General features: G+C 52.1%; 1 long non-coding RNA gene across 1 annotated transcript; it reads right to left on the bottom strand.

The window, feature by feature from the left end:
• Positions 1-28932: 28932 nt before the first annotated feature.
• Positions 28933-29928, bottom strand: LOC311201678. Its single transcript, XR_014617878.1, has 3 exons — positions 29860-29928; positions 29722-29763; positions 28933-28972 (listed from the first exon to the last, which is right to left on the bottom strand). It is a non-coding gene; the product is annotated as an uncharacterized lncRNA (long non-coding RNA).
• Between the last annotated feature and the right edge of the window lie 110538 nt (positions 29929-140466).

Raw genomic sequence — 140466 nt, 5'->3', positions numbered from 1 at the left:
GTAAAATCTAGTGGTGTTTCTACGGGTTGGCCCTTATGTGTATCAGTTCTGAATCAAGTCCCATAAGGGAGCTGGGAAATGAAGTTTGGCATGAAAATTGTCCGTAGACCAGTTAATTTCATAATGGAATTAAGTGTTTTATGAAAAAATAATTGGATGCTTTCTTTCCTTTGTTTAAAAATATATTGAAAATAAAATATACTGTATGTGGTGAAGTCTCTGTGTGTCATACAGTTTAGTTTTAGGTAGTCCTGTGAGGAGAAGGGAGTTGGACTCAATCATCCTTATGGGTCCTTTCTAACTTGAGATACTGTGGGAACACCAGATAAATTGACCATTCTCCCTTCACAGTAAAGAAGAGATCTCTGCCATAGGGAAGATAGGTCATGTCACTGTGCATTTCTATATTACATTGATTTTTTCCTATTTATGGAAAATACCTGTAAATTTGTGCTTGGATTTCCATTGTTCAGGTTTTAGCTGAGTATTCTCTCTACTGTGTTTCTAAATGAGACTTCAATCTCCGGCACGTTATCAGTGGTTGTAGATATGATTTTGTGATAGAAACAGGGGGAAACAGACAGACACGCGAAGGCTTTTTAAAAAATTATAACTTATAGAAAGGGAAGTCACACTGAGAGGTAGTGAAATTTAGATCCATATATTAATTGAGAAGAAAAAACGCCAGATATTCACTGTATTAAAATGATTTAATTTTATATGCAATACAGCTCATCCTCCCTTCTCATCAAAGTAAGACCCAGACTAAGGTTCAGTTCCACAGGATCTGTAACCTATTTGCTGGAAGTGTGTTTAATGCTCAAATTCACAGGGTTTTCGGACATAAGAATGGTCAGGTTGAGTCAGATTCAAGGTTCCCTCAGCCTCATCTTTGGTTTTAATATTTTTCTGCGATTCCCCTTTTATTTTGGATGACTATGTTATCCTGAGGAGACTCAACTATTGATGACTATGTTACCCTGAGAAAACTCCAAATTTTAGTGTTATATGTACGAAGGTGTGCTTCCTTTTGTTCCTTTAAAATCCACTGCCTGGTAGCTCCAGCTTGTGTCCTTTATTCTTGAGAAATAACGAGTTAGCGTTTCTATTTGCAGAAACACCTCTGAATCTACAGCTGTTCTGGTTGCTTTTTGCAGGATCTAATCTAATTTTACTAGATGCTTGGGAAAAAGGCTTGATTTATGATCATAGAAAAGTGAGACTCGCAGATGTTTTATGAGGCAGTGTGTTTTGATTAAAGAAAAGCCTGTATCATCTGCAGCGAATCAATTCCTGTTAGCTACAAGTTTTTACTGGAGGGCTTTGTACAATCCACTGGAAAGTACAGTTCTTCAGGGTCTGAAGCTGCTCAGGGTGGAGATAGGAGAAAGAAGGGGAGATAGGGCTGAACTAAATCTCCAGAGCTTGAGCCCTAACATGGTTTTCTGTTAGTGGAAGGAAAGAAGTGCTACCAGAAATGAGGATCTTTTGACCAGGTAGAGCATGTACACAATGCAACATGTCCATTTTCACAGATGTGTAAATGATTTTGTGCTGGCATTAAACTAGGACATTAAGCATTTAGCCTTTCATGGTTGATCAGATGCATGGTAGAAGTGGTAAGGATAGCTTTTATCACACATCTTCATGTATTGAAACAGCCTTTACATGAAAACAGGGCTCACTTTCTGCCTGCTCAGAAAGGTAAGAACCTGGAAAAGTTTAAAGGCTGCTCCCTCTAGAGAAGTTGGGCTTTGGAAAGATGTTCTGTGTGATCAGAGCTAGAAGATCTAGTGCAAATTGGAGATGACAAATGAAAGAATGCCATCGTTTCACAAGGGTTTTGGTGCTTTGTCTCCCGTTCAGGACGCAGATAGGACAGAACGTGGGGATGTTCTGGCAAGACATTACAATTGTCCTCTGCATGTATAGCCATAGAAACAACAGATAGCAATGCACCTTAGGAAATAGTGGTTGCATAATGCTCTTGACCAAATGTTTCTACCCTCTTTACTAATATTAATGTTTGTACTCGTCCTTGCGGATACAAGCTGTGTGTCACCCTGCGCGCTCGATCGCTACAGCCTGCGCTCACGAAGAGTCCCAAGGCTAATGTCATGTGGGTATATGTGCGACTTTGTGGGCTGCAGATATAAATAACAGGTAGAGTTTAGACTCTGTGGCCTAAAACTTGATGCTTTCACATATTGACCCAGCTAAATCTTCATTCCTTGCCCTTAAAAGGCCAGATCATGTCTCCGATAAGAACTTCCCCTGCCTCCCACTTCACACCCAACCTCCTTCCAAACCTTCCCCACCTCCAAGTAAGCCTACCCATGCCCTCCCTCTTGTTTGACCCCTGCCTCTTCTGGACTCAGCCCTCACTTCTCACTATTTCACTTCCATCTGCTTCAGTTCATGCAGCATTCAGTTGGGCTCTGAAGGAGTTTCCCACCTTGGCCCAGTGGATTAGAGTCTGAGGGATGAAAGAAATGTGGGAAGCACTAAACAAATGTGCTGAAATGAGTTTGCAGGAAGGAAGGGTTCAGGTTCAGCCTGACTTTTTTTGTTCTGTCTCACAAATGCCTATTTTGGCTCACTTGTTTCCCATGCTTCCCAGCTATTTTGGACAGTGAGTGCTGGTTACAGTAATCTTGAAACTTCTTATAGGATCTCCTTATGACAGGCGCCAGGAGCCAAGAGAAGGACAGGGAGAACACAAACTGCTTTGCCCAATGTGGGTGATGAGTTTACACAGTGAAAAAGCCACCTGTTGATCTTTGACTCATTCAACAAAGAAGTCACGTCAAATACTAACCTGAAAAATTCCTGGTAAGTGATTAAGCCCTGAAACAATAGTGTATTTCTGCCTCTTGACGCTGTCAGAAACCACAGGTACACTCACTGAAATTCTCTCTTTGATGCTTTGAGATCAGAAGTAATTTTGATCAAAAGCCGGAGGAATTACCCCAAACATTCATGCTAAAGGGCATTCTTTGTTTTGGTCTTTGGTTACTCTCAGAACTTTTGCATGCTGTTTGAGAGCTCAAAGGCTGGCTCAATTAAATAACTGCACTGCAAATGTGTTTAATTACAAAATAGCCCTGATTTGGATGGGGAGGACTTTCAGGGAACAGAACTCTGGTCATGCTGAGCGATTAGATGAGGATTGGAGGATCTGCCAGGTCTGCACTGTGCAGGGGTCACAGCTGATGACACCCTGCCCCTACTGAAAGTCTATACTTCTGTAAAAATACATTTCTGATATTCCAGCTGCAAGCAGCAGAATGTTTATTCAAATAGCCTCTATAGACCAGTGTTTTGAGGCTGCATTCACATTTCTCCTCAATAACATGTATGTAATTTTGTGTGTAGGGTGGAGCTTCTTTACATGCATTCTCACACTGTTTGGTTTTCAAAATAGTCTAGTGACATTTTATGTCTAAATGTTGGGTCCTAGCTTGAGATACCAAAAATCAGGGATCTGATTTTCAGAAACAGCTATACAAGAAAGCCAAGAGACTACTTTGTTTCCAAAATTTTTGTCCTCTTTATGATTTATGAGCTGGATTCTTAAGAAATCACGAGTCACTCTTGGAAAACTAGACCTTTCACATGTGGCCTTTCACGTGAAGCTTGGAAAATAAAGCCTCTATACAGATATTACAAGCAGGCAATGTTTAAGGATTGGTTTTTAACCCACAGATGTGCGAGCTCTTTGTTACTGTTGATGCAAATGCAGCACCCAGACATGGTTCTATATCACTTCTATTTCTATGTACCCTTCATTGAACTAGTGCCCTTCTGGGTTTAAAGGGACATACAGTTCCTGCTCAGAGTGATGTCCTAAATGATTTTGACTTCTGTCTTTCCCTTTTGCTTGTAGAAGGTTATCGGGCACCAAGAATAGAGTAATTCATGTCACTCATGCAATAAGTTGATTTAGCAAGAATGTTGGCTATTAGTCATGCTGATTATTAGCTGTGTTAATTTTCAGAGAGGTCACGTGCCAAATTTTCACAAGCTCACAGCATCTGACTGCACCAAAGAGTTTTGACTTCTCACTTCATCTGTAGCTCTGAATATCTCCATTCAATTTGACTCCTAAATAGCTGTTTGGAAGCCAAAAGAAAAAAAAAATAATGCTCAAACTGAATGTTTCTAGCTAAAAAATGAATAATGCCTGGCTTTCAGATATTATGTTGGTTTTACTGCCTCTGAGTTTGGGCAATTTTCAGCCTGCCACACTGTTTTCTTGGGGGAGGAGGAAAGATTTTCAGCTGAAAATGTCAACCAGCCCTTCTCCTCCCAATACACTGAGTAGCCCTGCCAGGAACCTTGGTGATTGTCACCAGTGACTCAGAAAAGCACTTTGCAATTATATGACCAGGTACTATTATTATTATAGCTACGTGGTGAGCCTGGGATGCAATGCAGTGCTAGTTAAGCGTGCTGCAACCCTCCAGACAGTGTGGAGGGCATCTTGACCAGTACTTGTGCCTTGGTCTTTGTGGGTCCCAACGGTCACGTTAATTATAATCCACCTTGTAGAGCTGTCAGTACAAGCTGTTTCCTCTGGACTCAACACTTCACTTAGACTCACAAGATGTGATTCCTCTCACTAGACCTCACAAGGTCTAAATTAGAATTAGTCACCCTGGGCTTTCTTACATGTAACAGACAATAGTCCAGGGAGCTCAGGTGATCACATGTAAATAAGTACTTCAGAGTAAGATATATGTCATACTAAGCTCCCTCAGTAGGTGTCTGTGAAGCACAGAGGGTGCCTGATGTGAACACATGCAGGTGCCTACTTCTAGGCACGTGCTGGATCAGCACAGTCCCTCCCCACCTGCCCAGAGGGAAGAGGGGTGAGGTGGTTTTCCTGGAAGATGTTACAGGAAGTTTTTACAGCGTAGATGGGGATGTCGGGAGTGTGACCTCTCACTAATTTAATTCACAACATAGGCTGTATCTTCTCCGCTAGATTCTTCCCACAGTTGGGAATAGTCATTGTCTTTAGATGATGGCACTTCAGTGCCAGGACTTGGTGCTGTTCTGCTGCTCACCACCTGCTGTGCAAGGACTTGCAAGCTCCTAGACAGATCATAAAGTTCACCCACATTTTCTTACAAGCCTTTCAAAATCATAAACATCAAAGGGCAGGGCCAGGGCTTTTAGGGAAAATGGGGATTGAGTAGATGCAGTGGATTTGTAATCCTGATTCAGCTGCTTACTAAGGTGACTGAAATAAATCAGTTCTTCCCCCATGTCTGTCTTATCTGTAGAACGGGAGCAATGAGACGTATTTCCTTGGTAAGGTAATCTGAGATCAATGAGAGATAAGTAACATGAGTAATTTTTATTATCCTGACTGAAGTTAGTTAGGGACAGTGTGATTGTTCACTGCGTGGCCACAACTTGTCCTTTTTAACTCTGCTCATTCATACACATGTTTTGTTGTACCCATGGCTGGACTTTGCAGGCACTGGTGAGATGTGGTATTCTGGAAACGTGGCCCAAAGTTACAGAAACAGCTGGGGGAAGCTGTACTCAGGTTATGTGTGTGTACAGCACTCTAGAACCACAGACTGGTCTGGGTTGGGAGGGACCCCAAGGGTCCCAGAGCTCCAACCCCCTGCCACAGGCAGGGACACCAACCTCCAGGCCTGGAGCTACACAAGGTTGCCCAGGGCCCCATCCAACCTGGCCTTGGACACCCCCAGGGACGGGGCACCCACCCCCTCTCTGGGCAGCCTGTTCCAGCCCCTCACCACTCTCTCTGCAAAGAACTTCCCCCTAATATCTAATTCAAACCTTCCCTCCTTCAGCTTCACTCCATCCCCCTTGCACTCAGCGCTCCTGCTGTGACCGCAAGAGCGATGAGCCAGTCACTCGGCTATATTTATTTACTGGCATTAATTAATAGCAGCTGTCCGTGGTAATGGTTTTGTGTTCTAACCCTGGCAGAACCCCGGCTGTACCCGCTACCATGGACAACTTCATGGCGCCCCTGAGCAGCGTCAGCGAGCTGGCGCTGCAGCAGAGCAAGGCCAAGCTCCTGCACGGCAAGGTGAGCGGGCCCTCCCGGCGCAAGCGGGAGTTCATGCCGGATGAGAAGAAGGACAACATGTACTGGGAGAAGAGGCGCAAGAACAACGAGGCGGCCAAGCGCTCGCGGGAGAAGAGGCGCCTCAACGACTTCGCCATGGAGAGCCAGCTGGCCGCTCTCAGTGAGGAGAATGCCATCCTCAGGACAGAGCTGCTGTCCCTCAAGCTGCGCTTTGGGCTCATCAGCCCAGACAGCTGCACCTACCAGGGCCACTCCATCCAGGACTTGCTGGGAGTTTACTTCAGAGGGCACAGAGCAGCTTCACCGCTCCTTGAGGCCGAGCCCTTCGCTGGGGAGTCCTGCTTCTTCACTACGAAGAACTTTGTGCCCAAGGTGCTGGAGCCAGTGGACTTTTCCTGCAAGAGCTTCGGTCCATCCAGAAACATCCTCAGCTGTGACTCAAAGCCTGTTCCCATGGACACACCTGGCCTTCAGCAGCCAAAGAGGTTTGACGCAGCCTTCAGATCCACAGTGTGCTCTCCATTCCTCAATTACCATTGCCTGGACAAATATGCTTTCCATTTGCCTTTGTCAGGCAGTGCCTGCTTTCTGTGCCCTTCCCCCTGCCCAGCTGAGGTGAGCAAAGAAAGAGCCACAACTGTCTCGGATGAAGACGATGAGCAACAAGTGCCCAAAACTTCTCCTCTACCCCCGGGCAGCCTGCCCTGCCCTTCAGAAGATCACCCAAAGGGTCGAAGCTATGCTGCCCTACCTCACAAGCTCCGGATTAAGACCAAAGCCCTTGGCAGCTTGGAAGAGAGTGGCCTGGACTCCCACTGAGGAGGGGATGGGGTGGGGTTTGGGGGGGGAGAGGGGGGGGGAGGAATGTCTTATGCTTCAAAGAGGGAAGTATTTTTCTCTGCTTTGTATAAATGATAAAGGAATTTATAGGGCTGAGCTGCATCACTACAGCACAACTGCAGCTGGCCATGATGTTGATGGGCTGAGTGAGACCTGCCACACCCCATGGCCACAGTGTCAGTGTGTTTGGGTTTCATCTGGCTGTTTACAAACCAAGCTAAACTTTTGAGATGTGAAGGGACCAGAGGCAGGAAGAGGCTAAGACAGTGGAGGTGGTGCCCACACCATGTAACACAACTACAGCTGGTTGGGGTGGCAACCGTTTTAATTACCTTTATTTTATCTTCACCTTCATCCTCATGAGTGTGCCTGAAGTCTTAATTGCTTGACATGGGAAACTGTTGATGGAAAGAGTTTCAGCCCCCCCCCTCCCCCCAGCTGTCTAGAGCAATAAAAAGGAATAATGATAAAAAGACAGTGGATTTACACTGCATGAGATCAGGGTAGGACCTAGTCCAATTTATTCATGATATTTCATAATTTATCTTCAGAGAGAATGAAGATGTGACCAGACACAGTGTGGTCCAGAAGATAATTTCATTTATCTTTGCAACTATTATTTTGGAGAAATAAATATTTGGGTTTTTTTATGTAAGATGCAAACCCTATTTTAGTTTTACTTCCTCCCTTTCAAATAAGGCATTTTCAGAAATGGTTTTTCCTCTATTTGGAAGTTGCCTTTATAAAACATTCTCTCACCATTATCTGAGTTGGGTGAACCATTTGGTTTTCCTTTTTTGGAACAAATTGCTTATCAAATAGAAGATTTTTTTTTCCTGTTGAAAGACAATATATATGAAAAAAATTATTTAAGTGGGTAAAAAGCATTTAAACAGTTTGTATTTTTTTACATGACTTTATTTTATGAGCTTTAAATGCAAGTGAGAAACCTCAGTTAACATCTGGCTGCTTATATTAACCCAGGTGAATCTTGACTGGCCCAAAGCTGGACTCACATTAGATGTACTCACTGGTTATTTCTGGGTTCCAAACTGTGTGAGCTGGAGAGGCTGAGCTGCAGACCCAGCACTGAAGGTTTCCCTTGAGTTTCAGTGCCTGGTAGATTTTCAGCACTCAGAAATAACAGAGGAATATAATACTCATAACTGGAAACTTTTGGGTCCCTGCGGTCACAGGGTGCAGCAGCACTGGATGAACTGCAGGGATGGAAGAGAATGGGCTGGACTTTGCAAACCAGTAAAGGCCACATCTCTCCTTCAGAGATCTCCTGGGCATGGAGGCACTGATTTCGACCCCTCTGCCAAAGAGGAAGGAGGCTTAGATGTCTGTGGTGCTCACGGCAGAGAGAGATGTCCCAGCATGTCCTGCAGGTCCCCTTTGGGGATGCAGTGCCACCAGCTCGCTCCCATCCCAGTGCTTCACCGGTGTGGGAAATGCTCCCTCCCAACTGATTTGTGCAGTGGGCTGTGTAGCTTCATCAAAGCATCTTTGTTGGAAACCTGCTCTCAGACAGGGCAAGTGGTTACCTGGTTCTCATGTGATGCTTCTCCTCCGTGGCCTGTCTGTGCTAAGACATTTCAAGCATCATCTTCACACTGGCTTTAGCTGTTCCTGGTGGCCAGGGTTTCATCCTGTGACACAAGAGACTGTTCTGTTCCCCATCTCCAGACCTTGCTTGATTTTACCTGATGCATTTGGGTTCTGCAGCTCTCTCCTTTTAAAGCATTTTGCTGCTTTTTACCTGTGCAGGTGTTGTATATAGTGTATGTATTCTTGGGTGCTTTCCTTGTCCATCCTGCTTTCTGACTGCTTAGCCTTTGGGACAGCCTGTGCTGTGGCCACAGCAGTGAGTGTGGAGTCGCTGTGAAGCAGCTGGAGAACTTTAACCCAGCCCACTATGTAGCTCAGGGCTCAGTGTAAGGCAGGAGGCACCTTGAGCTACAGCTATGTTGAGCTGAAAGCCAGTTGAGCCTCAGTGAACAGTAGCCTGGTGAAGGTGTCTAAAGACTACTTTATGCTATTCCTCAGTCACTTCAGTTTACAAGCCAAAGATAGTTCTCAGAGATGTATTCCAGGTATACCTGTAACTCCTTGTCCTTAGTTCTCCTTTCATTTTCTGTACAAAAAGGTGCAGTTCTGTACAAAAAGGATGCTGATGCAGCTCTGACACGTCTGTGTCTGTCAGCCCTAAACATTTTATGACATTTTGGACACATGCAGCCCAATCTGATGGAAGAAGACAGACCTCAAGGAGAATAAACAACTTCAAATTGTTCTCCTCTGCCCCAACCACTCGTATTCATCTACCATGTTCTTACTGATAGGAAAAGTAAGCTCAGCATTGCCAGCTCAGCCCTGCTGGAACCCAGAGACAACAGTTGGAGCTCCAACTCCTGGCTCAGATCCCTGGGAGTCTCCACTTTGCTGGTTCTGCTATTCACAGGACTGCCCCTTCCTTCTCATGTTACACTGTTCTCACTAAAACTTCAGACTTTGGGGAATAAGGACAATTGTTGAGAGTAATTTTCCTAGAAATTATTTTATAACTAATAAAGAAATACATTGATAATAGATGTAATAATGTAAATGGACAAACCACGCTACCTGAACATGGGATGTTGGGAAAAGAGGGCCCTTCATGTGGGCTGTACACAGGGTCATCTGAACTGTGGAGGGATATCAACATACTGTGCCTAATAAAACTCTGTTTCCAGATGCTGTGAATATATTGGCCTGTTTGTTGGGACTGTATCTGCACCCAGAGCCAGGTGAGAAATATATTGCATGAACACAAGTGCTGCTCAGCAGAGGCACAGGTGGTGAAGGGCACAGGTTAAACAGGCTGTGGGGCACGTACCTTCCTGATTTCTCTGCCCATAAATGTGCTTTCTCCCTGCCTGTGCCTACGTGCTCAGTTCTTCACTGCAGAGTCTTCCTGGCACGCTGGCAGAGGGGCTGGTGTGGTGGGGCTCTATAGTGACTATAGAATCATAGACTGGTCCTGGTTGGGAGGGACCCCAAGGGTCCCAGAGCTCCAACCCCCTGCCACAGGCAGGGACACCAACCTCCAGGCCTGGAGCTACACAAGGTTGCCCAGGACCCCAGCCAACCTGGCCTTGAACACCCCCAGGGACGTGGCACCCACCCCCTCTCTGGGCAGCCTGTTCCAGGCCCTCACCACTCTCTCTGCAAAGAACTTCCCCCTAATATCTAATTTAAACCTTCCTTCCTTTAGCTTTAATCCTCTGTGCTGAGATCAGGGCAGGGAAATGGGCAGAACTCGGTGCTCGCAGCTGCCGAGCCGGGAGCCCCTGGGCTGCAGTACGAGGGGGGCAGCTGTACTGTACTCGCTGGCATGAGGGGAAACCAGAGCGCTGCAACCGCTCTTCAGGTGTGAAACTTGACGTAGTGATGCTTTCACATTAAAAAAACCACAAGCGGTTCAATTTCCTGTCCTATTCCCCCTGTCCTCTCTTCCTCTCAGTACAGGTAGGGACAGCCCAGAGCAAAAAGGTGGCTTAGAAATTATTTTGCTAGAAGAATTCTCCTCTCCTCTGCTCCTGACCTTCCCTGTCTTTGCTGGACCAGCTTTCCCCACCACCTTCCCTGGCTCCGTGTGCCTGGCGCCTTGTCAGGATGCAGCAAGCGGCTGTGAGCAAGCGACATGGGGTGTGGGGAGCAGCCTGGCTGTGGCAGCAGAGCTGGGCTAGGTCAGCTCACCATGCCCTGTCAGATGGGTGTAGTGGTGATGGTGAGGGAGGTGTCCCCCAGGATCTCTCCCGGCCTTGCGGCCTGGGGTGCAGGCCGAGGTGACCCTGAGAGCTTTAAACCTGCAAGTGCCCAGAAGTGCCTTTTCGTGGGGAGCAGGCCGGGTTCATCTGAAGACAGATGAAGAAATGAGTAACGTTTCCTGTTTGTTATGTCCCTGCTGTTGCACAAACTGGGGGCCAAAGCTGGAGCAGGGGTTCACAGCGGCGTACGCTGCTGGGCCCCCGCGGAGGGAGCGGAAGGGTGCACCAGCAGCAGGAAAAGCAGCAGGAGAAGGTGAAAGGGTGTGAAGTGATGGCTCACTTCACCCTGGCCCCTCTCTGGCTCATCTCACACCTTCTTACAGCCCCTTTGCCACTTTGCTCCAGGCTTTGCTTTTCCTCTCCTCCGGGGCTGCTCACCCGAAGGGGATGGAGGCAGAGAGGGTGGTTTCCCAACCTCCACACTTGCATTTCTCCTTTGATGCTTTGTCCTCAAGATTTTCATGCAGAACGTGGGGGAGATCCAGCCATCTGTCGATTATCCCATCCCCAAGTTGCAAACATTTAATAATATCTCCAAATAAGAGCCATTATTGTACTAATTGTTTCAGATGATGGGAGCTGCAGGGCTTACCTGTGAGGGACACTTCTGCTCAGCCTTACAAGTTAATTCATTAAACAGCCTTTGTTCCAAAGTCATCTCAGGTAGCTTTCAAGCTGGTTAATTATCAATTTGAGTGTTATATAATAATGTGTCTAAAGAAGAGAAGGTGAGAGAGATGATTCTTGCCTGTATCTCTTTGGGAACCTGTTCTGGTACTTTTTATCTGTCTACCAGAACAGAAAGGTCAAAAGCAACAGCCTAACTCAGTACCAACTGGCATTTAAGATTGTACTGTTGATTCAACCCACAGTTAAACACGTAAACCAATGCCACAGGTCTGATACCATCGTTATTTACACTGGTGAATACAGGGCTGTGTTTATCAGCACCACTTGGTGATGTTTATTCTTAGGGCAGAGATAAAACTTAGAAATTTGAAGGCAGAAGCCATTAAATCTGGCTCTGTACTGCACAGCTCCACTGTATTCCAGCTCCTCCAGGCAGAGATGCTTTGTTTATAAATTCCAAAGCATGTTTCTTGTCACAGTGACTGCTGGCAGGAGAAGGTCCCCCTCCATGAGGCCACCCACTCCCCACCTCTGTGCATGAGGGGTTTTGGTGAGTCCCAGGTGAGGACTGGCAGCTTTCAGGGCAGGAGCAGGACTGAGATGTGGGGATTCTCCTTTGGCACCTGCATCTGCCACTGAGCCCGTGAGCATCGTCCTTGCACACAGAGAGCCCGATACCCCCGGGAGCTGAGCCCAGCCTCTACCCCAGCACCCCTTCGCTGGGGTCAGTAGCGTGACCGTGGTCCCAACACTGACCTTCTCTGGTGAACAAGCCCTGGTGCACGTGGCCAGCCTGAATTCCCCTGTAGCACAGCCACCACCGCCACCACTGTCATTCGAAATCACAACCGGTGGAGGAAGAAATGGTGTGTAAGTATCAGCCTTTAGTTTTGCATAGGAGCTGGTGGCTTAAGCACATCCCCAAGTAAGGAGAGACTTTGATTCCCTTCTCTGGCTGCAGGGATGCAAAACGGCTTCCTGGGGGAAAGGAAATCACCTGGGTCAGCAGATCGAGCATTGTGGGGCACCCTCCTCCCTCCATTGGGACCAGCACAGCTGGGAATTTAAGCTGCTGTGAGCTGGAAAGGGAAAGGAGAGGGAGCTGGTGACGTTCCCCTCCTCCCAGCAGAGAAGCTGCAGCATTTAAACATCTCACCCCAGTTCATTTGCCATTCAGAGCTTAATTCTTTTCTCAGTCAGAGCTGAGCCTGGCTTTCTCTGCTGCTTCAGTGTGTATTTTTAAAGCAGGGTTTCCACCTCTTCACACCTCCAGCTGTCACAATCAACGTATTTTTCTCAAATTACAAATAATATATAGCCATTTGGCTGTAAAAGTTTCTGGTGAGGATTGTCCTGCTCAGTGTGGACAACGCTCAACAGCTCGGTGTGAATTTGAGAGGCAGGGTGGTGGTGGCATCTGCCTTCTAGACAATTCACTGAGCAAGTGGTTGAGGAAAAGCAGGGAGAGAGGAAATTAAAGAGGTGCTGGCATTATGCAATTATTCAGGCTGGCAAAAGGGGAACAGGACTGTGGCACTCAAAGATAATGCAGGAGCATTCCAGTGATGGTAAACACAGCTTAATGCACCAAGGAGAAACCATGAAGTTATCAGATTGTGTTGGAACTGGTAATAACTTGCACTCCCAAGGCAGCTCTGCTGTCCCACTGAGCTCTCATCGATGCAATTTACCACTCCTGCTCCCAAGAAGAGGCAGCAAAGGGGCCAGTGACAGTGAGCAGAGATGCAGGGTGGTTCTGGGATGGAGACCCCTCTGGGGTTTTGCATTGGGAAGACAGGGACACGCTGCTGGTATCTAAACACACATCCTGGGACACCTGCAGAGTTTGGTGAGGGGAAGGTGGTTCCCTGGTTTCCATCCCACAGAACGAGCTGGAGCTGAGGGAAAGCAGGCAGAGGCTTTAAAAAGAAAGCCAAAGGATTTTTTCCCTGCAGCACATGGTTAAGCCATGGGAGGCTGTGGATATAAATGAGATCAGAAAGCCACCAGACAATTTCAGGGAGATTCAGTCTGTCAAAAGCAAGTTGATGCAGAGTGTTGGTGAGACTGGCTCAGGACATCCCCGAAGCACGGCCAGGGCAGCCAGGAGAGTGAGTGATGCTGCCGCTGCTCTCGTGGGTTTTTCCTAAGCGTCCACTGGCTTTGGAGACAAGCTGCAAGGCTGGATGGAGATGCAGTCTGATCCAAATGCTTCTCCATCCCTGTGCCTGTCGATAGATTTCCCCTCTGCCAGGCACTGCTCATTCCAGAAAACCCCGAGAGATCTCACACCTTTCGAGCACTATTTTTCACTTCTTTGTAGTGTTAGGCAGAGAGAGATGACTACTTCCCTGAAGAGCATGAGTTAATGATGACCTTTAGCTTAGGCTAAGGACCAAACATGAATCATTGCCAATGCAGGAAAAGTTAGCAGTGACTTACAGCAATAGATGCTGCTTCTGGAATAGCCTGCAGCCTGACAGGCAGCTGAGCCCCTGGGTGGACCTGTAAGGGTGATGCCATCTCAAAAAGGCTGCTTTAAATTTAATCTTGGCTATGCTTCCATCCTTATAAAATAATTAGAAGGGAAAATTCCAAGCCATACCCAACTAGCAGCATTAGTCATCTGCAAAATGAGCTGCTCTCTGCATTGCATCTCCACTCACACGTAGGAGACCATACACTGCTGTGAGCAGAAGTGCTCAAACTGAATTCCCCTGGAACCATCCTATAGGATTCTTCTGATTTAACCTTGTGCCAATCCTAGAAGGCTATTTCTAGATCAGTGAATTGAGATTTTGGGGGTTTTTTTGGTACAAAATAATTGTTATATTCCTGGTTGGCATTTCCAGCACCTGAAATCCCAGGTGATCTGCTTGCATGGGTGTAGCTGGTTTGCAATCCCCCTGAGGGTGGGGCACAAATACCAGTCGGGGGCTGATAGCCAGAGCTTGGGGGAATGTTTGTAGTGGGGATGTGCTGGTATCTGGGTTAGCAGTGGTCATCTGGGCAAGCATGGAGGAAGGCTGCAGCTCTGCTTCTCTGCATTCCCAGTGATGCTCTGGCCCTTGTGGTGAGTTGCAGGGTTTGGACATTGGAGTTGGGGATGGGCTTTATTGTTTCCTATGTGGAGAGATTGTGAGGGGTTAGACTGAGCAACCACAGGTAGCAAGGGTATGCCTGCCCCTTATCTTGTGCTGGCCTTATCAGCAGTGTGAGAGCTGCTCCTCATGTGATCTGCCTGTTGTGCTCTGAGCTGTGGGGACTGCACCCTGATTTCTTTCCTGCCAGACCTTGCACCCACCTTTGCATCCATGTGCCTTCCTTGTGTGCCCTCTTGCAGTGTGCTATCCCTGTGCTCCTGACAGGCAGCCCTGTGACAGCCCCTGGGTTGTGCTTTGCATGTCTCACCAGTTGTACAAACTGGTCCCAGTTCTCATCCTAGCTTGGCTATGGCACCCCCTGTTTAGGGACCCTCTGTGCAAACATGGAAATTACTTTGAAAATCTGGGTTCAACAGAAAAGGTACTAGTGATTGCTGATGAAATGCCACCAGGAAAACATGCTGATGTCTTCATGCCCACCTGCATGGAGTAGAGACAGGCAGGAGCTGATGACCTGAGCCTCAGGAGCTGATGAGTGCCCAGTGTGCTGGACAACACAGCCCTGGGTGCCCGTGGGCTTTGGCTTCTAGAGGACTAAGTCCTATGGTGGAGAAGTGCATGGCCATGAGCTTCTAGACCTGAATTATCCAAAGGTATAATAGACTGCAAAATGCCTGTCCACCCTTCTGCAGCAAGGTCAGGCTGAGCTGCAGCTGGAGAAATGGGTTTGGGATGCCCACTGGCCATCACCTGGGACAATCTCCAGCCTCTTGTGTCTCCTTAACTGGAGCTTCATCCCATGGCTTGCAAAAGCTTGAAGCAGTTCGTGCAGTCTGGCTCCCTTGAAAGCAAAATTAGGAATTTTAGCTACTTAGGAATATTAGCTGCTGCCTAAATTGCTAATGCTGACCAGTATCCTTAATTATGTGCAATAATCCTCAGTGGTGTGTTAAATGAAGTGATTATTAGAGGAGTGCTGGGTGCAAGGGTGTCAGTGTTGATGGAGCTGCCTTCCAGCTCAGATCTCTTATCACACTTCTAAAAATCATTCTCAACTACAGAGGAGAAAAAAAAAAAGAGAGAGAGAAAAAGAAAGTATACACCCTTACATTAGCCTGTAAATATGATGTAGTAAATGCAACTGAAGAAGTGTGAATACACTAAGCTATTCATCTTTAAGCTGGCTTTCTGATATCAGTTCTTCTGAAGACCACAATCTTTCACTTCTCGCACGTAGCATTACTCATACTTGATAAGTGTGCTAAAACATCAGAGGGACCTGGGGAGGTTTGACAACTCCTTGACCTCAAACAACTACTCAGACAGCAACACTCTAGGATGAATAAAGCTTGCTTGATTCTTGTTTTTTTTTTTCTTTCCCTCTATAATTTATTTTTGTCAGGCATTAGAAGTCTCTGCAGCCTTCGTGATGTGTGAGGGCTGAGTGTGGGTGAAGCAGCAGCTAACCAAACCCTGCTCCCAAACCCAACCTCAGTCCACAACTTCTCGAGCAAGAAGTGCACCAGGTGCCTCCACCCCACCTTCTCCGCACCATTGGTGCAGACGTGGCTTGCTGGGGCAGGGACGGTCCCAGAACCCTCCTCACCAGGGCGCTGGGATTATCCTTCCTGATTCCCCACCCTGTGCAGGGCAGAGCAGAGAGCTGAGCTCCACTTCCCAGCCACCAGGCATGCTTGTGTTGTCTCTCTTTTCGCTCCTTTCTGCTCCAAACCGCTTCACTTAGCGATGGCTGCATCAATCAGCCTGGGCTGAAGCGTGACTCAAACCTTCACAGAACCTCCTGAAATGCCATTTTTCTGGGTAAAATCCCCCAATCTCCCCAGAACTTAACTCTTACTGTGTTGAGTTAAACCTGGAAATGGTGTGCTATTCTTGTGCTGCTGCTCCATCCCCTCTCTTTGCACAGATCCAAAGCCCTGGGGCTGGCTCAGCACTGTGGTGAGCAGAGACCAACACCTGCCCTCACCTCTGGTGCGCCACTGAGATGGTTGTGAAGGTGTGGGGGACAATACAGCCTGTGCAAAGGCTGCTTGGGGCCAGCAAAACGTGGTGTTTGTCATTTGATTCCCAGCTGTGGTTCTGTCTTCTGCGCACCACGTGGGAGGGAAGTGTTGCCCAGGCAGAGGAGAGGCCTGACAGAGGATTTCGTGCTTGCAGATGAGTGATTTGCCTTGTGGCAAGAGGTGTGAGGAGCGCTGTCACTGTGCATGTGTGTCCATATCCCCCTGAACGGGAGGAAACACCCATGTTAACCACATCGCTGCACGAGACCACTGGCGGTGGGATCACAAGCACACAAGAGGAGGTTAGAAATTGATAAGCCTGTCACACCTCCAGGGTTGCATCTTCCTGGGCTTGCCTTCCACACGGGTCCCTTGGGATGGAGCTGCCCTGGGGGTGGGCTGGGGAGCAGCTCCTCTTGCTGCCCTGAGCCTCCCTTGAGTCCGAGACCCACGTTTGGTTTCCACATCTGTGGTCCTGAGTGTTTACTGGTGACAAGTGAAGTGCAGAAGTGGATGTGTGAACTGCCCAAGGTTACTCCTAGGGGAGGCATCAGAAGAAGAGAAATAATTTTAAAAATCAGGGTTTTATTGATCTGACTTGATTTCCAAAGGCAGGCAGCCACCTGGGGCCAATGCAGCAATCCAGATGTGGCCCCTTGGTCACCCCCAGCTCCAGATGTGTCCAGGACAAAGCACAATGTCTGAGTCTGACCATTCTCAGCAGCATCAAATTCTCCTTCCCATTTGCCACTTTGGTCAGTGCTGGTGGCAGCCACACAGGGACCTCTCATGCAGGGATGGGATGGATGGGGACAAGATGGGCTGTTTGGACCACGATCAGCTGGGCACGTGGAGGAACAGGATGCTCAATGGTGCTGCCATCATCAGTCCTCTGCTGTGCTGCCTCTGCATCCCTCAACTCTCCAGCTAAAGGACAGGGAACTCCCTCCTGGGCAGTTTTCCCACGCATCAGCAATTAGAACTGAGCAGAGAATTACTCTTTCCTTCCCTGCATGGGAAAGGTGTGTGAGCTGGTAATTCTTTTCATTCTGTCAGCATTTCCCTCCCCACTCCCTGCCAAATGTCAAATGGTTAATTTTCAAGTTTCACCTATTTATTTCTTTAACCAAGATGAATCTCTCTACTGCAGTTTGTTAGACAAAAAAGTTGGGGTTTTGGTGAGGAAAAAGCTGACCTTTCCTAGGGAAGGTTTTGCCAGGCTGCCATGAGGTGGCTGGGAATATTTTACTTATTAGAATCATAGAATCCCAGCCTGGTCTGGGTTGGGAGGGACCCCAAGGGTCCCAGAGCTCCAACCCCCTGCCACAGGCAGGGACACCAACCTCCAGGCCTGGAGCTACACAAGGTTGCCCAGGGCCCCAGCCAACCTGGCCTTGGACACCCCCAGGGATGGGGCACCCACCCCCTCTCTGGGCAGCCTGTTCCAGCCCCTCCCCACTCTCTCTGCAAAGAACTTCCCCCTAACATCTCCTCTCACCCTTCCCTCCTCCAGCTTCACTCCAGCCCCCTTGTCCTGCCATTATCTCCCCTCTCAACAAGCTGATTCCCCTCCTGTTCCTCTGCTCCCTCCAGGGACTGGGAGGCTGCAGTGAGGTCCCCCCACAGCCTTCTCTTCTCCAGGCTGACCCAGCCCAGCTCCCTCAGCCTCTCTTTGTAGGGGAGCTGCTTCAGCCCTCTGAGCATCCTCATGGCTCCTCTGACCCCTCTCCAACAGTATTCCCTAATTCCCACTGAACCTCTGGACCAAACAGGGGTGCACCTGTGGGAGACAATGCTGAGGGGTACTGAGGACTTAATCCCTGGCTGAGCTGCTTGTGTTAATTCTCTCATTAGACAAAATTAGCAAGTTTTGCTATAACCCAGCCAGTTTTCCTCATTGTTTCAGCATTTTTAATAGATGGTGTAAGTATAGATAATCTTCCTAAATTGCTCAGAGGTTGCATGTAGTGGGAATAAGAAAGCTTGAAAAATAAGGAGAAAAAGGACCAGCAAAACACAAAATCCAAGAGAATGGAAGGTGCTGTTGCATTATTTATTTCATGCCTTGAAGAAAGAGGGTGTGGGGGGGAATTTTGGTGAACAATCACTGTGAAATTGAAGTGATCTGTTCTCAAAAGACTCTGCCCGTGGCTTGTGCCCCAGGCTGCTGTGAAAGCCAAGTGGGGGGACCTGTGTTTTAGCCCCACCATGGCTCTGAAGTTCTGAATAACCCCCCAGTGACAGGAGTGCAGCTGCAGAGTCCCGGGTGGCCTTGTAGTTATTACAAGATGATTAATTGTGTGTGTGGCACAACCACAAGAAAAATCCACCCAGTTCAAAGCTCCTGAGCCCCAAACTATGTTAATGAGGACTCTCCCTACCAAACTGGGTAGAATTTATGAGATTTTCACTGAGGATTTGTCATTTGCCTCAGTGGTGGGAGGGTGCTGTGGGGATGCAGGGGATGCAGAGTGCATCTGCATTGCTGGGGATGCAGAGACAGGGAGGCAGCTGGTGCCTGTGGCATCTCACTCTGACCACACACACCCACAGCTTGGACTTTGCCTGGGAAATTGGGGAATTCACCTCCAGTAAACACACAGTGGGTTGGGGTTTATCTATTAGCCCAACTCAAAGCCAATATCCCACCCACAGGGCCCCTGCTGCTCAGCCTTAGCTGTGAGCTGAGCTGTGTTTGGGGTGCAAATATTAATGCTCTGCCCTCCTTGGGGCTGTGAAACGTGGATACTGTAAGTTGCAAGGCTTATGTTGTTTAGGTTTGTCCTAATCTCTTTGAGCCAGATCCTAAAACTCTGGGCTTCCTTGCTCTGGTGGGCAGGATGCAGGTGTCTTTGGGGACTTTTGATGCTGAGAGCTGAGTTGTCCCAGTTGCCTTGTAGTCAGCAGCAGGGGTGGCTTCCTTGCCTTACTTCCTGGCAGTGCTTGGCACTGGAGCAGCAGCCAAAGGCTGCAGCTTCCCAAGTTAAAAGGTGATTTGATAAGGAAAAGCTGCCTCTTGTTACTGCTTTTTAAAGAGAGTAACCAGGGAGCCAGGCACCCAGAGTGGGGGAGCTGGCAGGCAGGGGAGCCTCAGTGATGCCTCCCCACCCAGGGACTCGCACAGCCCCCTCCCCACCCTCCAGCCCTCCCTCAGGAAGTGCCGGTGGGTTGTGAACAAGATGCTTTAAAACTCCCTTCTGCCATCACCCTCTCTTTCTGCACCTGCCCTTCCTCCCGTGGGGCTCAGCCCCCACATTGTAGCCCCTTGCCAGGCTTGAAGGGGCTTTCTGGGTGCAGGTCGTGGCATGGCCAGAGGAGCTGCACCCCCAGCTCAGCTTCATTCTGCTTTAAATCGCTGCAGACTGAGCAGAGGGTGTGCAGAGACACGTGGGTTTCCTCTCCTGCAGCAGCCTTGGGGTATGCAGGGATGGGACGGGGCTGCGGTGCTGCCAGCGCCCATCAGCCGGTGCTGCAGCCCTGTCACAGCCCCTGGGCTGTGGCCACCTGCACACCACACAGCCCTTGCCCTCCTCACAGGGACCTTCCTCTGCCCCGTGCCTCGTCCCCCGAGCGCCCCGGAGCGCAGGTTAAGGGCACAGGCGCGATGCGCAGAGAAGCTGCAGCCCTGGGCGCTCCTCCTTCCTGCCGGGCTGTTTCCACTCACCCTCCTCAGGCGTGAGGTGCTCTCTGGAAAGTAGCAAGAGCTGCACTTCCCCCTCGTTTCTTGCGCAAGGCTCCCACGTCACCACAAGCCCTTGTTCTTGCCCTCGCAGCCCCGGGGAGGAAGCGGCGGCATGGGCAGGAGTCACCCTCCCTTGAAGGGAGCTCCCACCGGGCTGGGTGCTGGAGGGGCTCTCCTGAACCTGGGGGGGAAAAACCCCTTCTCAAGCAGGGCTGGAGCTCTGTGTGTAAGAGCTCCTCACATCGGGGCAGCTGCCTGCAGCGCAGCCTGGGGATGCTACTCACAGCCAGCTCCACACTTGCACAAGCGCTGGGGGGTGGTGGTGGTGTCAGCTCTACCCACCCCCCCAGGAGACCCCTGGCCCAGGAATGAAAGGAAACGAGGAGGATGTTCTGTTTCCCCATGTGGGTACATCTCAGGGGTGTATCCCACTGGATCACATCAGCTGTTCCCTGGAAGCCCCTGGCTGGCTGGGGCGGTGGGGATGGAGATGCTCCTGGTGCAGCACATCACAGCACGCAGCAGCCGCGGCCTCTCCACGGGGAAACACGAGGGATTTCTGCAAGTAGGAGGAGAAGATGTGTAAGTGAAAGGGGAGCAGCAAGGCTGTGTTTAAAGGTTAACACTTGCCCTAGGAGAGAGAGGAGGCAAATGTCTTTGCTCTTAAATAGCATCTGCTGACAAGGTTGTCTCTCAGTTGTTTGGCTGGGGGGTTTTTTCTTTAAAAGACCAGTTCTGTCCCTTTTTTTTATTTTCCACTGTACTTGCTCACACCCCTGGTGAGTAGGGAGTCTTGAAGAACATCATTGTGAGATCTCAGGTCGTCACCACCTTCCCAAGTGCGGTAGCATTAGTTCACACCTCCCACACTCATTGCTGTTCCTTTAACACAGCAAGAAACAAACCTGGCACGACGTGAGAATGAGATTGCGGCAGAGAGAGACTTTCCGCTCAACTACCGCAGGGTTTTGACTAACCTCAAAAATCATACCATCCCTTTCCTCCTGCTTCCCTGAGATGTGCTGATGAGGGGGTTTTTGCATCCCACTTTGAAGCCTGTGGAGTGCTGGTGTGGAGCTGTTCCAGCATGGGCACGCAGGGTTGCTCCGTCCCCTTCAAGCCCTGAGTGTGAGGAGGAGAAGCGTGAGGAGAACTTGGTGGTGGTGTCTTTGCTTTATATCACCCAAAAGGACTTTGGGTGGCAGCCTGGGAGTTACTGCCAGCTCAGAGCTACACTGACCCCTTCGACACAGAGAAGTGCTGTCCCTTGCTGCCCACGTGAGGCAGCCCCCAATTCCATCCGGCCAGTGTGTTGGAGATGAGCACTGGTCCTTGGCATCCTGCTGGGCTGTGCCAATCTCCCAGGCACCCTCCAAACCACCAGTAGCTCTGCATATCTCTAAAGCATGGTGGGACCACTGATAGGCACAGGTTGAGTCACTCTGGGCCTCGCAGAGCATCACCAGGCAGATGTTTCTGTGGCACTGTGAAAGGCAGATTGTAACTTGGGCGCTTTCCCAGCGCTGGTATCGAGCAGGCAGGGTGGGTCTGGCAGTGATTTAATTCACACCCTCACCAAAAGCCCCTGTGCAACTGCTGCAGAGCCCCTTTGAGAACCACGGAGCCAGCGGAAGGAGCCCTCCTCCTCCACGGGTAAAAGCTGATGGGTGGAAGAAAGTCCCTCTGGGAGAATAAAAGGGGGATGGAGGTTTCTGATTAACCACTGAGCAATTTTTTCCCTGGGTGGGGGCTGAGCTTTGGGCCATGCCAGGAGGAGCAGGGGGCATCATGGAGAGGAGTGTGCTGGCAGGATCTCACCAGCCTGAATGCTGCCTGTTTGCTCTGCATCACCCAGAGGGGTGCTGGGAGTGAGTCCTAGAATCCCAGACTGGTCTGGGTTGGAAGGGGGGACAGCAAGGATCACAGAGCTCCAACCCCCTGCCACAGGCAGGGACACCAACCTCCAGGCCTGGAGCTACACAAGGTTGCCCAGGGCCCCATCCAACCTGGCCTTGAACACCCCCAGGGACGGGGCACCCACCCCCTCTCTGGGCAGCCCGTTCCAGGCCCTCACCACTCTCTCTGCAAAGAACTTCCCCCCAATATCTCCTCTAACCCTTCCCTCCTCCAGCTTCACTCCATCCCCCTTGTCCTGCCATTATCTCCCCTCTGAACAAGCTGATTCCCCTCCTGTTCCTCTGCTCCCTCCAGGGACTGGGAGGCTGCAGTGAGGTCCCCCCACAGCCTTCTCTTCTCCAGGCTGACCCAGCCCAGCTCCCTCAGCCTCTCTCTGTAGGGGAGCTGCTCCAGCCCTCTGATAGTTGGGAGATGCTGCTGCTCTGGCTCCTTGCTGAGCAAAACCAGGAGAGGTGATTTACTGGGCTGCAGATGTGCCAGCTGTTCTGTGGGCTGCAGCAGTACCTGCTCAGAGAGCTGCTCTCACCACAGTTAACTGAAGCTAGAACTAGAGTTCTGTCCCTATGTTGAGCCTTTAACAGAAAAAGGTACAGGTTGAAAGCCAAGTGTTTGATTCTTCAGCTGATACCAGGGATGCACAGTGACACCCCTGGGTCATGCCCGGTGCCCCCCCCCCCAATGTTTCACCTCTCAGCTCACAGGAAGCAGAATGTGCAGCTCTCTGCTCTGCAGGACATGGGACCCGGGTTTGCAGCTGCACTGGGCACGTGGTGCCAGCAGCTCAGCCCTGCCCTTGGGAGCATCCCTGGGGAGGCAGCAGCCAGCAGTTGTCCAAGGCTGCGTGTGCCACTGTTGGGTTACCAGAGCTGCTGGTTCTCCCAGGCAGCCCAGCGGCTGTGGCCAGGGTTTCTAGTGAGATAAGAACTTGTTTTCTCCGGAAAGTTTCAGGGGAAATGAAGTGGCTAGTTTTGAGTCAGTTTGAGAACCAAATACTCTTTGCTTGTCAGAGAGACGTGGGAAAGTGTCCTACAAGATGTCTCCTGCATCCCTGCAGCATCCTTGTGGCACCCCACCTGCACCACCATCTCTGCAGTGTCCCTGTAACATCCTTACTCCAGCCCTGCAGCATCCTGCATCCCTCCCACCAACCCCTACGTCAGCTTTAAAAGATCAGGGGGGATTTTTTTTCCTCATAGATTTGCTAAATTGGGCACGATTGATTTGGGGAATTGTCTGAGGAAGGGTTTAGTGCAGATCTTGACACTGTTTTGGAGCTTTTCTGTGGCTCCTGCTCCTCCCCAGTCAGCAACTCTGTGCAGGTGTCGGTGTTCACAGGCAGCAGCCGCCGGGGGGGGACCAAGACTGTTCCATCCCACACGTGCTCTCAGTGCTGGAGAGGGGAGCAGACACCTCTGCTGTGTTAAAAGACATCAAATCTGCCACGTGGCTGTTCAGGTTCAGTGACTAAACTGGCCACGGTACCCTCGACTCTGCCAGCTGGGGGTGCATGAAATGAGGGGTCTTCATGGGACCAAAATCTTGGGGGTGGGCAGAGAAGAAGGAGGGCTGAGAGAGGGTGAAAAATGAGGGCACAGAAAGGGGGAAGTCTCCTTGACTCAAGTGCAGCTGTGGGGAATTCAGTTTCTGCCAGCCTCTCCTTGTCCAGGCCTCAGTGCTGGGGAATGCTCCCAGTTCCCAGCTGGGGAGCCCAGCTGAGGACAATCGAGTCCTGAGGATCAGTGCAAAGTGGTGGAGAGGCTGCAGCTGCACACACCCTCACCCCTCTAAACCCTAGAGGGGTGGAGACAGATATTGCTAGAAGAGAACACCAGGGACAGAAAAGCAGCACCTTTCCTCCCCTCTGGGCAGTACCTGGCTCCTGGCACTCCCTTCCCTGGCCCAGGTATGAAAATCCTTCACATGGGTTGGGAGGGATGTGGGTTTCTGCCTTCACTTTCTCCCTTGGGCCTTGGCAGGGTGCTCAGGGTGCTCTGACCACCTGAGTTTTGCCAAATACAGATAGTTTTGCCTCTGCCCTGAGTGAGATTGGTGATGCTGCAGCACTTGATGATACAACCTGCTCTTTTGCCATGAGTGTGGTGAAATGAAGGTGCTGCCCAGCTCTGGCTTCTGCTGGCTCGCCTGTCCGGGGGGTTTGTGGTCAGCTTTTGGTCTTACTTTGTTGGTGGTGTTTCTTGTAATGGTGTTTGGCCAGAAGCCAGCACCCCAGGGGTTCCCTCTCTGGGTACAGTGCCCGGAGCTCTGTGGCTGTGGTTACAGCATCTCCTCGTTTCCTCCTTCATCACTTCTTGCTCAAATCCTGTTCAATGCTCTTCAGAGGGGACAGCCTGTGATGGGCCAGCTGGCATCGTGTGGCTGTTGATCTTGGCTGGAGATGGGTGTTGCTGAGCTGCTGTGATTGAAGGTGGGTAGGTTTCTGTCAGGGCTGTTTGAACAGTGTGCAGGTGGTGCCAGGTAGCAGGACTGGGTGGGTGCATGGTGCAGCTGCAGTCTGGAAACTGAACCATGAAAATAGGATTTCCTAACTTCTTCTTCTGCCTTTTGCTGAGGTGGAGCTGATGTACTTGTGCAGAGGAAAGAGGGGACACTGGGCCCAGCAGGTGGCTCAGAGGGGAATCTGTATTTGCTTCTTGCAGGCTGGGGGGACAAATGATGACAAAATTCAGCTATTTTGGTGCTGGCATTCACCCCAGGTGAATGTCCCCAGTGGAGTGGAGCAGGGCAGGAGAAAGGCTGATGAGATGGAATTAGTGATGAATCAGTGAGGGGGGATGAACAGAAAGGATGTGGCCTCACCTGTGGAGCTATAAACCCTGGCAGCGAAGCCAGGGCCAGGTGCTGTCTGTGCATGGGATGGGTGGTCTGGATCCTGTTCTGGACAAGGCAGTGCTGGTTGTACAGGTTCCCTTCCCATTGGGAAATGGTGCTGGGATGGTGCTGAGCACAGGAGGTTAAAGAGGTGGCTGGATGGTGCTCTTGCTGCACAAAGGGCTTTCCAAAGCAGATGGAGCTCTTTTTTTCTCTATCTATAAGAGCCAAATTGAATAGAATTGCTGGGGGAAGTGATCAGAAGCAGCTGGATCTTTTATTGCTGCAATTCAGGCTCGTTTCCAGTGTTCAGCAAAAAATGTTTCAAAGCTGAAAAGGAGCTGATGGATAAGTAAGGATCTTACTAAGCAGCAATTACCAAGGCAGTTCCAGGCAAGCCCACCCAGCCCCATGCTGGGAGAAGAGGTGCCCAGGTGCTGCCAGTTTGCAAACTGGTATCAGTGGGGACTGGGTGCTGATCTGTGTGTAGAAGGTCAAGGAACAGCCCAGGTACATCTGTGGTGCAAAGGGAGAGTAGAGGCAGTGGGAGGCTGGGGGTGTTGTTGGAGGAAAGCAATTAAGGATGGTACTGGGTGAACACTGATGGAACCAGGTCCAGGGCAGGTCCCTGAGGTCAGGTGAAGCCTCTTTGCCTGCTGGCTCTGCCCTTGCCCAGCCCCAGTCCCTGCCTGGGGTCAGGTCACCGTGCTGGAGGCTGAGCCACCTGCATCCCTGCTGTGCTGGGCTGGCCCCTGTTTGGGAACAGCTGCTCCACAGCAAAGGTGGGCTGGTGTCCAAGCATAACATGAAGTGCATTGCAACATGGCATGAGGGATGCTGAGAAGCACTGGGGTGTGCAAAGACTCTTTTTCTCTTGGAAAGCAGCCCCCCAGGGAGGTTTATGGGCACCAGCCACCTGCATGGTGTGCTCCAGCTTGTCCTTTCTCCCTGTAAGCTACTGCTGCTCTCCTCAGTCCTGTTTATCCTCTCAGTTGTCTTGGTGCCCCTTCCTCAGTGGGTTTCAGCTTTAGTTTGGGGTCTTCAGTTCTGGGGGGTCAGGAGACCATCTGGCAGCACTTTGACTCCCTACCTGTGGTGGCAAAGATGTGTGGGGCTGGATGTACATGGCACATCCTGGTCTACCCGTGAGCACTGGTGGCTGAGCCAGGGAGATGCTGTTTCTGCAGGAAGCCATATGTGCAATAGCCCCTTAGGCAGGGGGGGTGCCAGGGTGGTTGTCTTGGCTCTTTGGAGCCCCTGTAAGCAGGTTGGGCAGAGCTGGGTGCTGCTCTGCTGCATCTAAGCTAAAGCTTTTCTAAACTAGATGAGCTCTGTGTGCCTTTCTGTCGAGCAGATGCAGGTTTGTCCTGGAGCTTCAGGTGCTGCTTGGAGCTCCCCTGGGAATTCCCTGTGTGTTCTGCTTTCCCCTTTTTTCCACAGCAGTGCCAGCACAGACACTGCTGGTCTGCAGTGTGTGCTGGGCTTCTGTTGCCAGCAAACCTGTGAGGAGAAGAGGGGGGAGGAGGAGGAGGTGGTGGTCGTGGTGCTGCGAGCCAGCCCATCTCCCATGGCCATTGTATGAAAGACACAATTTAACCCTCCCAAGAAAGCAGCTCCACTAAACAGCACCTTCCTGTTCTGGCTGTCACATCTCTGCACCCTGTGCTGCTGTTGGTGTAATCGGTGGGGGGTTTTTGAGAGTAAGAGATGGGGCTCCATGGTGAGAGGGGACCAGGGTACTGGGATGAAGGAAGCAGAGGCACAGCAGGGACAGCTGGCTGAAGGTCTGGGAGTTTGCCCAGGACCCTGCCAGCCCTGCTCTGTCATGCAGCTTTTCCCTGAGCTGTGAAGTCCTTTCTGCTCACAGCGTTTCTGTCCTCCATCGGTGGTTGCAGCCAGGCCCTGCTGGGTGGCACAGGGACCTGCAAAGGTTGTTTGTGAGCAGCTGGGAAAGCTTTTAATCTGCTGGTGCTGACATAATGCTGGGTGCTTGAAAACTTCTGTTTGCTCAAGCAGACAGGGCTGTGATCCTCTGCACACAGAACCTCACCCTGCACTGAGGAACCTGACCTGGGGGGGGAATTGGTCCAACTTGCCATGGTGGAGCTTTACTTTGGTTGTGTGGAAACATCTCGTGCAGTGGAAGAATTAATGACTAATGGTGGTTTAATTAATTCTAGTGCTTTCACTCTCAGCAGCTTATTTAATGATGGTATCAAATAATTACTTAGAGGTCATCATCTTCTGGGCTGTGCAGAGAGTTGAGGCACAAGATCTTGGGCAAGTCTGGTTTGGGTGGTCTGGAGGGGGAGTAAAAGGTCCTGATCCCTGTACCATCAGACCCTGCACTATGGGATGCTGGAGGTAACAGGAGCAAAAGCTCTGGGATTTCAGTAGGGCAAAGGTATTATCCCACTTGGGATGACAAGTGTCCCTGTGGAGGCAACACAAGGATGTTGCCATGTTAATCTCCATGGAACTCTGATTTACCTGAAACTGGCATCAATCTCAAAAGACACCAGAGTGACTATCCCACTCAGGCTTAATATATCCTTGCATAAACCCCTGATGTAATTTTAAATACATTAAATATTTTGATCAGTTAAAGATATTTAAAAGATAAACTGGGGAAAAAAGCTAAAATCTAGGTGAGGCTTCGAATTTTATAATAGTTACTCCTCCAAAATCTATAAATTATACTAATTTTAAGCCCTTTTCAACACTGAAGAGTCCTGCAAAATGCAATTGCTGGTGGTTTTTGTTTTCTCTTCAGTGTGTATTTGTATGAATGTGCTTTGGGAGTTGGGTTTTTTTACCCTCAACATCTGCATGGTGGGCAGGTTCCCGTAGAAAGTAGCTGTGGTAACAGTGCAAAGATTTGCTTGAAGACAAGAGAAAATGCTAAATATAATTTATTAAAGAAACATTCTTCCAGTAGCATAAACACTTTTTGTTCTCCTTCATCTGTGGATGATGGGGTGTGTGAGGTCAGAACCCATCTGATACATCAATGCACCTTCCTGGTGTTCAGGTGTGGGAAGTACACCCCGTACATGCCCTGTTGAACCTGGTAGAGATCTGACTTTCTTCTCAGGCAGAAGATGATCTGGTGGGAAAAGAACAATATTAATGAGGGAAAATAAATAATAAATCCAAGCCTGTGCCTTGCCCTTCACTGGATGCCCCCAGGGCATGTTGCTCCTCTGAAGATGCTCACCTGAGGGCAGACACTAGCTCAGCTCCCAGTTTGGAATATGAGGGTTTTTTCCTCTTTTAAATCTTCCTGACTGCATTTTAATTTTTACTCTTGAGCCTCCCAGGAGAATAATCCATGTTTTCTGTGGATTTAGCCATTCCAGCTGGTGCAAAGCAGATGTAGCTGCTTTTGAAGCAGTGCTATTAAGATGCTATTCCCCCATCAAATCAGCACCAGAGACCAGAGGAGGATTTTCTCTGCTCTTTCCAAGAACACACAGCTGGAGTTCAGCCCTGCAAGGATGCTACAGTCTGTATGTTAAGAGCACTGAATAAAAAACTCTGGATGTGATTGCCAGCAGGTTATTAGAAACATCTTCTGCAGTTCCTTATCTGTAACCTCATAGTTTTGCTGATATTTGGACAGAGAAGAGGTTTAAGAAATACCATGGGAGATCCCCTAATTCAGCCTGCTTGCCATCCTGGTGTTTGGGTTGGTTTTAGACTTTTCTCTCTGCAAAGGACCATCTCATTCATGATGATGAGATTCACAGCTTCCTCTCCTAGAAATCCCCTTACCTGACTACAAATACCCTTTCCCATCCTCCTGTGCACAAGTCCTTGGAGGAGTTGGCAGTAACTGAAGGGGGATTTGGCATGCCAGTTGCTGGTACTGCTTCTGTTGGACATCCCAACATCTCCCCAGGCAGCCCCTCCTGCAGCTCCACAGATGGGTGGGCACTGCCACAGTCGTGGCAGAGGTAGGACAGCAAAGGGGCCACTTACCAGGAAGCATAACAAGATGAGGAGAAGGAAGCCAAGCAGGGCAAAGATGCAAATGAGGATAATGGCCCAGAACTGAAGCTCTGCAAAGGCAAAATAAGGGCACATCAGGTTTTTTTGGATTCCTGTACATGGGGGAGGGAGGATGACATCTTGCCCTGGCAAAGTTCAAAAGTACTGTCCAGCACAGTCCTTCTGGAAGGTTAAATTGCCTGAAGGTGGCATCTGGCCTTACCAGGCTGCAGAGGAACTGTGCCCCAGCAATGTGAAGCTGGGCAGGATGTACAGGAGCTTTGGTAAAATGGAATGAGGCTCTGAGGCTCTCCAACTTTAAATGCCACTTCATTGTTGGAGCCCTTGCATGATTTCAGGGATGTTTAGAGAAGCCAAGTTCTCTATTAGCTGCTGGACTCTTTTGGGGAAGGGGACAGGATTAGGGGTGTCAGCAAAAGCTGTAGTTAGTTTTGCCAACACACTTGTGCATGGGAAAAACAACAGTTCAGAGTTGTTGTCCTCTTGTTTGCTGTTAGTTCTGGGGTTGTGGCTCTGCTCACAACACTATCTGGATTTTTTATAAATAAGGCAGTTATCAACATTCTTGGTGCCAGAGCTCCAGACCAGCTTCCCAAATTCCATTGCTTTGCCTGTCCTTCACTTCCATGTTCCTCAGATGGGCTGGCTTTGGCCTTTGCTGTTTGCCACCAGCCTCCTGAGAGCCCTAAAGTGAGAGTTCTTGCACAGGTCTAGTTCTGTTTCAAGGTATGTGATGGTGATCTGCTGTATCTCAAGTATTTGGTGGCTGTAGCTTGAACTTCTCCTGAAAAGCACTTACCAGATCTTTCTGCCTCCTCATGTGTTTGGGGTGGATAATAACCTGGAAGCAAAGGGTGGGACAGGTGACTAAGTGCTCTAGAAGTGATTAAAACAGAACTAATGAACATGCCCTCAAAGTCATCTCAGGAGTGCTCACCTTCAACAACCAGGCTCTGATCTTCTAGCTCGTAGCTGGGGCTCAGCTTGGTGAAGCCATGGGTCAGGTGTCTCAGCTCCTCATACACCTCTTGCTTGTGTAAAGTCCCTGAGGAGGGGTCTGATGTGAATTTGCAGGTGGAGGAAACACTGGTGTATGCTTTCCCTTGGACAGGCCTGGAGGGTGAAGACAGAGTTTTTAAAGGAAAAGGAGGAAAAAGAAGTAGAGCTGAGCAGTCAGGGAGAGGGATTCAGCATCAAGCTCAAGTCTGCAGACATCTAAGCAGTTTTTATTACCTGGGATAGGTTTTTCCAGTTTATACTCAATATGACAACGAACTCATGCCTGTGAAAGCCACCCACTGATTTAATCCCAGACAAGGCATTTCTAAGGGGTCAATCTGCCCAGCTTGCTTTATTCCTCCACAGAAATGTTGGAGAAGACCCACAGAACTAGACTTTACTCTCAGGCTGGTCAGTTCTGAACTGTTTTGATCCTGTATTTCAGTGGAGCTTTAACTCCTTTGAATAAGCTAAATGACAGAATAAAGGTGTGGGGGAGGTGTCCCCTTTTGGAATTTGTTTATGCATGAAAACAGCCTCACAGGCATGGAAACAAAACCACCTCTCATCTGGACAAAACCCTTTTGTGGTAAAAGCCAAACTGACTTTTCCCTTCAGCTGAGCTGAACTGAAGGTGCCACCTCTGTGTCACCCAGAGCACAGGGCTTGGCAGTGAGGCACAAAGGCTGTGCTGGGGCTCTGAACACCTCTTCTGCTGGCTGCTCCTCTGGGACTCAAGAAACAACACTTCTGAAGCAGGACCTACCCAAAGCTCTCGACTGTACAACCAGCAAAGTTGTCCTTCAGGCTGCTGGTCCTCAACACATCAAGCTGATGGAAAGAAACAAAACATGAGGAAAACTGAATACACTGAAAACATCCTTAGTTTGGACAGGGAAACCCAGCTAATTGCTGGTTTTTACCTCCTTTTCAATGTTCTCTTTGTGCACTTGGTACATCTGGGACCCAGAATCCTGCAGTTCTGGGGAGTAGGGGAGGTTGGAGATTCTGAAGCTTACGTGGAAGTTTTCTTTCCCAGACTTGAGGGGTGTTTTGTGAGTTGCTGCCTCAATTGCTAGTTCCAGGTCTGGAAATTAAAAGGAAAAGTCAAGAAAAATTCTAGCGGCGGGGGGGGGGGGGGAAAGGGAGGGTTGATTGCAACAAGCATTGATCTGCAGAGATTTAGCTAGGAAAGCTTGAAGACTTGATAGATAAACCAAACTTGAGTTGCATTTGGGTCTGGTAACAAATTCCCAGTCTACCCTTTGAAGCAGCCCTTCAGCAGTGCATCACACCAGTCGTTTCTTTGTGAAGTTAAAAGCCTGTTTATCTCTAAATGCTTCAAGTTACACTAAGTAGATACCACTTCACTTCTTTATTATTTAACACTGAGTAACACCTTAAGCCATTAAGGTCAAAAGGGCTACACTGAGCTGGTCTGGATGTGGCCAAGGACTGGCCTAACTCTGACCTGTGATCAGTGATTCAATATGATAATGTGGGTTTATTTCTGAGCACCCCCTGCACATCCCCTCTGGTAGACCAGAAGTTGAGGAGTTATGAGCCCACTACGGCAAAGTGGGTTGATCTGAATGGGGAGCTGTGATTTTGTTGCCCCAAATCTGGGGGTTTGTCTGCCTGGTGTGTAATATACCCACATCCACACAGAGCAGAGGTGTCACAGTGCATGATTGTCCCAGGACAGCACACCAAGGCTCTAAATCCGTGGTTATTCATACACTTAATATCAGTTAATATAGTTTATTCATGTTTCTACTAAATATGTGTTATTTATCATTAAATGGTTGGTTAAAAACCTTTGCCTCCTATGTAAACTGGTGCACATGCCTCATTGTTCTTTTGAGTAGGTCATGTAACTAGGGTGGGTGGTCCATGGGTTGGTGGTCATGATCTATCCCCTCTTGGAATGACCTTTTTCCTTAGTTTCCTCTTTATTTGGCAAACTTCAGCCAAAGGTTCTTCAGGCTCATGGTATTTCAGTTACACTTCTACCTCTCTGGCAATCACATACGTTGTTTAGATAAGCACTTATTAACACAAGGGTAGGGCTATAGGATAGCTCTCTTTAGCAGCAATATTCTTGGTTTAAATTACACACTGCATCTGATTTTGTTGTAAGAATTTGAGCTCTACATACTGTTTACTGAGAATCCTTGCAGCTGGAAAGTGTTCCCCAGCCATAGTCCAGTTGTATTTAAGGTCCCATCCTGAAAAGCCCCTTCAACCACAGCCCTGTTGATGTTGGGTTGTGGCTGGAAGAAGCACTTGCAGTCAACCACTATAGATCCAGCCCTGTGGACAGAGAAACAGATTCTGAGATAAACAGGCTGATCGTGAAACTTCAGGTGGGAAAGGGTTTCCTAGCAGTGACCAGCAATGACCAGCAGTTTTTTTAAAGCCTTTACCCCGTGTGAGGGTCCCCTGTCCAAGCCCCTTCCCATCTAGAGTAGGACACTACAACTGTGTCTGAAATCCCCTTTAAAAACCTAGTGGTGCTCAAACTGGCAGGAGGAGGCCAGAGGTTGCAGGGCCACTATTCAATCCTTATTAATAAGATATGATTGCTGATGGGAATTAGTGGGATGTTCAGAGAGCTAAGAGTGCCTCCCAGAAATCCTGACTGAGACTTGGGAAGAGTCAGTCTATAAAGTCAGGAAATATTCAGGCTGATGAATGCTGGGAAGCCTGGAAATTACTTCATGGGATGTGAAACAAATAACTTGCAACATGAGAATGAAGGAGGGGAATTCTGCAGAGGACAATGGCACTTGGCTGCTGGGGAATGGTGCCAGGGTGTGTCAGCCTTTCAAGCAGAATCAGTCTCTTACAGACCTCAGCCTTGTGATACTGCAGTTCAGGAACTGGTCTCTCAGGTTGCTCTGATGGTACAGTTGATTCATCTGAAATAAAAAAATGACATATTAAATATTAACGAGTTTTGGGCCTCATGGTAGATGCTGTAGGGCAGCAGAAGGGTCTCCAGCTTTGGGGAAACAGCATTTTCCGGGTTGTCTCTGGCTAGTTGGATTTCACAGGAGCTGTTTGTGGGTTTGGCTTGTTGGGTTTTTACTTCAGACTATAAATTCTGGTGATGGAGTCTGACTTCCAGCTTGGCAAGCCTCTCTGTGTTATCTGAGCAAACTGCCAGTGTTAAACAGCACAACCTGCTGACTGACAGCTGTCAGTATGACCCCCACCTCACAGTGCAGGATCAGAACTCAGAGCATAGAATGCCATATACTCATCTGGAAGGCAAAACCTACCTGCTTAGGGCTTTACTGTGTTGATATGCTCATGGATGTATGGTGAAGAGAACGTGAGGGGTTCTCAGCAATGAGTTATGTATGTGCAGACCTTTGAGCTGGCAGAGATTTGTATACCCCTCTGAAATGCTGAGTGTGCATTTAACAGATGACATCAATCCCCTGCATTTTGGAGTGTTGTCTCCAGACCACATGTAATATAACAAACGCCAATCTCATCTTTTAGATTCCAGTTCTTGTTCCCAAATGCTGATTTTTTTAAAAAATAAGAATTAAAACCAAGTCTACAGCAGTTGCAGTGGAAGTTGACCCACATAGACACGATGGTATTTCAGCTGCAGCTCCTTACCTTGCTACTGATCCTTTCCACTGCTGCTTTGTATTCTGGAGACTGAGAGTCTGGGTTGGTTAGATTTTCATTGACTATTCTAAAGTTCAATCTGTAGCCCAATGTGGCTGGAGCTTCAGTTGGGACAGGCTTTCTGGTGATAGTAGGGTCTGTGATGGAGAAACCTGAATAAAGAGGTAGAGAGTATTTGTTTTTACATCAAATCTTTCCATACCCCCCAAAAAAAGGGTGTGTCCCTGTTCAGATATATATAATATATATATAGTATATAATGTAGCAATTAAATTCTCCAGGATTTTGATTTAAGGGTTGGAAATGGTTCTAGAATGGGAATATCTTCCTGGATTGATTTTTTGCCATGGTGTCAAAACCTACATAATACCAACAAACCAAATAGGAAAGTTCATTAGTGCTCAAGACCCAGTGGAGTGGAAGAGTGAGGAATGATCCCAAAATCATGGATGCTTGGATGCTTACCATTGACATATAGGCTGTTCTTCTCCAGGCTGTAGTGTCCTAGTGTGGTGACACCATTTGTCATGGTGCTCAGCTCATGATAAACCTTCTCTCTGTCAAACCTGGCAAGGCTGATATTGTTCTTGTAGCTGCAGACAGCATCTACACCAGTGTCATCCCTGTTTTTTCCAGGCCTGAATAAAAATATCAGACATGATTTTTTTAGGACACTGTGATGCTTACAGAACACTCTGTATGACTAGGAACACAGGCACTGAAACCTATCAGTGCAGTTGGACTCCTACATCTTTCAGCAGATTCTCATGAGTTGTGGCAAAGACACATAAGATACTAATTTTACCATAAAGAAAATCAGGAATGGACAGGGAGGTGTCATTAGCTTAGTTTTCTGACATCAGAACAACTATGATAATTTATGCAACCACCTACAACTACCTGAAGGGAGGGTGCAGAGAGGTGGGCGATGGTCTCTTCAGCCAGGGGACAGGGGATGGGACAAGGGGCAATGGGCTTAAGCTGCCCCAGGGCAGGGTCAGCTCAGATGGGAGGGCAAAGTTCTTCCCTGGCAGAGTTGTGGGGCTGTGGCACAGGCTGCCCAGGGAGGGGCTGAGTCCCCTTCCCTGGATGTGTTTAAAAAAGGGTAGATGAGGTACTTCAGGGATCTGGTTTAGCATAGGACAGGAACAGTTGGACTTGATGATTTAAAGGTATTTTCCAACCTTGTGACTCTGTGTAAGATGTGTGAGAACAGATAAAGAAATGGTTAATTGCACTTTCAAGAATCTTACCTAAATCTCATCACTTTACATCCTGTGTAAACAGAGCTTATGTTGCTTCTCTTAAAGAGAGAGTCCATCTGTCAAAAAAAAAACCAACCAAAAGTGTACAACTGAACTTGAAAGCAGGTCCTGAGGTTGATGCAGGCAGGTGAAGATCACTGGCAGAACCAGAGCCAGACTTACATAATGCCTGAGAACTTTCACTGTGGAAAGGAATCTGCGGGAACTTGGTGCCTCCAGGTCTGGGGAGTAGGGGAGGCTGGTCAAGGTGAAATTAAGTGTGAAGTGCCTGGATGTTGGGCTTGGTGCAGTAGTTATGCTCAGAGCTGTAATCAAAGGGGAGAACAATTATGCTCTTGCTATTAAAAAAGGCTATCTTTGCTTTCAAAGGCATTCCCAATCCTAGCACACTTCAAGGCTACTCTGAAGAATCTCTTCCCCTCTTAGCTTGAGTGCACCACTCCTTTGATATCTTTCACTGGAATGAATTTGGCAAAACACTTACATGATCTCTCAAGAGGTTCGTTGTAACCTGGAAAGAAAATGCAAGGGAAACATTATGTGAGAGAATGAAAGAGGAGAGGGGATGATTAACTGGATGACTTGGGAATGAGTCATCAGGACCAGTCCCCAAGGGTGTGAATCCATCAAACAATCTACTTAAACTGAAAAGGTGCTGTCATAATCTCAAAGACTACAAATAGAAAATATACATGCTACTGTTTAAATACTGCAAGGATAGAAACCATGTGAAACGTTCATTCATTCATGCAGGTGAATGAGGTTGATTTAAATTAACTGGGAATGGAATAAAGAAATGAAAATCTTAGAAATGCTGATGTGGAAGTGTTATTGGAGGCATACACTTTATGCACATGAGTTATGCAGTAAATGCCAGTGGGGCCACTGTGCAGCAGGGGAAGGGTGTGTGGAATGTGTGTCACTGGGGGTGCAGTGCCATAAATTAGAGACCTTTCTGTCCTTTATTCCATGTTGAATGTGTTCTGCCTGTGACACTGACTGTGGAATCATCTCTCCCTGTCCTTATCTCCACTTATGAGCCTCTCAATGTCTATTTTCTCCCCTGCCCAGCTGAAAAGGCAGGTGATAGAGTGACTGGGTGGGTGTCTGGCCTCCAGCCAGGGTCAAACATCACAATTCTCACTTTAATGGCAGGAATAATGCCTTGAGGTGGCCTCATTACCATTAACATAGAGACTCTGGCTGTTAAGGCTGTAGTGTCCCAGCTTGGTGACGCCATCTGTCATGTTGCTCAGCTCATGGTAGACTCTCACTCTGCTGAACTTGGGATCTGAAGGCTCATCTCTGTAGCTACAGATGGCATCTACTCCTGTGTAATCCCTGTTCTCCATTGACCTAGGAAAAGAGGCAATATTTTAGTCATTATTGAGAAATCCATTTTAACTTGATCAAAGAACTGGAAAACCCCTTGGAGACACTGCCACCATATAAGGGAAGCAACTTTTTAAGGAGTGGGTAGTGCAGGCTTTTCCCAGACATGGCTCTTACCTGAATGCTGTTACTTTGCACCCAATATAGGCAGGGCCAATGCTGCTTTTCTGTAGCAAAGAGTCAACCTAGAAATGTAATAATATCATTTAAGTTAATGCCATGGTGAAGGTAAGAGCTTGGAGACATTAAAAGAACCTGTGCCCAAGCAGGGCATTGCTTTTCCAGACTTACATAATGGTACATGACCCTTTCTGTTGAGTTGAATCTCTTAGAATTTGGCTTTGCCAGATCTGCAGTGAACCGGAGGTCGGTTATGGTGAAATTCAGGGTGAAGTTCCTCACTGCTGGGGGCAGAGGTTGTGTACTTTGATCAACAGCTGTAACAAGGAAGGCAAATTATTGCTTGAAAACTTATGATTATTATTCCTAGAAGAAAAATTCTCTCAGATATTCTAGTTGGCTTCAAGGTCATAGTAGCTGTGGCTCCCTATCAGGCTTCCAAATTCTCTTAACACTGATTTTATAAGTCTAGTAGTGGTTTTGGTTGATTAGTGCAACCTTCTTCTTTTGGCTGTTGCCAACTAGCAAAATCTTCTTGTGCTTAATGCTATTTAAAGGTACTTACATAGTCCAGGCTGCAGTTCATTATAACCTGTTGGGGGGGAGAAAAAGGACAGAACTTGAGAAAATGGCTTACAATTAGCAAGGTCTGGTATTGATTGAAGTATAGAACTTGAATTGGTTTTGTCAGAGATTCTGTGTAAATATTTACTAGGAAAGACTGATTTGAGGACAGTCTAATGTACATTATGTACATAAATGTCTAATGTACATACATTCATACTGCTGGATATTGTTGGGAAGCTGCTGCTCTTAGAGCAGTGCACAGGATTCTCCCTTCTTTAGGGATTCTGAGGGAATTTACCCATTCCCTGAATTCAATTCAAATTCTACATTGACAATTTAAATACGACTTCTGTCAAGAGCTGCCCAGTTCCAATGCTGTTGCTCTGCAGGGGAGCACATTCCACAGTGCACCTTGAGAGGACAATCCTGGTATTTTTCTGGAGAACGATGGTTTATGATACAACATGTTGTATTTGACTATGTTAATTAGTTCAAAGGAATAAAAAGGTGCAAAGGCTGTGAGTGACACTGGCTCCTTTGCCTTGCTTAGCATTTGCTCTTGCTCTCCTAGGTTTTATGTCTCTTGTAGTAACTCAATTCCTCCTAATAACAAATCAGCAGTCAGGAGGAGATTCCCTGACACCAGCTCTGCTACTTACCACTGACATAAAAACTGGCTGCATCCAGCTGGTAGGGTCCCAGCTCGGTGCAGTTGGCTGTCATCCTGCTGAGCTCACGATAGACCTTGATTCGGTCAAATTCAGCAGCAGTAACATTGGGCCTGTATGAGCAGACTGCATCCACAGCAACACCCTCCCCATTCTTTGCAGACCTGTAAAACCACACAGACCTGTGTTTACAGACCTGAACAGTACTTCTGTGCAGTTGTCTGAGTTGGCTTGCACACTACCAAAGCATTGGACTTCTCCTTAGAAATACTGTAAAGCAATGTTACTAAATGAAATGCTGGGAATTTAGTATTGTGCTGCTTATACAATTGGAACAGCACTCATTATCTACCTGAAAAGCATTTAAATTCATAGATTACCCTCTTCATCTAGTGCAAAATTGGTGTGAGATGAATGCAAGTGGAATCAGAAGAAATTATACAATAAGTTCCCCATCACAAGGAATCAAAAGTGAGGTGCTATTCCACACAGCACTCTATGGAACTTAATAGGCTTTACCATGCTAGGAGGAAACAACAACTACATGCAAAGATTTCTGCACAGTCCTACTATCAGCCACAATTTTAATTGTTCTTGTGTTCTATAGCACTTCCAAGATGTGCCTACCTTAGTACTACCACTGTACACCCAGTGTAAGCAGGAATACTGCTGCTGTCCTTCAGCGTGCGATCGAGCTGCCAAGAAAAAAGGCCATTGTAAATCCCAGTGAACAAATAAAACAACAGCATAGTCACAAAAGGAACCTGACTGACACTCACCAAGTATGTCAGAGTTTTATTTGTAGCAATGAACTTTTTGGAATTTGAATTTCCTAATGCTGATGTGTAGGGGAGATTGGTCGCAGTGAAGTTCACTGTGAAATGTTCCTCTCTTGCAGGAGGAGGAGGTGGAGATGTTGCTGTAAGAAAAGGACACAATTTGAGGCAACAAGAAAAATACTAATGAACCTGCTAAAGCCTAGTATCCTAGCTCCTCTCAGCTGGGATGGATAGGCACTGCACTGAGCAGCTGACTAGGGAATGATGATGCCACAAACAGTGTAGAGCATACAGTTGTGGACCATGATGGCTCTTCAGCTCATCAAGATTCCTACAGAAGGCCAGTCATAGCTGAGCAGGCTGTAAACAGGTATCTGGCCACTTTAGGTAAGGAGCTGAGGTTAACTCCCATCTCCCTTTTTATTTTGCTGGGTATAAAACCTGAGGTCCTTTAAGCCCACTGGCCTGACAGTCTAGCTCTTTCAAACTTGGATTCTTTTTACTTGTAGAGTTGCTGCTGGGAAAGACTGAACTGTATCTCAACATCAATTAGCCTTCCAAGAGTGTAATTCCATGTTTCTGAAAACAGGTCTCTCAGCCTCCTCTGACCTCCTATGTAAATCTGATCTCATTCAAATACTGTGTGAGATGTTGATACCAATGGTGCTGAGTAATTAATGCTTCTCACTGTTGAACCTAACTTTTACTTCTAGTTCTGTTAAAAGAAAGAAGATATCTAAACTGACATCAACTTCTACCTTGTGCATTGACACTTAGGGCACCATGGTTCTTTAATTACTTAAAAGTACTTACGAGGCATGAGATGGGCTTCATGGTAACCTAGGAGAAAGGGCAAAGAACTAATGAGTTATGCTACTGGTGAGACAGTAGTTGAATTGTGTACAAATATATACACATAGGTGAACAATGCCATAGAAGGATAACAAATTTTCTGGGTTTGAGCAGCCTCTTGAACTATTATAATGATTCAGGAAGGTGTTTTTTTTTTTTTTGAATAAAGCTCTGTTATAAATGTTTGGAGGAAGGTTCCTAGTTTACACAGAAATTGGTTGCCTTTACCTTTAAGATTTATATACTGCTTTCCATGTTTTGGTAATTTCAGATGTTAATTAAAAAAGATACTAGTTTGAGGAGAATCTTTGTAGATGATTCAGCTCTGTGAGCTACCTAGCACAGAGGCTGTGCCCTAGCACACGTTGCAAATGCTACTCCATCTGCACACTAGTCAGTACTATGCTTTAACTACAAGACTTCTATGGGCTATTAACCAATAAATATTCCCACATCCACATGGTAATCAGCACGTTACCATTGATATACAAGCTTTCCTGGTCCAGGCTGTAGATGCCTAAGTTAGTGATGCCATTTGTCTTGTTGCTCACTTCATGGTAAACAACCACTCGATCGAAATGGGAAGCAGCAGAATCTGTTTTGTAGGTACACACAGCATCTACTCCAGTTTCTTCAATGTTTTCTGCAGGTCTAGGGAAATTAAGATACATCCTGCTCTGTTCCAAAATTCAGTATTCATTATACATAATGCTGGGATCTTACTTCATTCAGAAATATTGCCAGGTAGAAAAAAATATAAAAATTGAACTTTTTTCCCAATGAAAATTTTCAAGCATGTTACCAACATGGTGTGAATATACTTGACCATTCAAATGTCACAAGCATGAATTCAGGTGAATTAATAGAGAATTAATAGAGATGAAATAATTAATAGAGATGGAAAAAGTGTAACAATTTCATGTGTTTCGTGAATAAGATGATAAATTGAAAGATGTAAAAGTGCATAAAGGGATTAAGATCTGGGAAACATCATGCAAAACACTTTGAAAATCTAAACAATTATGCTTACCTGAAAGCCATCATTTGGCAGCCAGTAAAAACAGAGTGAATGCTAGATTTGTTGAAGAGCTGATCGAGCTGAAAAATAATGTTTTACAAGTTATCCATATTTAGAAGAGTACAGAATCTGAACTAAAATAAAGTGTATCATACTAACCAGAAAAGTCAGGACTCTTTTTGTAGCACTGAACCTGGAGGAATGGGGATTGCTGAGGCTACTTGAGTACTGGAGATTAGTTAGGGTAAAATTCATTGTGAAGTTCCTAGTTTGTGGAGACAGAGCTGTACCTGGAGGCATAAACCAAGAAGTGAATGACAAAGGGAAAAGAAATCTGTACCTCATACAAAGATAACTTAGGACAATGAAAATAATCCAGAGAGATAACATAGGTGTGTATATTCATGAAAAGAAAAAACTATCAATACTGTACAAAGTGTAATAAACCAAGGTTATACATAAGATACTACTGGATTCTATTAAGAATATAAAAAATGTACTGATATACCTGGCAAAAGATCTGATTCTCGGTACTCTGAAATGAAAGGGAGGAATCATTATAAAGATATATATACAAAAAGAAGGTTGTTGTATGGGGCAAAAAACTAAAAATACCAGAAGGTAAAATAAAAAAGAAGTAAATGAAAAAGGTTTTTTTTACAAGTATTCTGAAAAAAGACTAATGTTCCACAGATAACAACATATAGATATGAAGAAAGGCCGGATTACAATAAAGTATGACAAACTAGATAAAAATAACCAAGAGAAATTTCTATTATAGTGAAAAAAAAGCCATAAAAACTCAACTAACAACAACAAAAAAAAGGAAATCACAACAGAAAAGTACAAAAATAACACTAAAAAAATCTCACCATTGACGTAGAGGCTGTCCCTGTCCAGGCTGTAGGGGCCCAGCTGCGTGATGCCTCTGGTCTTGTTGCTCACTTCGTGGTAAAGGCCCACCCTGTCCAGGGGCGGGGCAGAAGGCTCCTTCCTGTACGTGCAGACGGCGTCCACCCCCGTGTCGTCTCCTTGCCTCGCTGGCCTGGAAAACACAGCGCCGGGCCTGAGCACCCTCCTCTGCGCCCTGTCGCTGCAGGACCAGAGCTTGGGGCTTGTGCAGCCGTCCCTGTGTGGGAATGCAAGCTCTGTGTTCCCAACATGAGTGTGCATGGCTGGGCCTGGCCCCTGCTGTCCTGTCTCTATGAACACCCTGGGCTTTTTGGGAAGTTGGAGGCCAGGGTGGACTTTGGGCATTTCCTTGGTCTGTGCCCCAAGGCGAGTGGGCAGAAATCAGGGGGATTGTCCTGCTGCCGTGGATTAGGCTGCATAGGAGCACAAGGCTGAGGAGCCCCTGAATGCAAAGCTGTGGGTGTGACCCATACCTGAAGGCTGTTGGTTCACATCCAAGGAAAGCGGGGCCAATGCTGCTGTCCTTCAGAAGGCGGTCGAGCTGGCGAGAGGAGAGGTGTCAGCGTTAAGCCCTGGCCATCCCCCTGCTTTGCACACAGGATTAATTGAGGCAGAGGGGCCATGGACTCTGCGGTGAGGCAGGCGGCTTACCAAGGCAGCCATGACTCTCCTGGTAGAGTTGAACCTGGCGGAGGTGGGAGTGGCCAGGTCGGAGTTGTAGGGGAGATTGGTGGTGGTGAAGTTCATGGTGAAGCGCTCGAGGGCTGGAGCTGTCGGTGCGGGATGGCTGGGAGCTGCAGAAAGCACAGATGGGGAGTGAGGAGGTGCAAGAGCAGGGTGCCAAAGCTGTGGCTGGCCAAAGGCAGAGCTTTTCTGCTATCCAGCCTGCTGCACAGCTCTGGTATAGACACGGAATGCCTTGAGGCTTCTGTTTCCCCAGCAATCACAAGCCATGGCCCCCAGCCGCCTGTGCCCTGGTGAAGCACCCCAAAGAGGCACTGGCTGCCTTCTGAGCCCAACCTGCTCCTACAAGGTACTCACTTGTCTGGACTGGTTGTTCGTTGTAACCTGGGAAAAGACAAAGAGAAGGTGATGAGCTGGAGCTGAGGATGGGGCAGGGCAGGGAAAAGGCTGCCAGGTGACAGCAGAGGAGGTCGGGAGAGGAGCATAGGTCACCGTTGACGTAGAGGCTGTCCCTGTCCAGGCTGTAGGGGCCCAGCTGTGTGATGCCTCTGGTCTTGTTGCTCACTTCGTGGTAAAGGCCCACCCTGTCCAAGGGCGGGGCGGAGGGCTCCTTCCTGTACGTGCAGACGGCGTCCACCCCTGTGTCGTCTCCTTGCCTCGCGGGCCTGGAAAACACAGCACCGGGCCTGAGCACCCTCCTCTGCGCCCTGTCGCTGCAGGACCAGAGCTTGGGGCTTGTGCAGCCGTCCCTGGGCGGGAATGCAAGCTCTGTGTTCCCAACATGAGTGTGCATGGCTGGGCCTGGCCCCTGCTGTCCTGAATATATGAACCCCCTGGGCTTTTTAAGGAGTAGGAGGCCAGGGTGGACTTTGGGCATTTCCTTGGTCTATGCCCCAAGGCGAGTGGGCAGAAATCAGGTTGGATTGTCCTGCTGCCATGGTTTGGGCTGCATAGGAGCACAAGCATGAGAAGCCCCTGAATGCAATGGTGTGGGTGTGACCCATACCTGAAGGCTGTTGGTTCACATCCAAGGAAAGCGGGGCCAATGCTGCTGTCCTTCAGAAGGCGGTCGAGCTGGCGAGAGGAGAGGTGTCAGCGTTAAGCCCTGGCCATCCCCCTGCTTTCCACACAGGATTAATTGAGCCAGAGGGGCCATGGACTCTGCGGTGAGGTAGGCGGCTTACCAAGGCGGCCATGACTCTCCTGGTAGAGTTGAACCTGGCGGAGGTGGGAGTGGCCAGGTCGGAGTTGTAGGGGAGATTGGTGGTGGTGAAGTTCATGGTGAAGCGCTCGAGGGCTGGAGCTGTCGGTGCGGGATGGCTGGGAGCTGCAGAAAGCACAGATGGGGAGTGAGGAGGTGCAAGAGCAGGGTGTCAAGGCTGTGGTTGGCCAATGGTAGAGCTTTTCTGCTATCCAGCCTGCTGCACAGCTCTGGTATAGACACGGAATGCCTTGAGGCTTCTGTTTCCCCAGCAATCACAAGCCATGGCCCCCAGCTGCCTGTGCCCTGGTGAAGCACCCCAAAGAGGCACTGGCTGCCTTCTGAGCCCATCCTGCTCCTGCAAGGTACTCACTTGTCTGGACTGGTTGTTCGTTGTAACCTGGGGAAAGGAAAAGAGAAGGTGATGAGCTGGGGATGGAGCAGGGCAGGGAAAAGTCTGCCTGGGGTCGGGAGAGGAGCATAGGTCACCGTTGACGTAGAGGCTGTCCCTGTCCAGGCTGTAGGGGCCCAGCTGCGTGATGCCTCTGGTCTTGTTGCTCACTTCGTGGTAAAGGCCCACCCTGTCCAGGGGCGGGGCAGAAGGCTCCTTCCTGTACGTGCAGACGGCGTCCACCCCCGTGTCGTCTCCTTGCCTCGCTGGCCTGGAAAACACAGCGCCGGGCCTGAGCCCCCTCCTCTACGCCCTGTCGCTGCAGGGCCAGAGCTTGGGGCTTGTGCAGCCGTCCCTGGGCGGGAATGCAAGCTCTGTGTTCCCAACATGAGTGTGCATGGGTGGGCCTGGCCCCTGCTGTCCTGTCTTGATGAACGCCCTGGGCTTTTTGGGAAGTAGGAGGCCAGGGTGGACTTTGGGCATTTCCTTGGTTTATGCCCCAAGGCGAGTGGCCAGAAATCAGGGGGATTGTCCTGCAGCAATGGATTAGGTTGCATAGGAGCACGAGCGTGAGGAGCCCCTGGTGACATGGTGTGGGTGTGACCCTTACCTGAAGGCTGTTGGTTCACATCCAAGGAAAGCGGGGCCAATGCTGCTGTCCTTCAGAAGGCGGTCGAGCTGGCGAGAGGAGAGGTGTCAGCGTTAAGCCCTGGCCATCCCCCTGCTTTGCACACAGGATTAATTGAGGCAGAGGGGCCATGGACTCTGCGGTGAGGTAGGCGGCTTACCAAGGCAGCCATGACTCTCCTGGTAGAGTTGAACCTGGCGGAGGTGGGAGTGGCCAGGTCGGAGTTGTAGGGGAGATTGGTGGTGGTGAAGTTCATGGTGAAGCGCTCGAGGGCTGGAGCTGTCGGTGCGGGATGGCTGGGAGCTGCAGAAAGCACAGATGGGGAGTGAGGAGGTGCAAGAGCAGGGTGTCAAGGCTGTGGCTGGCCAAAGGCAGAGGTCTTCTGCCAGCCAGACTTTCTATATGGCTCTGGTCTTGACAAGGAATTCATTGACGCTTCCTGTTTCCCCACCGGTCACAAGCCATGGCCCCCAGCTGCCTCTGCCTGGAGAAGCCCCCTACGAGACACTGGCTGCCTTCTGAGCCCATCCTGCTCCTGCAAGGTACTCACTTGTCTGGACAGGCTGCTCGTTGTAACCTAGGAAAAGAGAGAGAGAGGGTGATGAGCTGGAGCTGGGGATGGGTCGCAGCTGGGGAAGGCTGACTGGGGACTGCAGGGGAGGCCAGGAGAGGAGCATAGGTCACCGTTGACGTAGAGGCTGTCCCTGTCCAGGCTGTAGGGGCCCAGCTGCGTGATGCCTCTGGTCTTGTTGCTCACTTCGTGGTAAAGGCCCACCCTGTCCAAGGGCGGGGCGGAGGGCTCCTTCCTGTACGTGCAGACGGCGTCCACCCCCGTGTCGTCTCCTTGCCTCGCGGGCCTGTTAAACACAGCGCCGGGCCTGAGCCCCCTCCTCTGCGCCCTGTCACCTCAGGGCCAGAGCTTGGGGCTTGTGCAGCCGTCCCTGGGCGGGAGTGCAAGCTCTGTGTTCCCAACATGAGTGTGCATGGCTGGGCCTGGCCCCTGCTGTCCTGCAGCCATGAACCCCCTGGGCTTTTTGGGAAGTAGGATGCAAGTCTGGAGTTTGGGCATTTCCTTGGTCTATGCTCCAAGGCGAGTGGGAAAAAATCTGGGAGAATCTCCTGCTGCCATGGATTGGGCTGCATAGGAGCCTGAGAGAGAGGAGCCCCTGATGCGATGGTGTGGGCGTGACCCTTACCTGAAGGCTGTTGGTTCACATCCAAGGAAAGCGGGGCCAATGCTGCTGTCCTTCAGAAGGCGGTTGAGCTGGCGAGAGGAGAGGTGTCAGCGTTAAGCCCTGGCCATCCCCCTGCTTTGCACACAGGATTAATTGAGGCAGAGGGGCCATGGTCTCTGCGGTGTGGTAGGTGGCTTACCAAGGCAGCCATGACTCTCCTGGTAGAGTTGAACCTGGCGGAGGTGGGAGTGGCCAGGTCGGAGTTGTAGGGGAGATTGGTGGTGGTGAAGTTCATGGTGAAGCGCTCGAGGGCTGGAGCTGTCGGTGCGGGATGGCTGGGAGCTGCAGGAAGCACAGATGGGGAGTGAGGAGGTGCAAGAGCAGGGTGCCAAGGCTGTGGCTGGCCAATGGCAGAGCTGTTCTGCTATCCAGCCTGCTGCACAGCTCTGGTATAGACACGGAATGCCTTGAGGCTTCTGTTTCCCCAGCAATCACAAGCCATGGCCCCCAGCTGCCTGTGCCCTGGTGAAGCACCCCAAAGAGGCACTGGCTGCCTTCTGAGACCACCCTGCTCCTGCAAGGTACTCACTTGTCTGGACTGGTTGTTCGTTGTAACCTGGGGAAAGGAAAAGAGAAGGTGTTGAGCTGGGGATGGAGCAGGGCAGGGAAAAGTCTGCCTGGGGTCGGGAGAGGAGCATAGGTCACCGTTGACGTAGAGGCTGTCCCTGTCCAGGCTGTAGGGGCCCAGCTGCATGATGCCTCTGGTCTTGTTGCTCACTTCGTGGTAAAGGCCCACCCTGTCCAAGGGCGGGGCGGAGGGCTCCTTCCTGTACGTGCAGACGGCGTCCACCCCCGTGTCGTCTCCTTGCCTCGCTGGCCTGGAAAACACAGCGCCGGGCCTGAGCACCCTCCTCTGCGCCCTGTCGCTGCAGGGCCAGAGCTTGGGGCTTGTGCAGCCGTCCCTGGGCGGGAATGCAAGCTCTGTGTTCCCAACGTGTGTGTGCATGGGTGGGCCCAGTCAGGACTTTGGGCATTTCCTGGGGCTATGCTTTCAGTGCCCCAAGGGAGCAGGCAGGCAGCAAGAGGCACCTGACACCAGGAGGGCATCCAAGAGAACCTCCTGCCCTCTTGGCCTGGGCTGCATAGAAGCACGAGCATGAAGAGCCCCTAATTCGATGGTGTGGGCGTGACCCATACCTGAAGGCTGTTGGTTCACATCCAAGGAAAGCGGGGCCAATGCTGCTGTCCTTCAGAAGGCGGTCGAGCTGGCGAGAGGAGAGGTGTCAGCGTTAAGCCCTGGCCATCCCCCTGCTTTGCACACAGGATTAATTGAGGCAGAGGGGCCATGGACTCTGCGGTGAGGCAGGCGGCTTACCAAGGCGGCCATGACTCTCCTGGTAGAGTTGAACCTGGCCGAGGTGGGAGTGGCCAGGTCGGAGTTGTAGGGGAGATTGGTGGTGGTGAAGTTCATGGTGAAGCGCTCGAGGGCTGGAGCTGTCGGTGCGGGATGGCTGGGAGCTGCAGAAAGCACAGATGGGGAGTGAGGAGGTGCAAGAGCAGGGTGTCAAGGCTGTGGCAGACTAAAAGCAGAGCTCTTCTGCCAGCTAGACTTTCCACATGGCTCAGGTCTTGACAAGGAATTCATTGACGCTTCCTGTTTCCCCACTGATCAGAAGCCATGGCCCCCAGCTGCCTCTGCCTGGAGAAGCCCCCCACAGGCACTGGCTGCCTTCTCAACCCAACCTGCTCCTGCAAGGTACTCACTTGTCTGGACGGGCTGCTCGTTGTAACCTGGGAAAAGAGAGAGAGAGGGTGATGAGCTGGAGCTGGGGATGGGTCGCGGCTGGGGAAGGCTGACTGGGGACTGCAGGGGAGGCCAGGAGAGGAGCATAGGTCACCGTTGACGTAGAGGCTGTCCCTGTCCAGGCTGTAGGGGCCCAGCTGCGTGATGCCTCTGGTCTTGTTGCTCACTTCGTGGTAAAGGCCCACCCTGTCCAGGGGCGGGGCAGAAGGCTCCTTCCTGTACGTGCAGACGGCGTCCACCCCCGTGTCGTCTCCTTGCCTTGCGGGCCTGGAAAACACAGCGCTGGGCCTGAGCCCCCTCCTCTGCGCCCTGTCGCTGCAGGACCAGAGCTTGGGGCTTGTGCAGCTGTCCCTGGGCGGGAATGCAAGCTCTGTGTTCCCAACATGAGTGTCCATGGGTGGGCCTGGCCTCTGCTGTCCTGTCTCTATGAAACCCTGGGCTTTTTGGGAAGTAGGGGGCCAGGCTGGACTTTGGGCATTTCCTGGGGCTATGATATCACAGCTCCAAGGGGAGTGGGCAGGCAGTGAGGGGCGTCCCCAAGGAAGGAGTGCAAATGGGAAAATCTCCTTCCCAATTGGCCTGGGCTGCATAGGAGCACAAGGCTGAGGAGCCCCTGATGCGATGGTGTGGGCGTGACCCATACCTGAAGGCTGTTGGTTCACATCCAAGGAAAGCGGGGCCAATGCTGCTGTCCTTCAGAAGGCGGTCGAGCTGGCGAGAGGAGAGGTGTCAGCGTTAAGCCCTGGCCATCCCCCTGCTTTGCACACAGGATTAATTGAGGCAGAGGGGCCATGGACTCTGCGGTGAGGCAGGCGGCTTACCAAGGCGGCCATGACTCTCCTGGTAGAGTTGAACCTGGCGGAGGTGGGAGTGGCCAGGTCGGAGTTGTAGGGGAGATTGGTGGTGGTGAAGTTCATGGTGAAGCGCTCGAGGGCTGGAGCTGTCGGTGCGGGATGGCTGGGAGCTGCAGGAAGCACAGATGGGGAGTGAGGAGGTGCAAGAGCAGGGTGGCAAGTCTGTGGCTGGCCAAAGGCAGAGGTCTTCTGCCAGCCAGACTTTCTATACGGCTCTGGTCTTGACAAGGAATGCCCACAGGCTTCCTGTTTCCCAACTATCACAAGCCATTGCCCCCAGCTGCTTCTGCCCTGGAGAAGCCCTCCACAAGCCACTGGCTGCCTTCTGAGCCCAACCTGCTCCTACAAGGTACTCACTTGTCTGGACAGGCTGCTCGTTGTAACCTGGGGAGAGACAAAGAGAAGGTGATGAGTGGGGATGGATCAGGGCAGGGAAAAGGCTGCCAGGTGACAGCAGAGGAGGTTGGGAGAGGAGCATAGGTCACCGTTGACATAGAGGCTGTCCCTGTCCAGGCTGTAGGGGCCCAGCTGCGTGATGCCTCTGGTCTTGTTGCTCACTTCGTGGTAAAGGCCCACCCTGTCCAAGGGCGGGGCGGAGGGCTCCTTCCTGTATGTGCAGACGGCGTCCACCCCCGTGTCGTCTCCTTGCCTCGCTGGCCTGGAAAACACAGCGCCGGGCCTGAGCACCCTCCTCTGCGCCCTGTCGCTGCAGGGCCAGAGCTTGGGGCTTGTGCAGCTGTCCCTGGGCGGGAATGCAAGCTCTGTGTTCCCAACATGAGTGTGCATGGCTGGGCCTGGCCCCTGCTGTCCTGTCTCTATGAACGCCCTGGGCTTTTTGGGAAGTAGGAGGCCAGGGTGGACTTTGGGCATTTCCTGGGGCTATGATATCACTGCTCCAAGGGGAGCAGGCAGGCAGTGAGGGGCGGCCTCAAGGCCGGAGTGCAAGTTGGAGAATCTCCTGCCCCCTTGGCCATACAATTCATAGGAGCCTGAGAGAGTGGAGCCCCTGATGCGATGGTGTGGGCGTGACCCATACCTGAAGGCTGTTGGTTCACATCCAAGGAAAGCGGGGCCAATGCTGCTGTCCTTCAGAAGGCGGTTGAGCTGGCGAGAGGAGAGGTGTCAGCGTTAAGCCCTGGCCATCCCCCTGCTTTGCACACAGGATTAATTGAGGCAGAGGGGCCATGGTCTCTGCGGTGTGGTAGGTGGCTTACCAAGGCAGCCATGACTCTCCTGGTAGAGTTGAACCTGGCCGAGGTGGGAGTGGCCAGGTCGGAGTTGTAGGGGAGATTGGTGGTGGTGAAGTTCATGGTGAAACGCTCGAGGGCTGGAGCTGTCGGTGCGGGATGGCTGGGAGCTGCAAGAAGCACAGATGGGGAGTGAGGAGGTGCAAGAGCAGGGTGGCAAGGCTGTGGCTGGCCAAAGGCAGAGGTCTTCTGCCAGCCAGCCCTCTGCACAGCTCTGGTATAGACACGGAATGCCCTCAGGCTTCCTGTTTCCCCAGCAACCTATGAACCATGGTCCCAGCCACCTGTGCCCTAGAGAAGCCCCCCACAGGCACTGGCTGCCTTCTGAGCCCAACCTGCTCCTACAAGGCACTCACTTGTCCGGACGGGCTGCTCGTTGTAACCTGGGGAAAGAGAGAGAGGGGCTGATGAGCTGGGGTCGGAGGAGGGCCAGGGAAGGCTGCCTGGGGTCGGGAGAGGAGCATAGGTCACCGTTGACGTAGAGGCTGTCCCTGTCCAGGCTGTAGGGGCCCAGCTGCGTGATGCCTCTGGTCTCGTTGCTCACTTCGTGGTAAAGGCCCACCCTGTCCAAGGGCGGGGCGGAGGGCTCCTTCCTGTACGTGCAGACGGCGTCCACCCCCGTGTCGTGTCCTTGCCTCGCGGGCCTGGAAAACACAGCGCCGGGCCTGAGCACCCTCCTCTGCGCCCTGTCACCTCAGGGCCAGAGCTTGGGGCTTGTGCAGCCGTCCCTGGGCGGGAGTGCAAGCTCTGTGTTCCCAACATGAGTGTGCATGGGTGGGCCCAGTCAGGACTTTGGGCATTTCCTGGGGCTATGCTGTCAGTGCCCCAAGGGAGCGGGCAGGCAGCAAGAGGCACCTGACACCAGGAGGGCATCCAAGAGAACCTCCGGCCCTCTTGGCCTGGGCTGCATAGGAGCACGAGCATGAAGAGCCCCTAATTCGATGGTGTGGGCGTGACCCATACCTGAAGGCTGTTGGTTCACATCCAAGGAAAGCGGGGCCAATGCTGCTGTCCTTCAGAAGGCGGTTGAGCTGGCGAGAGGAGAGGTGTCAGCGTTAAGCCCTGGCCATCCCCCTGCTTTGCACACAGGATTAATTGAGGCAGAGGGGCCATGGTCTCTGCGGTGTGGTAGGTGGCTTACCAAGGCAGCCATGACTCTCCTGGTAGAGTTGAACCTGGCGGAGGTGGGAGTGGCCAGGTCGGAGTTGTAGGGGAGATTGGTGGTGGTGAAGTTCATGGTGAAGCGCTCGAGGGCTGGAGCTGTCGGTGCGGGATGGCTGGGAGCTGCAGGAAGCACAGATGGGGAGTGAGGAGGTGCAAGAGCAGGGTGCCAAGGCTGTGGCTGGCCAATGGCAGAGCTGTTCTGCTATCCAGCCTGCTGCACAGCTCTGGTATAGACACGGAATGCCTTGAGGCTTCTGTTTCCCCAGCAATCACAAGCCATGGCCCCCAGCTGCCTGTGCCCTGGTGAAGCACCCCAAAGAGGCACTGGCTGCCTTCTGAGCCCATCCTGCTCCTGCAAGGTACTCACTTGTCTGGACTGGTTGTTCGTTGTAACCTGGGGAAAGGAAAAGAGAAGGTGTTGAGCTGGGGATGGAGCAGGGCAGGGAAAAGTCTGCCTGGGGTCGGGAGAGGAGCATAGGTCACCGTTGACGTAGAGGCTGTCCCTGTCCAGGCTGTAGGGGCCCAGCTGCGTGATGCCTCTGGTCTTGTTGCTCACTTCGTGGTAAAGGCCCACCCTGTCCAAGGGCGGGGCGGAGGGCTCCTTCCTGTACGTGCAGACGGCGTCCACCCCCGTGTCGTCTCCTTGCCTCGCGGGCCTGGAAAACACAGCGCCGGGCCTGAGCACCCTCCTCTGCGCCCTGTCGCTGCAGGACCAGAGCTTGGGGCTTGTGCAGCCGTCCCTGGGCAGAATGCAAGCTCTGTGTTCCCAACGTGTGTGTGCATGGGTGGGCCCAGTCAGGACTTTGGGCATTTCCTGGGGCTATGCTTTCAGTGCCCCAAGGGAGCAGGCAGGCAGCAAGAGGCACCTGACACCAGGAGGGCATCCAAGAGAACCTCCGGCCCTCTTGGCCTGGGCTGCATAGGAGCACGAGCATGAAGAGCCCCTAATTCGATGGTGTGGGCGTGACCCATACCTGAAGGCTGTTGGTTCACATCCAAGGAAAGCGGGGCCAATGCTGCTGTCCTTCAGAAGGCGGTCGAGCTGGCGAGAGGAGAGGTGTCAGCGTTAAGCCCTGGCCATCCCCCTGCTTTGCACACAGGATTAATTGAGGCAGAGGGGCCATGGACTCTGCGGTGAGGCAGGCGGCTTACCAAGGCGGCCATGACTCTCCTGGTAGAGTTGAACCTGGCCGAGGTGGGAGTGGCCAGGTCGGAGTTGTAGGGGAGATTGGTGGTGGTGAAGTTCATGGTGAAGCGCTCGAGGGCTGGAGCTGTCGGTGCGGGATGGCTGGGAGCTGCAGAAAGCACAGATGGGGAGTGAGGAGGTGCAAGAGCAGGGTGTCAAGGCTGTGGCAGACTAAAAGCAGAGCTCTTCTGCCAGCTAGACTTTCCACATGGCTCAGGTCTTGACAAGGAATTCATTGACGCTTCCTGTTTCCCCACTGATCAGAAGCCATGGCCCCCAGCTGCCTCTGCCTGGAGAAGCCCCCCACAGGCACTGGCTGCCTTCTCAACCCAACCTGCTCCTGCAAGGTACTCACTTGTCTGGACGGGCTGCTCGTTGTAACCTGGGAAAAGAGAGAGAGAGGGTGATGAGCTGGAGCTGGGGATGGGTCGCGGCTGGGGAAGGCTGACTGGGGACTGCAGGGGAGGCCAGGAGAGGAGCATAGGTCACCGTTGACGTAGAGGCTGTCCCTGTCCAGGCTGTAGGGGCCCAGCTGCGTGATGCCTCTGGTCTTGTTGCTCACTTCGTGGTAAAGGCCCACCCTGTCCAAGGGCGGGGCGGAGGGCTCCTTCCTGTACGTGCAGACGGCGTCCACCCCCGTGTCGTCTCCTTGCCTCGCGGGCCTGGAAAACACAGCGCCGGGCCTGAGCACCCTCCTCTGCGCCCTGTCACCTCAGGGCCAGAGCTTGGGGCTTGTGCAGCCGTCCCTGGGCGGGAATGCAAGCTCTGTGTTCCCAACATGAGTGTCCATGGCTGGGCCTGGCCCCTGCTGTCCTGCAGCCATGAACCCCCTGGGCTTTTTGGGAAGTAGGATGCAAGTCTGGAGTTTGGGCATTTCCTTGGTCTATGCTCCAAGGCGAGTGGGAAAAAATCTGGGAGAATCTCCTGCTGCCATGGATTAGGCTGCATAGGAGCCTGAGAGAGAGGAGCCCCTGATGCGATGGTGTGGGCGTGACCCATACCTGAAGGCTGTTGGTTCACATCCAAGGAAAGCGGGGCCAATGCTGCTGTCCTTCAGAAGGCGGTCGAGCTGGCGAGAGGAGAGGTGTCAGCGTTAAGCCCTGGCCATCCCCCTGCTTTGCACACAGGATTAATTGAGGCAGAGGGGCCATGGACTCTGCGGTGAGGCAGGCGGCTTACCAAGGCGGCCATGACTCTCCTGGTAGAGTTGAACCTGGCGGAGGTGGGAGTGGCCAGGTCGGAGTTGTAGGGGAGATTGGTGGTGGTGAAGTTCATGGTGAAACGCTCGAGGGCTGGAGCTGTCGGTGCGGGATGGCTGGGAGCTGCAGGAAGCACAGATGAGGAGTGAGGAGGTGCAAGAGCAGGGTGCCAAGGCTGTGGCTGGCCAATGGCAGAGCTGTTCTGCTATCCAGCCTGCTGCACAGCTCTGGTATAGACACGGAATGCCTTGAGGCTTCTGTTTCCCCAGCAATCACAAGCCATGGCCCCCAGCTGCCTGTGCCCTGGTGAAGCACCCCAAAGAGGCACTGGCTGCCTTCTGAGACCACCCTGCTCCTGCAAGGTACTCACTTGTCTGGACTGGTTGTTCGTTGTAACCTGGGGAAAGGAAAAGAGAAGGTGTTGAGCTGGGGATGGAGCAGGGCAGGGAAAAGTCTGCCTGGGGTCGGGAGAGGAGCATAGGTCACCGTTGACGTAGAGGCTGTCCCTGTCCAGGCTGTAGGGGCCCAGCTGCGTGATGCCTCTGGTCTTGTTGCTCACTTCTTGGTAAAGGCCCACCCTGTCCAAGGGCAGGGCGGAGGGCTCCTTCCTGTACGTGCAGACGGCGTCCACCCCCGTGTCGTCTCCTTGCCTCGCGGGCCTGGAAAACACAGCGCTGGGCCTGAGCACCCTCCTCTGCGCCCTGTCGCTGCAGGACCAGAGCTTGGGGCTTGTGCAGCTGTCCCTGGGCGGGAATGCAAGCTCTGTGTTCCCAACATGAGTGTCCATGGGTGGGCCTGGCCTCTGCTGTCCTGTCTCTATGAAACCCTGGGCTTTTTGGGAAGTAGGGGGCCAGGCTGCACTTTGGGCATTTCCTGGGGCTATGATATCACTGCTCCAAGGGGAGCGGGCAGGCAGTGAGGGGCGTCCCCAAGGAAGGAGTGCAAATGGGAAAATCTCCTTCCCAATTGGCCTGGGCTGCATAGGAGCACAAGGCTGAGGAGCCCCTGATGCGATGGTGTGGGCATGACCCATACCTGAAGGCTGTTGGTTCACATCCAAGGAAAGCGGGGCCAATGCTGCTGTCCTTCAGAAGGCGGTCGAGCTGGCGAGAGGAGAGGTGTCAGCGTTAAGCCCTGGCCATCCCCCTGCTTTGCACACAGGATTAATTGAGGCAGAGGGGCCATGGACTCTGCGGTGAGGCAAGCGGCTTACCAAGGCGGCCATGACTCTCCTGGTAGAGTTGAACCTGGCCGAGGTGGGGGTGGCCAGGTCGGAGTTGTAGGGGAGATTGGTGGTGGTGAAGTTCATGGTGAAGCGCTCGAGGGCTGGAGCTGTTGTTGCAGGTTCGCTGTGAGCTTCTGTGGTCACTGCAGCAGAAGAACTTGAGGGTTGGGGTCCTGATACAGTTGAGTCAAGATTTGAGTTTGATGTGGTAGTGAGCATGGATATTGCTGAAGTCTCCTGAGGAATGGTGGACTGGAGAGCAGTGCTGGAACTTTCCAACGTAGAGGAGATGGCTGTAGTGGTGGCCTCAAGGGTTGAGGTGCCTGGCAGAGCAGCAGTAGAGGTTGTGTCTGGAGCAGAGGTGTGTCTAGCTGCGGCCAGAGTTGTGGAAGTTTGTGCCTGAGTAGTACTGGGAGTAACAGCAGAGGAGGTGGCAGTAGGTGGGCTTGTCCCTGGAGCAGAGGAGGATGTTTGTGCAAGTGTCAGGGTGGTTGTAAGTTGTTTCTCAGTAGCTGTGGTGGTGCCAGGAGCAGCAGGAGATGTTGCCAGTGAACTGGAGGGGATGGCACTGGTCGTAGCAGCCGCTGGGCTCTCTGTTTCTGCTGCAGTTGAGAGGAGCGTGGTGGTTGTCTGCAGAGGAGAGGTTTGTGTCTCAGCAGTCGATGGTGACTGTGGATTGTTCTGAGGAGTCGTGGCCTGGGACGCAGTGCTGGAGGTCTCTGTTGTGCTGGAGATGGCCATGGTGGTTTCCTCATGGGTCGATGTGCCTGAGCTGGTCATAGGGGATGGAATTACAGCAGTAGAGGTGGGTGTTGCTGTTGTCAGAGCTGGAGAACTATGCTCAGCAGTGCTGAAAGGCACCGTTAAATTTGTTATAGGAGGCTGGCTTGTCCCTGGAGCAGAGGACGAGGCTTCTGAAAGACCCACTGTGGTTGAGCCTGTGGTCTCTGTAGGTGTGGTGGTGCCAGGAGTAGCAGTGGCTGTTGCAGCAGTGCTGGAGGGGATTGGAGTGGTCGTCATTGTGCTTGAAGTTTCTGCTCTGGATGATGGGAGTGAGGTGGTGCTCTCCAGAGGAGAGGTTTGTGCAGCAGTTGAAGACTGTGCTATGGAAGTGTGCTGAGGAGTCGTGGCCTGGGACGCAGTGCTGGAGGTCTCTGTTGTGCTGGAGATGGCCATGGTGGTTTCCTCACGGGTCGATGTGCCTGAGCTGGTCGTAGGGGATGGAGTTACAGGAGTAGAGGTGGGTGTTGATGTTGTCAGAGCTGGAGAAGAGTTGTCCAGGCTCGTGCTCACAGTCTCTGTTGAAGGCCTTGCAGCAGACGTGCTGTTCCCAGCAGGAGAGGTGGGTGTTTCTTGCTGGAGCCTTGTGGGTGAGGCGGTTGTCTCTGTAGAAGTGGTGGTGCTGGGAGCAGGAGTGGATGTTCCAGCAGAGCTCGAGGCGCTGTCTGTGGTCATTGCAGCAGCAGAACTTGATGCTTCTGGACGTGATGGGAGGAGTGTAGAGGTTGTGTCAAGACGTGAGGTTGTTGCTGTAGTGAGAGAGGGCGTTGCTGAAGTATCCTGAGGAGTGGTGGACTGGAGAGCAGTGCTGGAGCTTCCCAACGTAGAGGAGATGGCTGTAGTGGTGGCCTCAAGGGTTGAGGTGCCTGGCAGAGCAGCAGTAGAGGTTGTGTCCGGAGCAGAGGTGTGTCTAGCTGTGGTCAGAGTTGTGGAAGTTTGTTCCTGAGTAGTACTGGGAGTAACAGCAGAGGAGGTGGCAGTAGGTGGGCTTGTCCCTGGAGCAGAGGAGGATGTTTCTGCAAGTGTCAGGGTGGTTGTAAGTTGTTTCTCAGTAGCTGTGGTGGTGCCAGGAGCAGCAGGAGATGTTGCCAGTGAACTGGAAGGGATGGCACTGGTCGTAGCAGCCGCTGGGCTCTCTGTTTCTGCTGCAGTTGAGAGGAGCGTGGTGGTTGTCTGCAGAGGAGAGGTTTGTGTCTGAGCAGTCGATGGTGACTGTGGATTGTGCTGAGGAGTCGTGGCCTGGGACGCAGTGCTGGAGGTCTCTGTTGTGCTGGAGATGGCCATGGTGGTTTCCTCAACGGTTGACTTGCCTGAGCTGGTCGTAGGGGATGGAGTTATCAGAGTAGAGGTGGGTGCTGCTGTTGTCAGAGCTGAAGAAGAGCTATGCTCAGCAGTGCTGAAAGGCACCGTTAAATTTGTTGTAGGAGGCTGGCTTGTCCCTGGAGCAGAGGACGAGGCTTGTGAAGAACCCACTGTGGTTGAGCCTGTGGTCTCTGTAGGTGTGGTGGTGCCAGGAGCAGGAGTGGCTGTTGGAGCAGTGCTGGAGGGGACCGCCGTGGTCGTCATTGTGCTTGAAGTTTCTGCTGTGGTGGATGGGAGTGAGGAGGTTCTCTCCAGAGGAGAGGTTTGTGCAGCAGTTGAAGACTGTACTATGGAAGTGTGCTGAGGAGTGGTGGCCTGGAGAGCAGTGCTGGAACTTTCCAACGTAGAAGAGATGGCTGTAGTGGTGGCCTCAAGGGTTGAGGTACCTGGCAGAGCAGCAGTAGAGGTTGTGGCCGGAGCAGAGGTGTGTCTAGCTGTGGTCAGAGTTGTGGAAGTTTGTGCCTGAGTAGTACTGGGAGTAACAGCAGAGGAGGTGGCAGTAGGTGGGCTTGTCCCTGGAGCAGAGGAGGATGTTTGTGCAAGTGTCGGGGTGGTTGTAAGTTGTTTCTCAGTAGCTGTGGTGGTGCCAGGAGCAGCAGGAGATGTTGCCAGTGAACTGGAAGGGATGGCACTGGTCGTAGCAGCCGCTGGGCTCTCTGTTTCTGCTGCAGTTGAGAGGAGCGTGGTGGTTGTCTGCAGAGGAGAGGTTTGTGTCTGAGCAGTCGATGGTGACTGTGGATTGTGCTGAGGAGTCGTGGCCTGGGACGCAGTGCTGGAGGTCTCTGTTGTGCTGGAGATGGCCATGGTGGTTTCCTCACGGGTCGATGTGCCTGAGCTGGTCGTAGGGGATGGAATTACAGCAGTAGAGGTGGGTGTTGCTGTTGTCAGAGCTGGAGATGAACTATGCTCAGCAGTGCTGAAAGTCACTGTTAAATTTGTTGTAGGAGGCTGGCTTGTCCCAGGAGCAGAGGACGAGGCTTGTGAAGAACCCACTGTGGTTGAGCCTGTGGTCTCTGTAGGTGTGGTGGTGCCAGGAGCAGGAGTGGCTGTTGGAGCAGTGCTGGAGGGGACCGCCGTGGTCGTCATTGTGCTTGAAGTTTCTGCTGTGGTGGATGGGAGTGAGGAGGTTCTCTCCAGAGGAGAGGTTTGTGCAGCAGTTGAAGACTGTACTATGGAAGTGTCCTGAGGAGTCGTGGCCTGGGACGCAGTGCTGGAGGTCTCTGTTGTGCTGGAGATGGCCATGGTGGTTTCCTCACGGGTCGATGTGCCTGAGCTGGTCGTAGGGGATGGAGTTACAGGAGTAGAGGTGGGTGTTGCTTTTGTCAGAGCTCGAGAAGAACTATGCTCAGCAGTGCTGAAAGGCACTGTTAATGTTGTCATAGGAGGCTGGCTTGTCCCTGGAGCAGAGGACGAGGCTTGTGAAGAACCCACTGTGGTTGAGCCTGTGGTCTCTGTAGGTGTGGTGGTGCCAGGAGTAGCAGTGGCTGTTGGAGCAGTGCTGGAGGGGACTGCAGTTGTCGTCATTGTGCTTGAAGTTTCTGCTGTGGTGGATGGGAGCGTGGTGGTTGTCTGCAGAGGAGATGTTTGTGTCTGAGCAGTCGATGGTGACTGTGGATTGTGCTGAGGAGTCGTGGCCTGGGACGCAGTGCTGGAGGTCTCTGTTGTGCTGGAGATGGCCATGGTGGTTTCCTCATGGGTCGGTGTGCCTGAGGTGGTCGTAGGGGATGGAGTTACAGGAGTAGAGGTGGGTGTTGATGTTGTCAGAGCTGGAGAAGAGTTGTCCAGGCTCGTGCTCACAGTCTCTGTTGAAGGCCTTGCAGCAGACGTGCTGTTCCCAGCAGGAGAGGTCGGTGTTTCTTGCTGGAGCCTTGTGGGTGAGGCGGTTGTCTCTGTAGAAGTGGTGGTGCTGGGAGCAGGAGTGGATGTTCCAGCAGAGCTCGAGGCGCTGTCTGTGCTCATTGCAGCAGCAGAACTTGATGCTTCTGGACGTGATGGGAGGAGTGTAGAGGTTGTGTCAAGACGTGAGGTTGTTGCTGTCGTGAGAGAGGGCGTTGCTGAAGTCTCCTGAGGAGTGGTGGCCTGGAGAGCAGTGCTAGAGCTTTCCAACGTAGAGGAGATGGCTGTAGTGGTGGCCTCAAGGGTTGAGGTACCTGGTAGAGCAGCAGTAGAGGTTGTGTCCGGAGCAGAGGTGTGTCTAGCTGTGGTCAGAGTTGTGGAAGTTTGTGCCTGAGTAGTACTGGGAGTAACAGCAGAGGAGGTGGCAGTAGGTGGGCTTGTCCCTGGAGCAGAGGAGGATGTTTGTGCAAGTGTCGGGGTGGTTGTAAGTTGTTTCTCAGTAGCTGTGGTGGTGCCAGGAGCAGCAGGGGATGTTGCCAGTGAACTGGAGGGGATGGCACTGGTCGTAGCAGCCGCTGGGCTCTCTGTTTCTGCTGCAGTTGAGAGGAGCGTGGTGGTTGTCTGCAGAGGAGAGGTTTGTGTCTGAGCAGTCGATGGTGACTGTGGATTGTGCTGAGGAGTCGTGGCCTGGGACGCAGTGCTGGAGGTCTCTGTTGTGCTGGAGATGGCCATGGTGGTTTCCTCAATGGTCGACGTGCCTGAGCTGGTCGTAGGGGATGAAGTTACCAGAGTAGAGGTGGGTGCTGCTGTTGTCAGAGCTGAAGAAGAGCTATGCTCAGCAGTGCTGAAAGTCACTGTTAAATTTGTTGTAGGAGGCTGGCTTGTCCCTGGAGCAGAGGACGAGGCTTCTGAAGAACCCACTGTGGTTGAGCCTGTGGTCTCTGTAGGTGTGGTGGTGCCAGGAGTAGCAGTGGCTGTTGCAGCAGTGCTGGAGGGGAACACAGCGGATGTTGCCGTTGTTGAAGTTTCTGCTGTGGTGGATGGGAGTGAGGTGGTGCTCTCCAGAGGAGAGGTTTGTGCAGCAGTTGAAGACTGTACTATGGAAGTGTCCTGAGGAGTCGTGGCCTGGGACGCAGTGCTGGTGGACTCAATTATCGGGGAGATGGTGAGGGAGTTTTCCTCACGGGTCGATGTGCCTGAGCTGGTCGTGGGGGATGGAGTTACCAGACCAGAGGTGGGTGTTGTCTGTTCTGGAGAAGTGTTGACCAGGGTAGTTCTCGAAGTCAGCATGAACAGCATTGTAGGAGGTGGGCCTGCTCCTGGAGCAGAGGAGTGTTCTGCTGAAGGAAACGTTGTGGTTGAGCCTGTGGTCTCTATAGGTGTGGTGGTGCCAGGAGCAGGAGTGGCTGTTGGAGCAGTGCTGGAGGGGAACACAGTGGTCGTCATTGAGCTTGAAGTTTCTGCTGTGGTGGATGGGAGTGAGGAGGTGCTCTCCAGAGGAGAGGTTTGTGTCTGAGCAGTTGAAGACTGTGCTATGGAAGTGTGCTGAGGAGTCGTGGCCTGGGACGCAGTGCTGGAGGTCTCTGTTGTGCTGGAGATGGCCATGGTGGTTTCTTCATGGGTCGATGTGCCTGAGCTGGTCATAGGGGATGAAGTTACCTGAGTAGAGGTGGGTGTTGCTGTTGTCAGAGCTGGAGAAGAACTATGCTCAGCAGTGCTGAAAGTCACTGTTAAATTTGTTGTAGGAGGCTGGCTTGTCCCTGAAGCAGAGGACGAGGCTTGTGAAGAACCCACTGTGGTTGAGCCTGTGGTCTCTGTAGGTGTGGTGGTGCCAGGAGTAGCAGTGGCTGTTGGAGCAGTGCTGGAGGGGAACACAGCGGTTGTTGCTGTTGTTGAAGTTTCTGCTGTGGTGGATGGGAGTGAGGTGATGCTCTCCAGAGGAGAGGTTTGTGCAGCAGTTGAAGACTGTGCTATGGAAGTGTGCTGAGGAGTCGTGGCCTGGGCAGCGTGGCTTGAGAAATCTGTTGTGGTGGAGATGGCCAGGGAGGTTTCCTCACGGGTCGACGTTCCTGAGCTGGTCGTAGGGGATGGAGTTACAGGAGTAGAGGTGGGTGTTGCTGTTGTCAGAGCTGAAGAAGAGTTGTCCAGGCTCGTGCTCACAGTCTCTGTTGAAGGCCTTGCAGCAGACGTGCTGTTCCCAGCAGGAGAGGTGGGTGTTTCTTGCTGGAGCCTTGTGGGTGAGGCGGTTGTCTCTGTAGAAGTGGTGGTGCTGGGAGCAGGAGTGGATGTTCCAGCAGAGCTCGAGGCGCTGTCTGTGCTCATTGCAGCAGCAGAACTTGATGCTTCTGGTCGTGATGGGAGGAGTGTAGAGGTTGTGTCAAGACGTGAGGTTGTTGCTGTAGTGAGAGAGGGCGTTGCTGAAGTCTCCTGAGGAGTGGTGGCCTGGAGAGCAGTGCTGGAGCTTCCCAACGTAGAGGAGATGGCTGTAGTGGTGGCCTCAAGGGTTGATGTGCCTGGCAGAGCAGCAGTAGAGGTTGTGTCCGGAGCAGAGGTGTGTCTAGCTGTGGTCAGAGTTGTGGAAGTTTGTGCCTGAGTAGTACTGGGAGTAACAGCAGAGGTGGTGGCAGTAGGTGGGCTTGTCCCTGGAGCAGAGGAGGATGTTTGTGCAAGTGTCGGGGTGGTTGTAAGTTGTTTCTCAGTAGCTGTGGTGGTGCCAGGAGCAGCAGGGGATGTTGCCAGTGAACTGGAGGGGATGGCACTGGTCGTAGCAGCCGCTGGGCTCTCTGTTTCTGCTGCAGTTGAGAGGAGCGTGGTGGTTGTCTGCAGAGGAGAGGTTTGTGTCTGAGCAGTCGATGGTGACTGTGGATTGTGTTGAGGAGTCGTGGCCTGGGACGCAGTGCTGGAGGTCTCTGTTGTGCTGGAGATGGCCATGGTGGTTTCTTCACGGCTCGATGTGCCTGAGCTGGTCATAGGGGATGGAGTTACAGCAGTAGAGGTGGGTGTTGCTGTTGTCAGAGCTGGTAAAGAACTATACTCAGCAGTGCTTAAAGTCACAGTTAAATTTGTTGTAGGAGGCTGGCTTATCCCTGGAGCAGAGGACGAGGCTTGTGAAGAACCCACTGTGGTTGAGCCTGTGGTCTCTGTAGGTGTGGTGGTGCCAGGAGTAGCAGTGGCTGTTGCAGCAGTGCTGGAGGGGAACACAGCGGTTGTTGCCGTTGTTGAAGTTTCTGCTGAGGTGGATGGGAGTGAGGTGGTGCTCTCCAGAGGAGAGGTTTGTGCAGCAGTTGAAGACTGTACTATGGAAGTGTCCTGAGGAGTCGTGGCCTGGGACGCAGTGCTGGAGGTCTCTGTTGTGCTGGAGATGGCCATGGTGGTTTCCTCAATGGTCGACGTGCCTGAGCTGGTCGTAGGGGATGAAGTTACCAGAGTAGAGGTGGGTGCTGCTGTTGTCAGAGCTGAAGAAGAGCTATGCTCAGCAGTGCTGAAAGTCACTGTTAAATTTGTTGTAGGAGGCTGGCTTGTCCCTGGAGCAGAGGACGAGGCTTGTGAAGAACCCACTGTGGTTGAGCCTGTGGTCTCTGTAGGTGTGGTGGTGCCAGGAGCAGGAGTGGCTGTTGGAGCAGTGCTGGAGGGGACTGCAGTGGTCGTCATTGTGCTTGAAGTTTCTGCTGTGGTGGATGGGAGTGAGGAGGTTCTCTCCAGAGGAGAGGTTTGTGCAGCAGTTGAAGACTGTGCCATGGAAGTGTGCTGAGGAGTCGTGGCCTGGGACGCAGTGCTGGAGGTCTCTGTTGTGCTGGAGATGGCCATGGTGGTTTCCTCATGGGTCGATGTGCCTGAGCTGGTCGTAGAGGATGGAGTTACAGGAGTAGAGGTGGGTGTTGATGTTGTCAGAGCTGGAGAAGAGTTGTCCAGGCTCGTGCTCACAGTCTCTGTTGAAGGCCTTGCAGCAGACGTGCTGTTCCCAGCAGGAGAGGTGGGTGTTTCTTGCTGGAGCCTTGTGGGTGAGGCGGTTGTCTCTGTAGAAGTGGTGGTGCTGGGAGCAGGAGTGGATGTTCCAGCAGAGCTCGAGGCGCTGTCTGTGGTCATTGCAGCAGGAGAACTTGATGCTTCTGGTCGTGATGAGAGGAGTGTAGAGGTTGTGTCAAGACGTGAGGTTGTTGCTGTCGTGAGAGAGGTCGTTGCTGAAGTCTCCTGAGGAGTGGTGGCCTGGAGAGCAGTGCTGGAGCTTCCCAACGTAGAGGAGATGGCTGTAGTGGTGGCCTCAAGGGTTGAGGTACCTGACAGAGGAGCAGTAGAGCTTGTGGTCGGAGCAGAGGTGTGTCTAGCTGTGGTCAGAGTTGTGGAAGTTTGTGCCTGAGTAGTACTGGGAGTAACAGCAGAGGAGGTGGCAGTAGGTGGGCTTGTCCCTGGAGCAGAGGAGGATGTTTGTGCAAGTGTCGGGGTGGTTGTAAGTTGTTTCTCAGTAGCTGTGGTGGTGCCAGGAGCAGCAGGAGATGTTGCCAGTGAACTGGAAGGGATGGCACTGGTCGTAGCAGCCGCTGGGCTCTCTGTTTCTGCTGCAGTTGAGAGGAGCGTGGTGGTTGTCTGCAGAGGAGAGGTTTGTGTCTGAGCAGTCGATGGTGACTGTGGATTGTGCTGAGGAGTCATGGCCTGGGACGCAGTGCTGGAGGTCTCTGTTGTGCTGGAGATGGCCATGGTGGTTTCCTCAATGGTCGACGTGCCTGAGCTGGTCATAGGGGATGGAGTTATCAGAGTAGAGGTGGGTGTTGCTGTTGTCAGAGCTGGTAAAGAACTATGCTCAGCAGTGCTGAATGTCACTGTTAAATTTGTTGTAGGAGGCTGGCTTGTCCCTGGAGCAGAGGACGAGGCTTGTGAAGAACCCACTGTGGTTGAGCCTGTGGTCTCTGTAGGTGTGGTGGTGCCAGGAGTAGCAGTGGCTGTTGCAGCAGTGCTGGAGGGGAACACAGCGGATGTTGCTGTTGTTGAAGTTTCTGCTGTGGTGGATGGGAGTGAGGAGGTGCTCTCCAGAGGATAGGTTTGTGCAGCAGGTGAAGACTGTACTATGGAAGTGTCCTGAGGAGTCGTGGCCTGGGACGCAGTGCTGGAGGTCTCTGTTGTGCTGGAGATGGCCATGGTGGTTTCCTCACGGGTCGATGTGCCTGAGCTGGTCGTAGGGGATGGAGTTACAGGAGTAGAGGTGGGTGTTGATGTTGTCAGAGCTGGAGAAGAGTTGTCCAGGCTCGTGCTCACAGTCTCTGTTGAAGGCCTTGCAGCAGACGTGCTGTTCCCAGCAGGAGAGGTGGGTGTTTCTTGCTGGAGCCTTGTGGGTGAGGCGGTTGTCTCTGTAGAAGTGGTGGTGCTGGGAGCAGGAGTGGATGTTCCAGCAGAGCTCGAGGCGCTGTCTGTGGTCATTGCAGCAGGAGAACTTGATGCTTCTAGTCCTGATGAGAGGAGTGTAGAGGTTGTGTCAAGACGTGAGGTTGTTGCTGTCGTCAGAGAGGGCGTTGCTGATGTCTCCTGAGGAGTGGTGGCCTGGAGAGCAGTGCTAGAGCTTCCCAACGTAGAGGAGATGGCTGTAGTGGTGGCCTCAAGGGTTGATGTGCCTGGCAGAGCAGCAGTAGAGGTTGTGTCCGGAGCAGAGGTGTGTCTAGCTGTGGTCAGAGTTGTGGAAGTTTGTGCCTGAGTAGTACTGGGAGTAACAGCAGAGGTGGTGGCAGTAGGTGGGCTTGTCCCTGGAGCAGAGGAGGATGTTTGTGCAAGTGTCGGGGTGGTTGTAAGTTGTTTCTCAGTAGCTGTGGTGGTGCCAGGAGCAGCAGGGGATGTTGCCAGTGAACTGGAGGGGATGGCACTGGTCGTAGCAGCCGCTGGGCTCTCTGTTTCTGCTGCAGTTGAGAGGAGCGTGGTGGTTGTCTGCAGAGGAGAGGTTTGTGTCTGAGCAGTCGATGGTGACTGTGGATTGTGTTGAGGAGTCGTGGCCTGGGACGCAGTGCTGGAGGTCTCTGTTGTGCTGGAGATGGCCATGGTGGTTTCTTCACGGCTCGATGTGCCTGAGCTGGTCATAGGGGATGGAGTTACAGCAGTAGAGGTGGGTGTTGCTGTTGTCAGAGCTGGTAAAGAACTATACTCAGCAGTGCTTAAAGTCACAGTTAAATTTGTTGTAGGAGGCTGGCTTATCCCTGGAGCAGAGGACGAGGCTTGTGAAGAACCCACTGTGGTTGAGCCTGTGGTCTCTGTAGGTGTGGTGGTGCCAGGAGTAGCAGTGGCTGTTGCAGCAGTGCTGGAGGGGAACACAGCGGTTGTTGCCGTTGTTGAAGTTTCTGCTGAGGTGGATGGGAGTGAGGTGGTGCTCTCCAGAGGAGAGGTTTGTGCAGCAGTTGAAGACTGTACTATGGAAGTGTCCTGAGGAGTCGTGGCCTGGGACGCAGTGCTGGAGGTCTCTGTTGTGCTGGAGATGGCCATGGTGGTTTCCTCAATGGTCGACGTGCCTGAGCTGGTCGTAGGGGATGAAGTTACCAGAGTAGAGGTGGGTGCTGCTGTTGTCAGAGCTGAAGAAGAGCTATGCTCAGCAGTGCTGAAAGTCACTGTTAAATTTGTTGTAGGAGGCTGGCTTGTCCCTGGAGCAGAGGACGAGGCTTGTGAAGAACCCACTGTGGTTGAGCCTGTGGTCTCTGTAGGTGTGGTGGTGCCAGGAGCAGGAGTGGCTGTTGGAGCAGTGCTGGAGGGGACTGCAGTGGTCGTCATTGTGCTTGAAGTTTCTGCTGTGGTGGATGGGAGTGAGGAGGTTCTCTCCAGAGGAGAGGTTTGTGCAGCAGTTGAAGACTGTGCCATGGAAGTGTGCTGAGGAGTCGTGGCCTGGGACGCAGTGCTGGAGGTCTCTGTTGTGCTGGAGATGGCCATGGTGGTTTCCTCATGGGTCGATGTGCCTGAGCTGGTCGTAGAGGATGGAGTTACAGGAGTAGAGGTGGGTGTTGATGTTGTCAGAGCTGGAGAAGAATTGTCCAGGCTCGTGCTCACAGTCTCTGTTGAAGGCCTTGCAGCAGACGTGCTGTTCCCAGCAGGAGAGGTGGGTGTTTCTTGCTGGAGCCTTGTGGGTGAGGCGGTTGTCTCTGTAGAAGTGGTGGTGCTGGGAGCAGGAGTGGATGTTCCAGCAGAGCTCGAGGCGCTGTCTGTGCTCATTGCAGCAGGAGAACTTGATGCTTCTGGTCGTGATGAGAGGAGTGTAGAGGTTGTGTCAAGACGTGAGGTTGTTGCTGTCGTGAGAGAGGTCGTTGCTGAAGTCTCCTGAGGAGTGGTGGCCTGGAGAGCAGTGCTGGAGCTTCCCAACGTAGAGGAGATGGCTGTAGTGGTGGCCTCAAGGGTTGAGGTACCTGACAAAGCAGCAGTAGAGGTTGTGTCCGGAGCAGAGGTGTGTCTAGCTGTGGTCAGAGTTGTGGAAGTTTGTGCCTGAGTAGTACTGGGAGTAACAGCAGAGGAGGTGGCAGTAGGTGGGCTTGTCCCTGGAGCAGAGGAGGATGTTTGTGCAAGTGTCGGGGTGGTTGTAAGTTGTTTCTCAGTAGCTGTGGTGGTGCCAGGAGCAGCAGGAGATGTTGCCAGTGAATTGGAAGGGATGGCACTGGTCGTAGCAGCCGCTGGGCTCTCTGTTTCTGCTGCAGTTGAGAGGAGTGTGGTGGTTGTCTGCAGAGGAGAGGTTTGTGTCTGAGCAGTCGATGGTGACTGTGGATTGTGCTGAGGAGTCATGGCCTGGGACGCAGTGCTGGAGGTCTCTGTTGTGCTGGAGATGGCCATGGTGGTTTCCTCAATGGTCGACGTGCCTGAGCTGGTCGTAGGGGATGAAGTTACCAGAGTAGAGGTGGGTGTTGCTGTTGGCAGAGCTGAAGAAGAGCTATGCTCAGCAGTGCTGAATGTCACTGTTAAATTTGTTGTAGGAGGCTGGCTTGTCCCTGGAGGAGAGGACGAGGCTTGTGAAGAACCCACTGTGGTTGAGCCTGTGGTCTCTGTAGGTGTGGTGGTGCCAGGAGCAGGAGTGGCTGTTGGAGCAGTGCTGGAGGGGACCGCAGTGGTCGTCATTGTGCTTGAAGTTTCTGCTGTGGTGGATGGGAGTGAGGAGGTTCTCTCCAGAGGAGAGGTTTGTGTCTGAGCAGTTGAAGACTGTGCTATGGAAGTGTCCTGATGAGTCGTGGCCTGGGACACAGTGCTGGAGGTCTCTGTTGTGCTGGAGATGGCCATGGTGGTTTCCTCATGGGTCGATGTGCCTGAGCTGGTCGTAGGGGATGGAGTTATCAGAGTAGAGGTGGGTGTTGCTGTTGTCAGAGCTGGTAAAGAACTATGCTCAGCAGTGCTGAATGTCACTGTTAAATTTGTTGTAGGAGGCTGGCTTGTCCCTGGAGCAGAGGACGAGGCTTGTGAAGAACCCACTGTGGTTGAGCCTGTGGTCTCTGTAGGTGTGGTGGTGCCAGGAGTAGCAGTGGCTGTTGCAGCAGTGCTGGAGGGGAACACAGCGGATGTTGCTGTTGTTGAAGTTTCTGCTGTGGTGGATGGGAGTGAGGAGGTGCTCTCCAGAGGATAGGTTTGTGCAGCAGGTGAAGACTGTACTATGGAAGTGTGCTGAGGAGTCGTGGCCTGGGACGCAGTGCTGGAGGTCTCTGTTGTGCTGGAGATGGCCATGGTGGTTTCCTCACGGGTCGATGTGCCTGAGCTGGTCGTAGGGGATGGAGTTACAGGAGTAGAGGTGGGTGTTGATGTTGTCAGAGCTGGAGAAGAGTTGTCCAGGCTCGTGCTCACAGTCTCTGTTGAAGGCCTTGCAGCAGACGTGCTGTTCCCAGCAGGAGAGGTGGGTGTTTCTTGCTGGAGCCTTGTGGGTGAGGCGGTTGTCTCTGTAGAAGTGGTGGTGCTGGGAGCAGGAGTGGATGTTCCAGCAGAGCTCGAGGCGCTGTCTGTGCTCATTGCAGCAGCAGAACTTGATGCTTCTGGTCGTGATGGGAGGAGTGTAGAGGTTGTGTCAAGACGTGAGGTTGTTGCTGTCGTGAGAGAGGGCGTTGCTGAAGTCTCCTGAGGAGTGGTGGCCTGGAGAGCAGTGCTGGAGCTTTCCAACGTAGAGGAGATGGCTGTAGTGGTGGCCTCAAGGGTTGAGGTACCTGACAGAGCAGCAGTAGAGGTTGTCTCCGGAGCAGAGGTGTGTCTAGCTGTGGTCAGAGTTGTGGAAGTTTGTGCCTGAGTAGTACTGGGAGTAACAGCAGAGGAGGTGGCAGTAGGTGGGCTTGTCCCTGGAGCAGAGGAGGATGTTTGTGCAAGTGTCGGGGTGTTTGTAAGTTGTTTCTCAGTAGCTGTGGTGGTGCCAGGAGCAGCAGGGGATGTTGCCAGTGAACTGGAAGGGATGGCACTGGTCGTAGCAGCCGCTGGGCTCTCTGTTTCTGCTGCAGTTGAGAGGAGCGTGGTGGTTGTCTGCAGAGGAGAGGTTTGTGTCTGAGCAGTCGATGGTGACTGTGGATTGTGCTGAGGAGTCGTGGCCTGGGACGCAGTGCTGGAGGTCTCTGTTGTGCTGGAGATGGCCATGGTGGTTTCCTCAATGGTCGACGTGCCTGAGCTGGTCGTAGGGGATGAAGTTACCAGAGTAGAGGTGGGTGCTGCTGTTGTCAGAGCTGAAGAAGAGCTATGCTCAGCAGTGCTGAAAGTCACAGTTAAATTTGTTGTAGGAGGCTGGCTTGTCCCTGGAGCAGAGGACGAGGCTTGTGAAGAACCCACTGTGGTTGAGCCTGTGGTCTCTGTAGGTGTGGTGGTGCCTGGAGCAGGAGTGGCTCTTGGAGCAGTGCTGGAGGGGACCGCCGTGGTCGTCATTGTGCTTGAAGTTTCTGCTGTGGTGGATGGGAGTGAGGAGGTGCTCTCCAGAGGAGAAGTTTGTACAGCAGTTGAAGACTGTGTTATGGAAGTGTCCTGAGGAGTCGTGGCCTGGGACGCAGTGCTGGTGGACTCAATTATCGGGGAGATGTTGAGGGAGTTTTCCTCACGGGTCGATGTGCCTGAGCTGGTCGTGGGGGATGGAGTTACCAGACCAGAGGTGGGTGTTGTCTGTTCTGGAGAAGTGTTGACCAGGGTAGTTCTCGAAGTCAGCATGAACAGCATTGTAGGAGGTGGGCCTGCTCCTGGAGCAGAGGAGTGTTCTGCTGAAGGAAACGTTGTGGTTGAGCCTGTGGTCTCTGTAGGTGTGGTGGTGCCAGGAGCAGGAGTGGCTGTTGGAGCAGTGCTGGAGGGGACTGCAGTGGTCGTCATTGTGCTTGAAGTGTCTGCTGTGGTGGATGGGAGTGAGGAGGTTCTCTCCAGAGGAGAGGTTTGTGCAGCAGTTGAAGACTGTGCTATGGAAGTGTCCTGAGGAGTCGTGGCCTGGGACGAAGTGCTGAAGGTCTCTTTTGTGGTGGAGATGGCCAGGGAGGTTTCCTTAACGGTCGACTTGCCTGAGCTGGTCGAAGGGGATGAAGTTACCAGAGTAGAGGTGGGTATTAGTGTTGTCAGAGCTGGAGAAGAACTATGCTCAGCAGTGCTGAAAGGCACCATTAAAGTCGTCGTAGGAGGCTGGCTTGTCCCTGGAGCAGAGGAAGAGGCTTCTGAAGAAACCACTTTCGTTGAGCTTGTGGTCTTTGTAGATGTGGTGGTGTCAGGACCAGGAGTGGCTGTTGGAGCAGTGCTGGAAGGGACTGCAGTGGTCGTTATTGTACTTGAAGTTTCTGCTCTGGATGATGGGAGTGAGGTGGTGCTCTCCAGAGGAGAGGTTTGTGCAGCAGTTGAAGACTGTGCTATCGAAGTGTGCTGAGAAGTCGTGGACTGGGCAGCGTGGCTTGAGGAATCTGTTGTGGTGGAGATGGCCAGGGAGGTTTCCTCATGGGTCGACGTTCCTGAGCTGGTCGTAGGGGATGGAGTTACAGGAGTAGAGGTGGGTGTTGTCTGTTCTGGAGAAGTGTTGACCAGGGTAGTTCTCGAAGTCAGCATGAACAGCATTGTAGGAGGTGGGCCTGCTCCTGGAGCAGAGGAGTGTTCTGCTGAAGGAAACGTTGTGGTTGAGCCTGTGGTCTCTGTAGGTGTGGTGGTGTCAGGAGCAGGAGTGGCTGTTGGAGCAGTGGTGGAAGGGACTGCAGTGGTCGTCATTGTGCTTGAAGTGTCTGCTGTGGTGGATGGGAGTGAGGAGGTTCTCTCCAGAGGAGAGGTTTGTGCAACAGTTGAAGACTGTACTATGGAAGTGTCCTGAGGAGTCGTGGCCTGGGACGCAGTGCTGGAGGTCTCTGTTGTGCTGGAGATGGCCATGGTGGTTTCTTCACGGGTCGATGTGCCTGAGCTGGTCGTAGGGGATGGAGTTACCTGAGTAGAGGTGGGTGTTCCTGTGGTCAGAGCTGGAGAAGAGCTATGCTCAGCAGTGCTGAAAGTCACAGTTAAATTTGTTGTAGGAGGCTGCCTTGTCCCTGGAGCAGCTGAGGATATTTCTGAAAGACCCACTGTGGTTGAGCCTGTGGTCTCTGTAGGTGTGGTGGTGCCTGGAGCAGGAGTGGCTGTTGGAGCAGTGCTGGAGGGGACCACCGTGGTCGTCATTGAGCTTGAAGTTTCTGCTGTGGTGGATGGGAGTGAGGAGGTGCTCTCCAGAGGAGAGGTTTGTGTCTGAGCAGTTGAAGACTGTACTATGGAAGTGTCCTGAGGAGTCGTGGCCTGGGACGCAGTGCTGGAGGTCTCTGTTGTGCTGGAGATGGCCATGGTGGTTTCTTCATGGGTCGATGTGCCTGAGCTGGTCGTAGGGGATGGAGTTACCTGAGTAGAGGTGGGTGTTCCTGTTGTCAGAGCTGGAGAAGAACTATGCTCAGCAGTGCTGAAAGGCACCGTTAAAGTCATTGTAGGAGGCTGGCTTGTCCCTGGAGCAGAGGACGAGGCTTGTGAAGAACCCACTGTGGTTGAGCCTGTGGTCTCTGTAGGTGTGGTGGTGCCAGGAGTAGCAGTGGCTGTTGGAGCAGTGCTGGAGGGGAACACAGCGGTTGTTGCCGTTGTTGAAGTTTCTGCTGTGGTGGATGGGAGTGAGGTGGTGCTCTCCAGAGGAGAGGTTTGTGCAGCAGTTGAAGACTGTGCTATGGAAGTGTGCTGAGGAGTCGTGGCCTGGGACGCAGTGCTGGAGGTCTCCGTTGTGCTGGAGATGGCCATGGTGGTTTCCTCATGGGTCGATGTGCCTGAGCTGGTCGTAGAGGATGGAGTTACAGGAGTAGAGGTGGGTGTTGATGTTGTCAGAGCTGGAGAAGAGTTGTCCAGGCTCGTGCTCACAGACTCTGTTGAAGGCGTTGCAGCAGACGTGCTGTTCCCAGCAGGAGAGGTCGGTGTTTCTTGCTGGAGCCTTGTGGGTGAGGCGGTTGTCTCTGTAGAAGTGGTGGTGCTGGGAGCAGGAGTGGATGTTCCAGCAGAGCTCGAGGCGCTGTCTGTGCTCATTGCAGCAGCAGAACTTGATGCTTCTGGTCGTGATGGGAGGAGTGTAGAGGTTGTGTCAAGACGTGAGGTTGTTGCTGTCGTGAGAGAGGGCGTTGCTGAAGTCTCCTGAGGAGTGGTGGACTGGAGAGCAGTGCTGGAGCTTTCCAACGTAGAGGAGATGGCTGTAGTGGTGGCCTCAAGGGTTGAGGTACCTGACAAAGCAGCAGTAGAGGTTGTGTCCGGAGCAGAGGTGTGTCTAGCTGTGGTCAGAGTTGTGGAAGTTTGTGCCTGAGTAGTACTGGGAGTAACAGCAGAGGAGGTGGCAGTAGGTGGGCTTGTCCCTGGAGCAGAGGAGGATGTTTGTGCAAGTGTCGGGGTGTTTGTAAGTTGTTTCTCAGTAGCTGTGGTGGTGCCAGGAGCAGCAGGGGATGTTGCCAGTGAACTGGAAGGGATGGCACTGGTCGTAGCAGCCGCTGGGCTCTCTGTTTCTGCTGCAGTTGAGAGGAGCGTGGTGGTTGTCTGCAGAGGAGAGGTTTGTGTCTGAGCAGTCGATGGTGACTGTGGATTGTGCTGAGGAGTCGTGGCCTGGGACGCAGTGCTGGAGGTCTCTGTTGTGCTGGAGATGGCCATGGTGGTTTCCTCAATGGTCGACGTGCCTGAGCTGGTCGTAGGGGATGAAGTTACCAGAGTAGAGGTGGGTGTTGCTGTTGGCAGAGCTGAAGAAGAGATATGCTCAGCAGTGCTGAAAGTCACAGTTAAATTTGTTGTAGGAGGCTGGCTTGTCCCTGGAGCAGAGGACGAGACTTGTGAAGAACCCACTGTGGTTGAGCCTGTGGTCTCTGTAGGTGTGGTGGTGCCAGGAGCAGGAGTGGCTCTTGGAGCAGTGCTGGAGGGGACCGCCGTGGTCGTCATTGTGCTTGAATTTTCTGCTGTGGTGGATGGGAGTGAGGAGGTTCTCTCCAGAGGAGAAGTTTGTGCAGCAGTTGAAGACTGTGCTATGGAAGTGTCCTGAGGAGTCGTGGCCTGGGACGCAGTGCTGGTGGACTCCATTATCGGGGAGATGGTGAGGGAATTTTCCTCACGGGTCGATGTGCCTGAGCTGGTCGTGGGGGATGGAGTTACCAGACCAGAGGTGGGTGTTGTCTGTTCTGGAGAAGTGTTGACCAGGGTAGTTCTCGAAGTCAGCATGAACAGCATTGTAGGAGGTGGGCCTGCTCCTGGAGCAGAGGAGTGTTCTGCTGAAGGAAACGTTGTGGTTGAGCCTGTGGTCTCTGTAGGTGTGGTGGTGTCAGGAGCAGGAGTGGCTGTTGGAGCAGTGGTGGAGGGGACTGCAGTGGTCGTCATTGTGCTTGAAGTGTCTGCTGTGGTGGATGGGAGTGAGGAGGTTCTCTCCAGAGGAGAGGTTTCTGCAGCAGTTGAAGACTGTGCTATGGAAGTGTCCTGAGGAGTCGTGGCCTGGGACGAAGTGCTGAAGGTCTCTTTTGTGGTGGAGATGGCCAGGGAGGTTTCCTTAACGGTCGACTTGCCTGAGCTGGTCGAAGGGGATGAAGTTACCAGAGTAGAGGTGGGTATTAGTGTTGTCAGAGCTGGAGAAGAACTATGCTCAGCAGTGCTGAAAGGCACCATTAAAGTCGTCGTAGGAGGCTGGCTTGTCCCTGGAGCAGAGGAAGAGGCTTCTGAAGAAACCACTTTCGTTGAGCTTGTGGTCTTTGTAGATGTGGTGGTGTCAGGACCAGGAGTGGCTGTTGGAGCAGTGCTGGAAGGGACTGCAGTGGTCGTTATTGTACTTGAAGTTTCTGCTCTGGATGATGGGAGTGAGGTGGTGCTCTCCAGAGGAGAGGTTTGTGCAGCAGTTGAAGACTGTGCTATCGAAGTGTGCTGAGAAGTCGTGGACTGGGCAGCGTGGCTTGAGGAATCTGTTGTGCTGGAGATGGCCAGGGAGGTTTCCTCATGGGTCGACGTTCCTGAGCTGGTCGTAGGGGATGGAGTTACAGGAGTAGAGGTGGGTGTTGTCTGTTCTGGAGAAGTGTTGACCAGGGTAGTTCTCGAAGTCAGCATGAACAGCATTGTAGGAGGTGGGCCTGCTCCTGGAGCAGAGGAGTGTTCTGCTGAAGGAAACGTTGTGGTTGAGCCTGTGGTCTCTGTAGGTGTGGTGGTGTCAGGAGCAGGAGTGGCTGTTGGAGCAGTGGTGGAAGGGACTGCAGTGGTCGTCATTGTGCTTGAAGTGTCTGCTGTGGTGGATGGGAGTGAGGAGGTTCTCTCCAGAGGAGAGGTTTGTGCAGCAGTTGAAGACTGTACTATGGAAGTGTGCTGAGGAGTCGTGGCCTGGGACGCAGTGCTGGAGGTCTCTGTTGTGCTGGAGATGGCCATGGTGGTTTCTTCATGGGTCGATGTGCCTGAGCTGGTCGTAGGGGATGGAGTTACCTGAGTAGAGGTGGGTGTTCCTGTTGTCAGAGCTGGAGAAGAACTATGCTCAGCAGTGCTGAAAGTCACTGTTAAATTTGTTGTAGGAGGCTGGCTTGTCCCTGAAGCAGAGGACGAGGCTTGTGAAGAACCCACTGTGGTTGAGCCTGTGGTCTCTGTAGGTGTGGTGGTGCCAGGAGCAGGAGTGGCTGTTGGAGCAGTGCTGGAGGGGACCGCAGTGGTCATCATTGTGCTTGAAGTTTCTGCTGTGGTGGATGGGAGTGAGGTGGTGCTCTCCAGAGGAGAGGTTTGTGCAGCAGTTGAAGACTGTGCTATGGAAGTGTGCTGAGGAGTCGTGGCCTGGGCAGCGTTGCTTGAGAAATCTGTTGTGGTGGAGATGGCCAGGGAGGTTTCCTCATGGGTCGACGTTCCTGAGCTGGTCGTAGGGGATGGAGTTACAGGAGTAGAGGTGGGTGTTGATGTTGTCAGAGCTGGAGAAGAGTTGTCCAGGCTCGTGCTCACAGTCTCTGTTGAAGGCGTTGCAGCAGATGTGCTGTTCCCAGCAGGAGAGGTCGGTGTTTCTTGCTGGAGCCTTGTGGGTGAGGCGGTTGTCTCTGTAGAAGTGGTGGTGCTGGGAGCAGGAGTGGATGTTCCAGCAGAGCTCGAGGCGCTGTCTGTGCTCATTGCAGCAGCAGAACTTGATGCTTCTAGTCCTGATGGGAGGAGTGTAGAGGTTGTGTCAAGACGTGAGGTTGTTGCTGTCGTGAGAGAGGGCGTTGCTGAAGTCTCCTGAGGAGTGGTGGCCTGGAGAGCAGTGCTGGAGCTTCCCAACATAGAGGAGATGGCTGTAGTGGTGGCCTCAAGGGTTGAGGTACCTGGTAGAGCAGCAGTAGAGGTTGTGTCCGGAGCAGAGGTGTGTCTAGCTGTGGTCAGAGTTGTGGAAGTTTGTTCCTGAGTAGTACTGGGAGTAACAGCAGAGGAGGTGGCAGTAGGTGGGCTTGTCCCTGGAGCAGAGGAGGATGTTTGTGCAAGTGTCGGGGTGGTTGTAAGTTGATTCTCAGTAGCTGTGGTGGTGCCAGGAGCAGCAGGAGATGTTGCCAGTGAACTGGAAGGGATGGCACTGGTCGTAGCAGCCGCTGGGCTCTCTGTTTCTGCTGCAGTTGAGAGGAGCGTGGTGGTTGTCTGCAGAGGAGACGTTTGTGTCTGAGCAGTCGATGGTGACTGTGGATTGTGCTGAGGAGTCGTGGCCTGGGACGCAGTGCTGGAGGTCCCTGTTGTGCTGGAGATGGCCAGGGAGGTTTCCTCACGGGTCGACGTTCCTGGGCTGGTCATGGGGGACGTTGTTACAGGAGTAGAGGTGGGTGTTGTCTGTTCTGGAGAAGTGTTGACCAGGGTAGTTCTCGAAGTCAGCATGAACAGCATTGTAGGAGGTGGGCCTGCTCCTGGAGCAGAGGAGTGTTCTGCTGAAGGAAACGTTGTGGTTGAGCCTGTGGTCTCTGTAGGTGTGGTGGTGCCTGGAGCAGGAGTGGCTGTTGGAGCAGTGCTGGAGGGGACCGCCGTGGTCGTCATTGTGCTTGAAGTTTCTGCTGTGGTGGATGGGAGTGAGGAGGTTCTCTCCAGAGGAGAGATTTGTGCAGCAGGTGAAGACTGTACTATGGAAGTGTCCTGAGGAGTCGTGGCCTGGGACGCAGTGCTGGAGGTCTCTGTTTTGCTGGAGATGGCCATGGTGGTTTCCTCATGGGTCGATGTGCCTGAGGTGGTCGTAGGGGATGGAGTTACAGCAGTAGAGGTGGGTGTTCCTGTGGTCAGAGCTGGAGAAGAACTATGCTCAGCAGTGCTGAAAGTCACAGTTAAATTTGTTGTAGGAGGCTGGCTTGTCCCTGGAGCAGAGGATGAGACTTGTGAAGAACCCACTGTGGTTGAGCCTGTGGTCTCTGTAGGTGTGGTGGTGCCAGGAGTAGCAGTGGCTGTTGCAGCAGTGCTGGAGGGGAACACAGCGGTTGTTGCTGTTGTTGAAGTTTCTGCTGTGGTGGATGGGAGTGAGGAGGTTCTCTCCAGAGGAGAGGTTTGTGCAGCAGTTGAAGACTGTGCTATGGAAGTGTCCTGAGGAGTCGTGGCCTGGGACGAAGTGCTGAAGGTCTCTTTTGTGGTGGAGATGGCCAGGGAGGTTTCCTTAACGGTCGACTTGCCTGAGCTGGTCGAAGGGGATGAAGTTACTAGAGTAGAGGTGGGTATTAGTGTTGTCAGAGCTGGAGAAGAACTATGCTCAGCAGTGCTGAAAGGCACCATTAAAGTCGTCGTAGGAGGCTGGCTTGTCCCTGGAGCAGAGGAAGAGGCTTCTGAAGAAACCACTTTCGTTGAGCTTGTGGTCTTTGTAGATGTGGTGGTGTCAGGACCAGGAGTGGCTGTTGGAGCAGTGCTGGAAGGGACTGCAGTGGTCGTTATTGTACTTGAAGTTTCTGCTCTGGATGATGGGAGTGAGGTGGTGCTCTCCAGAGGAGAGGTTTGTGCAGCAGTTGAAGACTGTGCTATCGAAGTGTGCTGAGAAGTCGTGGACTGGGCAGCGTGGCTTGAGGAATCTGTTGTGGTGGAGATGGCCAGGGAGGTTTCCTCATGGGTCGACGTTCCTGAGCTGGTCGTAGGGGATGGAGTTACAGGAGTAGAGGTGGGTGTTGTCTGTTCTGGAGAAGTGTTGACCAGGGTAGTTCTCGAAGTCAGCATGAACAGCATTGTAGGAGGTGGGCCTGCTCCTGGAGCAGAGGAGTGTTCTGCTGAAGGAAACGTTGTGGTTGAGCCTGTGGTCTCTGTAGGTGTGGTGGTGTCAGGAGCAGGAGTGGCTGTTGGAGCAGTGGTGGAAGGGACTGCAGTGGTCGTCATTGTGCTTGAAGTGTCTGCTGTGGTGGATGGGAGTGAGGAGGTGCTCTCCAGAGGAGAGGTTTGTGCAGCAGTTGAAGACTGTACTATGGAAGTGTCCTGAGGAGTCGTGGCCTGGGACGCAGTGCTGGAGGTCTCTGTTGTGCTGGAGATGGCCATGGTGGTTTCCTCACGGCTCGATGTGCCTGAGCTGGTCATAGGGGATGGAGTTACAGCAGTAGAGGTGGGTGTTGCTGTTGGCAGAGCTGGTAAAGAACTATGCTCAGCAGTGCTGAAAGTCACTGTTAAATTTGTTGTAGGAGGCTGGCTTGTCCCTGGAGCAGAGGACGAGGCTTGTGAAGAACCCACTGTGGTTGAGCCTGTGGTCTCTGTAGGTGTGGTGGTGCCAGGAGTAGCAGTGGCTGTTGCAGCAGTGCTGGAGGGGAACACAGCGGTAGTTGCTGTTGTTGAAGTTTCTGCTGTGGTGGATGGGAGTGAGGAGGTTCTCTCCAGAGGAGAGGTTTGTGCAGCAGTTGAAGACTGTACTATGGAAGTGTGCTGAGGAGTCGTGGCCTGGGACGCAGTGCTGGAGGTCTCCGTTGTGCTGGAGATGGCCATGGTGGTTTCCTCATGGGTCGATGTGCCTGAGCTGGTCGTAGGGGATGAAGTTACCAGAGTAGAGGTGGGTGTTGCTGTTGTCAGAGCTGGAGAAGAACTATGCTCAGCAGTGCTGAAAGTCACTGTTAAATTTGTTGTAGGAGGCTGGCTTGTCCCTGGAGCAGAGGACGAGGCTTGTGAAGAACCCACTGTGGTTGAGCCTGTGGTCTCTGTAGGTGTGGTGGTGCCAGGAGCAGGAGTGGCTGTTGGAGCAGTGCTGGAGGGGACTGCAGTGGTCGTCATTGTGCTTGAAGGTTCTGCTGTGGTGGATGGGAGCGTGGTGGTTGTCTCAAGAGGAGAGGTTTGTGTCTGAGCAGTTGATGGTGACTGTGGATTGTGCTGAGGAGTCGTGGCCTGGGACGCAGTGCTGGAGGTCTCTGTTGTGCTGGAGATGGCCATGGTGGTTTCCTCAATGGTCGACGTGCCTGAGCTGGTCGTAGGGGATGGAGTTACCTGAGTAGAGGTGGGTGTTCCTGTGGTCAGAGCTGGAGAAGAGCTATGCTCAGCAGTGCTGAAAGTCACAGTTAAATTTGTTGTAGGAGGCTGCCTTGTCCCTGGAGCAGCTGAGGATATTTCTGAAAGACCCACTGTGGTTGAGCCTGTGGTCTCTGTAGGTGTGGTGGTGCCTGGAGCAGGAGTGGCTGTTGGAGCAGTGCTGGAGGGGACCGCCGTGGTCGTCATTGAGCTTGAAGTTTCTGCTGTGGTGGATGGGAGTGAGGAGGTGCTCTCCAGAGGAGAGGTTTGTGTCTGAGCAGTTGAAGACTGTACTATGGAAGTGTCCTGAGGAGTCGTGGCCTGGGACGCAGTGCTGGAGGTCTCTGTTGTGCTGGAGATGGCCATGGTGGTTTCTTCATGGGTCGATGTGCCTGAGCTGGTCGTAGGGGATGAAGTTACCAGAGTAGAGGTGGGTGTTCCTGTTGTCAGAGCTGGAGAAGAACTATGCTCAGCAGTGCTGAAAGGCACCGTTAAAGTCATTGTAGGAGGCTGGCTTGTCCCTGGAGCAGAGGACGAGGCTTGTGAAGAACCCACTGTGGTTGAGCCTGTGGTCTCTGTAGGTGTGGTGGTGCCAGGAGTAGCAGTGGCTGTTGCAGCAGTGCTGGAGGGGAACACAGCGGTTGTTGCCGTTGTTGAAGTTTCTGCTGTGGTGGATGGGAGTGAGGAGGTTCTCTCCAGAGGAGAGGTTTGTGCAGCAGTTGAAGACTGTACTATGGAAGTGTCCTGAGGAGTCGTGGCCTGGGACGCAGTGCTGAAGGTCTCTGTTGTGCTGGAGATGGCCATGGTGGTTTCCTCATGGGTCGATGTGCCTGAGCTGGTCGTAGGGGATGGAGTTACAGGAGTAGAGGTGGGTGTTGATGTTGTCAGAGCTGGAGAAGAGTTGTCCAGGCTCGTGCTCACAGTCTCTGTTGAAGGCGTTGCAGCAGACGTGCTGTTCCCAGCAGGAGAGGTCGGTGTTTCTTGCTGGAGCCTTGTGGGTGAGGCGGTTGTCTCTGTAGAAGTGGTGGTGCTGGGAGCAGGAGTGGATGTTCCAGCAGAGCTCGAGGCGCTGTCTGTGCTCATTGCAGCAGCAGAACTTGATGCTTCTAGTCCTGATGAGAGGAGTGTAGAGGTTGTGTCAAGACGTGAGGTTGTTGCTGTCGTGAGAGAGGGCGTTGCTGAAGTCTCCTGAGGAGTGGTGGCCTGGAGAGCAGTGCTGGAGCTTCCCAACATAGAGGAGATGGCTGTAGTGGTGGCCTCAAGGGTTGAGGTACCTGGTAGAGCAGCAGTAGAGCTTGTGTCCGGAGCAGAGGTGTGTCTAGCTGTGGTCAGAGTTGTGGAAGTTTGTGCCTGAGTAGTACTGGGAGTAACAGCAGAGGAGGTGGCAGTAGGTGGGCTTGTCCCTGGAGCAGAGGAGGATGTTTGTGCAAGTGTCGGGGTGGTTGTAAGTTGTTTCTCAGTAGCTGTGGTGGTGCCAGGAGCAGCAGGAGATGTTGCCAGTGAACTGGAAGGGATGGCACTGGTCGTAGCAGCCGCTGGGCTCTCTGTTTCTGCTGCAGTTGAGAGGAGCGTGGTGGTTGTCTGCAGAGGAGAGGTTTGTGTCTGAGCGGTCGATGGTGACTGTGGATTGTGCTGAGGAGTCGTGGCCTGGGACACAGTGCTGGAGGTCTCTGTTGTGCTGGAGATGGCCATGGTGGTTTCCTCAATGGTCGACGTGCCTGAGCTGGTCGTAGGGGATGAAGTTACCAGAGTAGAGGTGGGTGTTGCTGTTGGCAGAGCTGAAGAAGAGATATGCTCAGCAGTGCTGAAAGTCACAGTTAAATTTGTTGTAGGAGGCTGGCTTGTCCCTGGAGCAGAGGACGAGGCTTGTGAAGAACCCACTGTGGTTGAGCCTGTGGTCTCTGTAGGTGTGGTGGTGCCAGGAGCAGGAGTGGCTCTTGGAGCAGTGCTGGAGGGGACCGCCGTGGTCGTCATTGTGCTTGAAGTTTCTGCTGTGGTGGATGGGAGTGAGGAGGTTCTCTCCAGAGGAGAAGTTTGTGCAGCAGTTGAAGACTGTGCTATGGAAGTGTCCTGAGGAGTCGTGGCCTGGGACGCAGTGCTGGTGGACTCCATTATCGGGGAGATGATGAGGGAATTTTCCTCACGGGTCGATGTGCCTGAGCTGGTCGTGGGGGATGGAGTTACCAGACCAGAGGTGGGTGTTGTCTGTTCTGGAGAAGTGTTGACCAGGGTAGTTCTCGAAGTCAGCATGAACAGCATTGTAGGAGGTGGGCCTGCTCCTGGAGCAGAGGAGTGTTCTGCTGAAGGAAACGTTGTGGTTGAGCCTGTGGTCTCTGTAGGTGTGGTGGTGCCTGGAGCAGGAGTGGCTGTTGGAGCAGTGGTGGAAGGGACTGCAGTGGTCGTCATTGTGCTTGAAGTTTCTGCTGTGGTGGATGGGAGCGTGGTGGTTGTCTGCAAAGGAGAGGTTTGTGTCTGAGCAGTCGATGGTGACTGTGGATTGTCCTGAGGAGTCGTGGCCTGGGACGCAGTGCTGGAGGTCTCTGTTGTGCTGGAGATGGCCATGGTGGTTTCTTCACGGGTCGATGTGCCTGAGCTGGTCGTAGGGGATGGAGTTACCTGAGTAGAGGTGGGTGTTCCTGTTGTCAGAGCTGGAGAAGAGCTATGCTCAGCAGTGCTGAAAGTCACAGTTAAATTTGTTGTAGGAGGCTGCCTTGTCCCTGGAGCAGCTGAGGATGTTTCTGAAAGACCCGCTGTGGTTGAGCCTGTGGTCTCTGTAGGTGTGGTGGTGCCAGGAGCAGGAGTGGCTGTTGGAGCAGTGCTGGAGGGGACCGCCGTGGTCGTCATTGAGCTTGAAGTTTCTGCTGTGGTGGATGGGAGTGAGGAGGTTCTCTCCAGAGGAGAGGTTTGTGTCTGAGCAGTTGAAGACTGTACTAAGGAAGTGTGCTGAGGAGTGGTGGCCTGGGACGCAGTGCTGAAGGTCTCTGTTGTGCTGGAGATGGCCATGGTGGTTTCCTCAACGGTCGACGTGCCTGAGCTGGTCGTAGGGGATGGAGTTACCAGAGTAGAGGTGGGTGTTGCTGTTGGCAGAGCTGAAGAAGAGATATGCTCAGCAGTGCTGAAAGTCACAGTTAAATTTGTTGTAGGAGGCTGGCTTGTCCCTGGAGCAGAGGACGAGGCTTGTGAAGAACCCACTGTGGTTGAGCCTGTGGTCTCTGTAGGTGTGGTGGTGCCAGGAGCAGGAGTGGCTTTTGGAGCAGTGCTGGAGGGGACCGCCGTGGTCATCATTGTGCTTGAAGTTTCTGCTGTGGTGGATGGGAGTGAGGAGGTTCTCTCCAGAGGAGAGGTTTGTGCAGTAGTTGAAGACTGTGCTATGGAAGTGTCCTGAGGAGTCGTGGCCTGGGACGCAGTGCTGGTGGACTCAATTATCGGGGAGATGGTGAGGGAATTTTCCTCACGGGTCGATGTGCCTGAGCTGGTCGTGGGGGATGGAGTTACCAGACCAGAGGTGGGTGTTGTCTGTTCTGGAGAAGTGTTGACCAGGGTAGTTCTCGAAGTCAGCATGAACAGCATTGTAGGAGGTGGGCCTGCTCCTGGAGCAGAGGAGTGTTCTGCGGAAGGAAACGTTGTGGTTGAGCCTGTGGTCTCTGTAGGTGTGGTGGTGCCAGGAGCAGGAGTGGCTGTTGGAGCAGTGCTGGAGGGGACCGCCGTGGTCGTCATTGTGCTTGAAGTTTCTGCTGTGGTGGATGGGAGCGTGGTGGTTGTCCCAAGAGGAGACGTTTGTGTCTGAGCAGTCGATGGTGACAGTGGATTGTGCTGAGGAGTCGTGGCCTGGGACGCAGTGCTGGAGGTCTCTGTTGTGCTGGAGATGGCCATGGTGGTTTCCTCATGGGTCGACGTGCCTGAGCTGTTCGCATGGGATGGAGTTACAGGAGTAGAGGTGGGTGTTTCTGTTTTCAGATCTGGAGCAGCTCTATGCGCAGTAGTTCTCAACATCACCGTGAAAGGTGTTATATGAGGCTGGCTTGTCCCAAGAGAAGATGAGGAGGCTTCTGAAGGACCCACTGTTGTTGAGCCTGCGGTCTCTGTAGATCTGGTGTTGGCCTCAAGGGTTGAGGTGCCTGTAAGAGCAGCATTAGAGGTTGTGGCCAGAGCAGAACTGTGTTCTTGATCAAGAAACATATCAGGAAGAAATTTTTGTTTGATTTATTCTTAGATAACCAATACTGATGCTTTGTTGTTATCAGTTTTTCTGATTTGTTGGGACCTGTCTAATCTACTATTCCTCCATATCTACCTCATTGAATGAGAACACAATACTTTTATATTTGTCAGCTGAAGAGACTCACTCTTTTCCCTTGAGTATTGACAATCATCTAGATTTTGTGTTTCTAAGGAGGGGCTCATTCTATTAATAACTCTTAGAGGAATCACGCCCCGTGCCTCTATGGTCTCTCCCATTGTCAGGATGTTTGTGTCATGTCAAAAGATTCTCTTCTGAAGCATGCCACCCTTGTTAGGTAGCACTGTGCTTGACACCCATCAGGAGACTAATAGGGCTGATCTTCTGCCTCACCTGGTGCTGTTACTGAGAGAAAGAATGAGGAAAGGAGGAAGTAGTACTTAGCCCAAGCTATTCAGAATGTAAGGGATGAGTATCCTATCCCAGCACCCTAGTGAAAAACTTTTTCACTGTCACAATACGCTTGATGGAGAACTGAAGAGAAGAATTTGGGTGGACTTTTTTATGCCTGTATTTGTTCTGCTGGCGCTGCTGGAAGACCTGGGCATGCTGTGCATCCACCTGGAGCCACACTGCCATGAGCCACCTCCAGTCTAGAGACTGTATTCCCAGAATCATAGGGGTTGGAAGGGACCCCCAGAGCCCATGGGGTCCAACCCCCTGCCCAAGCAGGGTCCCTGGGACAGGGCACACAGGTCGGTGTCCAGACGGGGCTGGAATCTCTCCAGAGAAGGAGACTCCACACCCCCTGGGCAGCCTGTCCCAGGGCTCCCTCACCCTCACTGGGAAGAAGTTCTTCCACTTGTTGGTGTGGAACTTCCTATACTCCAACTTGCAGCCATTGCCCCTTGTCCTGTCCCCACAGACACTGAAAAGGGGCTGCCCATTTCCCCTGCCTCCCATCCTTCAGATATTTATGAACATTAATCAGGTCCCCCCTTAGTCTTTTCTCCAGGCTGAACAGCCCCAGCTCACTCAGCCTTTCCTCATAGGGGAGATGCTCCAGGTCCTTCATCATCTTTGTAGACCTCCTGTGCAATGCAAACTGATAAACACTCCTCTGCACAGCTTCTCAGGTATCATCCAGAGCACAGCTCTGTCCTTTCCAGGCAAAAAGAAAAATAATGCCCTACTCTTTCCATTATCTTTGTCGACTTTTTAGATCCCAAACTCATTATTAAAATTGAAAAAGTTTGGGAATACTAATGTTACAGTGAAATAAAGCTTAGAAAGTTCAGAGGCAAGAGTTAATGAAAGTACATTTCTTCTGATTAGAAAGGGTGTAGATATGTTTAAACATCAGAAATACCTTTTTTTCCTAACACATGCATTTACTGTGGTGGTTTTTTCCCAGAATGCTAAAAGAGGGGACCAGCACACACACTGAACTGGTTTTGTCTTGTTTCTTCCATTGGTGTAGGTGCTAGGTGGTGGATCTGTACCTTGGTATCTTTACAACGTTCCTGGAATGTGGAACAGTGTCTGAATGGTGGGATGTATGATTTGCTTTCAGGATATAAGAATAGCTTCTAGCAGAGAGGTCCTGGGACTCACAGAGACTAAATTCGTATTTAAGCTGTAATTTTGCATACATTTTTGCCAAACAAGCTTCATTGCCTTTGATTTAATAATAACAAGTCTCAATTAAGCCACAGGTTGTGTGAGCAAAGGGGGTTTAGCTGGTTTTACTGATGCACTTGAAACCTCTTTGCCATTAATTGAATTAATTGTTCTGTGCTTGGACAGCTCTATACGACTGTGTGACTCCTAAGGGTCTGTCTTACTTTAGAAAGTATGATTTGTACTCCTTTGAGTAACCCTACCACAAAAATGCTTTTCCCTACAGAATTCAAGTAATTCAAACTTTAATGTAAAAAAAAAAAATCTTGAATTTTTATATTATTAAATGCCTTCTAGATTTTCAATTCAGAGGCACTTACAGAGCTAACTTTCATTTTATAAAAAAATACCATTGCAGTGACTTGAGCATTCCACAGCCTCAGACCTATGTCACTTTATTACCATTGAAAATGTCGTTCTACATTTTCAAATACTATTTTTTTTTATAGGTAAACAAATCTGCAATTTGAAAGCACTGTAAAAATTTGTAAGTATTTCTAGTTCGATTATTTTCTAGAAACATTTATGCTCTGGTCTTTATTTTCTTCTTTTATGAATGAAAACCTTAACTGAGGACTGTACGTGAATGGTTGATCAAGTAAATATTAACATCTCATTCTTGTAATAAAACATCTGAAATTAACTTTGCTTGCCAAAATCAATATAAAGTTTTATATTCTGGCTTTTGCTGACTGAAACCAGCTCAGCCAAGCTTTTGCAATTACCACCCCTCTTATATCTACTAAAACTGGCAAAAAAATATGTCATCCCCTCTCTTATTTTCTTCTTTTAACTGATGAGAACTCAAGTAAAAGTGAATGCTGAAAAAAGACAAGGCAACGAGCAAGTTAAGCATGCCACTCAAAAGTGTATCACAAAAGGGTTTTCAGCTGTACCACAGGGTAAATTCTGAATGAATTTAATCAACAGTATTGATATAAGTACAGATATCATTAAAAATATGTTATCTCTTGTTATGGCTTTTGGTGGTAGTAATTTAATTGGAAAAATATGTAAATCTTTGCAAAATACACTGACTAATTTATTTTTATGGGAAAGAAGCAAATAAATTAAACTTACCTGAAAAGCAGCACAATATTATGATAACATATATGAACTTCTGCACATATGGAGATAAATTTGTTGTCCAATCCATGTTTCTTCTTATAAGATTAGAGCTTTAGCAGCTGAGTCCAGAATTCCCTTCAGTTTCTGCTGCACTCTCAGGAACATGGAAATAACTCTCACAGCCAAGTGAAAAAGATGAGTCTGGTGGTCAAGGTGAAACGTTCTTAAACTGAAGCACCTTGCATAATGCCAGCACTTTGCTGAGGGTTTGGTGACTGACACACCTGCCTGCACCTTACAGCCCGAGGACTTTAAAATTAGAATATGGTACTTTCCCTCTAGGTAAGGTAAATAAGAAACTTGCTGCTTGAAAAGGTCAGTGTGCATTAACCTGAGCGTGAAATGATCAGGAATGGGGACTGGTCTACACCCTTCAGGCGGCCACAATCGCACATTCATCTCTTAGATATTTAAGTTCAGGGTGGACACATAACAGGAAGGAAAGCAGTGCAGCTCCTGAGTTTCACATTTCAGATTTACAACTTTCCTATGGACGATGAGAAAACGTTTCCCCGTGTTATTGTGTGAGTTGCTCGGTGTGAATAAAGATTGTTCAGAAAAACCTCATTGGCCTCATCCTTCCTACCTGAACCACACAAACTCTTTGGGGCCATGGTTACACCTTACTACCACGACTGCAAACAGGTAGCTCCACTTAGTCTCAGTGGTCCCCTGGAAGTTGAATGAGAGGATGGGCAAAAGGATTCAGCAGGAGGTCTCCGAGGGAATACATAAAGGTAGATGGATGAGGTGGGAAAAGTCAGTGAATTCATGTGTTGCTAGATATTGCTGTATCACTGGAGTAGGAGAGAGCAGGGTCATTTAAGGAGGACTGCAACATCCATGAATTGAGATGATAGAAAACTGGAGTTTCTTTATCATGCTTAATCTACAAAGGATGTGACAACCTACAGGTGTAAATTACACCACAGGCTGTTTGGCTTTTGGTTCCTCATCCCTGAAATCCTGTCTGTTTTCCTTCCAGAATTCTGTGTCCCTTTCCTCTCACACCTGAAATTTCTTCTTCAAGATGAACCCAGGAAAGAAAATAATAATCCTATCTGCATTTTCTGTTACATTCCCATTAACAGTTCTCACTAAACCTTTGGGTTTTGCTAGGGAAATGGCCAACAGCTTTTCACTGCCTGTTTCCTGGTGGAGAGGATTCATTTCCATCCTAATACCCTAGGTTTAGAGGGTCAACTTTTCAAAGAGTAACTTGCAAGACCTATAGAAAAGTAGATTTTTGTCTGTTAGACCTAGAAAGTCTCTAGCACACAATTATAATTTGGTTTAAATATTAGTTGGAAAATCTTAGTTTGATGGGATTGATAAATTGTGTTGATGTGCTTATAGGGTACAGTTCTGCTTTGAATAGCCAAGATTTTTCTGTCAATGCTTGAGATTAGTTTACATGAAAAATGGTCTTTTCACAGGTAAACAACTAGTAAATGTTGGCTAATATATTCATGATAAAACTAAAGTGAATTCAGTTTTCCTACTTGAATAAATAGTTCTTGAAGCCCACGTTCATTCACATAAATATTAATTCTCTGTAAAATACAATTTCCACTTGCTTATGCAATACAAAAACACTCTTGATTGCTTGTTTTGCACTGGCTGGATAGTGTATAGAGATTAAAAGTTCTTCCTACAGTTTCTGAAGTTACTGCTAGCACATATGTCACGATCTGAGGCACTGACGTGCCTTCTCTGGTGGTGTCCTGACGTGTTCTCCCCTGGTTGTGCAAGAAGTTAGGTAAGTTGAACGCACATCCTTGACCTTTCCTTCAAGTGTTAGTAAGGAAGAAACAATTTGTGATTCACAGCTCACTTCTGCTCCATTAGACACTGTCACTAACACCACCTTTCTTTTGCTTTGTCTTTATGCCTTAAAAGGGTTAAAAAACATTGAAGGGGGGAGGAACTCTCTGCAGTCATTTGGAGAGGAGAAGAGATGCAGCATTAAAACCCATGGAGGTCAGTAAAACTGACACAAAGGAGCTTTGGCAGTAATTCTAAGAACCTTAAAGGTGTGTGCTAGAAGACAGAACCCCCTGCTTTCACCTTGAGTTGTAAGCACTAGTAGTTAGTGGAGTCTGCTTATTGTTTGAGTTCACTGAGTATTGAAATCATAGATGATGAGAGCGCTACCTGGATACATACACCAAGAGACAGGCCTGATCATAGTAAAAAATAACAGAATTTGCAGGCAAAAATCTGCTCTGAGCAATAGATCCTGGCCCAAAGGTCTTTGTGATAACAGTGCAGCACTCACTACATGGGGTGAGAAGAGATACCTTTGAAAAAAGAAAGGAGAGAAAAAAAGGTGTTTTTTGATGCAGGAATGTTTGCACAAGCCAGCATCATCAGTTCCTTTCAAGCAGCACTCAGGTGTTTGTACCTCCCTGGTAGGAACACCCGATTGCCTACACTCCTTATTCTGCAGACCTAAAGGAAAGTGAAAGGAAAGACCTGGCTACTTGGGGAAGAAGGCAGCACCTCCAGAAAGGTGGTTGCTAATTTCCCTTTTAAGCCCATCATCTTAACCAGGAATGAACTTTCTTAAGAGAATTTAAGTTCTGGAACAGGAATAATTCTTTTACATCTGCTGGCCTGGCAAAGGAAAACTTGAGTAAATCATGAGTACTTCTCCAAATAGCTGGGAGAGCAATTCATGATAAATTTCATTCTTTGACTGTCCTGTGTTAATGAATACTCACTACAGCAAACGATGATTGATTTGTCAGGTTTTACCAGTCTGTTTTGTAACTGAATACTTCCTTCTGCTGGTATTAGTGAAGAACTGCATTTTGAACAGAAACCAGGTAAAGTGATTTCCCCTGTTTCCATATTATTTTCTTTTCATTTACTTCTGGATTAGGACATTGTTTAAATGTTTTGTTATTGTCTGAGCAGGTATCCCCTCAACAGGTCCTTTGCCAAGCTGACCCTACACCCAAAAATGTAGGGGGGGAGAGAAAAAACCCCTGTGAAAGTAGATGATCCTGACCTAGAGAGAGCTGTTTCAATTTAATAAATGAGAGAAAACAAAAAGCTGGTCACTCTTACCCAATACCTCTGTAGATCCTCTCCTTGCAGTAGTGGTGTCTACCCACACTGTGCCAGCTGTCCCCATGGTGCCCATGGAGGTCTGTGTCCCACTGCAGGTATTGTTCATGGTGCAAGTGATGCTGGGTGGCCCAGTGGGGCCAAGTACTGAGGGGCTCCCTCCAAGCCCCCCTGTGCCCCCCGTGCTGGGTGCCACGAGATCTGTCAGAGCCAGAGTAGTGACTGTGGAAGTGGCCCCTGTGCTGCTCCTGTCAACCAGTGGCACAGCAGGGTCAGAGCTGTGGTGGAGACCCAAGTCTGTGGTGCTTGAGCTGTCCAGAGCTGGTGGAGGAGAGAGGCCTTTGGCATGGGAGGCTGTCTGGGAGGAAGGCTGAGGAGAATTTGTGCCTTCACCCTCGTGGATGGGTGGCGTTGAGGTGTCTGCCATCTGTGTCATGCTGGGCTTTGGAGTGTGGGCTGAGGGCTCTGTGGGTGCTGCTGTGGTGGTGGTGGGTTGGTGGCCAGCTTCACCTGCAGTCCCTTGCCTGAAGGGAGGTGGCCTGGGCAAGACTCTGTCTTCTGGGGGTGTCTTTCTGCTTGTGCTGAGGCCATGGGTCTCCTCCAAAGCTGTTGCTGGTCCCAGTGCTGCGGGTTCAGCCTCTTGCAGCATTCCCCCCATGGCTGCTGATTCATTTGTGCCATGCACCAGGCTGCTTGCACCTGCTGAAGAAATAATTAGGAAAAATTAATAAACACATCTTTTCAGGATAGAATTGGGGTTTTTTATGGGGGGGGGGGAGTGTTCATCCTTTATTTTCCTGTCAGATTTAAGTGTGCTTTGTATGCTTTTGATTTCTTTTTTCTTTTTAGAACCAGGCCCCCTGATCTGTTTACCCACTGAGGGTAGCAGAGCCGAGACTCTCCCAGCCAGGGATCTCCAATCCCCTCTTGCTGGAGCCATCACTGGGACATGCAGCGAGTGGCACGGTGGGTTCTGTGTGCAGGACCCTTGGCAGAGTGAGCATTTCCTCTGTGCCTGCCAGGAGACAGAGGGTTTCTCTGCACTAAATCTGGTATTTTAACTTTCTCTGCTTTAAACTCCTGGGAAAAAGTTTCTCTGTTTTCAGTCTGAATTTCCAGCCTGTGGTTGCTGCTTTTGTTGCCTAATTCTAAAAAATTAAGGTTGCAGATATTAGTGGAGCATTTGTTTGAGGACCATGTGGGATTTCTGTTTATTTTAAGGTCCTTTTGATGGTCAAGAGATGTATACTGGTTTTTATAAGAGACCCTCTGGTCTTCTGCAGCAGTTTTAGAGACCATCTGTAAATGATGCAGTGAAGGAGCAGCTTTGATCAGGTGTCTGTGGGACTGTATCAATCCCCATTTGTTCAAACTCCTTCGCAGTTACTGTCCCCCATCTACACCTGGTTAACAACACCCAGTAAAACCTACCTCTCATCACAGGGCATGTGTCACAGGCTGCTCAAGTTTTAACTATTCTGGGCTTTTAAAAATTGTCCTCTCTCTTTTTCATTACCAGAATAATATGCAGCTACTAGAAAGTATCTCAGCAATGTTCTGCTTCAAATTTCCTACTGTATGCACATGTTAGGTAGAGAATCAAAGAATCCCAGAGTCATTTAGGTTGGAAAAGACCTTTAAGATGAACAAATCCAACCTTAAACTTAACACCACCAAGTATTTTCCAGGGTCTTTTTTAAAATCTGTTCTGCTACTATTAGTCCTAGATTAAATATAGTTAGACACAGATGTATAGATTTAGCACATAGATACACATTCACAATTCCCTTTAAAGAAAAATCTTCCCCCTTCATTATAAAAGCTTAACATTCCCCTGGAGCATTCAATGAAAGTGAATTAACATAAGGCTCATCCTACCTGTCACACATATGTTAAAATAAAATACGACTATGAATACATTTTGTATAGAATAGTGGGTAGAGCAACGTTTCCAAGTCATTTTGTTGCCTTGAGACTACTTCTCCAAACACGAGGCTGCTTCGGGCTCCTTGCAACTCTGAGACCTCTGCAAGCAAATCCCAAATGTTGTGGAAGTAACTCAGGTAATGCAAGCATGTTGCTCTGTTAGCTGAGCAGGTGACACACCTTAAAGTCCTGCTTAGAAGCTGTTGTTATCTGGGCAAGATGACTGTGGACCCAGTGTGTTGATTTATAGTTTTTCCATCCATTTAAGTCTTTCATAAGGAGACACATCACCCAGCTGAGCCTTTCTATGCAAAAATGGATTTGTGGCAACATTTAATGGAAAAGAATTTGGATTTTGAAAAGAAAAAAGAAATGGGTTAATTGGGCTGAAGTTCACTTATCAACCTGGGAACAAAGGAGGTCTCCAAAAGCAACGTCACTATCACTGGCTGTGGGAAAATGTGTCAACGACACATGGCTGCCTAGACTAGGGCAGGGGAGACAGGCTCTCACTGAGCACGTGGGTTTGCAGGAGCAATTTGCTCAAATAAAAGAAGTAGCTAAATAAAAAAATCATTCTGTGGTTCTGTGATCATCAAATCAACCTCAAACGCTGCCGGTTCTTGTGCCAGCCTGTGATCACAGAGGAGCTGGGGTGCACACTGCCTCTTCTCCTGCTCCTGTGCTGGCAGTGGAGCAAGGAATGGGGGTTATTGTTGTGCAGATATCAAATGCTTTGCCTCCTGATTTCCCCTGAGTTGCAGTGAACCAAATGGATTGCACCTATCCCTCTGCTATTGCTTCAGGGGATGTCCAAGTACCAGAGAGCTGATTGTCCAGGCAGTGGACTGGAGTCATTCAAAACTGTCCCTTGGGAACTAGAATGAGATCATTGAGCTCATTTCATACCAAAGTGATATCACTAACCTTAAGCCTGATCAAATCCCCACTATCCTAATTAGGGGTCTGTTTTGCAAAGGCAGCTTTCTCAGAGAAATTAAATAAAATAATCATCTGTAAAATACTGTTTGTTTGTTTCCAGGATGACACGTGCATCCCATGAGTTGTAACTGTATTTACAGGTTTGACATGGGGGAGAAGTTGTTATCTGCAGGGTGTTAAGTAACTAACAGCCCAGTCTGTTTTCTGTCCAAGGCCAGTGTTTGCCTCTGCATCCTCATCGTGTCCATGCCCTGCTAAGCTGAGCAAAGCAGGGTCTCTCCTTGCGCATCATTTGGGCCACTAGAGGCCATCCTATGCTTCATAAAATAAAGTAGCAAAGCCTATGGGAATAAAGAACAACAGCAAGGAATCAGAAAAGATTCATTAAGGTCTAGATTTTATTTTTAAGCAAACCAAGCAGTTTGCTTTGGGAGATGATGTTCTTTGCATCCACCCTTATGAGTTTGGTGTGGTTTTTCCTGAAGTATTTGCTACTGATGGACTAAAGGGTAAAAAAAGTAGTAAATTCAGTGGTGTAAATTTAGTTACACCTCATGTTGTTGCAGTTTTGTAGGAGGGTATTTAAACCTTTCCTGGCTGACTGTGCTGTTCTGTCTTTCTGTTTAACTACAGATTAAACTACTTATTGAATCTATTCCTTCTTGTAGAGGCTGCCAAAGGGTAAAGACGAAGGTCATACTGAGCACCTTGGGGCAGGAAGGAGGCAAAGGAGAAGCTAACAAGGTACAGTCTTTGCATGTCTTCCCTCCTAGCAACATGTAAAACACAAAAGCCTTTGTAAGGAGAGTGGAGGGAGAGGTCAGCCCTTGTCACCATGCAGCAGTGAAACACAAGGTATTTGGGCTTTGGTGGAGCAATTCACAATGGAAGTGGCAAACGTTTCCTGTAAGGCAAACACCAGGAACACTAAGCTCAGTTGATTGAGTTGGACTTTATTATGAGGTCTTCTGGTAGCTTTTTACATCAAGTTTTTACAGGCTTAACTTGAAATTCAGTGGACCTTGCAAACCCTGTGCTTCCTCCTGAAACCAGAGTTCTGGGCCAAAGCCCAGTCTTGAAGAGGTTGGTATTTTACTTCAGTGAGGCTTCAATATCTACCTAATTAAACATCTGAACAGCTTTCAAGCACTCTTCTCAAAGCATCCATTGTAAATTAGGAACCTACTGGTGAATTTATAATTAATAATGCTAAGTAGACCTGAGAAACTTAGAGGAGAGACAGTTTGTAGGGTGGAGGGGTTTCCCCTCAGTATGTTTAAGATGGTGATTCCTTAGCTCATGGCAAAACAGACGGTCAGATCTGATAGAAAAAGATGTCTTCATTATGCTCAGCATACAGGTCCCATAGTACAGAGATGCTGGGATGAATTAGAGCTTTAAATATCACCCTATGCCTGGCTCTTGTGCATAGTGCCTACAGGCAGAGTGCCAAGGGACAGATGGGGCGACACACATGCTGGCATCGAACAGACTGGTTTTCACACCACCCCCTGGAATAAGCTTTATGTTTGAAGGGGTTTTTTTTTCCCCAAGCATTTTGTGATTATAAATATAGGTCTTAGGGAGTTTGTTTGGAGAAAATACAAGGTAGAAGAGCAAAGGTTTGTTTACTTGAAAAAGCTCACTGTAAAATGCAGCCTTATTGGGGGGCAGGTTGGGCTTTTGTAGGTGTCTCCTTCAGTTCTTGAATCTTTCATTCTTTTTTATTAATTTAATTTCAAAACTTCTGTCATATGGAGGGTTTTTTCCACTAGCAGTTTTTTCTCCCAATTGAATCATTAACTTTGACATCTTTTGTATAGAACACTTCTTTTTTTTTTTTTTGCCATCATCTGGAATAATTAATGTAAGAACCCTTCATCTAATGAGTTACAACAGCACAGTTCAAAATGCAGCCTTTCATTTGTGGCATCACTTTATTCACTGGATCCTTCCAGTCTGTTCCAATGAAATACAAAATACCAGGTTGTAAGAGTTGATGGAGTAGCAGTTCCAGGATTAGTCTACACCTGACAGGAACACAATAGAAAATTCAATGCTGTTCTGCAATACAGTTTAAAGGAAGGCTGGGATACTCCACAGGGGAATCAAAGAGCTGTTCCCTTTGTACAACAGTGCTGTCATTAGGAACAGGTCTAAACGTAGTCCAGTCTCCCCTGAGTTAGGCTTTAGCCTCTCTTGAGAGAGTTTGTGGAATTTAGTCCTTGTAGAAATATGCTTAGATTAAAATGTTGATTTCTCTGTATCTCATTTTTCTACAGTCTTTTTAAAGGAAAAAATGGAAATCAGCCCTAAAAGGTAACTTTACAATTAGTACATAAGTAATAATATACTTGGAAGAGGAGAGAGGACTGCTTTATGGCTAGAGAGGCAGGAGTTACCTGCCTTCACATCCTTTCTTGTAGGTTTTTAGCAAGTTAATAAACATATTTTTCAGGACAACTCTCCAGCTCATAAGGATAATTTCTTGCATGTGGTGGCTCAGCCTCAAGCAGTGGGTCTCTCACTGGGCAGTGAGTAACACTGTGTGGCTTCCAGAAGGCACTGCCCCTGCAGAGCTGGGTTCTCTCTCAGGTGGGAATGCTCAGCACCACCTTGTCTTGCTGTGATGGCACAGCTGGGATATTCTGGCTGTTTGCACCAAGAGGGTGTTCACCTGAGCAGTGGCTGTGTTCAGAAAGCAGGTGTCTGCTCCCCATCCTGGCAGTTAACCAAGGGATGGTTGCTTCAGTTCTGAGAGTTTAATTGCAGAGGGAGCTGTATCCCTACTGAATGAGACGATCTGTCATCCTTTGATACACCTGCACTTGTCAGTAGATGGATGTATTTCCCCTCACCCTTGAATATTTGGTAAGGCTTTTTTATCTGAGTTTTTGCCTGCTTTCCCATTCTGAGAGCACTTACTGAGATATGCATGTATTTTCTGTGCCCTGATTCCCTGCTGTCTTGGTTTTGTTCCATTTGATATCTTTAACCTAATTGTAAATCCAAAGAATACCATTTATTTGAGAAGCTTAGAACTTTTAAACAGCAGATAGTCTTTACCAAAGCTGGATGTGGACTTGACCTATTATTTTAGGCTTCTGACTCTCTCATTGCCTCTCACCTGGAGAAAAAAACAAGAGGGGAGACCTTTTAATCCTAATGTTACTGGTGTCAGACTGCAAACAGATCTAACACCCCAGGAGCCTTCTCTCCTCTCCTAGGAGGAGCTGTCAGTCAAACAGCCGACCTGCTGATGGTGGTGCTGGGCCCACACTCACACCCCCATTGCCTGCCTGTCAATGGATGGCAATGTATGTGCAGGACTCGGTCACACAGAAGCTTTGTGATGTTGTTTGGCTTCAGTTCTGCATCCTTTCCCAGTTCCTCAGCCTATTTTTAACTCTCAGTGGGCTAACCCAAGAACTCCTTCAATGCATACATGGCTTTTTGAAGGTCTGGTTCAGCTTTGCCTGGGTATGTGCTGTCCATACAGCTCAGCTGGTACAAGCCTGAGAAGAAATAAATACAGAAAACAAAACATTCTCCAAATGTGAGGATTCTGCTCAGGCAGTACTGAAGAAATTCTACTAGCTAGGCCTGGCTTTGAAATGGCTGTATGGACTTGTATCTCTTGCCCCTTACAGTTCTTACAATAGACAGTAATTCAGCAATTGCAGACTTCATAAGAAAAGCTATTAGTCAATATATCTGTTTTGTATTGTTTTCATTTTCAAATTTTAAAAGTTTGGGGGTTTTTACCTCTTTGAATTGAATTTCTATTTCATTTGATGAAGAATTGTTTTCCTAATGATCCAAGAAAGAAGTAGGAAATGTATTACAGGCTCCTCTGCAGTTTCTTAGCATTATTTACTTAAGGGATAAAAGCAGTATCAAAGGATGTTTGTTCCTCTCTGGTTGAACAGCAATCTGTCTTATATCACATTACTCTTAGAGTTCTGCTCATAAAAACACAAATTAGTCCAAGTAAATCTCTTCCCCCAGAGTCACCAACTATGTTTCTCCTGTTTCAGACCACAAGCTTGAAAAAAACTTGGAGATAAACCATTCAGGTTCTGTACTGCCCTTTATTTTGGCGAAGTTATATGTTGACTTTGAAATTAGTCATGGCAAGTCTGGAACATAATGCTGTGTGTTTGTCAGGCTGGCTAAAAAAGAACAAAGCAACAACTGAAAGGAAGACAATCCCCCTGTTTAGATGCTTTAACTTAAACACACTTTCAGTCTCCAGAGTTGTTTTTCTTTCTGTCTGTAATGGGAGGACAAGATACACTTAATTTTTTCTCTTAATGTGCAGGTAATTTGTGCCTGTATTGATTCCTCAGCTGTCAATAGAAATGCCATCTGAAAACAATTCTTTGGTTATGAAATCAAAACAAAACATTTCTGCAAGGAAAAGTTTATGTTGGTCCAGTCTTTCTCTTCAGGGGAAGAGAGTAAACATCCCAAAGCTGCAATACTGTAAATTCAAATATTTGTCTGGGGGTTAAGCCTCCACTGAATCTTGCCATTGCATCTTTGTTCTGGCTTAGATCTAAGGATTGTGAGGCCCTCAGGAAAGAAGCTGCTTGTGCAGATTTTCAAACAGATGAGAAATAATCCACCCTCCCTGCTGCTGTTAACAAATCGAGCCTTTTCTTCCCCTTGCCAAGGGCCAGCCCAGCAGAGACCCAAAAATTATGCTGTGAAATGCAAGAGATGCCCAGCCACTTCCAACCACTTCATGCCTTCAGGTCAGCAGAGAAAGAATCCAAACTTGTAATGAGTTTTGGTGGTGTCATCAGCTTAGCAATGCAGATAAATAATGGTATTTTACCAGAGCATGTTTAGACCCAATGAGGACCAAGTTAGCTGGAGGCAAAGACTGTTCCCTGAACTCCTTTGAGCTGTGGCTTTGCACACACAGATGTACTTCCAGTGTATATACTTCTGACTCTACTAATTTCCTTTGCCCAGCACACTTAGTGCTGTTTTCTGCTCTGCAGCAAGAAGTATTTTAAGACATGCTACTGCAGGAAATTCTTACAGAAATATAGATTTATTGCAGGTGGAGCTAATGTGAATGACCATTGCAGCAGCCATGCCAATGGAAATAATGGGAGAAGGTCCATGTTCTCTTACAGAGTTTGTGATACATCAGAGAGGAGCAAGTGCATGAACCCATGTCTCTTATTTTTGGGGCAAATTCTCTGAACACTGGGCTGGCATTGCAGGGGAGGGTAATAAATGCAGCAGAGGAGGGATTGTCAGCAGAAAAGGCCAGGATTTCAGTGTCTAAACCCTGCAGAAATTCAGGTTTCAGAGCTGATGCTGGACATGCAGCAGTGTTTGCAGGGCAGCCCCTGAGAAGGTCCATCTTTGCCCCTCTCGGGCGTGGAGGGCTGGGAACAGTCCCAAGAACGAGATGGTTTATTCCTTAATGCTCCAGCAACCCTCCTGAGGTCAGGGGAGTTATGGAATTAATTCACCAACCAATTACCAAGAGCCTTAATAGCAAAGGAGACAACAGAAGGATTAGGACTCCTTTGTTATCTGGCTTCCTTAACCAGCTCTGGTTCTGTGGCTGTTTCTGGGCTCAGGTGAACTCATTTCAGGGTGGAACGACGCTGGGAAAAGCAAGCCAGAGGTTAGTAGGCTTGTGCTAGCTGGGAATTGTCTTTTCTCCTTGTCAGCAGATGATTTCTTTTGCCTGCAGGGATAGGCTAATTTAAGAAAGAATTTGAGAATCCCTGGTTTCCTTTCTAACCCAGAAACACCTGGGTTCCAACTGGAACATCTCACTTCCCCCAGCGTTAGACCTTTGGGTCTAAGCATGACTCCTCTCTGTTACCATGACTTTGACAGCCAACTCCACACCACCATGGGGCTGGGGGCTGGGATGTACTCCTTGTCTATCAGGATGTGTCAGGGGGACTTGCTTGGAAACGTGACTGTAGGAACTGGCCCTTCAAGGCTCCTCTAGTTCTGTTCCAGGTCCCAGAAATGCTGCCAAGGACTTCACATCAGCACGGCTCTAGGGACCTCTCTGGGTCTTCATCCATGCTGTGTCTTAGGAGACCAGTGTAAAGGCATTTCAGTGCAGAGTCTCCAACAGCCAAGGCTGCAGTGAGAGCTGTGGGCTGAGAGGGGCTCAGGCTTCTGCATTCACTTGACCAGAAAACCACAATTATCAGAGTTGGTTTATTCATGGACAGTCATTTTGACATGGGATAATGAAATAACTCCATCATTATTCATATACCTTCTAAACATCTCTTAATATACTAGAACTTTCCAAAATCCTATTTCTAAGTCCATGCACTAGAGGGGATGAAGTTTTAAGGCAGAAAGGTGTTTTTTTTTACTCTGAGAAGCTTATTTTTACAGACAAAGAACAGTAAGACAACAGTGAGACAATGCTCTGTCAGTAGGAAGACAGCAGTAATGTCATGTGTTATGCATCAACCCCGTTCCAGTATGTGCAGTGTGTTATCTTTAAGAGTCTTTATAGCTTTTACTTCAGATTTAATTACATTACAACAATAATGATTTTAATAATCCAGTACTCTGCAAGATGCTGATGACAACCTTGCAATTGCCATTAGCAACACTGACTTCAAATAAGGATTTGAAATAAATCTGCTTCTAGATATTTCTATGAGCCTTTTTACCCAACACATCTGGTCAAAATCTAAATATTTATTTAAAATCACCCCTCATTATCTATGCAAACACCAAACATTCCAACACCAAACTTTCTACTAACTACGTACAAGGAATGTAAGTACTACTAACTACTTACAATGGGAATATTGTACAAGGTGGAAAGGTTTTGGAAGAAAATTGTCCCTGGATTAAATATTTAAATGGTCACTTCTGCTTCTTTGATAGACCATCAGCATTTACTCATCCATGGACCAGCCAATCATAAAACCTTGATGCCTTTTCCCACAACAAGTGTTACTATTTTCTGGCCGTTTAATAACTGTTTACCAAACAGTGGGGTTTTGTTGATGATCCTTTTTATACACTAATTTTGCAATTAATTTGAACTCCTCAATGATAAAAGAAGAAGCTACAGCACAACTATGAACCAAGCTGCATTCATCAGCTGCCAGCAACTCCTGGCACTGTTTGCAGTAACATACGTTTAGAAATTAAACTCCTGATTATTTTTAATGCTTGTGGATAAATACTTCAAGAAAATTACTTTTGGTAAAAGAAAAATAACTTGGTTGTAAATTTCCAACCTGGCTAATTAATGGATTAAAGGGAATGGCTGAGATAAATCCATTTCTTACCTGCTGTTTGAAACTTGACTTGAACTAGCAGCACCGACAGCCATAAATGGCTCCTAAGATCCTGTTTTCTCCAGGCCATTCAAAGGGTGTAATGATATTGCTACTGAACATGGGAGATCACAAAACTCTCTGGGAGGCTTGATTCAACAGTACCTACCTCCTAACACAAAGGGATATCAAATTTGCATCTGTAGGACAAAGATAATCTCATGGGGTTTATTGCACTGCGGTGTGAAAGGGTGAAGCTGGGGGGTGGTGTCTCAGGGTTCCTCAAGAGACATTCAGAGAACTGGGGATGCAGAATAAATGGTTTATTCTCCATTAATTTTTTGAAAAAGAAAAACAGAGATATGGAAAAGAGTTTTCTCTTATGCTCCAGGGTTTGCTGTGGAGCAAGAGCTGCACTGGAGCCAGCTGATGTGGCATTTTGCTGTGAGACAGTATTGGGACAGCTGGGAAGAGATTGGGAGACCATGGATCAGCTGCCCTGCACTGTGAACGGGGAGCGCTACCCCCAGCACCGCAACCGGTCTCTGTAGGGGTGTCACTGGACAAACCTCCTCCCTCTGCCTTGGGACAAGGTAAGTGGGTGAGTTACAAGTGGAGATGCTCCCAGTGTCACTGGCCACAGCTCCAGCTCCTTTCACTGCTTGGTGGAAGAGTCCCTTGATTTGAAGGTGAGGCACAAGAATGTGCCACCATCACTCATGCCCACCTTTCCCTCACAAGAAATTATGCAGAAACCTCACAGGAACCCCAGGAACCGTTTCATAATGGTATTAATTTGCTCAGTTCAGCTTCTGAGTCACTGGCTTTCAAAGCCAGGTATGTCTGGGTGTCACAGCTCTGCAACAGGAGATTTCTGAAAGGTTAGCACTGACGCACTTCAATGTGAGGAGGGGCTCTGCATTGTCTCCTGGGGACCTGCTGGGTGGTTCTTTTTCCTCCTTTCAATTGGTAAATAATATGACTAAATCCTAGAACTGATTAAGAGTCCAGGGACTTTTGTGAAAGAAAACAGCAGGAATGGTTGGAATTCTGTCAGATCACAATGGCACAGATGAGATTAATTCTTTTACAGGTGCACTTCAAAATCCTCTGTGTAGCAGGAGCTGGTGTTACCCCAGACACGAGCACACTGGGCAGTGCACTTGCTGCTGGATGTGTGAGCAAGTTGCTTCAAAGCTTGCTGGAGATACTGAAGCCAGACCCTAAGATTTCACTGACAACCGTGGCTCATAACCCCAGCTAGGTCTCTAGGTTTTATAAGTTTCCTCTCTTTCTCTGAGCACCTCCCTTATGAAGAGAGGCTGGGGGAGGTGGGCTGGGTCAGCCTGGAGAAGAGAAGGCTGTGGGGGGACCTCATTGCAGCCTCCCAGTCCCTGGAGGGAGCAGAGGAACAGGAGGGGAATCAGCTTGTTAAGAGGGGAGATAATGGCAGGACAAGGGGGATGGAGTGAAGCTGGAGGAGGGAAGGGGGAGAGGAGATATGGGGGGGGGGGGGTTGGAGCTCTGGGACCCTTGGGGTCCCTCCCAACCCAGCCCAGGCTGGGATTCTATGAAATGCACATCTAGAAGCCTCTGTGTTGCAGAAACAGTGAATTCCAACAGCTGATCTGGATTTGGCCCTGGTGCTCTATGCTCCTCAGCAGTCAAATGGTTAAGAGGGGAAATAATGAAGGGAGGTGGTTGGGAAGACAAATGCTGACACAAGGAAAGAGCAGACAGGCATTCTGGTTCATTGCACAGGGGAAGGAATAGCACCCGCAGCATGAAGTTCTGCTGGATGCCCGTGGGTTTGGGGTGTGGTGAGAGGCACTGATGTGAAGGTCAAGTGTTCAGGGATATCTATGGATCCTGAATATCTGCATTTTTAGCATTGCATTCTTAAGAAGGGCTTTTCTTTTCTTCTTCTAACACCTGATTTGCTTTGTTGTGCAGTCAGGTCCATGTTCTTGGTATCATTGCTGAGGGAACCCTTTGTCAGAACCTCCTTTAAAGAAGTACAGGGATCCCCATTAGCATGTCTTTACCTAAGGTGTCAGTGTGCTAGCAGGCCCTGCTGGTCTGCAGAGGATTTTCACATGCTTTTCTTATAATGCACAGTGCTGCCTGAACTGCAGGTGAAGTCATCCTGGCTCAGCCCTAAAAAAAAGGCCAAGCAGATTCCCCTTCATGCACCCAGCTCTTACCCACTACAGGAGGGGACATTTCCTGCAGGGAGAGGAAAATCTGTCATCCCTTTTGCTCTCCATCAGCAGGAAGGGCTCCAGGTTTCACTGGAGGTGCTGCCCTTGTGGTTTATGGTGTTACCCTGCTCCCCAGGGCATCCCCACCTATCCAGCTAAGTGTGAGAGATGTTTCATTCCCCAGGGCTGTCCAGCTCAGAGCTTCTCCCATGTGGTCAAAACCTTGTGACTTTTACTGGGGAGTATAAGTAAGATTTGAGGTGAACATCACCTGCAGTGTGATGCTCACCATGTCCACCTTGTGCCTTGGCTGAAGTGACATCAAGGTGAAGGATTGCAGGAGTGACCAAGGGAGATCAGACTAGGAGTGTGTTATTCTGTAGCTGGGCATCATCCTCATACATTTTCCACTTAGAAAATGACACTTCATTGAACTCTCAGCTTTCAGCAGAGTTGTGTTGGATTTTGCCCATTATATTCTGAATGCAAAGTCAAAGATGCAAAGAAGGCTGCAGTGTTCCATTTTAAAATGACAGGAACTTCACATTTCCATTTTTCCTTTCAAAATAAGTTTTTTGCTGTGAAAATTATTGCTTGATGTAATAAATTACAATAAGAATATGAGAGGCCTGTCAAAATGACAACAGAGTGTTTCAAGTAACTTCAAGAAAAACTTTTTCCAACATCTCATTTCGTGCTGGATTTCTAAATATGACATTTCACTCCATGCTGGAGTGAAAATTGAGTTGGAAATTACTGAATTTCCAAGGAAACAGACATTTCAGTTGCCACGTAGGTGTAGTCTTAATGCACTCAGTGTTTCAAACCCCAAACTTTGATTGGGTAGTGCCAGCTATTCAGAAACAGTTTCTGAACTCTGTGAAATACAATGGGTAGAGTGTGAGGTAGAGTGTTTCATCAGTGTTGCTTATCAAACTCACAAAACTTTATGCATTAAGAGGTGTGTGATTTGGGGGCAGAAGTGTTTTCAAGTCCCACCAGAAGTCCTCCCCCAACTCTCCTCACCTGAGATTTTCAGTTCCCCTTCCCCTGCTCCCTGCAGATCTGACAGTGAAACTCAGTTTCACTGAAAAGCAAACTTTTAGCTCAAAATATTTATGTTCAGATAAGGGTTAAACTCATTACTTCATCTGTTTAATGAGGTGTGTTAGTACTCAGCCATAGTGAAAGTCAAAGGGGGCTGGTCCTATGCAAGACTCCTTTCCAACAGTGTGAGCAGTGTGATGGGCAGCTCAGCTGGCTGTCTCAGCACACCACACCATGCTGCTCTCCCTGATGCCTCTGGGATCCTGGAGCAGTCCCACCCACAAGGAGAGGGCTTTTTCTTTCTGTTTATACTTTACATGGGTGGTTTGGGGGAAACACCCAGGTTTCAGAGCTCTACTGGGATCCAGCTCCCAGTGACTCTGGAAGAGAAGCTGAAATTCAACCCCCTCGGAATTTCTTCTGTCTTCACAGTGGGGGAGGAATGGAAAATTCCAGGTTTCCCTTGGGGACATCTTGTTTGAGTGACATCACTTGTATCACTGTGAGTCTCTGCAGCTTCATGCACTGGCTGAGTCCTTTCCCAGTTCAGCTGTCAGCTGGAGTTCTCCTTAAATGCAGGGCTTGACTGGGGTAACGCTCAAGTGTACAAATTTGCCCTGAATCTGGCTCTTGGCTCACTGCTAAGAATCAGCATCTAGGCTTGAGGGTGAATTTCCCCTTGAGACTGGCTTTGGTGCCACTTGCAATGCAGGGAAGGTGTTCCCCCTGGATCCTGGACTTCCCACAAGATGCTTTTAAGGGTCCCCAAGCATGTGGCTGGCTCTACCCTCAGGCACAGGTTTGCATCTGGAGTTGGAGTGTGGTGGATTTTTTTGTTTCTCCAGGTTTTAAAACCAGTAGTTAGAGGCAAGGGAATTACCTGCAGTTGCTTGAAATGAGGATGAGAATGTGAAATGAATTTTACATGCCTTAATTGTTACATTGGCAGCTAAACTGACAGGTGGATAACAGCAGCCTAGATTTACTAGGTTTGATATTACAGAAGCATTTCTGGATTATTTCCCAGAGAAAATGTGTTGTCAGGTGAGTTGTCTAAAATCCCAGTTTCAGTGGTATATCAGGAGCCTGAACTCTGCCTCAAGAAACAGTCCTGGAGTCTCCCAGGGAACTGAGAACTGAAGAAGAATTTGTGGCAATCAGTCTATGGGAGGAAGAGGTGACTCTCTTTGGAACAGCACTAAATTCTTGGGCACAAATGTGCTAATGAGTTTCCAGATCAAAAGCACTTCATCTGAGTTTTAATGGTGCTTGACATAAAAGGGTTATTTGAGTTTATACCACTTCCTCCTTCTGGCAGCAGCACAACACAGAGTATTTTCAAAGATTTCTTTCCCCAGACCATTTATTAGTGAATGAAATTCATATTTTTTTCCTTATCTAAACTTGGAATAGTCTCTTTTCATATGGAAGTCTTCCAAGTCTTCAGCATTTCCTCTCACACTCTTTGAACTTGATTTATATGATCCAAATGAGGAGCAGGGAACTGGGTTGAACACACTGTTGAAGATGAGGAGGTATCATCACTAATGTAATGTGTGGCACTGTAATATTGTCCTGATTACATAAAACCTGTATTTAAATATCCTAATGTCTTGCTGCTTTCCTGGTCAGAAGGCTTTGCTGAGCAGATGCTTTTTAAGCAGCTTTTTACTGTGACACCAAGGCCTCTTGGTTGATTTACAATGCATGAAGCCCAGGAATAGTTCAAACTGTTCCTTCCCATGTGAATCACATTGCAATGGCTTTAATCTGCCATCCCATTGCCCAGATGAGCTTTATTTTTCCATCCTTCCAGAGTTCCTCAGAATCCCCTCATTTCAGGGACTATCCAAAATTCTCTCTTGTCTGAATAACTTTCTGTGAGCCAGAATTTTCTGGCATCCACTGTCCACTGCCTTCTCTGTGTCACTAAATAAGGGCAGTAATCCCCTCTTGCACAGTTTGTTAGGCTATAGAGCTCCTAATCTCTCTCTGTGCTGAAAGTTTTGCCTCTCATTCCTTCATCTTCATTTTTATCTCTTGACTAGTTCCTAATCAATGAGAAAACTTGCCACTACAGAGCTGTTTAACCACAGACCTTGGACATCACCACATGGCTCTTATGTGAGCAGCTTTGAGGCTCCATCTCCTCACTGGAGACCCCTGGAACAAAACAGGGGGAGTACAAATGCCCATGTGCTGGGTGGATCCATGCAGCTTGAGCGTGTTCCCATCCCTGTAAGGAGCACCCAGGATCCCTTCAGCAGCTTGCCATTTATTTGTTGTGCTGGAGCAAGAGGCTTTTGGAAGGCTCTGGCCACCACTGCTGCTAGCTTGGACTTGCCCAAGAACAATAGCTGGGTGCAGTGAGGTGGTGTGCTCGTTGCTCTGTTTGATCAAGGCTAAATTCTCCCTGTCTTCTCTTTGAGGCTGAAAGGCTGGTCTGTAAATCCTTCCTCCACTTGTCCCAGGGTTATTTCTTCAGGCAGGATGGGCAGTACCTGCAGGGCAGCTTCAGAAGGACCAGTAGTGAAACACTGCTCAGTGTGAGTGTGTTTTGTCTCCAGAAAACAAGCATCTGATAAGAGCCAGGGTGTTAGCACAGCACCTGAACCACAGGGCAAGGCTGTGTGGGTGACGTGAGAGCAAGTGCAGGGGTGGAGGCTGAGTCAGGAATGAGATACAGCAGGGCTGGGAGAAAAGGGTTAGCTGCAGGTCAGGTCCTTTCACAGGACAGGGTACAGCTGATCTCCCAGTGACCCCAGTGGAAGTCCTGCCAGGCAAGAAAATGGTGGGAAAGCCCTTTGCCTTGTGGGGGACACGTGGAAGGACAGAAGCAGAATGCAGTAAGGATGGAGAAGCTTAAAATGAGCAAGAACAACAGGAATAATTCATCATCCTTGCAGAATCTCATGATGCCAAGCAAAATTGGACGAAGGAGCCCCTGCCCAAACGTGCCTCTGAGGGAGGCAGGCACAGCCTCTGTGGCCAGACCCAATGCTAAAGGCAGCTGAGGGCATCCCCACGTGCAGGAACCCCAGCACACATCGCATCCCTTCCTTCCCTGTGGAACCTGGGATGCCTTTCTCTTTAATCTCCTGGTTAATATCAGACTCAGAGGACCTTCTTGTGAAAAGAGACCCACTATTTAACTTGAAAAGCAAAACTAAAGCCTGAATCAATCTCTACTTTAGCTGAGTGGATTGCTACCAGAGGGCTGGCAGGGCAGAAGGCTCCCAGGTAAGGTAACATGAAGGAGTTTAGCTTGCCCTAGTCTGAACAATTGAACTGACGTGATTAGCTCATCTTTCTGATGGTCTAATTGAATTATGTGGATTTCTAAAAGCTTTTCTCAGCACAGCTGATTAATTTTGCCTTTGGATTGAGCCAAGCAGATGAGAGTGCAGATGAAGACAATGTGGCATGCTTGCTCTGTGATCTCTGTGATGCATCTAATGGTAACAAGAGGTCAGCAAAGAACTTTTACACCAATTACCAAAGGTTCATCTCAGTTTCTTCCCTACTGGCAGCTTTCTCAGAGTATCTGCCCTGCAAGGGCAGACCCCATTTCACTCACTTTCCCAACCTGGGGGGCATCAGGAGGAGTGTGGGCAGCAGGTGACAGGAGGGGATCCTCCCCCTCTGCTCTGCCCTGCTCAGGCCCCACCTGGAGTGTTGTGTCCAGGTCTGAGCTCCCTGGGATAAAAGAGACAGGGATCTCCTGGAGAGAGTCCAGAGGAGGCTACGAAGGGCCTGGAGCATCTCCTCTGTGAGGAAAGGCTGTGATTCTGTGATTCTTTCCCTGGTCTCAAGCACGGGGTGGAGGACAGGCAGGAGCCAGGCTGGCACACAGAAGGTGATGTAAATAATAAGCTTGTTCCATCAGTGAGTGTCTTGGCCTGCAGGAAGGACAAGGTGCCAGGATCAGCCACCTCCACCTGAACTTTGGACCCAGGCAGAAAGGGAAGCATTGAAGCAATTGCAGCAGATGGGAAGTTTGTTTCGCCTGGAGCATCCTCGCACCGAGCGGAAGGCTCGGGGCATCCTGTGGTGAGCTGTGTTTGGACTTGGATGAACTTTGTATCCACAGTTGCTTTAGAGAGCAGATTTACAGCCATGGGAACCTGGTGCATGTGGGAGCAGGCTCAGAAGTTTCTCCTCCACCCTGTACACCACCCTGTACATCCTGGCAGACACCGTCCCTCTTGGCCACCCAAAGCTCTGCTGTAGATGCTGCAAAGCCATATGTAGCTTCAGTGGGGGGAAAGGAGTAGCTGCTGCTTCCTCCCTTGTTACTATTGCTTGGTACCACACACAAGCCTGTTTTCCTCTGCCCTGCTCTCCTTGGAGCTGCACACCAGCCTGCTGCAAGCTAAGCCAAACTGCAGCCTGCCCAGAATGTAAAAGCTGCTGTAATCAAAGGAAACGTTCAGGAAATGCCAGAACTTTCCCTTCTTGCACTTTCTCAGCTGTAGCATCCTGCAGCAGGTGTCTGGAGCTAAAGGGTAGGAAGGAGAACCTTCAGCTTGGAGAAGTGAAGCCTCTGGGAAGACTTTATAGCATCCTTCCAATACCTGAGAGGTGCCTACAAGAAAGCTGGGGAAGACCTGTTCATGAGGGCATGGAGTGATAGAATGAGGGGTGATGGTTTTAAACTAGAAAAGGAGAGATTTAGGTTGGATATTAGGAAAAGGTTCTTCACTCTGAGGGTGGTGGGTCATTGGGACAGGTTGCCCAGAGGGGTGGTGGAGGCCCCATCCCTGGAGACGTTCAAGGTCAGGCCTGATGGGGCTCTTAGAACCTGCTCTGGTGAAGATGTCCCTGCTCACTGCAGGCTGGGACTAGATGAGCTTTAAAGGTCCCTTCCACCCTCACACATTCTCTGCTTCTATGAAAACGACACCCCAAGGTAAATGTAGTCATTTTCTTTCAGAAACAAGCCTGGACAGGCAAAGTGAACCTTATCAGCTTGTGTAAAAGAGAGCACAAAATTTGCATTATTGAATTTGTATTAAAACCACCCTGCAGTATCACAGGGGTAGAGACATGTCGTTCCCAGGCACCCCATAATGCTGAGCAGCTCGGTGGTGAGAAGCCAGACCTGGGCAGCAGCACCTTAAGTAAATGAAAGCAGGTAAATTTATGTTCTCTGGAAAGAGTGTGCTCCCTGTTTTACAGCCACTTGCTCTCATGTGTGCAGAGGATTTTCTGTCTTTACAAGCCAGTTCAGGTTTTTGCAGATGAACTGGTCCAGGGGCTCAGAGGACTCAAAGGGCATCTCTGTGTACCTAGAGGGATGGTCTTGGTGCGACCTCCTGTCACAGGCTGGGCCAGGGAAACGTGCCAAACCTCTTTGTTCACATCTAGAACAGGTGTAGATGCAACAAGTTTAGTCTTTTAGTGTTCCCAGCCTGACATTCCTTAGTCTGGAGTGCCAGCATGCCCAGAAGTTCATACACACTCATGATCAGTCACTGCCTGTGTTCCTGCCCCTTCTCATCCCTCAGGACCCCCCAGACTGGCTTTTATTCACCATTTCACCAAGACTAAACTAACTTTCCAAAGCCATATCCACATCAAGCCTGTTCCATGCTCATCCTCCTGTACACCCTGCTGCTCCTGACACCACAGTTCAGGCCTTTTCTTTAGCATCTGGCTCTCCTTACCTGTGTCATCTTCCCCCTCCCTCATTCCTTTCAACACCTCTGCTCCCCCAGGGCCACTGCAGCTCCCTCCTGCTCCTCCTTTTCCCTCTGGACCCCCTCTCCTACCCACATTGTCAGGAGCATTGCAGCAAGCAGCTGGTCACCTGTGGCAGCTGCATGCAGCACCTTTCATCTCTCAAAGGCTCCTGTCCTTGGGAAAAAAGGCTGAGTGGAGACGTTGGCACAAGGAGAGCAGAGCAGCCCCTTTTCATCTGCTGACGTGTCTCCTCCTGGCCTTCCCCTGGGCTCTTTGAGCTCTCAGTTAGGGCTGCAGCATGAGGATGGTGACAGTGCAGGCGCAGTCCTGCCTCAGTCAGCACTTCCATCAGCAGAGGTCACCTCTGCTCCAGCCTCCTGAAGTCGGACGTTGCTGGTTCCGTGTCCTTGGGAGGGTTTTGCAGTGAGGCTGGAGGCCCTGGGTACCTGGGCTCTGAGGTGTAGAGTGAGGAGCTGCTCCACAGCTCTCCTGAGCTCGTAAGCCAGAGCCTGGTGTTGGTCAGGACATGGACATGTGGCCTCTCTGCTGTTCTCCACACCCTGTCTGTGGCTGATCAGTTGCCCCAGTGGTTCCCCTGCCATCTCTCCAAGCTTTGGGTGTCTGTAGAGGAGGCCAGGCCCTGTAACCCTGCCACAGCTGCCCTGTGACCCAGCAGAGCAGCCTCTGTGCAGGTGCACGTGGGTGGTTCTTGCAGCTCTTTGCCATTTGGTGGCTGCTTCACTGCCCAGCGAGGATGGGGCTGCTTGTCCTGCTGAGGTGCTGCAGAGACAGCCCTGCTGGCTGTGCAGCACTGGGCAGCAGGACCATGGGTAGGAGCCCCTGGCAGACCTTGAGCCCTGCTCATTACTGACCTGCAGTTTGTGCATCCACTGCTGGGTGCCACAACCTCCCATTACTCACAGTGATGGAACCCAGTAAGCTTTGGCACCCAGTCACTGGGGGGTGCTAAGGTTGTGGATGCTCAGCTTGCTGATGGGTAGAAGACGCCCTGTTGAGTGGGACAGGTATCCCAAAGGACTCTGGTCTCCCTGCTGCAGTAGACTGTCCTTCCTCTGGGCAGTAGGCAGCCCTGGGTCCTGATGAAGTCCTGCTCTTCCCTTAAACACTAATGACAGTGTTCATCAGGCTGCCTCACTTCTGGGATCACAGGCAGGGCAACAGGCAGGCTTCTTGTCATCCTCATACACCATCTGCTCTTCCATCATATAATTTGTAAAAGAGAGGAGGCTCTAACCCCCAGGAAAATCAGCTGATAAATAAACATGGTGTTTCCTGGTGATGCCTTTCATTGGGATGGTAGCTGCTCCAAGGGCAAAAAGATAAATAGGTTTAATTAGTGTTAAGACATCTCTTTTTTAACATTTACAAGAGTCTAATTACTATTCCCCTTGCATGGGTGGACTCAGAAGTTAAAGCATAATCTCCTGTGTGGCAGGCACTGGCAGGAGTGCCTGATGAATAATGTAAGACCACCTTGTCCTCTTGCACTCAAAGGAAACACCAACGTTTTCCTCTCCCTTCCTGAACTCCTGTCCATGAAGGATTGGTGGTATTCCTGGGGGAGCTGACTCTGCAGGGAGCTGTGTGGCTGAGGGTGGGAGCTGTCCTTTCTCCATCAGTGTGGAAAGCTTTTACAAGCCCCAGGAGGAGCAGGTTCAGCTGAAATAGGGCAGAGCACTGTGTGTGCTGACAAAGTGACATCTACTTTGTCATACAGGGTTCACACCTCCAACAGTCCCAAAGTGACTCCTCTCCAGAGCCCAGAGATTCTTTTTGAAGCAGAAGCTGAATATTTATTTACAAAGTCCAGGGGACCAACAAACTCTCTCCAGGTCATTTAGCTGTGACAGGGTTCTTCACTGTGGGAGTGCAAAGTGTTTGATGTCTCTATGACAAGGACTGTCTGTTCCAGCTCCCTGCGTTTCCCACAAGGAACCAACCAAAAAAGGATTGAAAACTAAAGCAAAATTAGAGATAGATGGTTAAGATAATTTGTAAACAATGCCCACCACAGCAGCTGGTGTCCTGCCTTTTGTGATGGGCAGCACTGAGTTCCTACAGGAGATGGAACAGAGAAGAACTATCATGAGTGACCGTGGGAAATCCTGCTCTTTGGGAATTTCTTCCTAAGATGTGTTAATTAGAAACCCACCTTGTCCAGAAGATGGAACATCCCACCCCAGGGAAGTGTAAGGCTTCTCCTGATTGTCTCCCCAGCACCAGAAATGCTGATGGAGCTGAAAGCAAACTCATGTTTGTGAGATGAGGAGATGGAGATGGGGAGATCTGGGGATGCTCTGGAGCTGCTCTGGAGATGCTCTGGAGATACATTGGAGATGCACTGGAGATGCTCTGGAGATGCAGTGGAGATGCTCTGGAGATGCTCTGGAGATGCACTGGAGATGCTCTGGAGATACAGTGGAGATGCCCTGGAGGTGCTCTGGAGATGCTCTGGAGATGCCCTGGAGATGTTCTGGAGGTGCTCTGGAGATGCACTGGAGATGCACTGGAGATGCACTGGAAATGCACTGGAGATGGACTGGAGATGCACTGGAGATGCTCTGGAGATGGGGAGAGCACTGACATTTCTGAGAGGAGCACTCAGCTTCCTGCAGCACCAGGGCTGGGGCAGATGCTGAGCACTGAGCAGGATGGATCCCCTTCACTCAGGAATAGCACAGGATTCTCTGTGCATCGTTGCAAATGTGATGAGATCTGTTAGGGAGTCGCTGACAGGGAGAGTGGGGCCTTGCTGCTGCTCCCAGGCAGCACACGTAGGAGAGGTGTTATGAGCTCTTTCTTAAAATAACCCTAATCTTAGCCTTAGCTAAATGAGGTTGAGTTTAAACCAAGACACAGAGAGGAAAGGAGTAGAAGAAAGGTAAGCTGATGGTAAAAGAAGAAATTAAATATACTAAGCAAAAACTGTAGAGGGGAGGAATGTAACCCAGAGAAGGGGTCTCTGAGGTTCTGAGCTGCTCACAAAGGTGGAAAACCCACAGACATGTCAAAGGAAGGGCAAGGACCAACTTCCCTCTGTTGAAAACCTGTGGATGCTGGGCAGCAGCTGCAGGGACTGGCATGGAGTGTGCACAGTGCAGCAGAGAGCCAGGGGAGGGCACCAGATGCTGCAAAGCAGTGGCCCATGTTCTGCCACATCCAGCCACCCAGGTGAGTGAAATTGTGGGTGTCAGAGGCAGCTCAGCACCCTGACCCATCCCTGGGCTGCTCTGTGGTGTTCCATTGATCAGGGGGATGTTGCTCTTGCAGTCTCTCTGGCTCCATGCCCATCTGTCCTGGCCAGGGGAGGCTGCACTGTGTCTGTGTAGCTGGGAGGATGGATGTCTGCTGTTACAGGGCATCCTGAGCTCAGGGTTGTGCTCAAAGCACATGGGCAGGAGGTGATTTTCCATATGCAAACAGGCTTCTGCCTGGGCATGAAGTACCAGGGGGACACAAGCCAGGGAAGTGACGTCTGCAGGACCCCAGAGCCAGCACTGATCCTATGGGAACAGGGCTGAAGGTCCCTTCAGCAGAGGGGGTGAGCTCTGTGGGTACACAGGATTTATCTCTGTGACCACCAATCCATCCCTAAACATCACTGGCCACGTATCCAAAGTGCAGCTCAGAAAGCAGCAGCTCCCAGAAAGCCCAGCTGTCAGCTTCCCTGGCCCTCAGCTCCTGGGGACCATTACCTGTGGATTTATTCCCTGAATACCAATCCCCTGGTCCCTCTTGAGCACTCTGCCTACAATAACAGCAATAACCCCCCCACCATTACCTCAAGGCTGGCATGATTCAGAGGGCTGGATTCCTGCACTGGCTGCAGCTAGTTGTAACATTGGAGGGCCAGATCTTAGAAGATGCTGCATCCTCTGGCCATGATCCAGTGGATAAATAACCCAGTGTCTCATCTCAAGCCCGTGAATCACCCCCATTAAAGTCAATAGGACTAATCTCATTAATTTGGTAGATATAGTACCTACCTCTGCATTCTCATCACTGGCTTCTCTACTGAAAAGCTGGACTGAGCCATTTTTAAATAACATGTCAAACCCCAAAGTAGAAACAGAATTGGCTAAAGTCATCTTTTTATCCCCACAGATCTCATTTATTGGCTGCAGATTCCTGCAGGGAGGAGGAGAGGAAGAGGAGCTCTCCTGCAGAGCGGAACCCTCAAAGGAGATGGTGGGTTTAGTCACCCCAGCAGCTTCTCACCACGCTGCCAGGTTTAGGGACTCCTCTGGACTGCAGGGAAGTGCCCCCATGAAAGGGGACACACAGCTGGGCCAGAGCTGTGAGGAGACAGAGCAAAGGAAGGAAAGAAGGAAGGAGGAAAAAGAGGAGAAGGCAGGTGGTGTCCCTGGCAGCTCTATCCCTAAAAGCTTTTCCCTCCCAGCTGCTCTGACCCTGCCCTGGGGCAGCTTGAGCCCATTGCCCCTTGTCCCATCTCCTGTCCCCTGGCTGAAGGGACCATCCCCCACCTCTCTGCTGACATCCAAGGGACCTTCCAGCCCTGGAGCAAGCAGGTCCTCATTGCTCTGCTTGCAACAACTGCAGAGGTGGGTTCAACCCCTCCAGCACCCCAGCCCCACGCTCTGGAGAGCTTCCACAACAGGTTCTGTTGAGGGACAGCACCACACACGCTGCTTTTCCTCTCTTCCCCTTTATCCCCTGATGAAAATCATCTCCAAGCGAAATGAAATCGCCCTCACAGTTCACCCAGCCCTGAGGGCAATTAAAGAAACATAATGAACCCAGCTTATGGGGCTTTTTTAAGCAATTAGCTTGAAGCAGATACAAAGGTGAACCTTGTAGCTTTTAAGAATTACATGAGTCATGGCTTTTGATGGGGAAAGCAGCATCTCTCTGTAAGCCTCTGGTAGCACTCACATGCAGCTGCCCATGTGAAGAAGATGTTGAGGTAGAAGATGAGCACGTGGTGTCTAGGTGAGCATCATTCAGCCTTTCTGATGAAGAGATTTGCAGAGGTCATGTTTGCTGATCATCTGAGTTTCCTTGCTGGCTGCTGCCATGTGAAGATGTGCCAAGGGCCTGAAGTGCTATTGAGAGCAGGGCCAAAGGGCAGCAGTTTGGCTCATGGGCTTGGTTCCTGCAGAGAGGGAGGGATGGCAGCTGTGGAGAGTGTCAGCTGGGTGCCGTTGAACCCAGAGGCATTTGGAGGTTGGAGATAACTCAGAGCAAAGCCCCAGATCTCCAGACCAAGTGTGTGATTTTTCAGCCTCCGGTATGTGATGAGGAAGGAGGTGGTGCCTTGTTCTCCCTTCTTCCTCCAGCTGGCCCTGCCTTGCAGGCAGAATTATCCAGTGGTTACTGGAGGTCAGATTGTCCAGTTGCTTGTGAACTGGGTAGGTGCTGGCTGCAGTGAAGTCCAGGCTGTGTGTGTGGCTGTACAGCTGCAGCTCCTGCAGCTCCTGGCATCAACACCAAAACTGGTTCACTGTGTTTCCATTCTCACTGGTGCCACTGGGTACCAGGTCCACAGTCCATCTCCCTTCTGTGCTACAGGTTTGCTCTGACTTTCCTCACTTGCTGCTCTGCTCCCAGCAGGGGTCTTGCTTCCCAGGAGCCCTGTGAGACCCGGAGAAGCTGTTATCCCTGCAGCATCCAGGCACCAGGGAAGCCCGTGGACCAGCCAGGTGCCTCTGGTGTGGAGCAGGGTGGGGAGGGCAGACACACTGCCTGAGTGTCTCCATGGAGTCACAGAGATGTGGGGCCCTCCTTCCAGTTGCCAGTTTGTGCAGCTCTAAGGGCGACTGGTTCACAGTCTTCTCCAGGCACAGAGCACACCCCATCCTCCCAGACACCACGACCTGGGTTCTTTATGCCCTGCAAGGAGAGGTGGCCACCCCTCTGCTGCTCTGTAGCTTCATCAGTTTCTCAGCATCTTCATGCCTCACTTGGCAAAGTGTTTCAGAGCCCCAGTTGGGGGGTTCAGGAGGGGTCAGCAGGGAGGGCAGGAGAGCCAGGCTCCCTCTGGGCAGGGAGATACCCACAGTCCCCCTCACTCTGACACCCGTGTGAGGAACTGTATCCCAAACTGTCCGTGGAGGAACATCCCACTCTCCAGCCCCACATGCCTCCCCACTTTCCAAGCTCAGACTCCTGCCTCTGGCAGACTTTCTCATAGCCAGAGCTTGACCTTTCCAGCCCCAATTAGCTGGGACAGGCGCCGTGCAGCTGATGAGCACACGAAGGGGTTTATCTCACCCAGCAGGCACGGGCAGTGCCTGTGACACTCTTGGCAAGGACAGCAGCTTGGTATTGATCTTGGAAAGGCAGGTGCTCTGTCGCATAAAAACGTTCCCTGCTTCCCTCTGCCTCCCAGTGCTGCTTGGGGCCCAGTGTCCATGAGACCAACCCCTCCCCACGCCCAGCAAAGGGACCTCATCATGTAATAGGTGATGTTTGTGGCACCCCAGGCTGCTGACAGCAAGTGGGGGCTGTGCTCTGTCCCCACAGATCCTAATGGGAGGGTGCTGAGGTGACCAGTGAGCGTAGCAGCCTGGCCAGGGGGAAGCTGGGCTTGTTTGAAAAGGGATATATATCCAGATTCCCATGGGATGCAGTGGGAAAGCTGGAGAACAGGGGAGATGACACCACCAGAGCCCCCTGGAGAGACACACTGGGAGCAAAAGGAAGGTCTGCTGCTTTTTCTTGGAATGGAGTGGGCAGGAATGAGGCGTTGGGAAACTCTCAGTTATCTGCCCAGTTTGGCTGGTTTTCTTTCAAATAAACAAGAATCTGGGAACTTGGGACCTTTCAGAAGGGTCAGTGCAGAGTCAGACAGGGTCTCAGTGTCACGGGAGGGAGTCCCGGGGCTGGGGGTGCCGTGGCACGGTGGGGTGGCAGTGCCTGGCTGTGGGACCTGCCCCAGGGTGCTGGGGAGGCTGCTGGCTGTGGATTGAGTGCCCTGCCCCCCATTCCAGCCCCCTGTGCTCAGGAGATTTGAACTGGTTACTCTCCCCATTCCTCCTACTCCCAGCCAAGCGTGGTTGGTGCTGCTCACACCGCTGTACGTGGGATTAAGAGGGGATAATTAGCCCCGAGCTTTTCTGCTGCCTGTACCTGCAGGAGGCTGGAACAAAACTCTGACTCAGACTAAAACAACATGTAGGAAATGTACCAGGCCTGGGCAGAACAGCCAGTGGCTGGTGAGGACTGTTTATCCCCCCACATCAGTGATGTCTCCCGCTGTAACGTCCTCACTGCCCTGACAGGGAGTGTGCAGGGAAAGGGCACCCTGTAAATCTCCAGTGGGAGATATTGTCCTTCTCACCTGGAGAGATGCTCTGAGCTGTGTGACCTGGCAGCCAGCAGAAACACAGCAGAGGCACAGGTTCTCCCCAGAAACGTTCCTTTGCTGTGTTGCAGGGAACTGATGTCTCACCTGCCAGGTAGCAATCCCCACTGCAACCCTTGCAAACAAACCTTCCACTTGTGATTCTGCCCAGGCTGATAATCCCCACGCTGGCACATCCAGAAGAAATGAATCTGGTACCATGGCAGGCTGTAATAACATGTCATCAGACTTTCTTCCCTTGGGAAGTCCTGCCAAGGGCATCAGAGATGCCTTGGGAACGAGGATGGATGAAGCCCTGCAATCCACCTGTGAAGCAGAGCAGATTTCTCCCTGGTATTTTAGACAAAGGGGCACAAAAAGGGGTCCCAGGAGCTCAGGAAGGTCACCAAGCAGGGAATCAACTCCAGGTTTCCCAGTTCCCAGTCTCCTGGTTTAGTTGTGAAATACAGTGGGCTCACCACCTCAGCCAGCTGCCACCAGGGATTGGTCCCTGTGCTCTCCTTGGAGGGTGAGGCAGTTAAACTGAGCCACTCCTGGAGTAGCTAAGGGAAAGGAGGGGGGTTTGGCATGGCTAACTCACGTTTTCCTGTCAGCTCAGGGCGTGCAGATGTTCAGATATCACAACCCAAGTAACTGATAACCCCTGGTTTGTTCATCCCTGGTAACTCAATCTGCCCCCTCAGCCCTACGTGCTGAGCAGAGGGGATGCCCTCAGGAGCTGGAGATCAATTTAGATCTTCAGAGGCCTTAGCCCATGACTTACTCCACAGTGCCAGCACTCCTTATAGTAACTGCTGAGTGGATCTTCTGTCACAGGACTGATCCAAGCTCCCTTTCTAGCTGCCCTGGCTGCCACATTCTCCTGTGCTGGAGAAAGAGGCATTAATATCCAAGCCATGAGCCATACAGGAGGGATGTACATGCCTGGAGAATCATCAAATCATAGAATGGTCTGAGTTGGAAGAGACCCCAAGGATCAGAGAGTTCCAACCCCCCTGCCAGTCTGGGGATTGCACTATGGAAAAGCTCCCACCCCCCTTTCAAGCCAACATTGAAGTCCTTTGTGGACCAGTGCTTTCCTGCAGCATCACTGGGAGAGGAGAGGGAGAGGGAGAGAGAGAAGGAGAGGGACTCTGGGGCCCCCTGTCTTGCTTCTTGCTCATCCTTGCTGCTGGGGGGTGCTCAGACACACTGGGCAAAGCTCCCTGGTAAGTGGCAGCTCCAGGAAAGGGCTTCTACCTGAGCTAGACTGAAGAGATGGGGGAAGCTGAGCCCCCAGGGGAGGGCAGGACATGGCCCAGGTCACGCAGCCTGCCTGGCAGGGGTGGGAACCCAGCTGGGTTAATGCCCTCCCTGCTGAACAGCCCTGATCCAAACCTGATTGCTGGCAGCTCCTGTGGTCTTGTTGCTGAGTCCCAGTTCTCCCAGCTGGCCGCACACCAGCTGCCTGCCTGGACCAGGACCAGCACTCCCAGTTCCCCTCTTGGGGATGCTCAATGAGAATGAAGAGCCCTGAAAGTGAACTTGGCAGCATCCCAGCACTGCTGACCCAGGAGGCTCTGCTTCATTACCCCAAAACACTGCTGACCATGAAGGGTTTCACTCTGGCTCTGCAGGTTCTGCTGCTCCATAAAGCAAGAGGCAGTTTATGGGAACACAGCAAATAATGTGAAACTCCCTTTATCAGAGCTGGGTAGGAGCAGTTGGAAACCAGTCCCTCTGGACTGGGGGGGAGGAACGATGTGCCCAGAGAGGGGGTGGATGCAGGATCAGTGGGGAGTGAGTCGCAGGCTTGAGCTGCAGAGTGTGGGCAAGGTGCCTCCTGAGGATGCTTTGGAGCAAGTTCTTCCCTGGGGTCCCAGGGGGGAGCTCCAGGCTGGAGCAGCTTCTCTGGCAGCCCACGCCCAGGAGCCTCCTCTGTCTCTTCTCTGCCTCTCCAGAACAGCAGCTCTCAGGGTGTCTCTGAGGGGCACACCTGGGGAAGTGTGAAGTGACACCCAAACATGAAATGCCTCTTCCTGCTCCAACACCCAACCATCCAGCTAAAATCCCTCCTAACAGTGGTGAGGCCTGAGCTGGTCAGAGCTCTGACCCCAGCCCAGCTGCACCTCACAGTCCTGGCTTGGACAGAGGGAGACCAGCTCTGAGCTGCATGTGGGGCTCAGGGGGTCTGTGGTCCCTCTGATGCCCAGGGCAGATTTTGGGTGCACAGTCTGCATGAGGGTAAAACCTCAGACAGTGTCCAGGCTGAGAGGACCTGAAGGTGCTGGGGGGGTCTCAGCTGAGGCCCTTCCATGTGTGTGCTTGTGTGTTGGAGCACACACAGACCTGCTGGCTAATTGAATCAGGCTGTGGGCTCAGAGAACCAGGCTTACTCCCTCCCTTTCATCTTTATTGACTAAAACAGATCCCAGACCCACCTTTCCCCCAGTGTGGGAACAAGGGGGGGGCACAGACCAGGAACAGATGCTGAGAGGCCTCCCCCAAACTGGGGTCCAGCATCTCCCATCATGGGGGGGTCAGCAGGGCAGAGTTTCAAGCATCTCCTCCCCCTCTGCCTTCAGATGTTTGTCTCAGCACAGGGTGAGGGGACACATCCCAAGACAAGCTGGCAAGCTCCAGCCCCCAGGAGAAGATTGGTAACCCAAAAGGAGGGGAAAACAAGCTCAGAGCTGAGAGCCCTTAGGCAAGGCACTGGGACCAATGCTCACAGCAGGACAGCCCCTGTGAGAGGGCACTGGGCAGCCCCACCACTGGCTGAGACTGGCAGCTCATCACTGTGATGAGGAGCAGCTGGGCCAGGAGCTACAAGTAGCCAGAGAGCTGAGGGGCTGAGCTAAGCCAGGTTTCTGTTCAGCTCAGGTGCCTCATGGAGCAGCAGCAGTGCAGCACCCTGGGGCAGGTAGGGGTCTTCCAGGTGCCAGAGGAGTTGTTTTCCTGCTGGGGTGCTCTCAGAGCTGGTGTGGAGGATGTCTGGCCTTTCTCTCTCTGTCTAGGTGAGACCAGCTCCCTGCAGTGAGCCCTGCTCCCTCTCCAGGAGGTTCCTGTCCCAGATCCTTCAGCTGAGCTTTGTCAAGTACCTGGTAGGTGATGTTCCTGCTGCTGCTGGGGAGTTTGGGGCCCCAGGAATGGGGTGATGAGACCTTGAGACTGGCAGTCCCTTTGGTTTCTCTACTGGAATGTTCTCCCTGCTTCAGTCTCTCCCCTCTGCCCTGTCTGTCCCCTGTTATTCCCCCTGTCCCAGCTTTTGCCTTCCACCTGCCTTGCTCCTGCCTTGCTCCCCTCCTGCTAATGGTTGCTGCAGCACTTGTGTTTCTCCTTCTCTGGGCCAGGAGAGGTGGAGGTGTTGGGGAATGAGGTACAATCCACCTGCTGAAGCTGGTCCCAGTCTCAGCACCACACTGGGGCACAACAGGGTTTGAGGGTTTCAATAGGGAATTTAAATACCTGGGAGTTCTTCCAGGACCTGATGCAGCAATCTTGTTTGCAGCTAAAGATCCTGCAGAAAGCTTCAGCCTGGGTTGGATTGGTGGTTCCTGTGGAGACCATCATCAGCAGAGTCTACCCTGCCCAGTCTCCTGCCAGGCCTGGGCGACTGGGGGGGTTAACACATCTCCTCCTCTCCGCTGTCCCCACCAGGATCCAGAGCATCCTGGGCTACCTGCCAGCAGGGTGGGCACAGAGTGACATGCCCACAGGTAAGAGCCATGGCCTTCTGGAACACCTGAAGGCTCTGTAGCCAAGTGGGACATTAGCATGACCTCAAAACTCAGGAGGTCTGGAGCTCCTGTGCTGGGTAGAAAGCTGGAAAGCACGTGGAGGGGGGGGTGGGAAGCACATGGGTGGGTGGGTGTTCTGTGTGGCTGACAGTTGTGCCTCCTCTGAATCCCTGCAGAGATGAGAGATGCTCTGAACAACCCATCCAGCAAAGCAAACAAGAGGAAAAGGGATGATGTAGCTCTGGAGGAGCACGAGTCCTGGCTGGTGATGCTGGAGAGGGACCTGCCAGAAGAGGACTCTGAAGACCTCACATATGAGGTAGGACATTCTGGCAGGGGAGCAGGTTTGTCCCTCAGGGGATGAGCAGTTTGGAGATGGTTGTGCTCAGCATCTCTGAGCTCTTGGTAGACTGGGAGTGTCACTGCCCACACCTGCAGAGCAGCCTTTCCTTTATTGTCCCCTTCTTAAGGGCTGTAGCCTGCCCAAAGAGCACTTAACCCTCATGCCACCAGTGCCTGACAGATGGGGGTGCCCTAGTTTTCCTGGAACACTGAAGTTTTCCCTCTGGTTGATGTCCCTGCAAAGCAGCATCTCTGTTGCCCTTGGCTTTGGCTCCCAGAGCCGTTGGGAAGGGGTCCAGCATGTCCTTCCTCAAACTGCCCATTTACCCCCAGCCCTCAGATGTGGAAACTGATAGTGAGGAGTTCAGGTCTCAGAACGACACGGATGCAGACCTGGAGCCTGAAGAGCTGGATGGGAACGTTACACTGAAGGAGTCCTCAGGTCTCCAGGTGAGTGTACCTGCCTCCAGCCTCCACCCTGGCTACACCTGGACTGGGCTGGAAGCATTTCCTGCAGCCCTTGTCCCTTGGCTACAGCAGGAGAGGTGTCTGGGGCTGCTGGGACTGCTCTGAGCCTGCTGAGAGCCCGTGGGCACTGTGCTGCCCTTCCAGAGCTGCAGCCTGACCATGCCCCTGCCTCTGCAGGTGGAGGACATGCAGCCCCCTGGGGTGAGCAATACCCCCCCCACACTGGCTGCGAGCAGGGACCTGGGACCAGAGGACCCAGCTGGATCCAGCAGTGGGGAAGATGCTCCAGATGTTGGTAGTGGTGATGCCCAGAAGCCACACGCTGATGTGAGCAGCAGGGGTGGCAGTGAGCAGGAGGCTGATGCAGACTGGGAGGACAGCAGCAGTTTGTCACAGTATGGGGTAAGGACTCCACAGTGCTGGGCCACAAGCCCACCCACCTCTTCTTGGTGTCTAGCAGGAGAGGTCTTGAGCTCAGAGATGTTTCAGCCCAGGAGGGTGTCCCTGGTCTCTGGGTCTCTGACAGCTCTCAGCAGACTTTGCTGCCAAGTGAGCTTGAGAAGTGCTGGAGAGGCTGTAGTTCTCCCTCTGCAAAGAGACAGCTCAGTCCCCACGTGTTAAGGTGATGCTGGGGTGTGTAGTGTTGTGGGTGTCTTCACCCCTGTGGGACAGGACTACCAAATGCCAGTTGAGCATCTTGCCTTGGTACCCAGGGCATCCACGTCTGAGCCAGAGCCTGCAAGTCACCATGAGCCACTCAGGGCTCACTGCTCCAGAGATCTTGTGATTTGAAGTGGGGAGGGGCTGCAGGAGAGTCTCCATCACTGCAGCTTCATCACTGACAACTTCACCTGGGGTCTTTAAATGCTCCAGACCCACCTGTTGCTGGAGCACTGGTGGATCCCTTCCCTGTTTCTCCCCAGATGCTGGTGCTCAGCTTGGCTTGCAGGGAGGAGGAGGATGAGGGGAGGAGCAGGGTGGGTTTGTCTGCTCAGCAGCTCATCCCCCCTGTCAGTGCTGAGTGGCCAGTCTTACATCTCTTGTGTCTTCTAGGATAAGCAGGAACCCTGACTCATGGGCCTGGACCTCTGCTGTGGCTGCAAAGTGCCTGGTTCTCTGGGATGGAGCTGTCCTTGAGTAAGCTGTGCAGTTAAATGTGGGGTTGATATTTTTGAATTTATAATAAAATTGTCCTATTTCTTCACATGAGCCTTGCAGGTGCTGAAAGCCAACCTGCTGAGAGCCCAGGGTACAGGGCTGCCAGGGAGACTTTCCTCTCTGATCCCCTCTGTGGAGAGGTGGCTCGTGGCTCCTGGGAGGGTGATGGCTTTGGGATGTGTGGTGGGGAGGAGAGGGGTGCAGGGACTGGAGGCTCAGGCTGAGCAGAGCAGCATTGCTGTGTAGCCACACTGGCTGGTCCCTGGGTGTCCCTGGGCTGGCTGGATGCAGAGTGCAGGATGGTGCCTCTGCAGCACCTCCCTCTGCATCCATGGCCTCTCCAGACACGCAGGAGGCAGCAGGTCTCTGCCCTTGGGATAAAACAACCAGCTGCATGTGGACCCCTGTTGTTAAGTGAGCACTTCCAGGTCTTCACTCTGCTTCTTGGCCTCTCCATGCAGAAACACCCAGGTACAGAGCCCTGTCCCTCCATGCGGATGCTTACAGGGGGGGTGTGTTTAGTGGGAAGGCTGATCTGGGGTCTGGGAAGGCAGCCTGGGATTGGGAAGTGCCTGGGTGCAACCCAGAGCTCTGGACTGACTTGAGATTGGGCAACAGTTGGTCTGTTGCTTGGAACAAGTCCCAGTCTGTGAGGAGCCTCCAAATGTGAGGCTAAAACTGGGAGCAGCTCAGGGTGCCTGGGGGCTGCCTGGGGGCTGTGTCTGATGGCACCACTGCCTTGAGCTCTACTTGTGTGTGTGTCAACTTGGCCTGACAATGTTCTGACAGTCAGAAATAACCATGGCATCCTGCAGCAGGGATGCTCTGCTGAGCAAGCTGGGCTCCCAGGCAGCTCTAACCTGGATGGGCCAGGCCAACCCAGCCCTGAGCACAGCAGCTGACAGCCACTTCTGCCTCCTAGCTTGGTAGAGCTTGTGCTTGACCCCTGCCATGGGCAAAGCCTCTGAAGAAGAGTAAATCCTTCCCAGCTCTGAAGGGAGGGAGGGAGGTGTTGGGAAGAACTTCTTCCCAGTGAGGGTGAGGGAGCCCTGGGACAGGCTGCCCAGGGGGTGTGGAGTCTCCTTCTCTGGAGAGATTCCAGCCCCGTCTGGACACCGACCTGTGTGCCCTGTCCCAGGGACCCTGCTTGGGCAGGGGTTGGTCCCCATGGGCTCTGGGGGGCCCTTCCCACCCCCGTGACCCACTTCAAGCTGGGGGCTGGGTCAGGACCCCTCTCCTGGAGCTGCAGCCTCTCCATCCCTCTGGCACCCTAACACTGCCTTTCCTTCTCCAGATCTGCCTGCAGACCTGGGCACTGGTACCTCTGCTTCAGTGGCCCCTGTCCCAGCCTGGGCAGAGCTCTTGTTTCTCCCAGGTCAGAGCTGTTGTTGTTTTTGCCCCATCAGTGAGCAGAATGTCCTGAGGCACGAAGCTGCCCAGCACCCTTCCCTGGGGCAGTGTCCCTCTAAGGGCAGGTGTCCCTCTCACCTGGCCCCATCTGCAGCTGCAGCAGCTCTGGCTTCAGTGCTGCTGAGTAACAGTGAGGGGGTTTTCTTTTTTTTCCCTTTAGATTGATAAAGGAGCTGATAGTGCAACTCTGGGATATTATATTGGGCTCTGCATTAATTCAGCTGCTCCTTGCTGGTGTGAGAGCTCTGCCATTCTCTGCAGCAGGGCTTTCAGAGCAGAGATTAATGAAACCTCCTTCCAGTGGCATGCAGCTAGGTGAGGGCTATTTCTGAAGCCTGTGCAGGCTTTTACTCCTTGCTCCTGAGCCTCAGTAGCACAGGCTGTGGAGGTGGAGGAGGCTTTGCTTGCTGTCCAGGTGCCAGGCTGCAGAGCAACTGTGCCTTGAAAATGTGTGAGGAAGCAGCTGGCACCAAATGTGGCTCTGTGCTCACCTGCAAGGGCATCCTGTGTGTGCCTGTCCGTGAGGGGCTTGCCCAAAGCTCCCCAGAGTGGTGTAGTGGACTGAGAAGCAGCTGCAGAGCTGCTGCAGCCCAAGGGCAGCCCCCTGAGCCCAGCCCAGGCAGTAGGTGGTGCATGTCTGTGTTGTGGGTGATGCAGGGTCATGAGGAGGCAGGTGATGGTCATGCTGCTGATGGAGGCTCAGGCTGGAGGGAAGTGGCTGGGGTTGGTGGCCCTGCCTGTGGCAGGGGGGTTGGAACTTGATCATCCTCTGGGTCCCTTCCAACCCAGACCAGTCTGTGGCTGGCTGGGAGGTGTCTGAGTGCAGCAGTGGCTGCTGGTGGCCTGGAGAGTGTCACTGGTGCTGGGGGAAGCACAGGATCTGCAGGGATGTGAGGGAGATGCCCTAAACTTCAGGTGTGTTCCCCCATCTCCTCCTCAGACCAGAGGGATGAGGGGGGTGGGAGCTGTGCAGGCTGCAGGCCCCAGCACAGAGGTCTTGGTGGCTTTGGGTGACAGCCAGAAGAGCCCCTTGGTGAGGGACACTGAGCAGCAAGCCAGGTGCTAGAGGGGGAATGGGGGTGGGAAGGAGGGGAATGGGGATGAAGGGGAGAAATCAAGGGGTTAGTGCAGCACTGGGGGTTGAGGACCCAGCAGGGACCCCTGAGGGAGCCTGAGGGGTGAGGGGAGGTGATCCCAGGGGCCCTGGGACCAAGCAGCCTGTGACAGTCTCTGTGCTAGACCTGTGACAAGGGAAACAAATGGCTTCAAGGAGGCCAAAATGCTTGTAATTGGCATGAGCAAATCCAATTAGGAGCCCCAGGCAGGTTCCCTTGGGCTGTCACTGGGGCTGGGACAGGCAGGGCAGGGGGGTGGCAGGCACTCCCCTGGGGCTGGGGCTCCTTAGCATCCTCCCTCCTGGGGCTGCTGTCCCCTAATTAGGGTGGAGAAGTGGATTTGCCAGGCTGCAGAGGGGTGAACCCTTGGTAACGGGGCTGATGGGCAGAGTGACAACCCCCTCCTGCAGAGCAGCTTCACAACAAATGCTGCTGCTGTCAGCTGCTCAGAGCAGTGATGGAGAGAGCCAGGACCCTGCTCCATCCCTGCTGCAGGGAGCACTTTGTGCTCTCCTACACAAAAAGCAGTCAAAAACCGATCCTGTTGGTCTTTTAGGGGCACCCACGGAGCTCCTCCTGTGCCTGGGGGCTCTGGGGGGCACGTGCCTGGCTGCAGGGCTGGGTACTTTTGGCTCCTGTGCTCTCTGAGTGCTGAAGTTCTCCAAAGGCCTCGAGCCAAGGTTTGTGCTGCTGCACTTGTTGTGTCCTGAGCTGGAGCCAGGCTGGTGGTCACAGCTGGGTGGTGTGGAGAAACCTGGGCAGGGCTGGATGCTGTGACTGGGCTCATCTCCAGCTGGGAGAGGGAGAGCTGGAGCCCAGAGACTTACTGCCTGTCATGTTGGGAGGGAAGTGATGGAGAAGTTGGGTGATTCAGCAGGTCAGACCCCCTCCCCTTGCTAATGGCCACGTTCAGCTGAGCTGGGAAGTGACCTGTGCCTCTCCCCCAGGGGCTGTGGTGTGTCTCTGTCTAAACTCTTAAAGAGGGGAGATAATGGCAGGACAAGGGGGATGGGGTGAAGCTGGAGGAGGGAAGGGGGAGAGGAGATATTGGGGGGAAGTTCTTTGCAGAGAGAGTGGTGAGGGGCTGGAAGGGGCTGCCCAGAGAGGGGGTGGCTGCCCCGTCCCTGGGGGTGTCCAAGGCCAGGTTGGCTGGGGCCCTGGGCACCCTTGTGTAGCTCCAGGCCTGGAGGTTGGTGTCCCTGCCTGTGGCAGGGGGTTGGAGCTCTGGGACCCTTGGGGTCCCTCCCAGCCCAGACCAGTCTGTGGTTCTAAACCCCCAGTGAAAGGTCTTGGAAAGAAAGCTGGGGAGGAGAGTGTTCTGCAAGCATTAATATGCACATACATTCCATGTGTGACTCACACAAGAAAGGAGAGTAATTTTCAGGTCTGATTAGCTTCATCCATGCGCTCTGCAGAGCTCCCAGTGTTTATTCATATTCCATTTAAGATGCTGCAAGATCTTAGCTTAGAGAAACCAGGGCTGACAGGGAAGGAGCCAAGGACAAGTCCCATCCCAGCCCCACACTGGGAAGGAAGGATGAGGTGCTGATCTGCTGCACTAACACCTGATCTCCCCGTGCCTGGGCTCTGGGGGTGGCTCCTGGTGTGGGGTGCAGAGCAGCTGAAGGAGATAAGGATTGTGCTGAGTTTCTTGGCCAGGGAGTCCTGGGTCTGTCTGTGTGGGATGAGGCACCTGCATCTTCAGTTCGTGGCACCAAAGGGTTGAGGCATAGCTCAGCAACCATCCCTCCCTACTCCGACATCCCCTCCTCCCCAGCATCCTCCTGCTCCCCAAACAGCAGCACTTCACAGCCCCTGAGTGGGTGTGGTGGTGCCCAGTGCCCAGCCCCAGCCCCTCTGCACTGGGGCCTTTCTGAGCAGAGGGTCAGGTCCTCAGTCACCACAGACTTACCACAGGGGCTGGGCTGGAAGGGAACTTTCCAGGTCCTCTAGTTCCAGCCCCTGCCATGCTCAGGGACATCTTCACCTCAGTCCAGTCAGAGCCCCATCCACCCTGACCTCGACTGTTTCCAGACATGGATCATTTACCACCCTTGGCTGGGGACACCCTGTTCCACCACCTCATCATAAAACACTTCTCCCTGTTTCCCAGACTCAGAGAAGCTCCTCAGTCTCCTCTTCAGTCTCCTGTTCTGCCTGCAGAGCTGGGCAGGGGGCTGCCCTGCCTGGGGTCCAGGTTTAATCTGCCCAGAGGTCGCTGCCAGAGCTGGGGGCTCAGGAAAAGGCTGGAGTCCTTGGCAGTTTCCCTCTGCCTGCAGCCCCTGCCTGGGGGCTGCCACTGGCAGCAGCTGCCAAGGAAAAGCTGCCAGCAGCAGGGCCACAAACGTGGAGCAAGAGCCCTGTGGGGGACACAGGGGTGGCCAGAGCTGTCACCAGGGAGGGGAGGAGGATGAAGCCATCCCAGCGTGCAGCCTCCAGCCACCCTTCCTCTCAGGGATGCTTCTGGGATGCAGGTGAGGCTGGGTGCTGGCCTGGGCTGCCCTGGGGGCTGTCAGGCTGCAGGGAGGGGGGAGGGTTTCCCTGGGGGGGCTGAGCTGGTCTCCCCCCTCTGCCCAGTTGCCCCCAGCAGCCCCAGCATGGGTACCTGTCCCACACAATCGCCCCCACAATGGGACGTGGGCTTGGAGCCTGTGTGCTCAGTGCCAGGGCCCTGCCACGTGCTCCCTGAGCAGCACCCAGCACCCCTGCACTGCTGTGCCCTCAGGAACACCCCCTCTCCCACAGCACCCCTGTTCTGAACTCGGGGCTTTCCCAGTTGCCCCCAGCACACAGCAGGGGGACCCCAAGGCTGGGGCAGAGCGACTGGTGCAGGGTAAAGGGTGAGAGTAACCCTGAGATCCCCCTGATTCAGTGGTGGACACAGCCAGGGGACAGTTTCTGGGCAGACTGGGCACTGCTCAGCCTGGGGCACTCAGTCTGGCCAGTCCCAGTGTCCCTGCGTGCTGGGGGTGGCTGGGGGGGAGGATTTAACATCCAACCTGGCTGAGGCTGGATGAATAATTCATCTCAGGAGGCTGGGTGCAGTGATCTTCACCCCCACTTGCATATTAAGTGCTGCAGGGTGCAGAGACCTGGCACTGGCAGGAGGAGGAGGGATGGGGGCAGGATGGAGGGGATGGGCACGGTGGGACTGTGGTCCCTGGGGCACAGCTGCCTGGGGGAGCTGGGTGCTGCAGGGCCAGATGCCTCTGGGCAGGGAGGCATGGAGTGAGGAGCCTCTCTGCAGCTCCGTGCCAGGTACAGGTCTTGTTTCCAAACAGCTTTTCCTCCCCTCCAGGCCGTGGGTGGATTTGTTGGCTGCAAAAATGAGACACTAATAAAGCTGGCCAGGTGCCAGGCACAGTGCTGGTTCTTACCCAGCTCTGATGCTCCTCACAAAGCTCCTGCACACACCCCCCTCTCTGTGCCAGCCCCCACAAAGCTCCTGCAGCCCCCTCTGTGCCAGCCCCAGGAGCCCCAGTGGGAGCAGCCCCAGTGCAGAGACCCTGGTGCTGAGTTCTCAGCAGCTGGAGGAGTGTCTGTCTGTCTGTCTGTCTGTCTGTCTGCTCCAGCCTCTCAAGCACCAGCATCTGGCCGGCGCTGCCAGCAGCACTGGGGTCACCTGCTGGCTGTGGGCAGCCTTCAGCAGCCACCCCAGTTCAAGCTGGGGGGGTCCCTTCAAGCCCTGGAGCTGTGGCCAGCACTGGGCACCAGCACAGCCAGAGCCCCCCAGCAGCCACTCCTGGTCCCTGCTGTGGGCAGGAGGGATGGAGAGTTGTTCTGGTGAGTGAAACACAGCCAGCACTGTGTGGGACAGGAGAGACCCTCAGCAGCTGGAAACAGCTGGATTCCCCTGGGGATAAACTACCCTCTTTCACCTGGTGTTAAAAGTGCCCCCACAGGGATGGGGGATGATGCTCCTGGTGAATTTTTAAGCCATTTCCTACTAAAACATTTCCTCTTTAGCACCTGCTCCCTGACCAGCCTGCCTGTCCTGAGGAGCCCAGGGCTGGGCTGGGCTGGGCAGTGGAGTTAGGCTGGCAGGCAGTAACAGATTCAGGAAAGAGAAGTTACCTTCCCCAGTCTTCCTGGTTACTAAAGGAGTCGTCAGCTGTCTTCCAGCCCAAATTAGACCTTGTAGACCTGCCTGGCTTATGAATCAGCTCTGCCATCACTGCACACCAGAATAATTTGTCTTGTTTTTCAACGTAGCAGCTCCCATCCCACTCAGAGCAAAAGGGAGGCAGCCAAAAAAAGCAGGACCCTGTGTGCTGGGCTCAGCAGAGCAGGGAGAGATGGGGACGGGGGGATCCTTCCTTCAGAGTGCTGGGTGCTGTGCTGGGAAGATGGAGACCGGCACTGGGGGCTGGGAGCTCATCTCCGTGGTGCTGGGGATGTGCCCCTGAGTGATTTACACCAACGTGCAGCTTCTCTCCCAGGACAGTGTCTTGCAGCGTCACCAGTGGGTCAGAGATGCTGTTTACCTGAGAGTGAGCCAGCAGCGATGGGAGAGGAGGAAGACTCCTGGCCAGCGGCCTCAGCAGCCCCCTGTGTCCCCGTCCTGGGTGGTGAGGTCCCTCCTGCCTGGGCTCAGTGAGCAGCATCCCTGCAGCATCCCTGCGTGGGAACCTGGCCCAGGCCACCCTGCAGCAGCCAGGGGCACGACTCTGGGGGGTCTCTTGCCCCTGTGGTACCTGCTCCACCCATGCAACCCTGTTCAGAGCCTGGGGACAAGCCTGGCACAGCCTGTCTGCCCCAGCCCCATCTCCTCCCAGCAACCAGCAGCTCCCAGAGCCCTGAGCAGGCGCAGGGCTGGGGCTGCGGAGCTGGCTCTGCCCTGCGCTGTGTGAGGAGCCGCTCCGGGGGGGCACAGGGCAGAGGCGGCACCCGGGCTGCTCCCATCTGCAGCGGGTGCAAACAGGGTGTTTGCCCCCCACATCCAGCGCCCACAGTGCCTGGAGTGTTAATCCCCTGCCACGCAGCTCTAGTGGCCTCTGAAGGTGAGCTGGGAGCTGCCTGGGGGGGGTTGGTGCTCCTCTCAGATACAGGTGGGCAGGACGGGGGTGTGTGTGTGACTCTGTGTGTGTGTGTGACTCTGTGTGTGTGTGACTCTGTGTGTGTGACTGTGTGTGTGTGTGTGTGTGACTCTGTGTGTGTGTCTGTGTGTGTGTGTGTCTGTGTGTGACTCTGTGTGTGTGTGTGTGTGACTCTGTGTGTGTGTGTGTGACTCTGTGTGTGTGTGTGTGTGTGACTCTGTGTGTGTGTCTGTGTGTGTGTGTGACTCTGTGACTCTGTGTGTGTGACTCTGTGTGTGACTGTGTGTGACTCTGTGTGTGTGTGTGACTCTGTGTGTGACTGTGTGTGACTCTGTGTGTGTGTGTGACTGTGTGACTGTGTGTGACTCTGTGTGTGTGACTGTGTGTGACTCTGTGTGTGTGACTCTGTGTGTGTGTGTGTGACTCTGTGTGTGTGTGTGTGTGTGACTCTGTGTGTGTGTCTGTGTGTGTGTGTGACTCTGTGACTCTGTGTGTGTGACTCTGTGTGTGACTGTGTGTGACTCTGTGTGTGTGTGTGACTGTGTGACTGTGTGTGACTCTGTGTGTGTGACTGTGTGTGACTGTGTGACTGTGTGTGTGACTGTGTGTGACTGTGTGTGTCTGTGTGACTGTGTGTGTGTGACTGTGTGTGTCTGTGTGACTGTGTGTGACTCTGTGTGTGTGACTGTGTGTGTGTGTGTCTGTGTGTGTGTGTGTGACTGTGTGTGACTGTGTGTGACTCTGTGTGTGTGTGTGACTGTGTGTCTCTGTCTCTCTGTCTCTGTGTCTCTGTCTGTCTCTGTCTGTGTGTCTGTGTCTCTCTGTGCATGTCTCTGTGTGTGTCCTTGTGTGTCTGTGTGTGTCTGTCTCTGTGTCTCTCTGTGTGTCTGTGTCTCTCTGTCTCTCTGTCTCTGTGTGTCTGTGTGTCTCTCTGTGTCTCTGTCTCTGTGTGTGTCTCTGTGTGTCTCTGTCTCTCTGTCTCTCTGTGTCTGTATGTCTCTGTGTCTCTCTGTCTCTGTCTCTGTCTCTGTCTCTGTCTCTCTCCGTGTCCCCGCAGCCGTGTGCGGGCAGCGCCCCGCACGCCGCGTCTCTGCCGCGTTCCCAGCGGGGAGGGGGCGGCCCCCGGCAGCGGCAGCGGCTGCGGCCCCGCTGGGCTGGAGAGGGACCTCCCGCCCCGCCAGCAGCCAGAGGGGCTGCTCACCGCCCCTCCCCACGCGGGATACCCGCAGCCCAGCCCAGCCCCAGCCAGTTCCACTGGTGGCCCTGGTGCTGCTGGGGCCCTGCGCCTCCTCCTGCACAGCCGGGAGCTGGGAGCTGGAAATCCGCCCCCTGACGCCTTTGGCTTGGGCTGGGATCCCAGCACAAGGCAGTTCCCCTCCCCGGGGACACCCCCCCAGTGTCACTGGGCTGCTCCCAGTGCTGCCAGTTGCCGGGTCCCTCGGGGATGCTGATGGATCTGCAGCCCTGTGGGGCTGGGCAGCAGCAGCAAACCCACTCTGGAGCCGAGTGGGAAGAGTGGGGAGGAGGAACTGGGTGAGATCTGCTGGCAGCGATTCCTCTAGTTGTGTTTCCTGGTACCTGGGCACCTTCCTGGGTTAGCAGAGCAAACAGAAACCCCTCAGCTGCCAGGGCCAGACAATGGGCTGGGCAGTGCCAGCCTCGCGTGCCAAGGAGAACAAATCATCCCCCCTGGGCTCTGAGCTCAGCACTGGCTGCAGGGGGGGCAAGAGCCGAGTTCTGGGGGCAGGCAGCCCTGGATGGGGAGCACACAGCACCCAGAGCACACAGCACCCAGGGCACACAGCACCCAGGGCACACAGCACCCAGAGCACACAGCACCCAGGGCACAGGCGCTTCCACACCGGGCAGCTCTGGGAGCAGAAGCAGATGCTGGGACCTGGGTGATGGGCAAGTTCTCCTGCCCACCCAGCAAAGCAGCTGGAGAAGCCTTGGAAAGGGGACTTAGGGTGGGTTGAGCCTCCTGCAAGAGCATCATACCCGGTGGCAGGGGGAAACAGGCTGTGCTGGGGACCTGGGGAGTATTTACTGCATCCTCCTTTGGCCAGGGAAACGGGTGTGCTGGTTTGGAGGGCTGATGAAGGTGCAAAGCTCCTGCTGGAGCCAACCAGGACTGGTGTTTGGGGGGCTCTGCAAAACTGGGCCCTGGGGCTTGAAAAAGAGACTGGGGGGAATCCTCCATCTGTGGGAGTTTGTCACCTCGAGCTGACCCCACTGCCAGAAGGGACATCTTGGCCCCAAAAAGGGTCCCTTAGGACGTCCTAAAGACAGCCCAGGAGCAAGGGCTGATGAGGAGCCAAGCACCAGCTCTCACCCTGGCAGTCGGAGAGGGGAAAGGTCCCTCTCCTCCCTGCCTGGATTAAAACCTTGTGCCTGGTGGTGGTTCTGCTGGGGACAGCTCAGCACAGTGGGTGCTTGGCCAAGAAAACTTCCCCAGCCTCTATTAACAGTCCCTGGGATTAGTCATGGGCTCAGGCTGTGTGTGCAGAGCAGGTACCTGTGTCTGGTGCTTTGTAGGTAAACACAAGGGTGAGATGTCTCCCCTCAGGGGTTCATGCTCTGAAGCAGATCAAACCCACAGGCACAGGAAGATCGGGGTCAGGGCAGAGTGAGCTGGAGGAAACGGGCTTTGCAGGGGGAAGGATGCCAGGGCTGCGAGGCACAGGTCATGCCTGTCACCTGCAGTGCAGCACTGACCCTGTCCTGAGCTCCCCAGAGCCCTGGACTGGGGGCAGGGGGTCATCATCCATCATCCCCCCTCACATCTGCCTGCTGGAGTCATGCCTGAGTGGTGCAGGTGGAGAGGGGCTGCATTTTGGGGTGCAGACCAGAGCTGGGGGTCCTCCCAGCCAGGCAGAGCGGGGTCCTGGGTGAGGGTCGCTCCCAGTTGGGAACTGTGGCTGCATCAGGGCTCCTTCTGCAGCCAGGGGAGAGGACGATGTGGGTGGTGTCCCCCGGGGCACCCAGGGCCTTGCTGCCTCCGGCCATGCGGTGTCACCCTCCACTCGGAGCTGGGTCCCTGCAAAGCCTCTGCCCGGTGCATCTTCCCCAGGGAATCTCCCCCCTCCAAGAGCCCCAGGAGCTGTGGGGCACCCCGGAGAGGAGCACTGGGGCGTGTCCCAGGGCAGGGATCAGCTCCCCCAGTGTCCTTCCCAGGGATGGCATCCCCAGCACTCCAGAGCTGGCATCCCTGAGCCCTTTCAGCAGTGGTCCAGTGCCAAAGGGGATCCCAGAGCCACCCAGTTTCCGCAGGGTCAAACCCCTGGTTCCACTGTGAGCCACCTGCCCAGCTCCTCCTAGGAGTTAATCAAGGTTTTCATTAATCACAACGAATGGCCAGCGAGAGGCTGTAGCCATCACATGGCTCCTGCTGCTGCATCCTTGAGGGGGGGAACCATCACTGGCTGTCACCAGAGCTGGCAGTGCCAGGGTGCTGCATTGGAGCTGGCAGGGCACCAGCATGTCTGGCGACACTGGGGACTGAGCTGAGACAGTTGCAGCCCCCTGGCAGGCAGGGAGCACCCCCTGGCCCCTGTGTTTGCCATCCAAGGGCAAACTGGGAGCAAAAGGCAGTTTCTCTCTCTATTTATTGGGTTGGGTTTTTTTTTTCCCCAGCATGTTTCAGCCAAACCCTCTTGGGGATGCTGAATGTGTGCCAGAGCAGCTGGGAGGGTTTTTATTTCTCTCTCCTGTTGTGGGTTGGTGGTTTGTTTTTTTTTTTTCCCCTGAAATCATTTTGCTGAGTCTGTGTGAAAATGCCCCAGAAAGGCAGAAAACTTGTCAAGCTGCTTCCAGCACTGGCTCACTTGGAACAGCACCTCCAGAAGCAGGGATGCTCCCCAAAGCATCATGTGCTGACAGCCCTGCTGCTTCTGCATCCCTCTGGGGACAGGGACACCTGGATGGGAGGAGGGGACAGCTGTGACCCAGGTGACCTGCGGTGTCCCCAGGCCTGATGCTGAGGAAGGGGCAGAGTTTGGAGCAGTGTGGTTTATGGATCCATCCTCATTTGGGGGGAGCTACTCTGAGCAGGGACAGGCTGCCAGGACAGGGGTGACGGGTGGGGGTAAAGCCCAGGGGATCCCAGGAGGGGACCAGATCCAGCTCAGCATCCCAAACGTCTCAGCCCCTGACAGGGAGAAGGTTCTGGCTGCACAGAGGACAAGGGGACCGTGGCCCAGCCTGTCCCCATCTTCTGCCATGAGTCCCTTTCTGGTTGATGCTCATACTGCAGCCAATTTGAATCCACTGCAGGATTCGTTTTAACTCATTCCTGCCCCCTGGATGCCCAGCGTGGGGCTGTGAGGCTCCAGGGGGGGAAGCAGAGCTGGTACCCCCAGCCCTGGGCCTTCTCTTCACATCCTTGTCCTGGCCTTTCCCTAAAGTGATGCTAAAGGGGCACCTCAGGTAATGGGGGGGAGCAGGGGGGGAGCAGGGCTGAGCTCACACCACGGGCTTTAGTCACAACCTGCCTCTTCCCTCACCCCCTGCCTCAGTTTCCCCCACAGTAAAACAGTGGTCCAAAGGGGATGTGGTGAGACAGAAGTAACTTGTTTCTCTGGGGAGAGGCTTTGGGGATGGGACAAGGAGGAAGGGGACCCCTCTGAGCTGGGCTCCCTCAGCTCCCCCCCTGCACAGCCAGTTCTCTGCCCTGCCCAAACCAACCCTAACCCTGAGAAGCAGCCAGAGGAGCATCTTCCCTCAGACAAGACCAGATGGGTGCTGGATTCCCAGCGACAGGAGGGTGAGCTCCAGGGATGAAGCAGTTCCCCCTGTCCCTCGATTAGGCAGGCCTGTGGAGTGAGGGCAGGGGCTGGACAGCTGTTTAATTGACATTGGTTTTGAAACAGTGGCTTAATGACAAGGTCCAAATTAGCCAGGATCACCTTTGCACCCTGGGGAGCTGAAAGAAAACGTGGATTGCTCTGGCACAGCCTCCCCACCCCAGCCTCTTAACAATCCATCTCCAACTAACCCAGCTGTGCTTCTCATGCTTTCATCTTTTATTACACAGATAAACTGCTATTGTTCAAAAGAGCAATGAAATTCCTTCCCACCCTTCCTGGTTTTTAACTGCAGGGATGAGACCGGGGATGAAGCTCAACCAGGGAAGCCTGAGATGCTTGTGCCTGTAATGAAATTAGAAATCCACATCCCAGAGCAAATGAGCAGTAGGAGGCAGCCAGAAATCTCCATCAGCAGAGGCGCTGGGCTGCAGCAAGGGATGGAAGTGGCAAGTGGAACCGCTAAGGCACGCGAGCCAGGGGAGCTGCTGGCGTTTCTCCTGGCAGCATCCTGCAGGAATGGAGCCAGTTCAGGCAAGAAGATGTAACAGGGCAGCCCGTGGGGTGAGACCAGCCTGGGACACAGCGCTCTGCCCTCCCCCTGATTTCTTCCCCCGGTTTCCCCAGCTGTGAAATGGAGGATGTGCTACCAAACCCCACTGGAAAACCACTGCCGAGGGGCAGAGGAGGGGAGTGAAGCACTCAAGTGATGCTTGTCAGCTGCAACAGGATCAAGGGCACGGGACACAGTCTCTCTCCTAAGCCCGGTGAGGCTGGAGCCAGCCTGGACCAGGGAGTAGAGAAGAGCAACAACTCTGCCCTGGAAGGAAGTCAGCCCTAATGAGGGACTTGGCCTTTCTCATCCTCAGAGCCTAATTAACCACATGGGCTGCAGTTGGGGAAGGCTCTAGCAGGAGCAGAGAGGGGCAAGAAGAGAGCTCTGAGGAGGAATGGCTGATGGTGAGCAGTGTCTCTGTGTGGGGTGTGGGTGCTGATGGGGGGTGCAGCCTGTTACTGCCCTGTGAGCTTGGCACCTTCCTGGCCCTGCTGTGGGGGATGACTGTGGGAGCCCTGGCTGGGTTGGGGGCTGTGCCTGGGGTACAGCGCTGGTTGTGCCCTGCTTGCCCCAGTTTCCCTCTTGGACTGGGGGAAATGGCCCTGTTGGCCCATCCTCACCCCCAGGAAGGAAACGTCCAGTGCAGAGAGGGGAGGGGAGCTCCCAGCGAGGTGGGTGCCCGGGCAGGTCCCAGGGCAGGCAGGGCGGTGGCACAGGGAGGGGTTCGAGCAGGCTGGTGTGGGGCTGGGACACCCCGAGCAGGGTCCTGTGGGGGTACCCGGGGATGCTGGCGTGGGGTCGGGTGCCCCGCACAGGGCAGCCCGGAGGTGGCAGAGCCCAGTCTGTGCGGAGGGGGGACGACGGACCCCACCCCTTTGGGACCAGCAAGGAGGGGAGGGGGCCCCGCGCCCTTCCCCGCGTTCCGCCGCGGGCTCAGCCCGCTGGTTTCCCCGCCCGCAGCGCAGCGCAGCCCGGGGGCCGCGCATCGTCCCCTCTCGCCGTCCCTCCCCCGCGCTCTCGGGGCGGTGCGGGCCCGGCGGGGGGCGCGGGGAGCGGCTCCTACGCCCGTTCCGGCGCCGCACGGCCGAGCGCGGCGGGCAGCGGGGACAGGAGCCGCCGCCGCGCCGCCCCCGGGGACGCGCCGGGGCCGGGCCGGGGTCCGTCCGGAGCCGCCGCCGCCGCCCCCGGGGCTGCGGCTCTGCCCGCGCCGCCGCCGCGCCATGGGCTGCCCGGGAGCCGGAGCCGAGCGGTGAGTGCGGGGTCCCGGGAGGGGGGGAGACGCCGGACCCCGCCGGGTCGTGCCGGGCCGGGGGAGGCAGAGCCCGGCGGGGCGCACACGTGGGCGCGGGGGGTCGGCGCGGAGCCCCTCTGGTTGCCCCTCGCCCACGGACCCCCGGCACCCCGAAACCGGCTGCCCCGGGCTCTGCCCGGCCGGTGCTCGCCGCTCCGGGCTGCAAGGCCGATCGCTGCCCGCAGCCTCGGCAGGTGCCCGGGGAGAGGGGGTCCAGCCCCGGCTGGGGAGGGGGATGTGTTTTGGTGGAGGGGGCAGCGGTTGCTGGGCTGTTCCCCGCGTCCCCCCGAGCCGGGCTGGCGTTGGAGGGGGGGGGGGGGGGGGGGGTTAAATGGTCTCAAGCAGGTGGAGAGCTGCACCGGGGGGTCCAGCCTGGACCGGGCCGGCTCCATCCGCCAGCCCTCGCCCCCGTTCGGCCCCTCGGCCCCGGCGCTCCCGCGGGTCTGGTCCCCGCAGTCTCCGCGTTGCCAGGGCTGGGGCCGCCGCTCGCAGCCTTTCCCCGGCAGCGGGTCTGAGCCTTGCCAGCCAGAAGGGGCTTCTCCCACCTCCCATCGCTCCCATTTCCCCCCCCCTCCCCAGTCCTGCAGGGTCTCTTCTCCCCACCCCAGGGCCCTGCCTGCCCCCTTCCCTCAGCATCCTTGATTTCAGGGCTCGGCGGGTTCTCCTGTCGGGAAATCCCGGGGCTGGTTCAGCTGCCGGTGTTGCCGGGGTTGTGTTTCTCGGGGAAATGGGAGCAGGCAGCAATCGCGGCATATGCGGCTCCTGTCACCGTTCTGGAATAGCAGCCTGTCTCTTCCTACATCCAGAGTACTTTTGTGCCACTTTCCTAATCCGCTTGCAAAGCGGCTCGAGCGGAACCCTGAGGAGAGGTGCTGAGACTCCCACCCCGCTCGCTCAAGGGAGCGGTTGCAGGGGAGCAGCTGCTCTTTTAAATTCCTGCCTAGCCTTACCCTGAGACGAGGTTTTGGGAAGGAGAGGCGAGCAGACAGGAGGAGGGAGGATAACAGAAGCAGGCAGAGCACCGGCGAAATAGATCAAGTGCTCATCGGTGTGTGGATCCGCAACCTGGCAGCACCCAGAGCACAAGCTCATCCCTTTGAAGAGCATCTGCTGGGCCCTGGGGATGGGACAGGGTTGGTGATGCTCGGTGAGGACCAGCCTGGGCCTTCCAAAGAGCTCCCACTTGCTGCTCAGTTTCATGGCTTGGTCTCAGCTGCCGTGTGGGCTGCCTGTTCCCATCCTGGCTGGGGATGTGCTGCTGCCTTGGGGCAGGATGCTGTCCTGCCTGGAGCCAGCTGCCCTGCTGCTGGGGAGATACAAGGAGAAAACCCGTGTCCAGAGAGGGAAAGTTCCTACAGATGTCTGTCTCAATCAAATCACAAGGAATTAAAAAAAATGGGAATACAACCAAAGCCTGACAAAGCAGAGATTCCCAGCCAGCTGAACAGCTGCTGGGTGTGATGTGCTCTTGTGCAGCTGTAAAGCCAGGGCCAGGTTCTGTTGCTGGCCCTAAAAATGCAGGTGGTGACCCCTGTGATAACCCCTTGGTAAAGGAGGTGACTTGGGGCTTTGCACCCCAAAGCTCTTCCCTGCTGCTTCATCATCCCTTACCTGCTGGATGGAGACAGGGGGATGAGGTACCTGCTGGATGAGGTACCTGCTGGGGGATGAGGTACCTGCTGCCTGCACCGCCCAGCCCGGGGCATGGCAAGACTCGCAGCCCACATCCTTTAACCAGGAGGGTAAGTCAAGATGTGCTGGGAGCTGCTGTTTTGAGTGCCTGTGACTGATCTGGTTTAAGCTGAGCTGATGTATTTATCACTGGTGTTAGGGCAGAGAGCAGGGAGTGGAGCTGCTGCCCCTCGCTGCTGGAGGACTGGGAGTGCTGGGGGAGTTTTGGCTGGAGCAGCTGGGACAGGTGCCTTTCCTAACTGCACAATGGTTTTCAGAGGTAGAAAAGATCCCACTTGTACACCTGTAGCCTTTGCCAAAGCCTGAGCTGAGCCTGAGTGTCTCCAGCATGGCAAAGCAGCTGGAGAAGCACCCCGGCAGCAGGGAGCAAGTGTGTTCCCACTGGCACAGGGAAGCAGGAGGGAAAAGCAGCTTCATGGAATAGTTTAGGGTGGTTTTCTTGCTTTTATCCTGCCCTGAGGTGAGGAGAGAGCTGGAGGACAAGGGAAATGGGGGCTGACTTGTGTTTAGCCCCTCTTGGGCTGCCCCTTGGCAGCGGTGCCTGGGGTGGGAAGCAGCTGCATGAGGCTGAGTGAGAGACTCTGTGGTGCCAGAGCGGGAGCATCTCCCAGGCATGGCCAGATCCTGCACCACCTCCCAGTGCTGCCAGGCTCAGTCCTTCCCAGGGGATGTGCTTGTGCTGATCCCTCACTGAAGATAGCAGGGCCAGGGGCTTTTTCCCTTCTTTTTTTGAATATGATGAGCTCAGGAATGTCTGCTTTTATTAGCTGTGCTAATCCTGCATCACAAGATATACTGCATCCCTTGCTCCAAGGCCCAAACCTAATCACTGTGTTTCCCCTCGGAGCAACAGCACGGGCCCGAATTACACATGGGATGTGAAGCCCAATGGTATGGACAATGAGAGCCTGGCTCAGTGTTTAAAGGCTTTAAATCAACATTGCTGGAATCCATGGAGCTTTTCTGACTTCTGGTTGCTGGTCTGCTGCTGTTCTACCCCCAAGCATCCTGCCAGGGAGTGAGCAGCCCCTCTCAGTGCAGCGGCATGGGGAGCTGGATCTGCTGTGAGGCAGAAGGAGCTGGCAGCCATGGAGCAGCTCCAGGAGATAGGAGCCACCTTGCTGCTGCGTTCACATCCCTGGGATGGAAGGGAGCTGTTGCTGCAGCCCTGGAAATGTCGGGAATGTGAAGCACATGGATGGATGTGCTGTGCGTGGGCAGCAGGAATTCCCATGCCACTGGCTCGCTGCAGGGTGGGCAGCCCAGGTGGTGTGTCCATCGCCAGCAGCATCTCCCCAAATGTCAAATCCCACATCTTGGAGCTAAGTGAGGCCATCCCTGAGCCCGTCCCCTGCTCAGTCACCAAGTGGCTATAAAGCATGCATCCCGTGCCTCAGTTTCCCCCTCTGTGGCTGGTCATAGTCTGCAGGTCTGGCTTCATAAGTTCATACATAGAATTATAGAACCACAGCCTGGTCTGGGTTGGGAGGGACCCCAAGGAGCACAGAGCTCCAACCCCCTGCCACAGGCAGGGACACCAACCTCCAGCCCTGGAGCTACACAAGGTTGCCCAGGGCCCCATCCAACCTGGCCTTGAGCACCCCCAGGGACGGGGCACCCACCCCCTCTCTGAGCAGCCCCTTCCAGCCCCTCACATGCTCTAAGACAGCCAGAACCCTTCAGCCTGTTTGTGTCTAAAGCTCAATGCCCATGGTAGGGAGACTCCCTGGGCTTTGGGTGTCAGCCCTTGACTTTTCTGGGAGGTTATTCCTGTTGGGCTTACTTTGAAAGATGAAGCAAACCCTCCCCTGAGGTTTGGCTCCAGGGATGCAGGAGCAACAGGGGCTGGACCGCAGCATCCCTCAGCCGTGGGCAGCGGGCACCGGGCAGCCATCGCCGGTGATGTGAGGTGGTCAGTCCTCTTTCTGCTCCCTCTGCTTTGAGTCACTGTGCTTTGGGGCTGGAGCTGCACCCCTGAACTGACCATGCAAGGTCTGGGCTGCGATCCACAGGCTGCCACAGTGCCTTGGCATGATGCAGCTGCTCAGGGGCTGGGATCCTGGGGAGCAGCAGCAGCTCAGTGCTGAGCAGCGAAGCGGCTGCAGCCCCAGCACGTGCCCTTCTCCTCCCTGTGCTGTCTGGCTCAGCCCAGCTCTTCCCTTGCCATCCTGCCTTCCTCCTCCTAAATTTTTCATGCCACCATGAGCTTCCCTGCAGTTTGCAGCCCCATCCATCATGTGGGTTTGGTGGGGGTTTTTAATTTAAAGCTGCATCCCAGCTCTTCCAGCCTCAGACCTGGAGCTCTGGGGCTGCTTCTCCAGCTCCCAACGTGCCAGCCAAAATAGCAGCGGCCGTGTACTGTAGTGGAGAGGAACAAGTGTCACTGAGAATTAAAATGACAGATCCCAGCATCAAGGTCTCTGAGGGTTTGTGCTTTATTAAGCAACAGTGAGTTCATGGGAAAGGACTTTCACCCGGAGCACTGGTTGTGTCTACAAGAAAAGAGAAGCAGGGGCTATATTTAGGCTCAGGCGTGTGATGGGGAGACAGGGCCAGGCACTGCAGGAGGTGAGCTGGGCACCCTTGGACCTGCAAGAGTGAGCTCTGTCCCTGGGGAGACTGGGGATGGTTTGGTGGGGTGCGAGGAGCAGGCTGTGGGGATGGCTTGGCTTCAGGGTGCTGCAGAGACAGGAGAGCTGCCAGGTCATCCTCACCTGTGTGATGCTCTGGCTGGGGTCTTGTGTGCCTGGACCTACCTCAGCTGCAGCTGAGCACGTGTGGCATGGCTGGGAAAGCTCCTCTGAAGGGGGTTGCCCTGTCTGCACCTTGCTCTGGCACAGCACCCAGCCTGGTGCTGGGTTAGGGGAAAGTGTGGGGCTGGGCTGTGACCCTGAGAGGATGTTTGCACCCCTCAGCCCCTGCCTGCTGCTGTGTGGTCCCTTGGGTGGTTCCCTCTTCCTAAAATGTGGTTTGGTGATAATAAGGTTATTTAATAGATCAATGTTTTATCTCCCTGCCTTAGGGTGTCCCTCTTCCCACCACCCCTTCCTATTAAAAATTCATTGTTTCTCTGAGATGCTGTTGCTAGAGGGAGACAGGGAGAAATAAAGGAGGTTCTTGGAAAGGAGGAGGGAAAATATTTAATAGGAAGGGAATAGAAGAAATATCTGAAGCAAATATTCTCCTTCTTGCTGCCTGGGGTGTGTTTGATCCCAGGCACTGCCCTGTCACGTCCCAGCACCCTGACACTCCCAGCAGACTTGAACACCTCCATAGAATCCCAGCCTGGGCTGGGTTGGAGGGGACCCCAAGGGTCCCAGAGCTCCAACCCCCTGCCACAGGCAGGGACACCAACCTCCAGGCCTGGAGCTACACAAGGCTGCCCAGGGCCCCAGCCAACCTGGCCTTGGACACCCCCAGGGACGGGGCACCCACAGAGTAGGGGGTCTCTGGCTGAGCATCCCATCCAAACCCCATCAGCCACGTCTCTGTGGTGCCCCTGGTTCTTGGGTACTGTAAGATCTCAAATGAGGTGAGTTTGACTCCCCTCAGGGGGTAATACTCACTGTGCTCTGGTTTGGACCTGGCCCTGGCAGTGCAGCCAGAGGAGCAAATCATGAGGTTGGTTTGTGCTTCTGGCCTCTTTTTCCAGAGGGTCACCCAGTCTGACCTTCTTCCTGCTCGGGACAGCTGGACACCGACTCTCCAGTATTGCCAGAATGAGCTATTTTGTGTTTTGCCATTTAAATCTCATTTGAAGGAAAGTCCATCTGGTTCCCTTCGTGCTGCCAGAGGAAAAAGGCTGCTCTTCAGGTTGACTTTCTCCAGGGCATCACCTCACTGGAGACCCAGGGGAGGTCACAGAGCCAGGACCCCTGTCCCCTCCTTCCATCGCAGCAGTGAGGAGGTGTGGAGCAGAGCTGGGGGTGGAAAACAAGCAGGACCCTGCAATTGCAAACCAAAGATGAGGTGACATAAATGAGATCTAAATTGTGACCTTTCCCTGCAAGCAGGAGTATTAACTGAGTGTGACAAACAGAGGGGAGGGGAAATAATCCTGTCTTCATTAGTCCTTGTGCCCAGGGCTGATGTGGAGTTGGAGCCTGTGGCTGGTGATGCTGGACACCCTTCCTATCCATGCCCAGTGCCCAGCTGTGTGTTGCTCCAGGGGTTATTTTGGAGGCTGGACACTTCCCATCAGCAGTTCAGGGAGTGGTTTCTTTTCTGGCCCTCAGGCTCCTGGTTTTGCACACAGCTCCAGCCCCAGGGTGAGGAGATCCTTGTGGAAAAGAGGTTTCCAGCTTGGGGAGTGCCCAGCACAGCATCCAGCTGGAGTTTGGCATCGCTGCTTTTCCTCAGCCCTGCACCAACATCTGGCAGCCTCTGGAAACAGGCCCAGGTTGTTTGCTGTGGCCTTGTGATCTGGGATGTGGTCTGATGGATCAGTCCTACCCGTCCCCAGACGTGCTCCTGTCCCAGCTCCCAGGTTTGAGGTTTTCTCCAGGAATTTCCCCTGAAGCTCTTGCTGGGTCGTGGCTGCTGCTGTCCAGTGAGTTACAGCTTGTGCTGGGATGTGGGCAGAGCCGTCCCTAGTACTGGGACCTCTTGATGCTGGGCTCCAACTGTCCCACTGGGGTCCAGCTCAGCTGTCTCCATCTCCATGACATCCCTCTTTCACAAGGCACTTAAGAAACACACCTTTATTTCAGTTTTAACAGCTCTGCCCTCTCTGTTTCTCTCCTTGGGGTTGTTTCTGGCTGTGTGTCCCCTCCCAGAAGCCAGACCCCCCATGTCCCCACCAGGCTGCTGCTGTGGACAGGCTTTTTTTCCCCTCCTTCCCTGATGGTTTTCCAAATTCCCCAGTTAATTTCTGCAGAAAGAAGCTCTCTGGGAGCACGTCACTAGGAGAGAAGATCTCATTGAGGATTTCAAGTGAACAGCCTGTGACACCCCCTCCACAGCAACGTGTCACTGTTGTTGTTCATGTTTCAATAAGTAAAGGTCAGATGGAAACCCGGCTGGCTGGAAACTCTGATGCTAATTACATTAATGAGCAACAATCTCTTACTGCTCCGTGCTCAGCTCTCCTGGCTGCTGGGGCGGCGTGAGGGTGGGTGAGCGGATCTTGGGTGCTGGTGGGTGTCTTGCAGCTGCAAGAGGCAGCATGGGGGTGTTGAGGGGCTCCTGGGGTGCAGGTCTCTTGTAGTTGGGGGGGTTGCAGGTTCCCTGCCATGCATGTCTGCTGCAAGAGTTGGTATGTTCATCCTGAGGGATGTTTCTGCCCTAGAAGAGCTTAACTGGGAGTGTCCTTATCTGGTCCTCTGGAGGTACAAGTGTCTCTGCTGGTTTCACAGGGCCCCAGGGTCACAGTTGGACTTTGCTTTGCTGCCAGATGTCTTCAAGAGGCTCCTGTCTCCAGGACTTGCACCAGAGCCTCTTTGGTGGAGAGGCAGATCCCAGGTGGTACCAGGGGAAAGGAGACTCCGACCCCATCTCCTCCACCAAGCTGCTCTAGAAAAGAGTTAAAATATTAGCTGGTGGCACATGCTCTGGTGAGACAAACCCTCAGAGAGCTGAGGAGTTGCACTGGCAGACTGGGTGCTGAGCATCTCCTGGGGAGCCATCTCCACCCTTGCTGAGATGAAGGGAGGTGCTGGAGCACACAAGGTCCCACACGTGTTGCTGTGGCAC

The sequence above is a fragment of the Gallinula chloropus genome, assembly GCF_964237585.1.
Source record: "Gallinula chloropus genome assembly, chromosome: 28".
Taxonomy (NCBI): domain Eukaryota; kingdom Metazoa; phylum Chordata; class Aves; order Gruiformes; family Rallidae; genus Gallinula; species Gallinula chloropus.
Note: the sequence above shows the minus strand (reverse complement) of the source record. Positions and strands in the feature narration are given on the sequence as shown.